The sequence below is a fragment of the Myotis nattereri genome (genome assembly GCF_964212035.1).
Source record: "Myotis nattereri genome assembly, chromosome: 1".
Classification (NCBI taxonomy): domain Eukaryota; kingdom Metazoa; phylum Chordata; class Mammalia; order Chiroptera; family Vespertilionidae; genus Myotis; species Myotis nattereri.
This window is the reverse complement of record NC_138075.1, coordinates 61,167,075-61,307,303: the sequence shown is the minus strand read 5'-3', so window position 1 is coordinate 61,307,303 and position 140,229 is coordinate 61,167,075. Positions and strand designations below refer to the sequence as shown.

Here is a 140,229-nt window from a genome sequence, read left to right as displayed (position 1 = left end):
GTTTAAATGAGAGAAGCACGCACCACTTTGCATCGTTAAAGGCGTCTGCAAATCTCCAGGCTTCCCTTGGAAATCCTCTGAATAATGCAAATAAGTCACTTGGCACTTGAATGCCGAGGCACCGGGTGGTTCAATACGTAGTAATTGATGACTGGTTGCAATTCACCAAAATGAATGGCTTTGAATTTCTTGTGAGTTCTGGTTGCTCTTGACAAAGGCTTTCCTTGGACCTCAGCTATCAGCTTATAAAAAGAAGACAAGTTTTTCACTTCTCTAGGAAACAATCAATGAGGAGAACCAATAACTTTTATAAGAAATCTACTAGATTGGCTAATAATATTTTGTTTTTTGGTTATGTCTTTATTATATGCTGATGAAAATTATATTTGAAGCAGTTATAGACTCTTAACCAAATTTAATTACCCTATGGAGTTTTAAAATACAGTCATGGATTTTCCCCCTAAGTATAAAAAAAAAAACCATTAAGATTAACTCCTATTAAGTACTTTAATTTCACATTAAAATAACCTTTTTCAGCTGAAAAGTTCAAAGAATTTCTCAAACGCTTCTTTTCATGAAGAAGCAAACATAGTTTACATACTTTGCAAAATATTGCACACAGTAGTAGTAAAGTTGTAGTTAGAAATATACTCAAGTATTACATAATTTCCCCCTGTTCTTTGACATTTCTATATGCAGGTATCTGTGCTTAATCACAACATTTGATGTGATGCTAGAAGAGTTCATCTATGTCATCAAACACACAAAAATCAGAACAATTTTAATCGTTAAGTACACTTGCTAAAATACTGCCTCTGAAGGTGTTACTGAGATTCTTAAACACAATACACTCTATTATAGTTACTCTATTAAATTGTTTCTCTTCAGTCAATCCTATGACAGTGTTTGAAGAAGGGAATGGGATTTGATATATATATTATTGATTTTAGAGAGAGAGGAAGGGGGGGGGGGGAATGTACCCTAACCAGGGATGAACCCAAAACCTGGGCATGTACCCTGACTGGGAATCGAACTGGCAACCTTTCAGTGCAAGGGACCAACTGAGCAACACCAGCCAGGATGGGAATTGGATTTTGACACAGAAAGCCTGGGTTAGAATGCGAGCTCTGCCACTTTCTTCCTGAAACTCCTTGGGCAAGTCACTTACCTTTTCAATTTTTCCACAATAAATAGGAATAGGAAATCTTAACCTTGCAAGAGTAAGTGAGTATTAAAAGAACGCACAAAGCGCCATGTGAATGCGAAGTAGTGTTACAGTTCCCTGTCGTCTCTCCAGGCTGAGCAGGGTTTTAGTCAGGTGATATCTGACTGATTTTCTCTTCTTTATCATAGAGAAGTCACGTGATATTCCCAAGAACTGAACTATAAGTATTTCAAAACGTTCATTACTCTAGTTATTATTTTGCTATAGTTGAATTTAATGATGAAAACTTAATCCTGCAGTCTCTAGTATATTTTTGCAAAGTCATTCAATATATCTAATTTAATATTTTTAAGAGGCCTTTATGCTGGAAACAGAGTAGGAGGTGCATGAGGAACATAAAAAGAAGTGTGGGCCTGTTGAGAGGGGATGTTTATAAAAAGCACTATTTGAGTTCTATAATAAAGATAAAAGCAAAGTATAATTAAAAATGTATTGCGGGCTGGAAGAGGTTAATGGGGGTAGGGGGAGAACCTATGTGATAATTCCAACAATAAAGGTTTAAAAAATATATTTGCAAAAACAGGAGACCAGCCTGCATGCTGTAGTGTTATAGTTAAATATTCCATTAAAATATGTATCATGATTATTGAGCTTTTGACCCCCTTTTAAATTTTGTGCCTAAAACAAATGCCTTACTCATTGTACCTTAGTCCTGTTTCTATAAATGCACATAGAGCAGAGGTTAATTCCTACATGGGCATCCCTGGGAGCTGCATGGAATAGCTGGATCTTAAAAGATGAAGATAATTGGGGGCAGCTTCTGAAGAGAAAATGATTAATCCTTACCCCTCCATCTGACTGCTCTATAGATTGATCTTTTCTCCCTCTTTTGCTATTAATATTGTACTTAGTTAAATCGACAAAAAATAAAAAATAGTTATTCACATTCTATTGCTCTACATTCTGTTTCTGTATTTTCTTCTTTCTCCCTCTACTTTTTAAAGTCCAATTATACATGCTGTAAAATAATTTAGTAATACTTTAGTTTTTGTCTTCTTACAGTTCCTGTTACAAATGTAACCCTTTGTAATTGCATAAAATGTGTTAATACAACTTCACATAACCACTTAGCTTTTTTCTTACAAATTGAAATGTGTGCATGTACATTGTGTGTGTGTGTGTGTGTGTGTGTAACAGGGAGGGAGAGGGAGGGAGGGAGGGAGAGAGAGAGAGAGGAAGAGAGAGGGAGAGAGAGGTCATTATGTATATCTGGGAATTTAACCCTAAAATCCCAAAATAGTTTAAATTAATGTTTAACATGCGCATCATTTAGGAATTGTATTCACCTACTAGTAACAGAGACTGGAAATTAAATAATAGTGTCTGAAACAAGATAGAACTTATTACTCTCTTGAGAAAAGTGCAGAGGGAAGCATCTCAGAGCAGATATGGTAGCTCCACCATCATCATGGACTAAGGTTCTTTCTGTCTTAACCTTACACCACCCTAGTATGAGGCTTCCCTTTGAAGGTCGCCCTCTGGTCCAAGGTGACTGCTATAGATCTAGGTATCTTGTGGGCATTGGAGTACAGGAAAGAAGGATCGCATCCAGAATTCTCAAATACTTCCACGAGTCAGAACGTAGTCACATGACACACCCAGCTATAGGGAAGGTTGGCAAATAACTTTTCATTTGGGCTCACTAATCAGACTTCTACTTCCAAAGAAGAGACTCTAGTGGCAACTAGAATGTAATCATCCTTTTATATTTGCCTTTGAGGTACATATATACAATGGAATATCTCTTAACTATAAAAAAGAATGAAATCTTGCCATTTCCAACAACATGGATGGACCTAGGGTATTATGCTAAATGATATGTCAGACAAAGACAGACAAATACCATATGATGCCACTAAAAAATAAAATAAGCAAACAGGAACAAATTGATGGTTGACATATAGAAGGGGGATTAGGAGATAGGTGAAAAAGGTGAAATCATTAAGAAGTACAAATTGCCAGTTATAAATATAGTCACAGGGATATAAAGTAGTGCATAGGGAATATAGTCAATAATACTATAATAACTACTAGAGGCCCAGTGCAGCAATTTGTGCACGGGTGGAGTCCGGCTGGCCAGGGCCAGAGCTGTCCAGAGGAGGAGATGGCAGAAGGTTGGCCAGCCGGCCCGCCCCAATCGGGGCCCAATCAGGGTGAGGCCAGCTGGGGGATAGGGATGAGGGCAATTGGCCAGCGGGCCCTGCCCCCAATTGGGGTGAGGGGTCGATTGGGGACAGGGCTGGCCATGAGGAGGGCCTGATTGGTGTGGGGGGGGGGGCCAATCAGGGGCAGAGCTGGATGGGGGAGGGGCTGCAGGTGGATGGGGTGGTGGGGGCTGATTGGGGGTGAGGCTGGCCATGGGGAGAGGCTGTGGGCAGTGGGCCAGCTGGCCCCACACCCCATTCAGGGGACCAGTGGCCTAGGAGAGGGGCCATGGGTGGTTTGTTGGCTAGCCCTGCCCCTGATTCGAGTGGGGGGCCGATTGGGGGCAGAGCTCATTGGAGTGAGGGGCTGTGGGCCGATATGGGTAGTGGGGGCCCATTAGAGGTGGGCCGGCTGGAGGGAGGGGCTTCAGGAGGTTGGCCAGCAGTCCCGCCCCCTATTGGGTTGGGGGCAATTAGAGGTGGGGCCAGCCAGAGGGAGGGGCTGTGGGGGTGTTGGCAGGCCAGCCCTAACTCCTGATAGGGCCATAGCAACTGGTCATTCTGGTCATTACAGAGCTCCTGTCGCTGGCTATATATATGCTGGGGTCCAGCCCCAGCGGGTCCAGGGGTCCCTAAAGGTGTGGATGGAGTCGGTGAAGAAGGAAGGACACAGAGACAGTGTTCAGTTGATCAGCAGCCTAGCCAGGATCTCTAGCCAGGATCTCCAGCCAAGTTCTGGTCTGGATCTCCAGAGAGGTTCTGCTTAGGATCTCTAGCCAGGTTCTGTGTCCATGTTCTCTTGCTAGGTTCTCCAGCCAGGTTCTGTAGCCATGTTCCCTCGCTAGGTTCTCCAGCCAGGTTCTGTGTCCATGTTCTCTTGCTAGGTTCTCCAGCCAGGTTCTGTCCAGGTTCTCCAGCCAGGCTCAGTCACCAGGTTCTAGTCAGGTTCTCTTGCCAATTTCTGTAGTCAGGTTCAGTCCAGGATCTTTTGCCATGTTCTCTCCAGCGAAGTTCTTCTGTCTCTAGGTTCTGTGTAGGTTCTGTCTTCTAAGTTCTGTCTTCTAAGTTCTGTCTTCTAAGTTCTGTCTTGTTACATCTGTATTTATACCAGTTGATTCCAATCCTATCAATCTCTATTCCAAAGGCTAGGGCGTTTCTTATCTCCATTCCAGGGAATAAAGGTTATGTAGCTTAAGCATGATTGTTCGTAGTTAAAGTGATTAATTACCCGCCTGGCACTTAGTTAAGAGGTTTTATTCCCTCCCTAACTTCAGGGGAAAATCCCTACCTGGGGAAACAACCTTTCTAAGAGACCTTGGTTAAAACACATAGTGCCAAGAAGGTGAGCAAACATATTAAGAACAGTATGCCATATATGCCAGGTCCCTTGAAACAGCAAGGATGGACCGGCTCCCGGCATATATATATATATATATATATATATATATATATATATATATAGTTTCAAATAGGTCTTAGACTTATCAGAGTGACCACTTCCTAAGCTATATAACTATCTAATCACTGTGTTGTACACTGGAAATTAATAATGTATGCAATGCTCACTTTAGCAGCACCTATACTAAAACTGAAATAATAAGGAGAAGATTAGCATGGCCCCTGAGCAAGGATGACACGCAAATTCGTGAAGCATTCCATATTTGACAAAAAATAACATATGCCAACTGTAATTAAAAAATAAAAATTTTTTTAAAGAATTCTAAGGCAAAGACCAAACATATGAAATCAAACAGAAAGTATAGTATGATTTTGAAATCAATTTGCTTGACTTTATAAAATTAAATGGCTGAATTTGGAGCTATTGAGTTTCCAAACTTTAGAGAATTAAAATGGAATATATAACATTAAAAAATACTACAGGTGCCCTAGTCAGTTTGGTTCAGTGGATAGAGCATCAGCCTGGGAATTGAAGGGTCCAGGGTTCGATTCCAGTCAAGGGCACATGCATGGGTTTTGGGCTGGATCCCCAATAGGGCATGCAGGAGACAGCCGATCTGTGCTTCTCTCTCATCATTGATGTTTCTATCTCTCTTTCCCTCTCCCTTCCTCTCTGAAATCAATAAAAATATATTTTAAAAATGCTACAGGTTATATTTTAAATCCATATGTAGTTTCCTTTTGCATCATAGAAGTTCATTCTATGATTTTAAAAAGTGGATGACAGTTATTGTCACTAGAAAGAAAAGTATTGTCTTATTCTGACAATCAACTATTTACTATTTCTCTCTCTCCACCTCCATTTCTCTGCTTAATTTAGGAATCTTATTTTTTAGCATTTAACATTATAAAAACACATTCTGAAAAAAGCTCTCTACCAGTGAAGTGAAGTTTAAAATTAGGGCAATTATCTGAATAATCCAGGCTGAAATTCTACTTTCACCTCAATTATTCAAATAATTCAGAAAATACCAAGGTTTTTGCTTGAATTTCCTAGATAATTATACAATTTTCAACTTTATAATGCTGTGTTATTGCCCAATCATATTTACTTTTGACTTTTGTAAGAAATATTGGAACTTTTTTTGAAAACTAAAGATTTCTTTAATTTCCATATATTTATTTGAGTCTCAATTTTTATCCACAAACACTACTTTTAAGATTTTTTTTCTGAAGATATCATTTTTTTTTAGTTGAAGATATCATTTATATTGGTTTTTATTTGCTCCTTTGCTTTATGCTATACAACACTACAAGTTTCCCATCTGATATACATTCTCCCTTTTTTCCTAATTGACAGAACCACAATTTTCTTGAGTAGCAATATGCCTAGCTAAAATAGGGGGCCATAGGACGCAAGTCTATCTAAGAAGTTGTAAAAACAAATATGCTACAAATTCTAAAAGGGTCTTTCCCAGTAAATTCTTTGCATTCTTTCTTTTCTGCAAAGCTCGAGGGTGGAATATCCCTCTTGAAACCATGAGGCAATAGTTCTGAGGACAAAAGCTACAAGCTACAGATCACAGATCATTAGTTTAGGAGATTGGAACATCAATGACCTTATACAGAACCATTGTATAAACCCTGGATTATTTATATCCAAACTTCTTGGTTTGAGAGAAAAATAACCCCCATTGCCTTTAGGCATTGCCACTGGATTTGTTACTTCACTTTTATGAAATGGAACCAAATCCAAAAATTCTACCATTTTGCAGCTCTGTTTAACAAGGTTCACACCATTCCTGCTGGCTACTTATGAGTCTAATTTGTTAGAAGCAATGATTTTTCAATAGTATGCAAATATTATATATTCTTCACAGTGTATTATAGACTAGTAGGCTGAAATTATTTCATGTCATTACATTACAATTCACAAACTGTTTGAATATGCAAATATATACACATAAATATGTATTTAAACAAACTTGATAAGGTGTATTTCCATGGTTTTCATGTCTTACTTTAGTCAGCAGGAAAAGAAATAAAGCTTTGGATTAAGTCAAACAATATACATATTTCATGTAGGATTCAATGTACAAACACTTAGATGTTTACCACAGTAACTTGTATTGCTGGGGGAGCAAAGGTCTAGGAGTAATGGCTAGATTTTAGGAGAGCAACAAGAAAAGCCCAGAGTGAGCAGAAGGAAGGTGATAATAAAGATCAGAGCAGAAATAAATGACGTAGAGACAAAAAAAACCCCAAAAAAACAAAAAACAATATGAAAGATCAATGAAACCAACAGCTGGTTATTTGAAAGGGAAAACAAGATTGATGAACCTCTAGCCAGGCTCAGCAAGAAGCAAAGAGAGAGGACCCAAATAAACAAAATCAGAAATGAAAGAGGCAAAATAACAACAGACCCCACAAAAATACAAAGGATTGTTAAAAAGTATTATGAACAACTCTATTCCAACAAACTATACAACCTAGAGGAAATGGACATATTCCTAGAAAAATAAAACCTTCCAAAACTCAATCAGGAAGAATCTAAAATAGGCCAATAACTATGGAGGAAATTGAAGCAGTCATCAAAAAGCTTCCAGGAAACAAAAGCCCAGAGCCAGATGCCTTCACAGGGGAGTTTTAGCAAACATTCAAGGAAGAACTAAAACCTATCTTCCTCAGACTAGTCAAAAAAACTCCAGAGAAAGAAACACTTCTAAGCTCATTCTATGAAGCCAGCATTACCCTAATACCAAAACCAGATAAAGACAACACAATGGAAGAGAATTACAGGCCAATATTCCTCATGAACATAGATGCCAAAATCCTCAACAAAATTCTAGCAAATTGGATCGAGCAGTACATAAGAAAGATCATACACCAAGACCAAGTAAGATTTATCCCAGGGATGCAAGGATGGTACAATATGCACAAATCAATAAACAGGATACATCACATAAACAAATTGAGAGATAAAAATCACATAGTCATAACAATTGATGCAGAAAAAGCATTTGGCAAAATCCAGCACCCTTTCTTGATAAAAACCCTCAGCAAAATGGGAATAGAGAGATCATACCTCAACATAATAAAAGCCTTATATGGCAAACCTACAGTCAACATCATACTCAATGGGCAAAAATGAAAACCATTTCACCTAAGAACAGAACTAGACAGGGATGCCCACTTTCACCACTCCTGTTCAGCATAGTTCTGGAAGTGCTAGCCATAGCAATTAGACAAGAAGAAATAAAAGTTATCCAAATTGGAAAAAAAGACATAAAACTGTCATTAGTCACAGATGAGATGATACTATACATAGAAAACCCTAAAGACGCCATCAAATAATTATTGGACTTAATAAGTGAATTTGTCAATGTAGCAGGATACAAAATTAAAGCCAAGAAATATATGGCATTTTTATACACCAATAGTGAACTTACAGAAAGAAAGACTAAAATAAAATCCCATTTACCATCGCACCAAAAAATTTAGGATACCTAGGAATAAACTTAACTAAGAAGGTAAAAGACCTGTACTCTGAAAACTACAGGACACTGAAAAAAGAGATAGAGGAAGACATGAACAGATGGAAGAACATACCGTGTTCATGGATTGGTAGAATCAACATCATTAAAATGTCCATACTACCCAAAGCAATCTATAGATTCAATGCTTTCCCCATTAAAATACCAAGGACATATTTCACAGACCTAGAACGAACTCTCCAAAAATTTATCTGGAATAAAAAAAGAACCCAAATAACTGCAGTCATCCTGGGAAAGAACAAGGTAGGAGGGATCTCAATACCAGATATCAAGCTGTATTACAAAGCCACTGTTCTCAAAACTGTCTGGTACTGGCACAAGAATAGACATATAGATCAATGGAATAGGATAGAGAACCCAGAAATCAACCCAAACCACTATGCTCAATTAATATTTGACAAAGGAGGCAAGAACATACAATGGAGTCAAGATAGTCTCTTCAATAAATGGTGCTGGGAAAATTGGACAGATACATGCAAAAAAAAATGAAACTAGATCGCCAACTTACACCATACACAAAAATAAACTCAAAATGGCTAAAGGACTTAAATGTAAGATAGGAAACCATAAAAATACTAGAGGAATCCACAGGCAGCAAAATCTCAGACATATGCCAAAGCAATACCTTCACTGATACAGTTCCTAGGGCATTGGAAACTAAAGAGAAAATAAACAAATGGGACTACATCAAAATAAAAAGCTTCTGTACAGCAACAGAAACCATCAACAAAACAACAAGAAAGCCCATTGCATGGGAGAACATATTTGCCAATGTTATCACCGATAAGGGTTTAATCTGCAACATTTACAGGGAACTCATACAACTTAACAAAAGGAAGATAAACAACCCAATCAAAAAATGGGCAAAGGACCTAAATAGATACTTTTCGAAAGAGGACATAAGGAAGGCCAAGAGACATATGAAAACATGCTCAAAGTCACTAATCATCTGAGAGATGCAAATCAAAACAACAATGAGGTACCATCTCACACCTGTCAGAATGGCTATCATAAACAAATCAACAAATGACAAATGCTGGTGAGGATGCGGAGAAAAAGGAACACTTGTGCACTGCTGGTGGGAATGCAGACTGGTGCAGCCACTGTGGAGAACAGTATGGAGTTTCCTCAAAAAACTAAAAATGGAACTCCCATTTGACCCAGTGATCCCACTTCTAGGAATATATCCCAAGAAACTAGAAACACCAATTAGAAAGGATATATGCACCCCCTAAGTTCATAGCAGCACAATTCACCATAGCTAACATTTGGAAACAGTGCCCATCAGCAGATGAGTGGATTAAAAAACTGTGGTACATCTACACAATGGAATACTGCTATAAAAAAGAAAGAATTCTTACCATTTTCAACAGCATGGATGGAACTGGAGAGCATTATGCTAAGCGAAATAAGCCAGTCAGAGAAAGATAAATACCACATGATCTCACTTCTTTGTGGAATATAATGAACAACATAAACTGACAAACAAAAACAGATCCAGAGTCAGAGAAGCATTGATCAGACCATCAAACCTCAGAAAAAAGGTAGGGGAGGGTGGGGGTAAAGGGAAGAGATCAACCAAAGGACTTGTATGCATGCATATAAGCATAACCAATGGACATAGACACTAGGGGGGTGAGGGCATGAGTGGACAGGTGGGAGGGAATGGGAGGATAAGGACACATATGTAATACCTTAATCAATAAAGAAACAAACAAACAAACAAAAAAGTTAGGATGGGGAGGGATCAAAGGGAACCAGCACCAATGATCCTTGTTGCCTATGGCAGTAAGTCCTAAACTTTTCTTATACCCAAAAGCTACTGACATGACATCTTATCTCATCAGCCATTTGCTGATACCTACAAGATTACTGCTGTTGAGATGAATGGTTTCTCTTCGTCTTCTTCCTCTAAAAATGTGCACCAGCACCTACCTCTCATTGATAGAGTTCAAGTTGGAATGCTGCTGGCAACAGAGTCTGAGGAATGTTTTATAAAAGGGAGAGCTTCTAAGGATAGGGATGACGCTGAGCATCAATAAGTATATTTGGCACAGACTCAAATACAAAGGAAAGAATTACTATATTCATTCATTCATTCATTCATTCATTCATTCATTCATTGTGTCTGTTAGATTTAGGAATGCCTGCACTTCTAAATAAGATTAAGTATGTAGCCCTGGCCGGCTTGGCTCAGTGGATAGAGCGTCAGCCTGCGGACTGAAGGGTCCCAGGTTCAATTCTGGCCAAGGGCACATGCCTGGGTTGCGGGCTCGTTCCCCAGTGGGGGGTGTGCAGGAGGCAGCCAATCAATGATTCTCTCTCATCATTGATGTGTCTATCTCTCTCTCCTTCTCCCTTCCTCTCTGAAGTCAATAAAGAAATATATTTTTTAAAAAATGATTAAGTATGTAAAAACACTTACAAATTATGTTATTTTCTTGACTCCACTAACAAAGCTCAACTTTGAATTCCCCTAGATAGCCTTCAGATTCCTAAGGAGACTGCATGGTAGATGTCAAGGTGGATGGTCTGACAACCCTAAAGTCGTTGAGGAAATGTGTCCACCTATATATATTCCACCTATATATTTCTTCACCTGGCTTCCTAATATTTCTGGAAACTAGTACCAAGAACATTTCTGGAACATCAGACCTTATTCTTCCCAACTGTTTATTACTTTGCACATCATCTAAAGTTCTGGAACAGTCCTATAAGAACAACTATATACTGTATACAAAATACTATGTAAAAATTATTAAAATTAATCAGACCTCAGAATATTCTTTGAACTTTCTCCTTAAAACCTTCATATTTTAAATATTGTTTTATGAAATAGCCACTAACTTCAACTTTTTTAATACTTCCTTTTAGATAGCTGAAAGATAAGACCCTTTTGTAGTCTTTCCAATTGTCTTCTACAGTTGCCCAAAGTGACATTGTATCTTACTAAATACTCATTCAGTTTAGTTTTGCTTAAAATATGAGGGGTGTGAGTTTTATTTGACTAGCTTAGTTTTAGAAATCTTATATCAAATATGCAAGTGTGTCATCTTTAAGAATACACACATTCCTGGGGGGAAACACACACCTCATGTTCTAAAAAATAATGCCTTAAGAAAAAAACTGGCAACCTAAGAAAAAAATAAGACAAGCTCCGACCAAGATAAAAATCTTTGCAAAACACATCTGATAAAGAACATATATCCAAAACATACAACGCACTTTTATTTATTTTTTTAAATTAAATCTGTATTGTTCAGATTATTGCAGTTGTTCCTCTTTTTTCCTCCCATAGCTCTCCTCCACCCAGTTCCCACCCCACCCCCTGCCCTTAACCCTCCCACTGTCCTCATCCATAGGTGTACGATTTTTGTCCAGTCTCTTCCCGCACCCCCCACACCCCTTTCCCCCCAAGAATTGTCAGTCCACTCCCTTTCTATGCCCCTGATTCTATTATATTCACCAGTTTATTCTGTTCATCAGATTATTTATTCACTTGATTTTTAGATTCACTTGTTGATAGATGTGTATTGTTGTTCATAATTTGTATCTTTACCTTTTTCTTCTTCTTCCTCTTCTTAAAGGATACCTTTTAGCATTTCCTATAATACTGGGTTGGTGGTGATGAACTCCTTTAGCTTTTTCTTATCAGTGAAGCTCTTTATCTGACCTTCTATTCTGAATGATAGCTTTGCTGGGTAAAATAATTTTGGTTGTAGATTCTTGCTATTCATCATTTTGAATATTTCTTGCCACTCCCTTCTGGCCTGCATAGTTTCTGTTGAGAAATCAGTTGACAGTCGTGTGGGTACTCCCTTGTAGGTAACTGATTTTCTTTCTCTTGCTGCTTTTAGGATTCTCTCTTTGTCTTTTGCTCTTGGTATTTTAATTATGATGTGTCTTGGTGTGGTCCTCTTTGGATTCCTTTTGTTTGGGGTTCTCTGCGCTTCCTGGACTTGTAAGTCTATTTCTTTCATCAGGTAGGGGGAAGTTTTCTGTCATTATTTCTTCAAATAGGTTTTCAATATCTTGCTCTCTCTCTTCTTCTGGCACCCCCATAATTCAGATGTTGGTATGCTTGAAGTTGTCCCAGAGGCTCCTTACACTATCTTCATTTTTTTGGATTCTTTTTTCTTTTTGTTTTTCCAGTTGGTTGTTTTTGCTTCTTTGTATTTCAAATCTTTGACTTGATTCTTGCGATCCTCTAGTCTGCTGATGGAACTCTGTATAATATTCTTTATTTCAGTCAGTGTATGCTTGGTCCTTTTTCCTAACCTTGAGGGTCTCACTAGATTTCTTGAGGGTCTCACTAAATTTAGCGGCGGTTTCTAGAAAATTCTTGAAAAACCTTATAACCGTGGTTTTGAACTCTATATCCAGTAGTTTGCTTTCCTCCATTTCTGTCATTTGTGACCTGTTTCTTTGTCTCAGCGTTTTTTATGCTTCCCTGTGTTGATAGAGTGGCTTTCTGTGCTAGGTGTCCTATAGGTCCCAGTGGCTCATCCTCCCCAATTACCTGAGGTGGACACTCTTGGTGCACCCCTTTGTGGGCTTTGTGCACAATCTTGTTGTAGTTAAGCCTTGATTATTGTAGGTATCACTGGGAGGAATTGACCTCCAGGCCAGTTGTCTGTGAGAATCAGCTGTGTCTGCAGTGGGAGAACTTCTGTGCTGGAGACACCCCTATGGGGCAAGACTTGCTTCAGTGGGGCTTTAGTGCTCACTGAGTGTGCCCCCTGAGTGTGTCCCTTATGGATCTGAGGAGTTGTAATCTGGATGGTCCCACTCTGACCACTGGGTACACTGGCTCTTGGATCTCTGAGGAGGTGCTAATTTAGCCTCTGCCTGAAGCTACCTAGCAGGAGCTATGGAGAGATCTGCAGATTCCTCTTCTTTGTTTGGGATTTGGAGGTGCCCAGATGAGGCCCAGCTGTGAAGTAATGCAAGCTGCTGTAGGGCCTTGGGCCTTCTTTTGGAAGTTCTGGGTCTCTCTGACCCAGCTGCAGTTTGTGAGGTAATTTTCAGATTGCAAAGGGCCAAGCCTTTCATATGCAAAAGTCTCTGTGCACAGCTTGGGTGGGGCGAGGTCTCAGGGAATCAACAGGGCGGAGCAAACAGCTATGGCTGATCCTCATTCCTACCCTGAGAGGGCTGGCGTCTCAGTGTCCCAGTAATCGCTGTAAGTACCTCTCAGAGAAAGCCACCCTCAAGTTTTGACCAATGCCAGACAGTCCAGTTTCTCCCCGTATGAGTCTGGGTCCCCAGAGACTCGCCTGGAACTGGAGTACAGAGCAGTCGGGAGCTTGAGACTCCCTCCCGATTGAAAAAGACAACCGTGTCCTCAGTTGCCAGCCCTTTCTGCCAGTGCCTCCATACCTCTGCACTTCACTTCCACACCTCCTCTGAGTCTCAGTGTGCTTTTCTCTTTCCTTCTAGTTGTAGAATTTCCACTCAGCCAGCCTTCCTGTGGTTCTGGATGATGTCCGTTTTGTCTTTTAGTTGTATTTTTGAAGTGGTTGTGTGAGGCAGCAATTTCCGGTGTTTACCTATGCCTCCATCTTGGTTTCTCCACAAAGCACTTTTAAAACTCAATGTTAAGAAAACAAACCAAAGAACTTGTAGCATATATGAATAACCCATGGACAGAGACAATAGGGTGATGAAGGTCTGGGGCAGGGGACTAGGGTGGTCTGGAAGGGGTCAATGGTGGGAAAGGGGACATATGTAATACTTTCAACAATAAAGATTTAATTAAAAAAAGAAAAAGTAAACAAACCACCCAAATTAATAGTGGGAAAAGATCTGAACAGATACCTCACCAAAGATATAGAGATGGATGATAAACATAAGTTGTTCAATATTTTACACCATTAGAGAATCAAAACAAAAACAGCAACGCGATACCACTACAAAGCTATTAGAATGGCTAAAATCCAAAGCACTGACAACACCAAAAGCTGATGAAGAATGTGAAAGCAACAGAAACTCTTTATTTATTGCTGGTAGGAATGCAAAATGGTACAGCCTCTTTGAAACACAGTATTGCTGGTTTTTTACAAAGCTTAACATACTTTTACCACTTAATCCAGCAATCATACTCTTAGTTATTTAACAACATGAATTGAAAATGTATGTTCGCACAAAACCTCCACATGAATGTTTAGAGCATCTTTAGTCATAATTTCCCAAAATTGGGAGCAACCAAGACATGCTTCAATAGGTTAATGTTTAAACTGCGGTATACCCAAGCAATGGAATATTACGAAGCAATTAAAAAAATGAGCTATCATGCCATGAAAAGTCATGGAAGCACCTTAAATGCATACTGCTAAGTGAAAAATGCCAGTCTGAAAAGGTAACAGAGTCTACGTGACTCTATACATACATTCTGGGAAAGACAAAATTATAATTACAGTAAAAAGATCAATGGAGCCCTAACCGGTTTGGCTCAGTGGATGGAGCGTTGGCCTGCGGACTGAAAGGTCCCAGGTTTGATTCCGGTCAGGGGCATGTACCTTGCTTGGGGGCATATCCCCAGTAGGGAGTGTGCAGGAGGCAGCTGATTGATGTTTCTCTCTCATCGATGTTTCTAACTCTCGATCCCTCTCCCCTCCTCTCTGTAAAAAATCAATAAAATATATAATTTTAAAAAAAGAACAATGGTTTCCAAAGGTTGACTGGGGGATGGGGGCAGGAGAGGAATGAATAAGTGGAGCACAGGAAATACCTAGGAAAGTAAAACTATTCTGTTATGATATATAATGATGGATACACAACACTGTGCAAAACCTGTAAACTAAACAACACAAAGAGTGAACTTTAATGTAAACTATGGACTATATTTAATAATCATAAGGTATCGATATTGCTTCATTAATTGTAACACATGCATGTACTAATGCCAGATGTTAGTAACAGAAGAAACTATGGGGTAAGTAAGAGAAAAGAGGTATACAGGAACTTTCTGTACTTCCTGCCGATTTTTCTCTAATCCTAAAGCTACTCTAAACCATTCAATTAAAAAGAAAATAGGAAATATTTAGGGGGAAAATCATGTTGAGGAAGAATCCACTGTAAAACCCCTACAACTTCACAACCAGAGCACTACCCTTTACAAACCTAATGAAAATACTACCACAGTTAAAAGTGAAGGTTAAAAACACACATACTAATATATAGAACTTTACAAAAATGAGTTGAAAGGATAATGTAGTTAAGAAATAATGATGCAAAAGTATAAGGAAAGTTTGGATTATGAAAATGAGGACAAATGCACAAAGATCAGGAAAACTGTTCAATATGCATTTCAAGACAGCATATGGCAAAATTGGGCCAAGAGGAATGAGTAGAGGATGGTCACTGTCTACAGAACTGCTTTCCTCCACAGCTTACTGCATTCAGCTGGGTTAGTGGGGTTAGTTAAGCTGCTTTTACTGGGAAGTCAAAACACGAATGTACTGGAGAACATCATGTATAAACCATTTGATTTCCACATTTTATTGACATCCCTACTTGCCAATAACTGATTGATATTACAGAAGCATAGACCATAGCAGAATAAACTGCTTTTGTTTCCCTGTTTCTTTAACTCAGCAACATAACTTAAGTCAATTAAATGTATTATACTGTAGTTACGGCTTACACATTCTTGGAGATTGTGCCCAAGGTGCCCTATAATACTCATTAGAGTCAACAGTAAATATAGCACAGGGTTTGAAGTGCACTTTAAACGAATCAATTTAAGGCTTATGAGCACTAAAATTAAAACCAATTAAATGAAACATCATAGATCACTCTGAATTGAAATATTTAGTACCTTTTTCTTTGCAGAAAAGTTTACCAGCAAAACATAACATCTCATTGTCAGTGGGACTCATCAAATAGACAGGGGTAGATCATTATCTACGCTAAAGTGTCATCATGCTCAATTCACTTATGATTCCACTTGGATAATTTCTTCACTGTTGACAAAAATCCCACATAGCCATTTTCTAATCAAATCCATCCATTTACTGTACTCAAATCCTATTTCAGCACATTCAGTATTGGCTACTTTTTAGAGATCAGGTGGTAAAATGATTCCATCTAATTTCCAAGGAAATCCAAGGGGGGAAACAACCAAAAAATAATGGGAAGGTTAAAAACAAACAAAAAAGCAAGTCTTTAAGTCTGTCGATACTTAGTTGCAAAATTGGGAATGAGATGATGGATCATTCATTTATAGCAAAAATTTTTAAATCACTCCTTGCTTTACTTTGAGATTATACAATGGACTTCGAGGGGGTCATGAATGCCTTGAGTTGTGAACAAAATTATCTGCATCTGTTTATTTTTAGGTAGAAGGCATACATTTTTTATTGGAATTTCCAAATCATTCTTGATCCCTCAAAATATTAAAGTCATATATGTAGAAAAAAGTATGGGTAGCTTCAAATGATACTCAAAATAGGCAGAAATACATTAAAAAACAACAACAGTTGACTTCGGGATATAGCTAATTCTCTAATCCCATCTAAAGCTAAATAAGCATTGGATTAATTTTTATTTTTATTTTTTAAATATATTTTATTGATTTTTTACAGAGAGGAAGGGAGAGAGATAGAGAGTCAGAAACATCGATGAGAGAGAAACATAGATTCAGCTGCCTCTTGCATGCCCCCTACTGGGGACGCGCCCGCAACCCAGGTACATGCCCTTGACCGGAATCGAACCTGGGACCCTTCAGTCCTCAAGCCGATGCTCTATCCACTGAGCCAAATCGGTTTCGGCATGGATTAATTTTTAAATGTTTATCACAAAAGTAATTTATATTTGTCTTTAATCATTTTTTAAGTTTTTTATTTGAAAGTTTTAATATCAAACATTTGAGTAAATAACATCCTATATAATAAAGAGCTAATATGCTAATTAGACCTAACAGCCAAATGACCTTCCAGACGTCTTTCCAAACGACCTTCTGGACAAAGCCAGGGCTGTGAGTGCCAGCCAAGGCAGCCAGGGCTGCGAGGGTCAAGCCACTTGCACAAATTTCATGCATTGGGCCTCTAGTTTCAAATAAAAAGGCACAGCAACATTAAAACATTTAAACTCAGAAAGAATAACCAACTTCAGCCAGACAGATTTCCATGAAAAGCTGAAGGTAACATGATGGTCTAATAAGTTCAAGGGATGATCCCACTATAGAAAATGAGAGCAAGGAGTCAACTGAGCCAGGATAGCAAGAATTCATAACAAACATGATTTTCCTTTCAAAAGAACTCTGAGCTGACTTGTCAGAGGAAATTCTTGCTTTCAGTTCCTTTGTGATACCCTCATTCAAGAATATATTCATTACAGTGGAGCTGTCATGTTGCTCAAATTTCTAAAGTTACCATGTCTTCTAACAAGGTAGATAATTAACATTTCTACTCTCTGACAAAACAAAAAAATTCTAGTCATATAAGGGACACTATTTATAGTGTATAGAAGGAGAAACAGGAAAACAAAATGTTTAGAAATAAAGCCGATTGATAGTTATATAAATTAAAATTTTCTTCTGTTGGCTTATCATTTAGTCATAATAAATTAGATTTTACCTTCATAGCTATCTATATGATCATTTCTTTCTATATTTTAGTATAGAATCATAATAAATTCTTGGAGTGGGGCCCACACATCAACAATAGAATCATATATTTTAGTATCTTGTTAAAAACAAATTTATAAAACAACCCACCCAGTAGTCAAAATTTTTGGCCAAAAAGTAGAGAAATAAATGTGTTTATTTACTTATTTTTTATTTACAGACTTCATTTTTTATTTTATGAGGACATTTACATGTCCTCATATATAGTTACTAATTTGTAGCTGTTAATTTGACTCTGACATCCCTGGTAACTAAAAGAAGGCAAGTGAAATCAATTACATGATACAATACATTGTATATAAAAACAGAACACACCACTTACCTCCTTTAAATGAGTAGGAGGGGTGTGAGAGTTTAATTCATGAAATTAATATTGAAAGAAATGTTTTTTGGAGGAATATCATTAAGAAATAGAAAGTCATGTGTTCAGCAAGTCTTTACTAACAATCTTGTAGTTTTTATAAGCTGAAGTTATTTTATATAGAATATTTGTGTATAAGCTGAAAGTGTAATGCACAGCATAATAAAGGCAATTCTGTCTGGGGGAGGTCGAGACAATGCTACCCACATATTTATCTTTCTAATAACTTTGATTGCTCCGAAAATAAATAATGGACTATCCAGGAGTATAGGTTAACTACATATTCTTTAGAAGAGCATTCAAATATTTCATATCTTTCAACAACTTTTTTTCTTTTTTAAAAAATATCTTTTTAATTGATTTTTTACAGAGAGAGGAAAGGAGAGGAATAGAGAGATGGAAACATCAATGAGAGAAAAACATCGATCGGCTGTCTCCTGCATGCCATTCTCTATTTCCATGCTATGATCTGCAATAACCCATTGACTTTTCAAGCCCAGCTTAAGGAAGCAGGACTAAGTTACATGATTCCACTGTTGATGTATGGGCCCCACTCCAAGAATTTATTATGATTGGAGACCCAGTAGGGGATCGAGCCTGCAACCTAGCCATGTACCCTGACTGGGACTTCTTGGTTCATGGATCCATGCTCAATCACTGAGCCACACTGGCTGGACCTTTTCAACAACTTTTACTGGCAGCAGACATTGGTAAGAATTTAAAATACAGGTGTTCTGGGTTGTATTCTATTCTTCATTACTGTTCTTCATAACTTCTTTGGCAATAGAGATTAAAATATAAATTACTAATCTCTGTGCTTCTATATAACTTTGTAGAAATTGTAAAGTGGTTGTGCAATGTATCTCATCAAGGGCAAATACCAAATTTCATCTATCTTTGTATCCCAGCATCTAGCAAAGAAAGTGGAACATAATGGATTTTTAAATCCATTACGCTTTCCTGAGTAAGCCACTTTGCAGACTTCTCTGAGTATCACCCTTGTTCATATAGTTTGAAAAGGTCAAGGTCATGCACCCACTAAGACCAAGAAACCTAATTTATAGTCAAAATTTTCCTTTGGCATCAATTCAAAACCATTAACTAAAAGCATTGCATCAACTGATGGAAGTGTGGATTTTTTTAAATACCAGAAAACCGTCCAGAGGAACCTTCAAAATATAACAGTCAGATCAGCATTCACTCAAATGATCTATGAAACAATGGCTATATCCCACTTTCTAAACTTGGTGAGAATTATATTTGTAACATCTCTCTATACATGTAAATTATATTTGACACAGATTTTTAAAATCAGTGTCATGAGCATTTACTATGGAGCCATATTTAAAGTCATAAATTACAAGTCAAGGTCTCCAATCATAATAAATTCTATATGCCCATACATCAACAGCAGAATCATGTAACTTAGTCTTGCTTCCTTGAGCTGGGTTTGAAAAGAGAATGGGTGATTGAAAATCATAGTATGGAAATAGAGAGTGGAGTAAACTATAGCTTGCATTCAGACATTGTCAAAGTCAAAATCAATCAAATTCATAAAGTTTGTTGTTAATATTGTACAAAATGGTTAACCCTTACATTTACATGAATAGACTATTCTTGCAACAGTCTGGAAACATATATAGAATAACAGAGGGAAGAAAATGACCTCCTTTTCTGTACTCTATAAGTGACTGCATTTCCAGAATATGGTATCTCTAGCACCTTGCTACTTGAAGCATGGCTCTGAGACTAGCAACGTCCAGCATCCCCTGGGATACTGTTCAAAATGCAGAACTTGAGACCCAACTTCACATTCGCTGAATGAAGACATGCATTTTAGCAACATCCCCAGGGGATTCATATGCACGTTAAATTTCAAGAGGCACTGCTTTAGCACTTAGTACCAACAAAAAGTATGGATTTAGTGAGCTTTAAAAAAAGTCAAAATCATGTCTATGGTCATGTTACTGGAAGAAGACACTCCTAGTTTTTTGCCTTTGGTGGGCAGTTAATTCACCTATATTACAGGGTGTTTACTAGTTTAAAATGAAAAAGAATAACCTTTTTGTTTTTAGTGAAGTATTTTATGAACTCCCAGCTGTACATTGCCTATATTTTGCAAGACCCTGGAATTTTTTAAATTAGTAAACACTCCAAATGACCACAAAGCTTGTCTTCACTTTAGTATTAAACTATAGCACACCTTTACATTATGTTTTATTTTTACATGAACGATGACCCAATTCTGTATTTATATTTTCCCCAAACGCTGACATTTTGATTTCTCATAAGGTCAGTAATTAATGTTGAGGAAATCTACAGGTGCTCACAACTTGTAGGTTCTGGATATATTATCCAAACATGAATAGAATTGGAATGTTCTGGCTGAGTCTGGAGAACGACAAGACCCCCTAAGTAAGAATGAGATGAGAGATTTTTGTTGTTTTTGTTTTGCTTTGCTTTCAATGTGGTTTGGGCTTGGATTCTTTAACACTGTTTAGAAACGTGCCTCAAAACCACATCGGAGTTTTATCAGAGCTTCCCTCGCTGGGAATCTTCTTATGTGGGAGCTAGGTTTTACTACGCAATGCTTCAGCACTACGGACAGCGCCCAGGCACTTCGAAGAAAGGGAGGGGATCCGGTTGGGTTTGCGTAGTGGAGAAAACCGGGAGCGGGGGAAATAACCCCAAATGCCGCATGCAGTCCCCAGTTAAAGCTTTCACTCGCGTCTTTCCCGTATTGGAGGAGAAGAAAGACGTAAGAATCTAGAGCCCTCACAAACACACACTCGCGGGCGCGCAGCGAATATTAACACACTGCTACACCCAAGAAATCCACGCACATTCTCCTGCAAAACACACCCGCGCGCGCACACACAAGTACTTCGCGGGCGCCCGCGGCTTCTGCCTCTCGCCTACAGATACATTTTCACAGGTAGGCCAGGAAAGCGCTAACCCCGGTCCTGTGACTCCACGCAGGTTCCCAGGACATGCCTCTTACAGTACTACCGAACAGATCCGCGAACACAGACAAACCTGCCAGCACTTAAGTCTACTCGCTGGATTTCATCTCCATGGCAACAAGCATGGAAGGTGAGACAACCCTGGCCAAGAAGTAACTTTCTCCCCCTACCCACCGCATTAGCTGAAGGATTCCAGTGCAGGTCCAGATGAGAAGCATGTCCTCATTCTCTTGTATTTCTGAAGCTAGGAAGAGGGAAAGGAGGTGGGGGAAAGGAGCCTTGCAGGTCTGGTGAGTTCGAATTCTAAAGGAGGAAGAGCACTCATGTTTCTGCTGCTGCTGCTGTTGCTGCCAAAAAGAAAAAGCAACACAAAACAAAAGAGCATGTATGTGTGCAGTTGGCTGATGCTTCTCCCAGGTTTTGTAGATTTCTGTGCTTCTCCAGTCTAATATGTCCAAAGAGAACTGGAGACAAACAAGGCATAATGGTAATGATAGTCTAGGTTTCTCTAGGGAGACATTTTGAGAATTTTCAGACAAGGTTTTCAGTGCTTTGAAAGGAACGAATATCAGAGTCCTTGAGGAATCATCCAAAGATTCTCTTAAGAAGGGAATTCTCTTAAGGTTGAAATCTGAAAGGGGGAGGGGAGGTTCTGGCAGATCCCAAGGTTTTGGATCCCTGGGAAGGCCTGAAATTTATGCACTTCATCATGATGAACACATCTGGGTTTGTAATTTAAGGTTTTCCTTTGATTACAACATATGCCATTCCTAATGATTAACTAGCTCTGTGCAGATGTGGCCTCAATAATGTTTCATTTTACCTCTTTAGCTTTAATGGGATTTAATAACCTTGATATATAAGGGGAGGGGGCGGGCTGTACGTGTGTGTATGAGAGGATTCATTATTTTTTAAGCTTGGGTTTTCTTATATTTCTCATTTCATGAAATTGTGAATGTTCATATTATTACCATTAGAGTTTATCATATCTAATGACCAATATCAAAATACTTTTCACCCAGAAACATCATATTCCACAATAATAGCTGTTATTTCAGATATATTGTTTGGAATATCAATAATAGATAAATAAATGGGTGGGGGGAACCTGTTGATTAAAATAAAATACAGGAGATTATTTTTAATGGGCACATACTTTTCAATATTGGTTCTGCAAGTGCACATGCTGCATGCAAATTAAATAACTATCTGTTTCTGAAAAATACATTTTATACCTTCAATCAGTCAACTAATTTCATAGAAGAAATAAACATCACACATAACAATCATGTTTATAAAATGCTATATACCAGGTATAAAAATACTGTTATCTTTGTTTGACTACTAAAGATGGTATGATTTGTAAGACTTAACATAGAAATATTTTATTTATTGATTAATAACTACAAGGCAACTCAGTGAGATTTGGGGCTTTTGATATCTACAGGTATACCCTTGGCCCAATCCTATGACTTGTCAGGACTTAGAGATTGCAGTTTCTGACAATTTCCATGAAGGAAATGATGTTTTCAACTCAGTTGTTCATTTCTAAAGGCGCCTAAATACTTATTCCAGTGAATATGGCTTGAGGCAATATTTTATCATTTGCAGTAGTACTATAAAATTGTACTTAAATACTTTAATCATAATAGAGATAGACCCTGATATTTAAACTGTACAATGTTGATAATTTTACCCATTTTTGTTGTTGTTGCGCAGTATGTTTAAAATAACTTTGCCACACAATTTTACATTCTACTCCCTTTTGGAAATTTTATTTCTTAACTATTTTTTTTCCTCATAACAATTTATTTATGGCTTTGTGATTTCATGGTCTAAATTTTTGTCATTTTGCATTCAGGTACTATTTCCCAGTAAGCCAGATTCCTTTTGAGGTAGGCCTTAAAATGATTGTTATGCAGCAGGAAGAACATGCTGATTTATTTTTATTTGCTTCCCAATCTCTTCCAGGGATTAGAGAAACTGAAACTATATTGTTTATCCAGAGTTGTTGAGTAACTTATTAATTATGAAGAAATCCATGTTGTAACTGAAGACTTCTATTTATTTTAACAATATCTAGTCATTAACATTGCTTTTATGTCATACTATTCTCTATACCAATAGAAATGTGCAAAGCTCAGCCCCAGCTGGTTTTGCTCGGTGGTATGAGCATTGGCCTGCAGACTGAAGGGTCCCAGGTTTGATTCCAGTCAAGGGCACATGCCCAGGTTGCAGGCTCAATCCCCATTAGAGGGGCGTACAGGAGGCAGCCAATCAATGATTCTTTCTCATCATTGGTGTTTCTGTCTCTCCTTCTCCCTTTCTCTCTGAAATAAATAAAAATATATTTCAAAAAAAAGAAACGTGCAAAGCTCAGCATACTTAGCAGTATATTCTCAAACACTTTAAGACTTGGTGTTGAAATGGCACATTGTTCATTTCACAGAGCAAGAAAAATGGAAAGTTTGGGTAAATATTTGAAAAATTAAGGCCTGAAAATAGTACTATTTCAACTACTATGTATGGCTTACATTACCAAGACCATCTATTTGCTGAAGATACTGTTAGGCAATTGCTTAACATTTTACTTATTTGCTTGTGTAGACACAGCGTAGAGCAATGGCCAGACTTTCTTCAACCTTGAATACTACGCTCTCAGTTATTCTCTTTGACCGGTGTTTTGTTTTCATTTTTAATAAAAGGTAGAATTTTAGGACTGATATAAAAGTCTAAGTTCTTCCTTTTAAGATATTTACCAAACATCTGTCTTTCTCATCCCAACATTTTTATTTAAAATGGGAATGTCATAGTTCTTTTGAACCCCAAGTGAATTTACTCAGTTCTATTTTTTTAAACTGAATATGTAATCATATCCTTATTCTTGAAGGTACTTAGTCTGATGATCTCAGCTTCTGCATTTACAACTTTTGTACAAATAAAACTTCTTTTCTGTCAAGTTTCCTTTAGGGCCTGACTCCATTTCCTCTTTACCCAGCACTTCAAAAACCTCTTCAGTTTAGTGTTCCCCCTGGATATTCAACTGAACATTTTAAATGGTGAAAAAATTCTGAATGGCAATGTCCTATTTTTCAGTTTCCTTTACCACTACAGATTTTGACACAGTTTGCCCACACCTTATAGACACTCTAGCCTCTTTTGTTCCAGGGGCACTTCCTACTACAGATGTACTTGTGTTTCTGATCACTCCATATATGACTCCACAAACAGATTTAATTTTCTCCTCATAAAAGAAATGTTTGTTGAGGCTCCTTCCTAGGCTTCTTTCATCTCCAATCTTTCTAGTACCTGCAAATAGAACCTTAAAGGAATTACAACAAAATTGCCTTCTGGATCAATCTAGAACAAGTAGATCCCAGAGGATCACACTTCAAATATTTGAATACAGCTATCATCTTTCTTTTCCTAGGCAAAACTCTGCAGTTCTTTCCATCTCTTAAATTTGGATCTGTGAAGTTTTGATGCTTCTATGTATTTGACTCCCTCCACCCAGATGCATTCTTTTACACAAACTTTACTTGACAATAAGGCCCTTATGATGTTCTCCCCGCTGGCAATTTTATGCTGGGCAAAATGGTCTGGATTAATTTATTCAAAACTGCCTATTAAAGTGTCTACTCTGTGCCACTAATTCACTGAGTCCAGAACAAAACTCTTCATTTACTTTCTAAATTTACACTTAGCTCATATTTTCTTTATTTTGGTTAATGAAAACACTGTCTCCTAATATATGCTGACAGGAGAAGATCTGAGTTTGGGTGGTGGGCAATATGCAGATCTTGTAACATAGAAACCCACACCTGAAACCTATATGTTCATGTTGACCAATGTCACCCCAATCAATTTATTTTTTAAAAAATGAAAACACTGTATTTCAAGCGTCCAGCCTTAATAAAATGGAATCACCTTTGATGCCTCTCTCTTTTCATGGCCCACTATACTAGTTGCCTAATCCTATCCCTCATGTATTTATAAATATCTTCCACACATTTACTTCCTAGTCCAGGCCCTCATTGCTTCTTACTTGGACCATTTCTTTTCCACGATGCTGCCACTCGGAAATCTATGTCTACTTCAGTGTCATCATCAAGCTCTTGGCCTTTAGGCACATAAATTACAAACTCAGCCTGACAGTTAAGATATTTCACATTTTGGCTTCAACCTACCTTTCCAGCGGTCTGTTCCGATACTCTCCTTTGCTTGGGTCAACTTGCTTACTATCCTCTGAAAAAAAACCTAGTACTTCTCTGCCTTCATATTTATTATCATGCTGTTTCCTTCTCCACATACCTAAATCTTCTGAGTTTTAAGACTTGGCTCAAATACAATCTCTTATAAGAAAGAAAACCTTCCTTGGTCCCTAAATGGGTGAAATTTCTATTCCTCCCTAAATGTGTTTATCCTCTTTGAATCCCTTTTTTTCATCAAGATGTTAAAGATGATATCAACCCTGGATTGCTGTTATGGAAATACAGCATATGTTAAATAAAGGTTTGTTTCCTTTGTAGAAGCCTACATTGTTTTAGTCTTGTTTGTGCATGGGTCTCTTTCCTTACAGGTTGGAGTCTCTTTGAATAGAGAGGTCTGTGTCTACTAGAACATAGTAACAAGTCAAAAAAATATTCTTGTGTGGTATCTTTATGATTTAAAAAAATCAAATAAAAGGTTTTTTCTGTTCATTTTATTTTGACTAAATACGTTTTCGGGTTCTGGATGTTTCAAACTTAGATATCATCAAGCCAGCACTTTTTCCATCAAAAATTATATTTTCACCCAGCCAGTGCAGTCAGTGGTGGAGCATCGATCTATGAACCAGAAGGTCACAATTCGATTCCCAGTCAGGGCACATGCTTGGGTTTCTGGCTTGATCCCCTGTGTGGGGTGTGCAGGAGGCAGCCAATCAATGATTCTCTCTTGTCATTGATGTTTCTATCTCTCTCTTGCACCCTTCTTCTCTGAAATCAGTAAAAATATGTGTTTTTTAAAAAATTATATTTTTAATACATTTAGTTTAATTCAATTTGAGTATTTATTGAGTACCAACAATATGCCAAGAACTATGGCCACTACTTAAGTAGTAGTTATTTTTTCCATTTAAAATAAGTAACTCAATTCACAGACTGTCTAAAATTCTAAGAACAAAATATATCTGATATATGCTAGAGAAATTGTAATATAAAATATAAGGGTTTTTGTATCTTTAATAAGAAGATACCTTGTTTTATTTCTTTTTTTAAAAATTACCATTCATCTTTAACATTATTTTGCATTAGTTTCAAATATACATCATAGTGGTTAGACTATCATATGCTTTACAAAGTGTTCCCCCTGATTTTTTCAGTACCCACCTGGCACCACTCATAGCTATTACAATATGACTGACTATATTCCCTATGCTGTACTTGACATCCCCTTGACTATTTTGTAACTATTTGTAGAAAGTTACCTTGTTTTAATTAGTAGTGACAAATGAGTTGAGTGTTTTATTGCTACCGCTAGAAAACACCTTTGTTTGTTTATTTCGTCAGTTGGTGGGTTTTAATAAGAATAACAGAGACCAGTGGATTAATCACTGGCTAAGAGCCAACTTAACAGGACTTAATTCTTCTAATGATCAGCTGTGAGCCTGCTTCTCTGTCTACATTATGATTTGATTAACTGATTCTAAAGGTAATTAATTTAATTAACATTAAGACATCAAATGGGAAATTTGTTTTGCTTCAATTCAGCACACACTTTTATATTTGTTTTGTTTTTTTACCAACACTTCTGTTGAGTTTCAGAATCTCAGTATAGTAGAAGCTTAGGTGTGGGATCTGGTTGGGAGGGGACTGAGGAGCTTGCCTTGAAGCTGCATTTTCATAGGAAACATGCTGTTTAATTTGAATTTTATGTTTATTTAGGGTGCTTGGAAAGCTAATGGAGATCGTGGAAAGATGGCTAATAGTCCACAGTTACTGCTGCTTGTTTCTGGCAAGCTGCTATGTTGGATACTGCACTTATAAACAAAATTTTAAAAATACAATTTCTCTTTTTAACAAATTGAGATTCAGTGTGTAAAGTAGTTGTAGAAAAGAAAATACATGAACATAAGTTTAAAGCTAAGGAGGGAAGAAGAGAGAAGACATTAAAAGGATCAGAATCACCTGGCCGGTGTGGCTCAGCGGTTGAGCATTGACCTATGAACCAGGAGATCATGGTTTGATTCCCAGTCAGGGCACGATCCCCAGTAGAGGGAATGCAGGAGGCAGCTGATCAATGATTCTCCCTCATCATTGATGTTTCTTTTTATCTCTCTCTTTCTCTCTCTGAAGTCAATTAAAAAAAAAAAAAGATCAGAATCTGTATCAGACAAAATGGCATTAGAGATAGGCCTTGTAACATGGACTTTAGAGAATTTGACCAGCTTACACTCTATGTAATTATATGTGGTTGTATATACACATGCAAAAAATAGATGACAATCCCGGTCAAAGAAGCAGTGACTTTACCTCACAATGCTTTTTATTCAAAGCTTTTAAGATTAATTATTTGAATATTTACCTTCATAGTTGATTTTTAAAAAATGTTTTTACTGATTTTAGAGAGAGAGTAATGGAAAGGGAAGGAGGGAGAGAGAGAGAGAGAGAGAGAGAGAGAGAGAGAGAGAGAGAAGAGAAACATGGATGGGTTGCTTCCTGCACGCCCCCTACTGGATGAAGCCCACACTCCAGGCATATGCCCTGACCGGGAATTGAACCAGCAACCCTTTGGAGCCAGCTAGGGCCACATTTGGTTTTATATTGAGCATATAGAGCTACAGTTTTATGTGTCCACAAAGGCAGCTCTGTAATTGCTACAATAGAAGTAGCATCTCCAATGCTAATTTGATCCTGATTCATATCTAATGTTTTCAAACGTCTTGTGAGTTAAGTCAAGAGGGCTTGAAAAATTCCAGATTTTATAAAACAATTACCTGCTCAATATCACACATTGACAAAACTAAACTGATTTCAATTTTGTATCTAGGCCAAGAGGTGACTCCAGCTGGAATTCTCAAGAGCCACAAGGATGTGACAGTGAATAATGAGTAGTTCCTACTGTGGCAACTCTTCAGCTAAGATGAGTGCCAACGAAGTATCAGCTTTCTCATTGACTTTGGAGCAAAAAACTGGCTTTGCTTTTGTTGGGATTTTGTGTATTTTCTTGGGACTTCTTATTATCAGATGCTTCAAAATCCTGTTAGACCCATATAGTAGCATGCCTTCCTCTACATGGGAAGATGAAGTTGAAGAGTTTGATAAAGGGACATTTGAATATGCACTTGCATGACAGTCCAGCTTCGTGGTTTTTAGTGTTGTGCTCTTGGGACACGTGGCGAATGCAATTGTGATTACCTTGAGTGTGCTGCTGGAGAGAGGCTCATTTCAGTCACTAAATTCAATAAACATGCGTGGTTAATTTATCCACTTTGCTGTGTGAATGATAAACCATCGTTGGGTTTCCTCACTTTCTTCTATCCCCTAATATTGAGGTGTCTAATGAATAGAGTAGAAGGATCCATCAACCATATATACCATCTTTATTCTTATCTCAAACATCAGCCTTAAATCCCTGCTTCCTTTTTGTGCTAATGGACTCTGCTAGAGGCTTCCTGCTTCTGCCCCTCTGCAATGCCACGGCACCCTCTCCACATTCCCAACTCCAGCCCACTTCACATTAGAGAATCAGGTGTCTTAAAAATAAGGGGCCCTCGGTCCAAAGGATAAATCGAATATGATTTTCCTAGTAATAGCCATTGGTCAAAAATATTCACAGATGAAAAAAACTTTCACAAAACTAATACACAAACCTACAAATAGCCACAGGCCCTGAAGATCCCTAATTATCACAGTGTCCTGACCCTTCTAATTATTCTCCTTCTGGAATCTCTTACACTAAAACCCCTTAGCTTGAGATCCAAACCAGACCTGCTTCAAACTGCTACTTCCTCCTCCTCCTCTCCCTTTTTACATTAAATTTATTGGAGTGACATTGGCTAATACAATTATATAGATTTCAAGTGTGCAATTTTAGCTTTCATGTGTTGTGCCGAGCCAGCTCAGCTAAGGTTCACAAGCCTGAGTGAGGGTGGCAAATGGATGAAGAAATAACAAAGAGAATAAGCTGGGTCTCTAGGTGGATCTTCCTGTACCTGGCTGAGGCCACAGAGAAAGATCCAGAGGCAAGCTGAGCCTTTATTTTACAGCCAGAGGTAAACAAAGTAGTGGTCACCATAGTTACAATGTTCTTGTGAGTTTCACTTGTTTTGGCAGCACTTGCTGCATCTCCCTCAGCCCATTAGCTTCCCAGATAAGATCTAGGGAGGGTCATAAGGTCAAGCCTAATTATGCTAAGGGGACTGTGCCCTCTAAGCTGGGACTTGTTTGTGCCTTTGCCAACAGGTCAGTCTGAGGCTTAACCCTATAGCCGCTCCCTACAATGTGTGCCCAACACCCAAAGTCAAATCTCCTTCCATCGCCATATACATTACCCCTCTACTCTTCACTTCCTCCACACCCTCTTTTCTCACTGGTAACCACTGTACTGTTGTCTGTGTCTGTGAGTTTTTGTTTGTTTGTCTTGTTTGTCCATTGTTACTTTCAGTTTATACCCCACATATGAGGGACATCATATGGTGCTTGACTTCTTCTGTCTGATTTATTTCTCTTAGCATGATATGGTACATATAGACCATGGAATGCTACAGTCCTAAGGAAAGATGAAATACTGCCTTTTGGGGCAACATGGATGGATCTTGAGAATATCCTTCTCTCCTTTTATCAGCAGCACAAAAAAGGGAGTTTCCAGCCCTGACCTGGTGGAAAGAGCGCTTGTCCAGGAACAAGCAGTCCAGTCTCCGCCTGCCACCGCTTCAGCTGTGCGAGCAGCTAAACCATCTAATCTCAGTGGACTTCAGTGAGGAGGCTAACTAGAGGATGCTTAATGCCCCTTTCAGTCCTAATGTGCTATGAACTCTACAACATGCCTGGCAACCCAGACATCTGAGATGAATGAGGACTCAAGATGTTATGAAAAAATTTTTAATTTAGGAGCTTAAACTCAGATATATCATTTCTAATATTGGCCCACCCAAAAACAAGCTTTATGACCTAGATATTTACCTAAAGCAGACTTCTTTTCAACATCTGCAAAACAAGGATAAAGAAACCCATTCTGTATGTCTTGCAGGAATGCTGAGAGGACTAAGTGACATGATGAATGTGAAAGGAATTTGAGAACCATAAAACTCAGTTTAAACATACCTTTCTATCATTATTTATTATCCTCACTGTTCATACATAGTAATATAGGTTCCCAAACCTTAAAAAGCAATGGTTTAGTGTAAATTATTCCATTTCTCAAGTCTCTATTCTCTTCATTTGATAAGTGAAAAGATAGAATTCTATAATTCCAAAATATTTTCCAAGTATAAAATTCTGACTCTCCATAATCAATGTATGGAGGAATAGCAGGAGATAAATAAATACAAAAATATTTGTATCACTTGAGAATACAACACTGCCAAACATACCAAAATAAGAATGACTTATAGCCCTAGCTGGTTTGGCTCAGTGGATAGAGTGTCAGCCTGTGGACTCAAGGGTCCTGGGTTCAACTCCAGCCAAGGGCATGTGCCCAGGTTGCGGGCTCAATCCCCAGTGGGGGGTGTGCAGGAGGCAGCCGATCAATGATTCTCTCTCATCATTGATATTTCTATCTCTCTCTCCCTCTCCCTCTCTGAAGTCAATAAAAATATATATTTTTTAAAAAAGAGTGACTTATATTTACTGAGTTAACAATAAATTAGGTGTTTTCCATTTATTATGTGATTTGATACTTTCATCAATCCTTTGAGTTCAGTATTACTATTTTCACTTTATTATCTCAATTTTACGGGTAAGAAACTGAAGTTGAGAGAGACTAACTTCCCAAGATCACCAAGCTAGAGAAGGGTTGTGTTAGAAATTGAACTTGGGCAATCTAATGTCAGAGTCCTTGTTTGGAAACACTCTGCTACATTCCAACATTGTCCCATATTTCTACAGATCTTATAAAGACGGTTACTGCTCAGGTCTATGGCCAAGAATTTTAAAACAGAGTCTCAAAAAGATATTTGTACACCCAGATTTCTAGCAGCATTATTCACAATAGCTAAGATATGGAAGTAACCCAGGTGCCCATCAATGGATGACTGGATAAGTAATTGTGGTAAATATACACAATAGAATATTATTTAGCCTTGAAAAGGAAGGGAATTCTGCAATATGCCTAAGAACATTAAGCAAAGTGAAATAAGCCATTTACAAAAAAAGGAAAATACTGTTTGATTCCACTTACATGAGGTACTTACTAGTAAAGTAGTCAAAAATCATTAAAAACCCCAGAATGGGAAATGGGGGGTGAAAGGGGGAAAGAATGTGGAGTTATTGTTTAATAGATCTATAGGGTCGGGGTTTTTTTTTTGCAAGATGAAAAGAGTTATGGGGATGGATGGTGGTGATGGTCTCACAACAATGTGAGTGTACTTAGTATCACTGAACTGTGTACTTGAAGATGAGTAGGCAGTACATTTTATGTGAAGTGTATTTTACCACAGTAAAAATGCAAAAGCAAAACAAACAACAAAAAACCTTCCTAGCACCATATCCGGGACATGGAATATAATAAATAAGTGTCCATTGTACTCCCTTCCCCCAAGAAAATAAGAAAGAGAGAAATAGGTAGGCTCCTGAAAGGGGACAGGCATTGGGGGAACATTTGAAGGAAGGGAGACTAGACGTGGCAGAAGTAACGGCAAGTGAGTCCACAGCGCCTGTCGAAGGCCAGTGAACAGGACTGGCTTTCGGTTTCAGCCTCATTTCAACTGATTTAAATAACCAGCCCCACCTAGCTGAATCTGAAATGTGACTAATTCCTATGCCTGACTACCTTCTATTTGGGGAGTCAGAACTCTTGGTAAAGCAGATAAATTCCTTGCTCCAGTGGCCTTTTGAGAGCAGAAGTTACAGGTACATACTTGCAATTCTGTCTCTAATAACGTACAGCCTCGTACATTGGCCTGACGGATTAGCATGACACTTACCTAAGAGCATCTAAGGGGTTTTACTTAGGTACCTCTAGGCCCCTTTGTACAGTCTGGCATCTGTTTCTCCCTATTTTAGTAGGCATAGGATCTATCCCAGTCTCTAATGATTCACCCCAGAATCTTGGATGTGGCTGAAAGTCACCAACTGAAAATATTGCTAAAATAGTAAAAGCGAACCCTAAGTATAAACACAAATTGACTCATTTATTCCTCACAATAACTCCACTGTGGGGAGCCAATATAGGATTAAGCCTCGGACTGACCTGTTGGCAAAGTCACAAACAAGTCCTAGCTTAGAGGGCACAGTCCTCTTAGCATATTTAGCCTTGACCTTATGACACTCCCTAGATCTTATCTGGGAAGCTAATGGGCTGAGGGAAGTGCAGCAAGAACAAAAACAAGTGAAACTCACAAGAACATTGTAACTATGGAAACCACTACCTTGTTTACCTCTGACTGTAAAATAAAGGCTCAGTTTGCCTGGGGAACTTTCTCTGTGGCCTCAGCCAGGCACAGGAAAATCCACGGAGACTAAAGAGAGCGATAGAGCTCTGAAAGCTGTCTGCGTGTGAAACATTCTTCGCCGACTCCGTCCACACCTTTGGGAACCCCTGGACCCCTGGGGCTGGACCCCAGCAACTCCACCACAAGGTCGGTAGCACTATTATCCACAACCGCGTTTTACAGATGAGAAAATAAAGGCAGAAAGAGACTGAGGAACTTGCCAGAGATCACACAGGTAGGAAGTGGCAGGGTCAAGATGGGAAGGGAGCATTCTGACTCCAGAGCTTGTTGTCACTCCCTGTATCACACCACAGCCCTGCTGCTCAGGCAACCGGAACTCACTTGCATAGTTTCGGATAAAACACAAGGAGGACTCATTCAATGTTCGCAGTTGAAAACCGTGACAGAACCTGCAGGGAGGAATTGTTTGTGCTGTCGTAATAATTACCACCTCCCAGATGTGAGCCAAACCTTTCCCTTTACAAAACTCAAAATCCGAGTTTGATAAAATGTTTCCGAAAGGGAGACAAAAAGGTCCTTTAGCCACTGGGAAACTTAGCTACAGTTTGATTTCTTCTTGAAACTGTTTTCCTACTACGTAGGAATATTTGCAATAAATTATTGACTGTACTCTCAATCCCATGCAGAGAAAGTCAAAGTAATATGTGTGATAAGCAAGATAAAATAATCTCAAATAGCATGTTCTAGTTACAATGTATAGAAATTATCTCTGGAGACCTACATTTTCTGCACATGCCAAACAATAGGAGGTCACTAAGAATCATGTGAAATAAGAAGATGGGATTGAATTTATTTAGTTCCAAACAACTAACGCGCTGCTCATATTTTGTTGGATAATTGCTGTTGAGTAACACAACTCCCCTTATGAATTAAAGAAACTTTATTTTACTTTCTGTCTAAAAGGATTAATGGTTTACCACTAGTTACTATTTGATGTAGTACTTAAGGTTCCTCAGGGCTAATGACTGGGTGGGACCTACTGTATTATTCCAGGCCAATTATTGCTCAGTCATCTCTTTCCAGGAAGATTCTAACCAATAAGAAGAAGCCTAAGATTCTGAGCTGAAAGCTAAGTGCCCCATATATGCCTGGGTGATGCTGAAGCAGGTTACGCTTCCAGAGAAAAGGCTCCGGAGGTGAGTTAAACATTTCTGGGCAGGGTAAAATGCCACTTAATATTATGCATAAAGTAGATTCTGAGGAGTGGAGTAAGGGCGAGGATATCAAGGATGATAGAGAGAAGTGGGATATTCCATAAAAACTGAAGAGACAACAGAGTCGCTTAGGATTTCCCCAGGACAGGTTACTTGAGAGTTGAAGTTGAAATTTTTTAAATTCTAATAAATAGTTTTATTAATTTCAGGAGAGAGGCAAGTTTTTGTACTTTTTAAAACTTTTTTGGAAAAGACAGATTTTAAGGTATAAATTAAAGGATATTATTCTAAAGAAAGAATGTGCTAAGATGGGGTTATACCATGGATTTTGAAAATGATTCAATACTCTGCTTATCTAAAAGTCACATATAAACTTCTCAGTGAAGAGTCAGAATATTTAATTAAGGGGAATCAGAGAAGCATGGTTATTTAAACTAAATATCGAATACAACTTTACTGAGGACTGTGATTTATGTCCTTACCCTGGTTAGTCATATGTTATTTTTAAGACTTTATAATGGCATTTGTAAAACAGACAAATTTTTGAGCAAATCAAACATTTTGAAGGCAAGTAAGAAAGCTCATCATTTAGAGCAGTGGTTCTCAACCTTCTGGCCCTTTAAATACAGTTCCTCATGTTGTGACCCAGCCATAAAATTATTTTCGTTGCTACTTCATCACTGTAATGTTGCTACTGCTATGAATCATAATGTAGATATCTGATAGGCAGGATGGTCTTAGGCGACCCCTGTGAAAGGGTCGTTCGACTGCCAAAGGGGTCGCGACCCACAGGTTGAGAATCGCTGATTTAGAGGGACATCGTCTTGACAGTACATATTTTTAAAGTCTACCAAGAATATACTTTTAGAAGATTAAATATTTTTAAATTTTACTTATCATTTAATTATATAGATATCAATCAAAAAATACCTTGCAGTTTCAACATTTAGTACTGTCGATGAACTGTGTTTCAGGCTAAGAATGTTCTCATCAGCTCTTACTGTACTAAATCAGTAGTTAAATCTTTCCTGAAGTCTTATTGAATCCACCTGCACAGAGTCTAAGCAAAGACTACAAACGCAGGTAACAGTTTAATGACTCTATTGGAAATTCGGTTTGCTGAATCCCTGGTTATTTATCCTGGGATTTAATTACTCAGGTGATTAAGGTTCCTGGACAGGTACTTTAATGAAATTAACTCAAAAATATATGTCTGGTGAAAGATCACTGTTTCCTCACACCTCCATTCCTACTTAAATATATTTCTATTACTTGGACCAAGTTTTAATTTTCTTTTTCAATGACAGCTTTGAAGAACAATGTGAAGACTGAATAGGAAATACATCAAGAATCTACTTATTGAGCTCTTCTAACAAAAGCCAGGGGCTCCCTAATGTAAACACATTAGTGTTTATTTGGAGGAGGAAATATATAATTTTTTAAAAAAGCAATAATAAAGTAAATAGCTGAGTCCCCCCCCAAAAAAAAATTTAGTTGGAAGATGTCACTGAACAATTCTTCCAACGTATTTCTGGACTCAGCGCCCAGTAATACCAATCGCTTTCAAGTTAATGTCATAAATGAGGGCCATGAGAGCAGTGCCGCAGCGGATAACAGCGACCCTCCCCATTATGAGGAAACCTCTTTTGGGGATGAAGCCCAGACCAGATTCAGAATCAGCTTCAGGCCTGGGAAACAGGAGTGCTATGACAATTTCCTCCAAAACGGAGAAACTACTAAGACAGATGCTAGTTTTCATGTTTATGATTCTCACACAAACACATACTACCTACAAACCTTTGGCCACAACACCATGGATGCTGTCCCCAAGATTGAGTACTATCGCAACACCGGCAGCCTCAGCGGGCCCAAGGCCAATCGACCCAGCATACTTGAAATTCACGAGCAGCTTGCAAAGGTAAGATTAAGAGAACAAGCAGGTGTCCTCCCTTCCTCCTTCAGGCGATTTCTTGTTCTTTCATAGCACTAGGAATGTAGAAGCATCCAATGACGAGGTCTGTTCCAAACTGTCCATCTTACTTACACAACTGTCCCTCGTTCCCAATGAGCAGAAAATACACAAAAGCGTCTCACAGGTATTTACTGACTGAGGAAAGAAAACTAGAGAATTGACTCTGAAAGTTAGGCAATATGTCCTCGGTTGTTTACAATTGTAGTCTACTCGATTCACACTTGGTTAAACATGTCAAACTGAATACTAAGCTGATTTCACCTTAGGATGAATGCTTCTACAACAGTTGTAAAAAAAAAAAAAAGAAAGAAAAAATCCCTGGTGCTTGCTGTAGTTAATTCTGTGGTACCAGCCTTTAGTGCACATGGGTATTTTCCATGTTCTTTAAAGAGATAGCAGAGATTTATAAGATTCAGCATGTTCTCCCTTCCTCTTCAAAGCTTCGCCTGAGGCTCCCGAGTGCACTTAAACATATAAAAGTAACTAAATTAAATTTAACTACAGAAGCACAGATGTGGCTAAACTTTTTATTATTTCAGGAATATAGCCACAGTTCCCAAATCTGCCAGAAACATAAGGCAGCACTTTTTCTAATCTTGTAGCAAATCATGTGTAAGCTTCATCCGTTTCTTCTTCCATAACCTGCTCTAAAATATGTTGATGCACTTTATCTTCCTGGTCTTCAGGAACACATTTGGGAATGAATATCATTCTTTGTCGGTATAATCACTTGTAAGAAGAATAATCAGCTGTCACATATCCAATATAGTTTACTCTTGCCCAAGTGTTGAGATGAGGGAAAAAATTGGTTGGAACAATTTCTTTCATATTCATTCATTTGTTCAACCATTTTTTTTTTTTTTTATTAAATGACCACCTACTCTGGGGATTCTAGGAATACCAATCTCATGAAAGATGATAATAAAGGTGAAAAGCTCCTTTTAGTTTCTGCTCATCCTTCTTTTCCCAAGGAAACCCATCTCCAAAACTTGTTTTCCGTGATTGTATAAGGTCTCTGACTCTGGGTTCTACACCAGAGACTGAGTGATTTGCGGGGGAAGAGGGTGGTGAAGGGAGACGGAGCCCATGCTCTGAACTTTGTCTGTGTACGCATCTCCTCTCCCCACCAAACCTGACGTTCCGTGTACTATATCTGCAACACTTTGTTACATGGCTGTTTTCTTTATAGGAATATGCTTTAGACTACCTGAGATATTAATGTCAAGAGGAGTTAGCAATGTGGCAATGTCATACAAAGTGACAACCCCCCGGAAGATTTTTGAGAAGAGGGCAATTTAAAATCAGACCAAGGTGTCACTTCCCTTTTCTATTTGAGAGAAGAGGAGAGGAGAAGAGAAAAAAGGGAGCGGAAAGAGGGAAAAGAAGGCTGACAAAAGAGTGTATAGGGGTTTCCAAGATGTGGGAGGGGTAGAAAGAGAAATTTAGGGCATTATAAAGAAATTTCAATTTATTTTGAAGTAGTAAAATGAGCCAAAGTCCTCTTTAAAGTCCTGAAATTCCATTCCACCATACTTCAACATATTTTTTAAAGCTGCTCCTTCATAAAATTGTGATCAAAATTTGAATATTCTCATTCACCCCCTTCCCCAACTTAACAATAAAAGAAAATAAATTTTAACTCTATTAAAAAGGAAATGGAGTAAACTCACATTGTTCCTAGGACTGAAATTCTGGAGAGAGAAGAGTAGCTTATTTACAATTTCTAAAGCTGTAACATGTAAATCTTTATACACAGGAAGACTAACTCAGAGGGAACGACGTTGTTAAAAAAAACAACCATCTGATTCAGTAGAAATGGAATAGCTGCATTTGACAGTTGTGATAGCTGGGTTATCATATTTTTTTGGAAAGATAAAATGAGACTGAGGACTTGACTTTGACTCAAAGCATTTTTTTTTCTCACCTACAAAGGAATGGCAAAGGAAATAAATTAAAAGTTAGGTTTCGGTCCCACGCCCTGACTAATCATGCTGGATGAGTACAGCAATAAGTTACTCTTTGTATGAACTTGACCCTTACTTATCTAGGGTACTTCATTTTGATTAAATCATACACAAGTGTCCACAGGGCCAAATTGGGAGCAGAATTCAAATACAACCACAGCAACTACGGTGGGTACATTCCTGTAGTGTCACTAAAGTTGTAGGGATAAGTCGGCCTCCCCATGTGTTCTACCCTGTGATATCCTTTGATTGCAGCGCCTTCTTCTATTCACCTCTCTCCTTCCCAGTGAATTTGCTACTACTATTTCATTTCCCCGGTTTTCCTCTGCCCCACACCCCCCAATAGAAGATGAAGCCCTGCAATGTAATGTAATGTAACTCTACTGCCACCTCCTTGTGGTCCTTGACATTTTTTATGGTAGTTTCTCAAATCCCAACTAGAGTAAACATTATATGATAATACTCAGCTATATCACAGATTTTTTTGTATGCAAAAAATTGTAAATGATAGTGTTTACTTAATTTAAAAGTGGAAAGTAATTGACATATTACTTGTTTGGTGATCTTTTTGCATTCATTATTATATTGCTTTAAAAAGCCTTTTAAGAATGGTACATTTATACTAAATGGCAAAACATATTTAATCAGAAACCAATTGGATTTTGTGCTAGTTGTGGTTATAATTCCCAAGTCAGAAAGAAAAAATACAAGTTTGTCCTAATTGATAAAATGAAAAATAAGTTTGAAATATCTTGTTTTAAGTATCAATCTTAAGTGAAATTCTAGTAGAAGCAGATATTGACAGAATTTGTTAGGCCAATGATGTGCTATCATGATTGAAGAAATCCTTTTTATTTTCTGTATAGTAAAGAGTTAAATGCCTATACTGGTGATTATGAATTAAGAATTTATGAAAACTCTAATTAAAAGCAGAAAAAAAGAGTAGCGCATCCCTTACTTGCTCTACAGTATTATACAAGCTACATAACTTCAGCTGATCTTGCAAGCTGCTTGTGAATACTAATGTTTATATGCATATAAAGTCTAGCATATTGCCTCCAATGGATAGAAACTCAAAAATGTTGATAACGATTATGGTAATTTTTATACTAGCTACTAGCTAATTTAAAATTTTTATTTAAAAAGTAAACTATACATCGATCCAATATTTAACAAGTACTAAATATATTTATTGAACTGTCTGTTATCTAATGTAACTCTTTAGTTATTCTCTTCAGGGGAATCATTACTGAGAATTTCTTATAAATCCTTCCTGAAATTTTTTATGCCTACACACACACACACACACACACATATATATATATATATATATATATATATATATACATATATATGTATATATATATAATTTTCTGTCCATATTCTTTTTTCAAACATGTATTAAGACATATTTTACACATTCTCTTGCACTCTGCTCTTTTCACTAAACAATATACTTTGGAGATCTTCCCATATCAAAACATTTATAATGATCATTATATTATACATCTAGCAAAGATTAATTTAGTATTTTTACTTTGTAAAAACAATCCCACTTTTAGTATCCACTGTAATTCTTATGGCCATCTTTTCATGGAACTCATTTTCAGCCTTACTAACTACCATTGTTAGCATTTCAGAAAAAACATAATTACAAAGGAATCAGGAAAATACATAGCCTTTCTATCAAAATCACTGTTCTCATGTCATTGAAATAAATTGTCTATGAAATGTATAAAATACTATAAAAATAAAAATATTATTGTTAAGGAAACCAACTGTTTAGAAACTGATTCTAAACAAAGTCCATAGAATGACTTCATATGTGAGTCATTAGATTGTTAGCAACTAAAATAAATGTATGAATAAAAGCATTAAGTGTGACTCTGATATATAATAACAAACTTTTTACTGAGAATTATATATATATATGTGTGTGTATATATATATCAAGCAGAATGCTCACATTTGACAAATTCTTGTTCAATCCTTATAACTCTTCTAGTTAGGTACTACTATTCTTTTTATTTTATAGATGATGAAAATGTTATAAAATCCTATGGACCTTAGAAAACAATGACTTAGAGAACTCAAAACTTCCAAGGTCAAAAAACCCTCTTATTTCCTTTTTTAAAAGTTATTTTTATCTTGAAGGTCACAGGCTGATAAGTTGAACCCATGCCTACAGGACTCCAGAGTCCATGCTCTTTATTACATATTTCACCCTCAGCCTACTCTCCCATAAGCCCTTTGCCTCGGCTCATTCCATGGCAATGGAATCTGGTGGAACTTGGGCACAAGGGAGAAACCACACCTCAGTCATGATGGGTTGAGCAGGAGATCCCAATTCCTTCTTATTTTGGGGACTGTGCCAAGACATTATGTTGCTTCCCCTACAGAATTAATTGCAGATCTCAATTTTCATTGTCACCATTAAAAACATTTATTAGCTATTTATTTATAAGAGCTTCTGTATAAAGCAAGTTAAAGAGATTTTAAAATTTTCTAAGTCAAATGGCATTGCTATGGGTAGAAATAAAGGATATGTAGTCAAAGTAAGCATTAAACCACAGAAGTCAATGTAGAAATGCTTATCTTCTGAAAAAGGACAATTAAAATGTACAAATTTGTTCCCTATAAAACAACTTTTTCTAAACTGTTTCAAAGTTCAAATTTAGAACTTTAGCATTCAAATTGGGGCTATTAGACATATCGCCAAGCAAATAAAATAGACATTAAAATTGAGGCAATAAATGCCTTTAAGGCCAGGGATGACCAGAAGCTACCCCTAAAATATTTGTTGGAGTTAAACTTCAAATAAGGGCTCATTCTAATACCTGTCGCGTTTGTAGTACCCAAGGCCACAGCGGGAGCTCTTACTATTAAAATACTCTATGGGAACAAACAAACAAAAGATTAATTTTCCATTATAAATTGTTCAGTGATAGATAGGAGTTCCTTTAAAGTATACTTGGAAAATACTAAGCATCATTTCGTTTCATTTTCATATTCTGGTTTATCATGATTTATCACATATAGCTACCTGTTGGCCCAAGTTATCAAAAATATGTCCATTTGTGTGTGAGCCATGCGTTTTTTCAGATGTAGTAAAAATACTGTGACTGTAAATTGTTCCATTGGTATGAGTTAGAGGCATAGTCTATAGTAACTTTTAGAACGAGGAAAAAAAACCCTCTTTTTATTTCCTTTTTAAAATTTTTTTTATTATAGTTAACTATATCCCATTAGCTTCAAGTCTATAATATAGTGATTAGATATTTATATACCTTATGGTTGATCACCAGGATATTACCCTGCAGTTATTATGATATTATTGACTATATATACTATGATATTACATCCCCATGGCTATCTTTATAACTGGCAGTTTGTACTTCTTAATACCCTTCGCCTTTTTCACCATCCTCCACACCCTCCCATCTGGCAATCATCAATTTGTTCTCTGTCTATGAGTCTGTTTCTGCTTTGTTTTGTTTATTTTCACAATTTAAAATATCCCCCTTTATCACAAAGGGCTAGGAATGTACAAACATAGTAATACTGGCTATTAAGATATACAAATGTGATTAGAATCATGTTGTGTGTTTTTTTTTAATTCTGAAATGATCCTTAGGAATTATCTGGTCCTTAGGAATTAGTTTTAAAACAATCCAGTGGCAGCAGTCTAAGAGGTCTATGGGAATGGTATTGGACATATGTTGATAATTGTGGAAGCTGAATGATAAGTACATGAGATATATTCTTCTTATTATTATTGCATATGTTTAAAATTTCAATGATAAAAAACATTTTAAAATAATAGGGAAGGTATCATGTAGGACTGAATATTTATGAAACTACTTCTCAATGATGATCTAAAGTTTCTACTATCCTGAGATTAAAGGCTAAAAGCTTGAAAATGTATCTAGTTAGAACTTAAAGAATAAATATGTTATTTTTTTCATTTACTCCTTCCTCTGTATACAATTGAAGCTTTATTAGTTTATTAGTATTTGGGGAGCAAAGTTTGTTATCAAATGGTTTTTCTTATTTTCTTTCTTCCTTTTTAATGCACTTTATTTTACCTTCTCTGAATACTTAATGCACAGGTAAAAACTCTTAGTAAATAAATAATCATTCCCTAAAGCTATGCAATTTAAAATGCATTTATAAAGGTTATGGGTCATCATTTATGGTAATGGAGTGTGAACAAACAAATTAACTCCAAGTATGAAGGGGAAAAACTGGTTCCAGGCAGCAAGCATAAAACTTTTATTAGTCTTTGAGATGTTGGTCCCAAGAACATGCAGGAGCCAGGAGTCTGCTTGCCACAGCCACCGACCACCCACAAACCCTCCCCCAAAGTCTTGTTCAGTACTTTATCATCATTGCTGTTTGGGCTTGCAAACGAGGCATTTATTAAGAAGGGAAACCAAGTTTTACTTTGCCATGTCAGAACAGGAAGATAGCAAACATAGAAAAATGAATTTGCCTTCAAGTAAACTACTTCAAAGTAAAATTCCCAGAAAACCCAGTGGACGTATCTTCATTTGCAATATCCAGGAAAGGTTAAGTAACTCGCTGGGGGACACACCCTGAATTAACTGCATAGCCCAAACTGGATTGCAAGTCTTCTAGTTTATATGGTGCAGCAGTTTCTGAACTCTGGGAATGAGCAATGGAAATGGATTCTGTACTTATAAATTTACTAGCAGACCATTAAAGTCAATAGAAGAAATATATACATTGCAGGGTTTTTCCCCCTCTAAGGTATAAATATATTTAAAATTTTGAAACTTTAGCGGGTTGAACATATTTACCTAAGGGAGGGTTATATATTTTACATTGATGGAATAGTTGAGAAAATTATTGCCTTACTAATTTCTATATATGATGATTTCCTTGACATGTCCTAGAGAAGATTCTTTTGCTTTATATAGAGAGATAAGTTAAAGAACTATTAAACTTAACTAGAAGGGCATCAGTCAGAAAGATATGTTCATTTAAGAGGAAATATTAATATTCTATTCATCCTTTAACCTACTTTGTAAGATTTTTTTTTTTTTTTACAGCCATTGGTATTCTCATTAATCCAGATCTAAGGGTCACAGTTACCCTCAGAGTTCATCAGAGAGCAAAGCAATTTCCTGAACCAGACCGTCAAGTTCAGGTTTAATCATAAAACATGGGCTTTATTCCCAAGACTACCTTTGTAAAGCAAGTGATTAAGGCTTTGTCTCATGGGATCCCCAATTAATCCAGGAAAAGGAAATTGCCTTTACCCTGAATGAGTAACTGCTGATGGTCTGGCCATGGGATCTTTTTTTCCAAAGCATATTAACATTTAAATAACAATTTTAAAATTTAATTTATTTTCCAATTATATTTGACATACAGTATTATATTAGTTTCAGTGTACAACATAGTGCTCAGACTTTTATACCCCTTATGAAGTGATCACCCAGCTGACACTATATATAGTTATTACAATGTTATTGACTATAGTCCTCTTGCTGTACTTTATATTGCCATGACTATTTTTATAATTGACAATTTGTACTTCTTAATCTGGCCATGGGATCTTGATTAACTAGATTATTGACAATGTTAAAAGTTTTTTCTCAAATTAAGTCAATAAATGAATCTCCTAACCAAATAATCTCTTCAACTGTCATGGACATTTTAACACATTTCTCAATTCTCTGTTCTCATTGATTTTCCAATTGTAGAAAATGAAAGTTACATTTGACCCACTCAGCTGCCTTATGTTTACAGAATCCTTTCAGGGAGAAGTTGAATTTTTAATTGACTGGAGAACAACCCCAACTGTTTCACCCATCTACCGTGTGGGGTTCCACAGCTGTTAATGAATATTTACATTGCAAGTATTAAAAATATGATATTCTGCAGAAATTAAGTATATTTTTAAAATTTAAGGATCCATATCTGAACCCATGTTATTTTACTAATTTCTTTTTACTTTTTTTAAATTAACTACTGAAAAATTGTGAATTACATGCATGACTTGCATTTGTGCTAGAACACAGCTCCGGGTTCTGCCCTGCTACTTCAGCCTCCACTTCCATGGACTTCTTTATCCATATCTTACATTGATTTAATATATGCTGTCGACTTTCAATTATCTGTGCAAACAGAGACTTAAAGATGCTTAAGATATATACTCCAGGTAATTCATAACTAAATTTAACTATTAATTTGTATCCTTTTTCATTCAACCTTTTCCTTCCAATGCTGTCTTTAAATAAAATAATCTGGCTTGGGATTTATTCCTTTCCCCTCCCTTTTGAAACGTGGCCTGTACGAAGGAAAGCGTGAGAAAGGGAATACCCGATGGGGAAGGAAGAGAAAAGAAACAGGAAGCCAGAACGGATGAGGAACTAAGTTGTCTGCTCTTACGTGATAGATATCAGGTGACCTTCAACTCCCCTTTATGGATTCAATAGTGCTTATCAATAGCCTGATATATAAGGCCCTTAGTTGACATTGAGGAGAAGTAACCAACACCACCATCTTCTTTTCAGTTTAGTTGGCGTACAATGACTCTTATTGTATTATATTACATTGGCTACCCAAGTGTCACATTAGTATCATGAAAAAAGTCTTATGCGAGAACAAAATTGGAAAATATCCTCACTTACATAGAGAAGTAAAAAAAATATGCTGGAGGAAGGAGACAAGAAGTCAAACTCATTTTGAATAAACAGCCTAAATTAGAGCCAGTTTACAGTGTGTAGGCTAATGGTACACCAAAGCTCAAGCAGCAAGAATCCCTGAGCATGGCAAGGGCAAGAACTACGATGGCCGCCAAATAAAGTCTTTATAATTAATATGGAATATTTATTTCATGCCAGTTTCATTTTAGGGGGCAGGGGGTACCCTTGTCCAAGACCTCTTAGCTGGTAATGTCAGAACAGATCATTCTAGGCTTAAATAAATTTAAAACATTTAAACAAATAAAGTTGTCCTTTAATAATAATTAAGTGCTGAATTAAAAGACTTCCCTAATGGTCTCAAAACCCTTACTGCGAAAGATTGATTTTGGGAAGCACAGTGGGGAATAGTCCAACCATTACAGAGTCAGGTAGGTGCCAGATAGGCTAAATTAAGTGGATGCTTCTGAAATTAATAAGAGTCATACCTAAAAGAGAAATTAGGGAGTTATTCTTGAGAGAAGCAGAGCTATTACCTCCCCCACTGAATTCAGAGACTTTCTACTAATAAGGAAGGTCTTTTTCAAAGTTAGGCCATAGGAAAAATTAATTAAAAATAAATAAATAAATGAATGAATATTTTAAGCTTTTTTATACTACTTCTCATTTCACACTCAGCCAATCTTTCTAATTATGAGACTTCTTTCCTTCTGTGCAATACTAATAGCACAGCCCACAGTTCTCAGGCAAAGGCATATCTCATCAAAAAGAAATTTTTCCTACAGGAATAGCATTGTATAGCTATACAATGCCTTTAAACCTTTTTCTTAAAAGGAAAAAATCTGTATCCATTCATTGAATCTTCTTAAAGATACTCTGACGTGAGTAGAGAAGTTTCATCATCATTATTTTAGATGAATAAAATGAATCCCAGAGAGAGTAATGGAAGGAAGGCCAGGTACTCTGTTTTAGTTAAAAGAAGCTTAACTTTCAGGTCCTCTTACCAAGTCTTCTCAAAGACCCTCATTCACTCTTGATAGACTTTCCTCCTTTTATTGCATCCCTTCTTCTCTCTCTTGTTCCTTTTGTGTTCTAAACAAATCAAAAGCTGGTCATTTTCCTTTAAGGTAATATTCTCACCAGTAGAAGAAGTGCCCAGATTGCGCACCACACCTGCCGTCTTGGTGCCTTCAGCTTCCCAGGGCAGACATTAATTATCTTAAAATGTCTAGAATTATTTTTTTTGTCTAAGTTTATGTCCATTGTTTTGATTTGCTCTGAAGTTTTTATGGAAACGTGTGTTTGTTGATGTATACTATGTCTTTGCTCTCTGTAACAATGCAGAATGTGGCAGTGGCCCCAGGTTCAACTGACAGGGTTGCTAACGGTGATGGGATGCCTGGAGATGAACAAGCTGAAAATAAAGAAGAAGAAGATAAATCCGGGGCTGTGAAGTTCGGATGGGTGAAAGGTGTGCTGGTGAGAAAGCTCCTCTGTTTACAAATGAAAATGATCCATTCAATGTTCTAGTAGACTGTTAACAAGGCCTGAACACCAGGGTTACGACGCACTATCACTTCTCATGTCCCTTTCAACATCCTTCCATCCACAGGTAAGATGCATGCTGAATATCTGGGGTGTCATGCTCTTCATTCGCCTCTCCTGGATTGTTGGAGAAGCTGGAATAGGTAAGCATTTTCCCCCTTTCTTATATAAAGTTTTATGTCAATTTTAAGCTCAATAAGCAGTTTGTGTTCACCATTAATGCTGAATGTGAGATGAAGGTCACAGAAGAGCATTTGTACTCTCGTTTTGCCTCTTAGACATGTTTGTCAGAGAGGAAAGGTGAAGCATTAACTCTTGGGCGACTGGAATTTTCCAGTTTGCCAACCAGATAAGTGCTCAAGGAAATATTTCTACATTTTCATAGAGTTTTAGGTGTACAGGTAGAGAGATACACATTCATATTAAATAATAGTATTCATATTTGTGACATACTGACATTTATCAGAGTATCCCCCTTATGATTATTGGCAGAACTTCACTAAGTAAAAAATAACTTGAGGAAAACAAGAGAAAATGTGACCTGACAAATAAAAATGCTGAATTGTTGAACATTTTCCAAAGAAAATAATTCTGTTCATTTCAGGTATCAGCAGTAAGAAAACAAAGGTTAATAAAGTATTGCCAGATGGAAGCTTACAGTGATAGATAAAATGACTCAGATCATATATATAGCTCTTGCTAATTTTTCTAAATGGAAAATGAATGTTGAAATTATTATGAGTGATTATTTAATGTTTAAATATTATATTCTATTTAAAGTATTATTTCCTGTGGCAAATCTTTTTATTGAAAGTATATTAATAAAAAATTTATATAAAAATGTATTTGAATTTTATCAAAGTTCCTGATTTAATGTGATAAAAATTAATAATGGTGTTCTACTCTATATATGGAAAAGACATTATGGATTCACTCTTAGGGAAGACTTACAAATCATTAGTATCAAGAACATAGACATTTGGATATGCTTTCAGATACTATTCCAGAATGTATCTCACTTCTCATTCAAACGGTACTTGGTCATTATTTAATACCTTTGCTCCTCAGAACACATTCAGAATCATCAGAAGACTAACTTGGAAAAAAGAAAGGGCTGGGTTGTAAATTGAAAAACTGGAACCTGTTCCCATAGTTTTTCCATGTTTCATGTTTGGCAACGGCTGGGCTCCTGACAAAGGGCTGCTTGCTGACTTTATGATGCATGTCAAATGAATGCTTACAGCCGCAGGGTCCCAGCTAAGTATATGCTGTTCCATGGAAAACCTGCATCTTAATATTGCCAAGTTTGTGCTCCAGGGTTTCATGCAAAATTAGGTTTCTAAGGGCAGATTAGTGACTTATTGAGATCATCAAGAAACATTACTTTGTTTGGAGGTGTGAGCATAGCCAAGGGCAAAAGTAATTCTTTTTAATGCAATTTATTTAACATCCATATGGTGGGCTATAATCTGAACTTTAATCAGATCTTACATTACTTTTCACAGTCAATCCAGTTTCATGTTTATTGCAACGCTGTAAAAGAGGAAGAATCCTATCTTCTGCTAAACTGCTTATTACACTTTCAGACATCAGTCTCGTTTTAATAAAGACCTTTTACTTAAATAGTTCAATCCTACTTTAGAAGAGATAGAGTTCTACCTACATGGCTGTTAAAATAAATTTTACACTACCTTTTCTTTTAATTCTCAGACAATACACTTTAGTGAGTAGTAGAAACTTACTACTACGCTTACTCAGTTTTACTGGCCTTTGCTCTAAACTTAAAGCTAAATGAGTTCATTAAGTCACCACCTGGGTCCCATTTGAGTCCCCTTAATTGGGTAAGAAAAGAAACAGTACAAATAGTTTCTTTTTGCTTGGGGATAGCTTGGAGAAGAAACCTGAATACTCTAAGCCCAGACCCTGGGAAGAAAGCCAGAAGAAAGCTGGAGCCAGGAGTAACTAACTGTAGCCCTTAGGTAACCATTCTGGAGTCATGAGTGTTGGCTATCTTGTCCCCAAAAGCAAATGGTAGAATGAGCCAATAATGCCATCTCCTTGTTCTTCTCTGCCTTGGAGACTGTGGCTGGGGCCAGATAGTTTCCCCTAAACTTAACTGTCTGGCAGGGAAGAAGGGTGTGAAAAGCGGGTATGACCAGAAGCAAGTAATTTATACTCTGTGAGGGTCGTTTTCTCATCTAAAAATTAGGGAGCTGGATTAAGGGTTTCCCAATCAATTCTTTGAAGATAATGCTAAAGAACCTTGCTGAATAGGCAGGCACAAATTGAGACAGGCTGAGGATAGTGCAATAGTTTTCAGACTGTGGGATGCATAAAAATTACCTGGGATGTTAAGTTATAAAACTGTAGAATCCAGGGATCACTCTGAAAGATCAAGCTCAGTTAAGTATAGGCATTTTTAATAGGTGTTCCAGGCATTTTCTGGAGTAGGTGATTAGATGACTGTACTTTGAGAAAACTATGAGCTAAATGTTCTCTACTTTACTTTTTAGCCTGGGATTTTATGTTTGTGAGAGAGAAACAAATCCCTCCACTGTTTAAAATGAATAAAATTTATTTCAGGATTTCATATGGTTTACATAGATGTTTGCAATGCCAAAGGATAAATTAAGAATTGTTGGGAAAATAGAGGCAAGGGGAAAACTGTGGTAGGGAAATAAAATCAGAGTAGGTTTAATACCCTGAAATGCAAACTATGTGGTTCTGTATAGTTGTTGGAGTGAGCTAAACATTTGGTCAAACTTACTCAAAACTAAGTTAAGAGCAAAATGATGTGCAAAAGGTCAAAAGAAATCACTTCAGAGGCACAAAGAACTGAGGCTACATAGTGATGAAGAGGTGATGCTCACCCCAGGAAGCCTGCAATAGATGTAAAAAATTTAGTGCAACGATTTCTTACAACACCACACTTAAGAATGTACAGGTGCCAAAGCAATATGGTCCGAGTTTGCATGTTTTACCCATAGTTAGCCTCTTCCTACTGCACCTGGAAAAACCCTAGAGACCTGTGGTAGAGCCAGGGCGTTCCTGTTTCTTCCCTTAATCTCCCTAGACTTCCATTTCTCCTGGGGACTGTCCAGAGAGATCACAACCTCTCTTGGCTGATTACCCTTCTAATCATTCCTGGAACTAGAGAGCCTGCCAACACTTATGGAGGGTGGCAAATTGTGGGAAGGCAAATTATATGGAGGAACTAATAGAAGATAAGTTTATGTTCCTCTGGTACTAATGGTCTAGACTTGTCTCTGGCACCTTTACAAATTTATGTCCTGTGTTTAGGCAAATAGAGGGAAGTATCTGCTTCTTTTCAACTACCTTTAGCTCAAAATAATCCTTAGCTGAGAGCACCCTTGCCTTCCTTTGAATTTTGGTTTACCACTCTCTCCCTCTCGTAATCATGGACTTCTGTACCATAGATCCTGGAGGTCAGCTTTCTTCATTTTGTTTGTTCTTTGTATTTCTCATGTTGTCTAACACATAGCTGGATAGAGAGTAGGCTTTTAATAAGCAATAGCTATTATGACTATTGTGGATCAGATCACAAAACACTGCCACTGATTGTGGACTGTGTTCTATGCACAATGCTGGCCACTTCACACATGCATTCTTTCTCATTTCACTGCCATTTTGGCTCAGAAAACTAACTTGTTAGAAGTCACATAGCCAGTGAGTGAAAGTAGTTCAATTTGGTTCTTTCCATGTTACTTATCTGCCAGATGAACAATTTGTTAGATTTTATCTAATTTCCCACTCCTACACAACCAAATGTAAATGAAGAGATAGTTACCTGAAAGATGAACATTTACTCTTTAGTTATATTAACAGTTTGGTATTGTATAGACCAGCGGTTCTCAACCTGTGGGTCGCGACCCCTTTGGCGGTCGAATGACCCTTTCACAGGGGTTGCCTAAGACCATCCTGCATATCAGATATTTACATTATGATTCATAACAGTAGCAACATTACAGTTATGAAGTAGCAACGAAAATAATTTTATAGTTGGGTCACAACATGAGGAACTGTATTGAAAGGGCCAGAAGGTTGAGAACCACTGGTATAGACCAATTACTATGTGTATAGGTGTCTTTAGAACTTCATCATCATCATCAGTGAGGTTCATGTTAAATTTTGACCAGCCATAGTTGCTTCATTGTGTTAAACTTCACACTCCGCATCTTAGCTCTTAAGTTTGTAGGATCTGTGCTGCTATTGGCAGAAAACTTCAGAACTGAGCACTTACTCTGTGGCAGTTGTTAGGCCCCCTTCTTAATGCAAATGTGGTCCTTTGGTGATTCCCCTAGACTTGCTGGTTTTTATGCAAACGACCTAATGGATTGTTCCACCAATTAATTGCCTTTATTTTTCCTCTCTCAACTGAGGTCTTGGTGTGATTATCATCGGCTTAGCCGTGACAGTGACTGCTATCACAGGTTTATCCACCTCTGCTATTGCCACAAATGGATATGTCAGAGGAGGTAATTAAACTTGTGACCCGCATGATCATTTGTAAGGTAAAGGCAACACAGGCTCAAATAGTTCACCACTGACCTTTCTGGAGTGTTTTTAAAGGTAATCCAAGTTTCCCCCGCAACCCCTCCTCAGGCAAGAGAGATGCAAGAAGAATGGGGAAGGATTTAACCTTTGTCAACCCCCCAACTTTCTCATTCATTCCTCTCAAGCAAGAGAGAAGGTCAAATGTCATGTTTTCTCTTTTCACAGCCAGGGTAGTTTCTCTCCCAGGACATCAGCACAAGTCAGCGTTTCCTTTCCAGGGCTGCAGTTTAGATTGTGTTTACGTTTGGAAACCATCCTTCATCGTAATGAGCAGTCCTCTGACTTGATCTGTATGCCAGGCAAGCCAGTTTCTCTTTAGCACAAAGGAACTCCGCTGTGGCCCAAGGCTTGGCCATGAAGACTTAAACAAAAGGCCGTGTAGTTTGTGGCCATACGGAATCCAAGGAAGAAAAGTAAAATGTGCTGTCTTTTATCTTTCATTGCTAACAGGTCTTGGAGTTGTCATAATTCTTCTTTCCACCATGGTAACCTCTATTACTGGGTTGTCAACTTCTGCAATAGCAACTAACGGGTTTGTGCGTGGAGGTAAACTTTCTAAGATATCTAATGCTCTCATCACTTACTACGGGTAGGCAAAACTTTTTATATACTTTCTTTTTTATGGGAACAAGGAAGTAGCCCAATGTTCTTGAAGTCTGGCTAACTCTTTGGATGATCTGGATGCTGAAGGAAACATGAGGTACTGTGAGTATAGACCCGGCCCACTCCTGGCCAGCTGTGGTCTCTTCTCTAACGGACTCTGGCACATTGCAGGTCCCGGTTTCCAGATGCTCAACTTCCTTGGGCAAATGGTTTATTTTTCAGGCTGGTCTGCACTCCGCTTCCTGGTGTTTCCTGGAAAATCATTCCTGGACACGGTTTTCATTTTAAAGTTTAGTACATTTCAGGTGTTTCCTGGACCTTCGTGGAATGGGATTCTTTAGAACATTTCAGGTTTCTCATGCGGAGACAACCTTCTGTGACAAGAGGCAGACTGCTGCCTCCTGACGTACTGGGGACTTCTTGAAGTACTGGAGCCAAACACTTTTCTTGGGGCATTTTGCAGGTCTTGGAGTCATCATCATTGGCCTGAGTGTGGTAGTGACAACACTCACAGGTATTTCTATGTCTGCCATTTGTACAAATGGAGTAGTAAGAGGAGGTAAGCCGATTCATTTACCTATGACTGCAAGCTTGGTTATGAATTAACATCTGGAGTTGATTTAATGTTGGGAGTAAAAATTTTATATTGATAATTAGTCTCCAAAGCCTTAACATAAGACAAAGTAACCCAAAATGTACGGAGTAAAGCAGCATTCTTCTCAACTAATATTAAGAGATCTCCAGAAAAGATTTCTTCAACCCATTTCCAGTGATTGAACATGTTTACAAAGTAGAGAGTGACCAGGTGTCTAGAAAGAAGGCATTTCTTTGTGCCTTGGACAAGCCCTGTTGGCTCTCTCCCAGGTCCCCTCAGCATGGGTCTTCTCCAGTGGCCCAGCTGTCACTGCTGAAACGTCCCACTCTGTCCTCAGAGCTCACCCAGCACTATGCTTCCAGTGTCCAACAGCCATGAGAAGATCTTTAAAAAGAAAAACAAACAGTTTCTTTCAAATTATCCAGGAGCAAGCAGGCCTAAACAGAAAACGAAGTGCCTAAATTTGATCAATGTCCTAACTTCCTTCTTCCCTCTTCCATTCTGCTTTGGTTCCTCAGGGTTTCTGTTGGGGTATCTTCCCCAAGTCTCCCCACCCAAGAGCTTCTAAAACACTGTGCTTCCCACAACACACCTCCTCTCATAATTTCTGTGTGGCTCTCATTTTGACCAAGCCTAAGTAACTGGCTAGCCAAATTATTTAGTGTAATATGGGCAAAGGAAATAATGGGGATTTGCCCCACTGAAATAGGTTACATTTTCAGAGAGGACTTTGACCCCTTAACCCACAGGAGTGACTATAGTGGAGGAAATTCCTTTTAAGTAAAGATCCTTTGTTTTGTTTTTAGACATGTTTGTTCAATGTCATTTCCCTACCAATTCTGTCTACCGCTAAGACAAGCTCAGTATAGGAAGTTATTAATTTACTATGGTCTGTGATAATATCAAGTTATCCAGGCCTCTCAACATCTAGTCTTTTTTACCTTCACTGGCAACTCTCAGTACCCTTTAAGCAGTTAACTAATCCAGCTCAGTATTTCATGTGCACAGAAGTACACAGCCATATATAGAGCTACCTTTTCAAGGTCCAAGGGAGAATTGTTCCAAGCCCTCCCTACCTTTCTTCCCATTTGTCACCTCCATACACATAGAGATATTTGGCAATAATCATGCCTTCTTGAACTAAAAACATTAAAAAAACCAAGTATGATTTATAGAGTGGATAATACACAGAACTATACAGATACCTTTTTCACATAGCAATTATGTACCAGAAAATTATAACAGAAAGAGAGTTAGAATAGCAATGATAAACTTCACCTATTTCATTTTCTGCTAGCCCTGCCTGTTTTTGGAAATTTCAGATATAAAATTTTACTTCAGTTACATTATTGATTTGAAATTTCCAATGAAATTCTATAAAGGACAAAGCATTTTGGGTAACATTTGCTGTATTCTTGTTTGTAACATTTGTGTTTAAATAGGTTTCAGTAAGTTGGATTTTAATGAGTCAGGATAGCTCTATTGTAGATAATATACAAAGTGCAAGGAAGGTTTAAGCTATTCATTAAGGTGGCATAGATTCCTAAAATTATTAAGAAAATATAATCTTTTTATTAGAACAATTAATATTTTAAATGTTCTCAGATGTTCAGAATTATTTTCCCATATAAACTAAATCCCTTATAAAATAAATAAACTAAATCCCTTAGTGGTTCCTCATGTAAAGCATGTTGTTTCTGTTTCAGGTGGGGCCTACTATCTCATCTCCAGGAGCTTAGGGCCAGAGTTCGGTGGGTCTATAGGCTTGATCTTTGCTTTTGCCAACGCAGTGGCTGTTGCTATGTATGTGGTGGGATTTGCTGAAACTGTGGTAGACCTTCTTAAGGTAAGTAAAAGCTCTTCTATTTTTATCCAAGCAAGATAATTTGGCTTAATTTGCTTTTTCAGGGCACTAGGGCATATTATTATGGCAAGATGAGAAGAAATAGATTTATTCTGCAGAATGTGGAACTTGGATATAGTTGAAGAAGCCCTAGGCTTGACATTAAAACTGACTTAAGCTAGAGCATTGGCCTGCGGATTGAAGTGTCCCCAGTCTGATTCCAGTCAAGGGCATGTGCCTCGGTTGCAGGCTCTTCCCAAGCCCAGGCCCTGGCCAGGGCTTGTACAGGAGGCAACCAATCAGTGTGTTTCTCTCACATTGATATTTCTCTCTTCCCCTCTCTCTTCCACTCTCTAAATATCAATGGAAAAATATCTGGTGAGCATAAAAAAAAAATCTGACTTAAAATCCTGGCTCTCACATTTACCAGCTGTTGGACCAATCCCTCTATTCATCTTAATCTTGTTTTCCAAATCTTTAACATGGACTAATACTCTTCTATGCATTTTATAGAAATGTGGTACAGATGAAATGAAATAATGTACATGAAATACTGCATAACATACAGTAAATAATGAGTATTATTATCAGCAGCAATATAGTAGTCCCACCCTCTTTACTGAGGGTATATGCCTGAAACTGTGGATAGTACCAAACCTTACATATACTATGTTTTTCCTATACATATGAAACCTATTATAAAGTTTAATTTATAAACTAAGCACAAGAGATTAACCACAATAACTCAATAAAATAGAAAAATTCTAAGAATATGCTATAATATGTTATATAAATGTGGTCTCGTTCAAAATACCTTATTGTACTGTAGTCACCTTTTCACTTAAAGGAAGCTCTATACAACTTTGACTTCTCTTTGGCATATCCGAATTGCCAGCATCACTACCCTTGCACTGTGAAACCATTAAGTAGAATAGGTTACTTGAACAAAAGCACCAAGATATCGTGATAGTTGATCTGATAACCTAGAAGACTACTGTGTGGCTGACAGGCAGGCAGGTAGTGTATACAGCATGAACACACTGGACAAAGGGATGATTCACATCCTAAGTAGGACAGAGAAGACAGCACAAGGTTTCATCATGCTACTCAGAACAGCACTTAATTTAAAGCTTATGAATTGTTCATTTCTGGAATTTTCCATTTAATATTTTTGGACCATGGTTGACCATGGGTAACTGAAACTATGGAGAGGGAAACCACAGATAAGGGCAGGGGGACTCCTGTATTACTATTATTATTATAGGTTTACAAAGAGAAAGAAATTTCAAACATTAGAATAACCCATGGCAGAAAACTAGGCATGTCCTAGTTTAGGTGCCCCATCTAGGTGGTATATATGTGTGCATACGAATTAGTTGGTATATGACCTATCTTCTAGTCCTCTTTCTGTGGTAGTGATAGCATTCACTGAGTTTAATTGGTAACAGTATATTTGTTTTAAAATTAGATGAATAAATGAGTGGGTCATACGGTTCATAAGGTATGCTCTCTTCAAGAGATGCATTGCCTGCTTTGTGTAGTTTGTTCTTTAATTGAATAACACTTATATTCCAATATTAACTTTGGAAAACACTAATTTTTATTCCTCTAGAATTTCTCTGACACACAAAAATAACAAGTCATTCTTCTGAAACAATACATAATATGTGTATCTACACATACTTTTACTTAGTGCTATAATAGCTTCTAAAGCTGTAATTAGAATGAATCTCTAAAATGTCCAACTCCTGCCGAAACCGGTTTGGCTCAGTGGATAGAGCATCGGCCTGCGGACTGAAAGGTCCCAGGTTCGATTCCGGTCAAGGGCATGTACCTGGGTTGCGGGCACATCCCCAGTAGGAGATGTGCAGGAGGCGGCTGATCGATGTTTCTCTCCCATCGATGTTTCTAACTCTCTATCTCTCTCTCCCTTCCTCTCTGTAAAAAATCAATAAAATATATTTAAAAAAATTAAAAAAAATAAAATGTCCAACTCCTAACTTTGGCTATCAAAGGCCTGTTATCCTAGAAAAGAATAATGTTAGGTTCTTTATCTTCTCAAATTCATGAGCACTTCATTTTTCTATCATCCTGTATGGCCTCAGACAGTAGTGTATAGTATCTCATCTTACTGTTAAATGATACAATAAATACACTAGGGGAAAAAAAATAAAAGATCCATCTCTAACCATTTTTGTGATTTTTTTCTCCCCAGGAGAGTGATTCAATGATGGTGGATCCAACCAATGATATCCGGATCATAGGCTCAATCACAGTGGTGATTCTTTTAGGAATTTCAGTAGCTGGAATGGAATGGGAAGCAAAGGTGAATTTCACAAAATGAGGTTATCAACAATTGATGGTCAGGCCTGGAACAAGTTGCAGGGACAGAAGGAGGCCCATATTTAAAAAGAATTGCTATTATTACTTGCTATGGAAAAGCTGCAGGCTAGCGCTAGGGTGGAACACCAAGCCCTCAAAGCATGACATCCAGGTGGTCTTGACTCACAGCTCACGTGTGACATGATCAGATCAGTGCTTTGTCCTTGTTTATGTATCATCACAGTGACACAACCACCACGGTTGGTGCCATCTTCATGCCCAGATCCCCTTATGATCATAGCATCTGTACATGCTGGCGGCCTGTGTTTCTCCATCACACCCCTGGTAGCCCCTTTCAAGGTGGCTATGAGTGCCGAAACTCAAAAGAAATGGCAAATGTGTTGGAAGAAGGTAATAGAAGCAGAAACTATCATTCTCTGAAATCTAGTACTTCAGTAGCAAATTAGAGGGCATCACAGGCCTTGGAACTAGAGAATACCTGGATTTAAAGAGTAGTAAAACAGTAAACTTCTAAACGATGGGGAGCGTGTTTTCTGATTGCTTTGTAACTATACAGTGGCTAGTCTAATTGAAACTGAACTTATATACCTGGAGATGGAGTAACGAGACTACTGATGTTCACCGGCTAGGAAAAGCCAAAGCCTTCCATCTATAGAAAGCAATAGGAAACATTTCTACATGGCACTTATTTATGGGTTAATCATTCACACATTAAACAAAAATTGATTAAGTACTTGTCCTGGGCATTCTGCTAGGCACTGGATATTCAGCTCTGAATAAAACAGGCACAATTCCTACCCTAGTTGAATACATGGTCTATGAGGATCTGAGTAATAATCAAGGAGATAACAAGCACATATAACATGGTAAATTGTCAAAGTACTATGAAGGCAATAAGCAGGGCACTGAGATAGAAAATAATGGGAAATCTACTTTCAAGGGCTTTATTCCCTGAGGGCGGCAATATAGTTTCATGACAATAGAGGGTAGAAGTTAAAGTTCTGCTGTTAGAATGCCTAGATTCAAATCTAGTTTATAACCATATGACCCTTAGTAAGTTGTTTAATTTATCTTTATGACTCAGTTTTTTTTATCTTTAAATGCTGATAATACTACCTACTTCTAAAAGAATACTGATAAAGTTAAATTTGCAGCTGTTATAGTATAAACCCTTGGTGAATGTTAGCTATTATTGATTTAGATCCAGTGGTCATGAAAGGCCTGTCTGAGGAGGTAACTAGAACTGAAAGGATAAAAAGAAGGAAATAGTTCTGCAAAAAGAAGTGCCTTCTTAGCAGAGGGAACAGCATGTGGAAATGCCAAGTCAATAAACACCCTGAAATGTATGGGAAACTAAAAATAGACAATTTGGCTGGTCAACTTTGCAGGCTGCTTGTGCTGGGAACACATTGGCAGACCAACATCAAATACACTAAGTGTCCAGGGAATTCTATGAGTCATTCTGTGTTCTTGTACTTCTGCAGTTAGCACTGGGGATGGGAGGAATCCATGGAGTTCTGCCTAAAAAGGAAATAAGCTCTATTAATGTTAAAAATTGGGGTTTCACTTATATTCCTGAGGACACTGCAGTGAGTTACCTACTTAGTACTTAGAATGTTCTTGTAATGTCACTTTCAAGTGTCCAAGCACATACTCCCATTGAAAATGTAATATGTATACTCAGGTCAAATAAGGCTTATTAAGAAGTCATTTCATTAGGATCTACTTGTTACCTACTCTGGGCAGTAGAGTCTCAACTGCAATAATGAGATAGAGTCTTTCGTCAGGGGAACATAACTTTCATGGTTTTGCACAAAATTGTTAAATAAATCTAACTTGGCCTCCTTTTATTTTGCCATGCTAGGCTCAAGTGATCCTTCTGATCATTCTTCTTATTGCTATTGCAAACTTCTTCATTGGAACCGTCATCCCATCCAACAATGAGAAGAAGTCCAGAGGTTTCTTTAACTACCAAGGTACAGTTGACAAATGAGTTGCTTTGCAATAAATAGCTCTCCGTTGCTCACCTCCATCAGCATCCCTGTAACCGCCACTCCAGCCTTGGAATTCCCGTGTGATCCAGGGAAGAGCCAGAGGTTGGATTCAGGAGAGCCAGCATAAGTCTCAACCCTGCTGCTTACCAGCTGACATGCTTGGGTCTCAGATTTTCCTGATAAACTGATAATAACAACTTCCTGAGGGGATCTTTAAAAAGCAAGTAAGATAGAGGATGTAAAAGTGTCTTGAAAACCTCCAAGTGCTAGACAGCTTGTTGCTGTCAAAAGAGTAGAAGCAGAGTGCGCATGCAAAGGAGGAGGAGAAAGCTCAAGACCATTGGTTCAACCACTGAGAGCACTAAATGAAAAAACAATCATTTTTTTTTTCACTGCTAGACTTTTTTGCACCTTGCTTTTTAATAGCATTGCCTAGTATCATTGTTGGGCTTTCAAGCATAAAAGACTGTAGGAGTTACTTCCTGTAGCATCCTGAGATAGTGCCACTGGGCATGGAATGTGACTTCTCTCTCCTCTTCTACCCCACAGGTCCATTCTTGCCTAGCTTCCCACTCTAGCTTACTCATGGATCCACTGCTGAGATTTTACAAAGATTTCCCTTCATTTGCTCAGTTGTCAGGGTTCATTTCCTTTTTATATGATCTCATCTCTTTCTTTCTGATTCTTTTTCTTTATAAGGATTGTCTTGTTTGCTTTGCATGTTAACATCCTTTTCCTTGTTATCCTTGTTATTCTTCTCCCTCCTTCCACCTCCTGCTGTATTTTTTCTGATGCTATAAATTTTCTTTCCTTATGTTTGCATTATTCCAGATTCTTTTGTTCACATTTTTTCATTCTTTTCTTGCTTCCCTTTCCTTTTCTTCTAGATTATTTTCTTTTCATTGGTGACAACCTGGGGCAATAGTGTTCTCCCATAGATAATGTGGTATAAGGATTCAAAATTTCAATCTCAGCAAGGGGTGAGTAGGTGAGAATATTAACAACAAAATTGTAAGGTAGCCCCACCCACAAGGTTCTGCAGTTTTAAAAAAAGGCATAGAAAAGCAGTGTGTTGATTAAGGTATTTATGCATGTGAGAATTAGTTGTATATGTGTAGAAGAGTATATGTGTGTGGCATATTTGTGAGTATGACCATGAGAGAATTCTCCATTTCCTCATTTTTTCAATCGTCTAAGCAAAATAAGCCAGTCAGAGAAAGATAAATATCACATGATTTCAGTCATTTGTGGAATATAATGAACAACATAAACTGATGAACAAAAACAGATCCAGAGACAGAGAAACATCGATCAGACTGTCAAACCTCAGAGGGAAGGCAGGGGAGAATGGGGGGAAGGGGGAGAGATCAACCAAAGGACTTGTATGCATGCATATAAGCATAACCAATGGACACAGACACTAGGGGGGTGAGGGAACGGGGGGGGGGCAATGGGGGGGATAAGGACACACATGTAATACCTTGATCAATAAAGAATTGAAAATATTTTAAAAAATTGCAGAGCTCTGCTCTAGAGATCAAAAAACTTGGGATATGTATGTGACCGTTGACAAATATTCCATGAGGTTCATCAGGAGCACACCAACATCTTTCAGTTCATTTCATTTAGATTATAGGAACTCATTTGCATTTAGGGCTATAGAAGCCAAAGGTAACTTTATCTCATACTCTGTGAAGAATGTCTAATAATAATTTTCTCATTACTTGTGTTGCAGCATCAATATTTGCAGAAAACTTTGGGCCAAGCTTCACAAAAGGAGAAGGTTTCTTCTCTGTCTTTGCCATTTTTTTCCCAGCAGCCACTGGGATTCTTGCAGGTGCCAATATCTCAGGAGACTTGGAGGTATGTTTTCTCTGTTATTGTAGTCTCGGGAGGTGGTGGTGCAGTGGGTGGGCAGCACAAAGAGCTACAGAGATCGATAGTGACCCTGTTTCTCTACAGCTTTCAAACCATAACATTTCTGTAAGGTTTCCTGATTATTCAATTATCTTTAAGTGCCAAACTATCCTATTTCTGGTAGTCCTTCCAAAGTCTTATTCAGTGATATCAAAAGGCAGAGTAGAGCATGTGTCACATTTCCAACCAAATAAATACAGTTCAGTGAAAAAAATATCAGAACCACTACTTCCTCTTTTAAACACATAATGTGTAAGAACATGGAACATTTAAGAAAAACAAACAAGAAACAAAGACAAATTACCTTATTGCTGAATGCTGATGTTAAATTCAGGGATACATACACTTGTGTAATTGGCATTTATCCAACACTCACTCATATTTTTCTATGTTAACTACTGTAAGTAGTGTTGTATTTGTTAGGATATGGTTTGAATGTTGTATAAAAGACCAGTAATTTTGACCCAAACAAGATAGAAGTTTTTTTAGTGAATAAAAATTTGAACTCATAGCCACCCAGTGGAGTAAGAAAGATCTCCCAAAAGTAGCACAGGAACCCAAATGACCTCCCTGTTTTACCATTCCCTTGGGGATTGCCCTCATCTGCAAGGTCAAAAATTACTGGTCATTTGCAAGATCACATTCCAGTCCATCGGAAGAGGAATAGGAAGCAGAGGACAAGCAATTCCTGGACTTCCAATGTATCGCTACTTCTGACATTCCATTGGCCAGCATTTAGTCTGAGGCCTTTCCTAGATGGAAAAAAGGCTGGCAAATACAGTCTCTAGCTGGGCAGTGATGTGTCCAGGTAACATTTTAGAGGGTTCTAAGGTAAAAGGAAGAAGGTGAGAAATAATATGAGGAGGCAATAAACAGTATCTACCACACACACACACACATAAAGTAGAAGATACAGATTTTACCTCAAGAAATTTATAACTTACTTTGGAAAACAAGAAATATTTGCAAAAGCCATCAAGAGATATGTATAAATGAAAACTGTAGGCACTGCCAAATGGATTGGAAGATAACATAATGAACAAATAATTATTAAGTTAAGGATTATTTCCTCCTGGCAGTAACACTTGAGTGTGAACTGAAAGCAAAGGCTGAGTATTGATTATTGGTGAGAAAATGTACTACAGGCAGAGAAACAAAAGAACAGCCAGGCAAAGGGAAAACTAAGACCAGTAAGGATCTCTCACATCTGAACTGGAAAAGCTCTCATGGTGCTGGGTAACCTTATAAGGGAAGGAGAGGCTGTTGGAGAGACCAAGTGAGAGGTGCTTGCTCTAGAATATAACTCCATGAAAGTGGGGTCTTTGCCTTTGGTTTTGTTCATTGCTGTAACCTCAGAGCTTCCATAAATATTTATTGAGTGAATGAATAAAGGCTTTGGGATTTGTTACATTAAGGACCACAGTGCCACGGTAAATTTTTGAGCAGAAATATGGCATAAAAAAAGATGAGGCTGAGGCTCAAAAGCTTAAAGTTGTTCAAAATTATTCAAGTGGTAAATACCACTGCTTCATGAAACTTAGCTGTGGATGTTGAGCTTCCAGTTTCGCAGATTTGGAAAAGTATCAGATGCCACTGATTTAAGCTTCTATAAACTGTAAGTACACATTTGAATGAAAGAATCCTGTACTTTTCTCAGGCTCCTTAAGGACAAGTTTTGTATTAGATGCTTAGTCGTCAGTTCAGCTCAGCCAATACATACTGAGCCTACTTACACCGGGCACCAGGCACCAGGGAAGCAGAGGAGACCTCAGCCCTTCCCTCCAGGAGGTCATTGTCTCAGGGGGAGACATACTTACTCAAATTGAGTCCTAAGAAGCAAAAACAGATCATGTGCAAGGTGAAGGAGAAACAGTAGTTGCTGTCCCTAAAGAAGTGAGGGAAGGCTTTCAGAGGAAGGACATTCAATCCAGAGTTCAAGGACTTCATTAATAGAGCAAAGAAGAGAGGACAATCAAACAGAAGGAATGGAATGCAAGAAGGCACAGAGATAGATGCTACTGATGGGAGTTAGTTTACCTGCAGAACAGGGCACCCAAGGAAAATATTTGCATCAATATATTAATAAATATTTATAAAGGGCCTTCTCTGTGTCCTGGGCACTCTGGGAGTAAGCAAAGAACTAAAAAATATCGCTATCTAAAAAGGCAAAACTTACAATTTCTTCTGAGGTAAATGCTAACTTAAGTTAGGGATGCTATATTAGTAAAGATTTTTACTTATCTATCAATCTGTACTGAGAAATCACTAATTTTGATTTTGCATGTGGAGGAAATGAAGAGGATATCTCATGACTTTTAGGGCACAAGTGGTAATAGTATTGCTATAAAAAGGTGTGTGCTTTTCCTTTCCTTTTAAAAATACTTTGGGGATTTTACAATTAAGCTTAACTTTCAGCACATACCCTCATTTATACTAGTAAATAGAACTCAGAAGTCCTTTAAACTACAGACAATGGAGTTTGGATATTATCCCAAAACTAGCTAGAGACACTAAGAAAGTTAGATCAAGATTAGATATATGTTTTAGAGAGCGCCTGCTATCAGATTGTGAAGGATGGATAGTGTGCTGGAGGCGGGAGGGGCAGGGAAGGGGACTGATAGTAGGGAGACTGGAGGAAAAAGATCAATTAGAAGATATCAGACGTCTGGGCAACAGATGACATGGCCTTGAATTAAGGCTATGGCAGGGAATATGGATCAAAGGGGTCAACTTAGAGTTAGAAGAGGAAATGAAAAAGATGTTTTACTTTACTATATTTTGCAGTAAAAAAAGCAAACATTATACATCACAGCCAAGTGTACACATATAAAATTTTCCTCAAACAATTCTTTACTGCAAATGCTGTCTTCTGATTATTTTCACATCAGTGCTGTAATAGAATAAAATACAATAGAGTATTCATTTCATGCTGGTGCAACCTACTGAATTGATTGCATGGTGTAATAGATGAGAAAAAAAGAAGCTCATATTTGGCCATTGAGGTTGAAAAGGCAGAAGGATATCAGATTGGAGATTTCCTGGTATGTATCTATTGTATTTTATTCTAGTACAGCACTGATGTGAAAATAATCAGAAAACAACATTTGCAGTAAAGAATTGCTTGAGGAAAATTTTGTATGTGTATACTTGGCTGTGATGTATAATACTTTTTTTTTTACTGCAAAATATAGTAAAATAAAACATCCTTTTCATTTTTTTAATCTGGAGCTCTAGAAAGGAGCTTGAGCAAGACTGGAAGCCATGGCATGCATGAGTTCATCCTGATCTGTGCAAAAGGGAGGGGAGGAGAAAACAAGGCAGCACCCAGGGAAACAATATTCAAAGTATTGATGGTGGAGAAGGAGTCCTTGAAGAAGAAAGAGAAAAAGCTGCCTAAGACAGAGGAGAACCCAAGACAGAGTGGGGTCCTGAAAGCTAAGGGAGAATAATGCTCTGAGAAGTAATATTTCCCTTATCCTTACATGACCAAAAGCCAGAGTGGTCAAGCATGTTAAGGCCTGAGAGGTGACAGCATATTGGGAAGTAGCAAGGAAACATCAGTACATATTTCTTTCTGAGTGAAATTTGAAACAATCAAACATCATGAACTCCATTCAACTTAACATTTATTTTTCACACACTGTAATAATATGTAAGATGCTACCTCTGCTCTCAACCCATCATTTTTCTGAAGATGGCAGTCAATGAGAGTTGGCACAAAGTTCCTTCCTGAATCTTCTATTTGTTAAAATACTCATTGATAATCTGTAAATATGTGCCCTGAAGACGATCTGGGAGATACCCAAGTCTAATCAAGACAGTTAAAATGCACCTTCAGAGATGCAAGATTAGGATATGGTTGACATACTCCAAAAGAAGAAATCCAAAATATATATATATACTAGAGGCCCGGTGCATAAATTCACTCATGGGTGGGATCCAGCCAACCCACCCTGGTGGGGGCCCATCGGGCCCAGCTGGCAGAGGGGAGGGGCCATGGGCAGTTGGCCAGCCAGCCCTGCCCCTGATCGGGGGCATTGGGGGCCAGGCCAGTTGGTGGGGGAGACAAGGGGGTGGGCAATCAGGGCCCGGATCAGGCCAATTGGCTGCTTCAGTACGCAACATAGTCACCAGTCGTCTGGTCATTCCGGTCATTCTGCCATTCTGGTCACTGGATATAGATATATATATTTAATGATTTATTATATTACATAATATTTATTAATATTTATTAATATTATATAATAAATGTATAATATTTAATGAAGAAAGGTGAAGGAAAGTTAGATTTAGGTTTATCTCTAGGGGGATGGAAACTAACAAAGAATGAAAACTAAGCATTTGTCAAAGTCCTGATCCCTGTGGGGAAAATGCAGCTATAGGCCAGACAACATGAACATATGATCATACATTAAGATATTGGTGTTCTGATTTATATCAGGTCAGTTTGGCCCGCACATGAATTCTAAATAAGTAATTTTAGAGCTTGTAGGAGGTAGTTCTAAATAAAATCTAAGTTTCTGTGTTTTAGGTACAAGACTGCCTTCCATCTTCACACCTCTTATCCTTCCATATATTTTATCTCTTCCCATTTAAATCAGTTCTTCACATTTCACTCAGATCCCAATAAATCCTTAATCAATAAAATAAATTTTGAAATATAACATGAATTAGGAGATTGGGTGGGTCTCACTTCAGCCACAATTGTCTTCTTCCTTCCACGTGCTGCTCAATTGCACACATTGCCCTATTCACTTTGGGAGACAATAGCTTGGAAGGAAGAGGCTGCACATATATGTATTGGACCAACAATTTTCAACCGGTGTGCCACAGAAAAATTTAAAACATGCAATACCTGACTGTTTTGTCAGGGGCACTAACCTATTTCCCCTTAGATCAGTGGTTCTCAACCATCCTAATGCCGCGATCCTTTAATACAGTTCCTCATGTTGTGGTGACCTCCAACCATAAAATTATTTTGTTGCTACTTCATAACTGTAATTTTGCTACTGTTATGAATCGTAATGTAAACATCTGATATGCAGGATGTATTTAGGCGACCCCTGTGAAAGGGTCGTTCGACCTCAAAAGGGGTCGCGACCCACAGGTTGAGAACCACTGCCTTAGATTTTCAAATAAAAAAATGCCACAGCCAACACAATAGCTGTCCAGTATGAATGAATCAAAATTATATATATATATACACACACATATATATATATTTTTTTCAGACTGGCAAAAAATGTATTTTGTGGTGTGCCATAGAATTTTAGTAATTAGTGTATGTGTGCTGTGAGGTAAAGAAGGCTGCAAATCATTGTATTGGGGAAACCATTTGTGGAGATATTCCTGAAAGAGTGGGAAGGAATGAATGACCAGAGAGTGACTCCATGCGGATGGCTTCCTCCTATATGGGGACAGGCTGGCTTGATTATTCAGCTGTCAGGTTGAGTCTATAGTCACCATGAGTTTACCTTTCTGATGGTTTTGATCAGCAGATTTAAGCTAAAAAACAAAGAAACAAACAAAAAAACCCACTTGTACTTTAACTGCATTGATTTCTTATTTGTATTGATGAGTCTCATGTCCTCTGGTGGGGGAATGAATGCCTACTGAGACTATGCTTCCCTCAATTCAATATTTATTGACTCCTACTGTATGCCAGGCACTGTCCTGTACAATCAATAACTACATTAGAATCTCTATTTAATAATCCCTGTTAAGTTGAATTCAATTATTTAGAAGTTATGCTGCTTGGAATTGATTATGATATGAGTTAGCTCCTGCAAATAGGATATAAAATGGTATATTATATATGATGTGAGTTCAGCTCAGTGAATTTTTATACACTTAGAAGCAAGAGAAAAGCCCATTTCTGGTATAAGCTTAAATTTGCCTCTTTATTCATGCCTGCTTCTGGAAATTAAATATGTCCCATTGCAGTCATTCCTGAGCTAGATTCCAAAGGGGAAATTTGAGGGATTGGTGAATTTAGCAGATCAACCTTTGTGCAAAGTCAAAAGTGATTTTTTTTTTCAGGCGAGCTTAAGCTTAGTACAAAATAAACACACAGAGCGATATTGTCAATGTGCCGGGTATGGTTGGATATTTCTCCTAATAATTTCAGGTTTAATGAATTTGCATGGAATTCACAGGAGATAAGGAGAGAGAGAGGCATTAGTGAGTGAACTAACTGGCATACTTTTCTATAAGAGCTCCCTCCTGGACAGTTAGAGATCTCTTCTGTTCAGCGCAGAATTCTGCAGATTTCTTCATTCACTCTCAGAACATTATCTTTATCCCAAAAGAACTTGAGCTCACCATTTTGCTATTAGCTTGATCTTTTCTTGAGAACTTGCCTCAGGAAGAATAGCCTAAAAAATTGAAAATACAGAAATAACTCCAACTGATCTCTGTTTCTTATCCCACCCTGTCTCCTTGTACCTCCACATTATTTTTTAAAGGATCCCCAAGATGCCATCCCCAGAGGAACCATGCTGGCCATTTTCATCACCACCGTCGCCTACATAGGAGTTGCTATTTGTGTAGGTAAGTTGTACGTCTCTGATGATGGTACCTGATGGATTTTCATGTTCAGTGGATTTTCAATAGAACATAAGTAGCATATTTTCAAAAAGGCAACTATTTTAATTCCTTTCTTAGATACTCACAGTGGTTCTCAACCTTCCTAATGCCGTGACCCTTAAATACAGTTCCTCATGTGGTGACCCCCAACCATAAAATTATTTTCGGTGCTACTTCATAACTGTAATTTTGCTACTGTTATGAATCATAATGTAAATATTCGATATGCAGGATGTATTTTCATTGTTTGCGACCCACAGGTTGAGAACCACTGTGAGGTTTGCCTACAATGAAACTGTAGCCCAGCTGTCTCTGGGTCAGGGATAGAGTAAGAAGTAAACAGATTGGTCAATTTAATGAACACAAAGGGTCCCATTTCATTACTCTAGAATGAGTCTATGATAAGATTCCTACTGCCAAGGAAGTCATTCCTGCCAGCACCCACCTCCCTTGCCTTAGGGCAGGTGGGGAACAGCGAAAGAAAAAAGCCAGATGCAAAACAAAACAAAGCAAACAACAAAAGCCTTAGGAAATTATGAAAGGTATAGAACTGATGGCTGTGTCCCCTCCTTGCACTGCTGTCCTTACTATGGAAATGTCACTGCCACTGATCAGCAAGAAATCACAGCAAGACCCAGCTGCCAGCAGTGTGGGCAGCCAGTCCCTACATTTCCCAATGAGCAGAAAATATGTGGATTCACCTGCTATTCCTAAGCTGACTCTCGTTCTACCTGCTGCCTGCAGCCATACCTCCTCCTGGTTGGGGTCACCTCACTTGTATGTCATTATTAGAGAGGAAGGAATGTAGAACATTCAGAGAAGAAAACTATTTTCTTTGCTCACTAGGGAGTACAGCTCCAGGCTGGATCATTATGGGAATCTGGATGACAATTTTACCAAAAGGCACATCTCGGTCACCCTCTGTTTACTATGGAGCAAATTGGGAAATACATATGTCTTGAGTTTGGTTTCTAAAGAAAAAAGCAAAATAATCCACTTAGTTGCTTGTTTCTCTCACTGCTTCTTATTTGAGGAAATTGGATAATGCTGTTAACAGTATTATTGTGGCATTTCCAAGCTTAGTTACATGCAAAGAGGTTTTATTCCAATGCTTTAGTAAATCAACATATTTTTAAATATCATTGAAGTCACTCAAAGTTAAATTTCCCAAATGGTTTTCTTTCTTACACAAAGTAAAAATAAAGGAATACATAAAGTTATAGACCTGATTTCAAAGATTCTTTTAGTTTTTGCTCCTGATGGATGGAAAAATCTGTGTTTCTATACTTTTCCCAGGATAGGAGAAGGATGGTCATGGGTCCATGGCTTGTCGTTAGTGTGAATAATGGTTCGTGGCTTGGCTGCATTGGAATTTGGGGAGCTCTATTATGCAGAAGTCAAAATACATGATTTAGAAAAGTCAGCTCAACATAAATAAACAATGCAAAGAAGTAAAATCTGGGATGGATCATTCTTGATAACCCGCACCCATAACTTCAAGTGTTTACACCGAGCTGCAGACCACTATATTAAAAAAAATTCTGCACTGACTATTTTAAGTGGTTCTTTCAACTTGCAGATTCTATGATTCTTAAGTCTTTCCTGGATTTAAAGACTATGAATGTGCCCGAGGGTTCCCATGAGATACTACCTACCACGGGACCTCTCTTACTGTTATTCGCAAGGAGTGAGAACTCTCCCTGGCTGGAGTTTGAATAGCAAAAAGAATAGTTTTTTTGGTCGGCATCAGTATTTATCCTTCAAGTAGTTCAGACAAGTTTGTATATGTTTCACACCTATGTTCACATATTTCAATAACCTTATTAAATACATAATGTCAGATTATAGTTAGAAAAATTCATAGGGAATATTGGTGATTAAGATATATATATTAAGGATCTTTAAAAAGTTTATAACTCCAATTCTGAGAATCTACCCTAGAGAAATATGTTAAGATACAAAAAATATATATGCATAAAGATGTTCGTAGAATATTTATAATAGAAAATAATAAGAACACCTAAATGTATGAAAAAATGGAGTAAACTGAGGTAAGTATTTGATAGAATATTATTTGACCACTACTATTGATTAAGAAATCTTAATATTTTATCCCCAAATATTTTATTATTTAAATCATTAAAATTGTATATCCTATATAATAAAAGGCTAATATGCAAATCGACCGAACGGTGGAACTACCAGTCTCTATGACTTGCACTGACCAATAGGGAGCAGATGCTCAACACAGGAGCTGCCCCTTGGTGGTCAGTGCACTCCCACAGGGGGAGCACCACTCCGCCAGAAGCCAGGTTCATGACTGGCAAGTGCAGCTGCCGTGGTGGGAGCCTCTCCTGCCTCTGAGCAGCACTAAGGACCACTCAGGGGATGTCTGCTGCACAGGTGAGGCTGAGGGACCCCTCTCTCCCCCAGTACATGAATGTCATGCACTGGGCCTCTAGTTAAGTATAATTGTAACTGTTTAAAATAGTATGCAAGGAATATCAATAGTTGAAAGTGAGGACTTGGTTCTCTTAATTACTGGAATTCAATAATGCCATCCCTTGGTTCTCTCACAAACGAGACAATAAATCCTATTTGAAAAACACCGAATCAGTAGCACTAAGCCAGAAATCTGAATTGAGTATGTATTATGTGCAAGGCACTGTTTTTGCATTTTAAGGGATCAGAAAGTAAGGTATTCCAACCCACAATGGCCTTACAGAGACAAGTGAGAGCTAGGACTGAAACCACCCAAGGCGGTGGAAGTGGCAGCCTGTTAGACACAGGGGGTGCCCCCAGGCTACAGAGGATGGGAATCCTCAGGTACCATGTCCCAGGAAGCCTTGGCAATGAAGACAGGATAGTCAATGCACCTGCTCAAATTCAAAACAAAGTATGTTTTCAGAAGAAACCCCTAAGGCAGCAGTTCTCAACCTGTGGGTCGTGACCCATTTGGGGGTCGAACCACCCTTTCACAGGGGTCACCTAAGACCATCAGAAAACACATATAATTACATATTGTTTTTGTGAGTAATCACTATGCTTTAATTATGTTCAACTTGTAACAATGAAAATATATCCTGCATATCAGATATTTACATTACGATTCATAACAGTAGCAACATTACAGTTATGAAGTAACAACGAAAATAATTTTATGGTTGGGGGTCACCACAACATGAGGAACTGTATTAAAGGGTCGCAGCATTAGGAAGGTTGAGAACCACAGCCCTAAGGGAAGAGAACTCTTAAAAATCTAAAGAAATGACAAGCCACTGTTGTTTCCCCAGGGGCCTGTGTGGTCCGAGATGCCACTGGGAACATGAACGACACCATCATTTCTGGGATGAACTGCAATGGCTCAGCGGCCTGCGGGCTGGGCTATGACTTCTCAAGATGTCAGCACGAACCATGTCAGTATGGGCTGATGAACAATTTCCAGGTTCGAACTGCAGTCATTATAACAATGTTGATTGCCATTGTTTTCATTTTGATAACGTCATGTATAATGACACGTCTGACCCTGCAACGGATTGATGATTGATCGATTTGAATTCAGCAAAGAACAGTTGGTGTGAGAGGGAGGAGAATCGTGCAGACATCCATGTAGCAGATCTGGGGGTTATGTTTACTGTGCTCGGAGAGAACGGGCACTGTGTGAATTGCAGCACCAGGGCAGGATCACACCCGACATCGTGTACCTTCCAATCAATTGTGCCAGAGTTCATGGTGGGGAGGAGAGACAGATTAGTTAGCACGGAATGCACTTCCTGCATGGGCTTCGGCTTAGGAACAGCCTCTCTGGTGGTCCTGGAAGACAAGGCCAAAGGGAAATTGTGAGTGGCAGAGAGGCGGGGGATAACTGAGGGGGAAGGACAAGAGAAGTTGGGAAAACTGTAGGACTTGAAACATATTAATTTGTCTAAACGATGAGTGAGCAGAAGGAGGAGCAAGTTTGTCATGAAGGCTTCATTCATCTATTTTAACAACCAACTAAGAAATTAACTCAGCTGAAGTCATTATTTCAAAATATGACTTAAATGGACAGACTCTCATCATGTCTAAGACCTAAAATTGTGTTTAATGAGCACAGAAAAAGCAAAGGTTTACAAAGCCTCTAGGGCAGCGGTTCTCAACCTGTGGGTCGTGACCCCTTTGGCGGTCGAACCACCCTTTCACAGGGGTCGCCTAAGACCATCCTGCATATCAGATATTTACATTACAATTCATAACAGCAGCAGCATTACAGTTAGGAAGTAGCAACGAAAATAATTTTATGGTTGGGTCACAACATGAGGAACTGTAGTTAAAGGGCCAGAAGGTTGAGAACCACTGTTCTAGGGGCAGGTAGACCAAGAAACACTAATGCCTTAAAGGCCTGGTAAACAGCTGAGTCCCTCTCCAAACCTTATTAAAACGCCACTTTCTGTGAGATAGAATTTCCCATAATGAAGGAAATACACAAAGGACAGAGGGGGGAAATACTGTCAAAACCCTTGAAACCTCTTTCTTTATTCTTCCCAGTATCTTCTGGATGTATTGTAGTGAGCATTTATTATTTTTATAATCAACAAAAAGGCCATTTTTCATCTTGAAAACAACAACTGGAGAATGAAATGAGCAGGAGAGGGAGAATTCTGATTAGAAGCAATTAGCTTATTAAAGAAATTGCAAATCACAGAAAGTGGAAAGGAAAGCATTTGAATAAAAAGTTGGCTATTTTTATTTATTTGCTTGTCTGTTTGTTTTTATTGTCCGTTGGATGAGTTTCCTGACTTGAACCTCTCTTCTCAAGGTCATGAGCATGGTGTCGGGGTTCGGCCCCCTCATCACGGCTGGCATCTTCTCTGCAACGCTCTCCTCCGCCCTGGCCTCGCTCGTCAGCGCCCCCAAAGTGTTCCAGGTGACGCCGCGCATGTGTTTCCCCCTGTTGCTGTTGCCGCTGAACGTGGATCAAACTGAAATGCTCATCCCCCCGGCAATCATGTTCCATCATTTGCTGAAACACTTTCATGTTTGCATCTGGCTCAAATGCTATGTCTGCCACATAGTCAAGGTCGATTCAAATAATATAAAGAATAATGAACCCCCGTGTTAACTTGTGCCTCATATTGTGTATCGCTCCATCTTTCGCCCAATCTTCTTGTCTGAATCACCCAGGGAAAATGAGGGGACATAGCTGTAAATGAGGTTCTCCTCTTCCTTCCCGTTAGGCTCTATGCAAGGACAACATCTACAAAGCCCTGCAGTTCTTCGCAAAAGGATACGGGAAAAACAACGAGCCGCTGAGAGGATACGTCCTCACTTTTGTGATAGCCATGGCGTTCATTCTTATTGGTTAGTAGCGTTCTTGTTCTTACCCAAAGCCAAATAACTCTTCTGCTACTCAGAAGGTTTTCCTTTTAGCTTGAAAAGTTACCTGTTTTATGTTCAATATTCCATTAAGGAATAGAGGAGTCTAAGAGGGAAATGAGAAAACTCTGAGGGGAGTGGGCCTTGAAAGATTTGAGGTGGGCTTCGGACTTTCATCTCTTAGAATCTGAGTGTTGGAAATTCATCCACCCACATGTAACTGAATCTATCCCCCAACCTGCCCATTATTGTCTAATCCAGTGGTTCTCAACCTTGGCTGCACGTTAGAATCACCTGGGAATCTTTTTAAAATCCTGATTTCTGGGCCTCATCCTCCGGAAATTCTGTTTCTTTGTTACTAATGTTGTGGCCCCATTCCATAACAAAGAAACAATTTCCGGAGGATGAGGCCCAGAAATCAGGATTTTAAAGATTCCCAGGTGATTCTAACGTGCAGCCAAGGTTGAGAACCACTGCCCTAAGGCATCATTTTGCTGGTGAGCTTATTAGAGAAAAAGAAGCAAGAGGGGGTTAGCTATGCATAGGTGGGCAGAGCCTTTCTCAGCACAGAGATGAGGGCTCCTCCTTATCACATAAACTCAGGAAGTGGCTGTAATTCATGAATCCCTGCAAGATTCCCATGAGGTTGAAGGTATTTGTTATAAGGTAACAAAGTTTACTGCATTTAAGTGATCAAATAAAGTTTTAAAAATTGTATAAGTTAAATTATATCTTTAAAAATCACTCTTTTAGAACAGTGCAGATTAGCTTCCAGGTGTGTGCCAGCTATTTTTGCCTACCTTTTTGCTGGCCCCCATGTTCTAGAGCCACCCCAGCTGCCCCCTGCATTTCCATCACTGAGGGTGATAGACACCTGACATTCAGAGAAATAGGAATATCTCTAAATTATTTCTTCTATCACAACATAAGCAGTTCAGCTAGGATTAACTCATACTGGATATTTAGCTATAGTAGTAAAACATTTTTTTTTACAAATTTGGTAGAACTTCTCTAGAAATAGCTAACAAGGGTTCTGAAAGTCAGAGAGAGCAAGTTGAGTACATGCAGGGAGATTTCCCAGTAGGCATTTCTGGAATTTAACTAATCTGGCACCCTGCAGAGCCTGGGCATGCATAGCAGATAAAGAACATAGGAATTGGCACCCCTGGAATAGCCACAGGGGCTTATAGTCTGCCCAATCCCCAAACCCTCTATCCATTCCCACTCAAATTTTTTTTTGCAAATAGAGGCCTTGATTGCCTATTTTCAGATTGGTAGGTTTTCTTGCTTCTTACTTTATGGAAAAGAAACTCTGGCTAAGAATAGGTCTTAAAATGAATGTAGCCCCAAAGAAAAATCACTAACTTCTTCAACTTTGACAGATGCTAGCTATGTTTTCAGCCTCTAAATAAAGTCAAGCTTGCAGGCTGCAACAGCTGTTCAGCCCCTGGTCTCATCATTCAGACGTACATGCTCATGTCTGCTTTGTTCACAGCGGAACTGAACACCATTGCTCCCATCATCTCCAACTTTTTCCTGGCCTCATACGCACTTATTAATTTCTCCTGCTTCCATGCCTCTTATGCCAAATCCCCAGGTAAGTTGACTCTTTAAAATTAAAATAAGCCTAAGCCAACAATGGTTAGTGTCAATAAAATGAAATGAGTCAGTGAGAGTGCTTAATTTGTGTTTATCTGTTTCCTTATATCCTAGTGGACAGTGCAATCCACTTTGTTTGGTGAGTTGGGGGGTGACTTATGCAATAGAAAAAGAATCATTTGAGCAGTGGCCTTTCTGACCAACCGTAAAGTCAATTTTCTCCTGCGGCAATAAATTATTCATTGCAAGAGAAACCACATTTATTTCAGCAGTAGAAAAACATCACTATTTATTTCCTTGGTGAAAGTGACCACAGAAGTGGAATAAATGTATATATTTGAAACTTCCTTACTACCAATTTGTTTCCTGCCCATGGTGCAGAAGAGAAGGATGAGTAGTTCCCATAATTACCTGCTGAGAGTAGTCAATGCAGATTCACAGTGAAGCTGGTGACATCCCTGTGCTCTCAGACTGATTTAAAGTGGTGCAAAATTCACACCAAGGAATCTTCCCCCATCTAGTCACTTCTCACCTCTAATTTGCTTCCATTGGCCAATAGAATTTCTTCTGCCTTTCCACCAGAGCAGAGACTAGTCATTATCGAACTTCAGAAAATTCTTCGCCATGAAGACATTTTTTCTTTTCAAAACATTTTATTAAGAAACTAGAGGCCCGGTGCATGAAAATTCATGCGCTGGAGGGGGGTTCCCTCAGCCCAGCTTCCCCCTCTCACAGTCCAGGAGCCCTCAGAGGCAGGAGGCAATGCCCCATCACACCTCTGCTGCTGCCACTGCCGGCAGCGCAAGCCTCGGCCTGCCCTGGTTACCTGAGCCTCGGGCAGCCTGGGCGACTGGGCAGCTGCCGTACAAGGCTTCCCTGTGCCTCGGGCTGGCCCTGGGCGCCTGGGGGGCTGAGGGGACTGGGGGTCTCCGGAGGCAGGCACGTGGAGCAATAGGGCTGAGGGGACTGAGTACAGCCATCTTGTGACTGTGGACGCTGCCATCTTTGAGGGGATGGCAGTCAATTAGCATATTCCCTCCTTATTGGCTGTGGGCACCGCCATCCTTGGGACCATGTGAGGGTCAATTAGCATATTCTCTCTTTATTAGGTAGGATCATTCACATACTATATAATTCACACCCACTTAAAGTTTAAACTCAATGATTGTCAGTGTATTTACAGTTATATAATCACCAACAAAGTCAACTTTAGAACATTTTCATGAGGCCATGAGGACTTTTATCAGGGACATAAACACATTTCCACTGTTTTGGGGCCTGCCATAATTGAACTTATTTTGGAAAAGCTGCTGCCAATAAGACAAAAGGTAGATGGAAGGGGAGCCTTCATCCACCCAAGGCCACTAGGCTCCGGAAATCACTGAGGACTTTTTGTGCCTGTTGTGTTGTCTTCTTTTAAGCAGAGAACAGAAAGTTCTAGTCAGAGAATACAGCAAATCATAGAAATGTGTGCCTCCATGTCATGTTATGTTCGTTTTTAAAGTAATAGAGGTTGACAGGGGAAAGATTGAAAAGGAAAAAAAGGAAAGAGGAAGAGAGGAAAAGAGAGAAAAAATAGGAAATCCCATAGAGGGGGACACATAGATACAAAGACCCAGAAATTGAGACTCTCCCCACCTCTCTCTTTCTCTCTCCAAGCCTCTCTCTCTATTTCATATACATGCACACACAGGCATGCGCGCGCACACACACACACACACACACACGCATGCGCGCGTGCGCACACACACAGCCAGATTGTAAAATAAGGCCATTCCCAGTGATGTTCTCAAAGTGCTGCATCCATCTTGTGGCCGTTTAGGAAACTGCTCCAGAAGATGGAAAGCTCTGTTGTGTTTTGGCCTCTCCGAATTTAAAATGCACTTCATCCAGAGACCAAATGTACCCTTCAAATCAGAGCTTCCCCATCCTGACCATACTGTCTCCCAGCTTCTTTAATTTCAGGGAACTAATAGTAAAATGTGGGAATCCCCTTGCATATATGAAGCTTGAGAAGTATTTTCATTGCAAATGCAAAACATATTAATGCATCAGGTTTAAGAAGACATTGAAGACAAATGTCACCCTCTCTTCCCATTAATTATTATTTCTGAAAGAGCAAGCATGCTCCTCTCAGGGTAAAGGAAGAGCTGGCAGGAAATGAATGGATTTACTTGATGACTGCTCTGCTTTCTGCATGGGAAAGTAAGCCCATTGTCTTATCCTTCTCTTTCTTGGCCCACCAAGGAATTCCTCCACCCTCCCCACAAGACCCACTTCTCCATCCCTCCTGCCTCCGTTGAACTCCTGCCGGCATAGATAGGAGATGCTCAAGGTGTTGTAGTTTGGGAAGACAATCAGGAGACATGCAGGGAGTCAGGAGGGGACACGAAGGACACATTTTTCTGTATTTCACAGCATCCTTATTTGGTGTAATTACACCTCCATAGGCCAGGGATCCAAGATCATAGAAAACTAATAGCAGAGTTGGAAACTCGTTTCCAACTAATTCTTGTTTTTATGCTGGGAAGAAACATGTTACTTGCATTCTGATCATATGCATTGGCATGATGGTTATCGTGTAGAAGATTTTCTTGTGCACATAGATTTGTTTTTTTACTTTCAGGATGGAGACCTGCATATGGGATTTACAACATGTGGGTATCTCTTTTTGGAGCTGTTTTGTGCTGTGCGGTCATGTTTGTCATCAACTGGTGGGCAGCTGTTATCACCTACATCATTGAGTTCTTCCTCTATATCTATGTGACCTATAAGAAGCCAGGTAAGATAAGAAGGTCTGTATAGGATGGGGTTTACAATGCAGCCTCTAACTACCCATTTACTCAACAACCAGATAGTGAGCAGCTCCTGCGTACTTAGGTGTGCCATGTGTATGGTGGCTATTAATAATATAATGTAGAGAGGAAACTAAGATGGCGGCATAGATAAACACCGGGAAATTGTCGCCTCCCACAACAATTGAAAAATACCGCAAAGGACAGAGCAGACATCATCCAGAACAACGGGAAGCCTGGCTGAGTGTAAATTCTACATCTAGAAGGAAAGAAAAGCACGCTGAGAGCCAGAGGAGCTGCTGAGGTGAAGTGCAGAGGTACTGCGGCTCGCGCGCACGCGGAAAGGGGGTGGCACCTGAGGACGCGGCTGTTTTTTTTTGAATCACAAGCTCCCGACTGCTCTGAACTCCGGTTCCGGGAAGTCTCTGGGGACCCAGGACTCATACGGGGAGAAGCTGGTCTGTCGGGCAGCGGGCGAACTTGAGTGCGGCTTTTCCTCAGAGGTGCTTGAAGCAATTACCGGGTCACTGAGACGCGCGACTCCTTAGGGCTGGGCGGAGAATCAGCCATAGCTCCTTTCTCCGCCCTTTGACTCCCTGAGACCCCGCCCCACCCAGGCTGCAGCAGAGGCTTTTGCATGTGAATGTACCTAACTGCAGCCAAGCCAGGCAGACCAGGAACTTCCAAGAGAAGGCCCAAGGCCCCTCAGCTGCTTGCATTGCTTCACAGCTGAGCCTCTTCGTGGCTCCTGCTGTGTGGCCTCAGGCAGAGGCTGAATTAGCACCTCCTTAGATCCAGGAGCCACTGTACCCAGTGGTCAGAGGGGGACCATCCAGATTACAACTCCTCAGATCCATAAGGGACACACTCAGGGAGCAGACTCAGTGAGCACCAAAGCCCCACTGAAGCAAGTCTTGCCCCAGAAGGGTGTCTTCAGCACAGAAGTTCTCCCACTTCAGACACAGCTGATTCTCACAGCCAATTGGCCTGGAGGTCAATTCCTCCCAGTGATCCTACAACAACCAAGGCACCAAGAGTGCACCAAGAGTGTCCACCCCAGGTAACTGGGGAGGCTGAGCCACTGGGCCCTACAGGACACCTGGTGCGCAGGGCCACTCTATCAACACAGGGAAGCAGCCAAAATGCAGAGACAAAGAAACAGGTCACAAATGGCAGAAATGGAGGAAAGCAAATGACTGGATATAGAGTTCAAGGCCACGTTTATAAGGTTTTTCAAGAATTTTATGGAAACCGCCGATAAATTTAATGAATCCCTCAATAAGTATAGTGAGACCATGGAGGACATGAAAAAGGACCAACTAGAAATTTAGCATACACTGACTGAAATAAAGCATAATTTACAGAGATCCAACAGCAGACAAGAGGATCCCAAGAATCAAGTCAAAGATTTAAAATACAAAGAAACAAAAAATACCCAACCGAAAAAGAAAAAAGAAAAGAGATTCCAAAAATATGAAGATAGTGTAAGGAGCCTCTGGGACAACTTCAAGCATACCAACATCAGAATTATAGGGGTACCAGAAGGAGAGAGAGGGCAAGATATTGAAAACCTTTTTGAAGAAATAATGACAGAAAACTTCCCCTACCTGGTGAAAGAAATGGACTTACAAGTCCAGGAAGCACAGAGAACCCCAAACAAAAGGAATCCAAAGAGGACCACACCAAGACACATCATAATTAAAATGCCAAGAGCAAAAGATAAAGAGAGAATCTTAAAAGCAGCAAGAGAAAGACAGTCAGTTACCTACAAGGGAGTACCCATATGACTGTCAGCTGATTTCTCAACAGAAACCATGCAGGCCAGAAGAGAGTGGCAAGAAATATTCAAAGTGATGAATAGCAAGAACCTGCAACCAAGATTACTTTATCCAGCAAAGCTATCATTCAGAATAGAAGGTCAGATAAAGAGCTTCACGGATAAGAAAAAGCTAAAGGAGTTCATCACCACCAAACCAGCATTATATGAAATGCTGAAAGGTATTCTTTAAGAAGAGGAAGAAGAAAAAGGAACTCTTACCATTTGCCACAGCATGGATGGAACTGGAGAGCGGATAAATACCACAGGATCTCACTCATTTGTGGAATATAATGAACAACATAAACTGATGAACAAGGACTGATCCAGAGACGGAGAGGCATTGATTGGACTGTCGGGCCTTGGAGGGAAGGTAGGGGAGGGTAGGGGTAAGGGGGAAAGATCAACCAAAGGACTTATATGCAAGCATATAGGCCTAACCAATGGACACGGACAACGGGGGGGTGAGGGCATGAGCGGGGGGGGGGTGGTAGAGGGTAACGTGGGAACAAGGACACATATGTAATGTAATATGTTAATCAATAAAAAATATTTAAAAAAATCAATACAAAAAAAATAATATAATGTAATATAACAATCGCTAACTTTGTTGAGCACCTATTACATATCATGAGCTCACAATCATGCTGTATGTTAAGTATTATTATGCCCTTTTTACAGATGAAGAAACGAGGGTTCAAAGAGTAGACCACTTCCCAAGGTAATGGTCAGTATCTGATGGAGCTGACATGTTAACCACAGTGTGTATGACACCAAACCCCACAAGCTTCTCATTACATCACCTTCTAATGTCCTAATGAATGAGATATAGTCCCTGTCCTCAAGGAGTTCACAATCCACACATAAGCAATGAACTATGTAATATAATAAATTACTCTAAGTAGGTAAACTGAAAGTGACATGAACAAATTGCTGAGAAAAGGAGAGAATTGGATAGACTGCAAATGGGAGAGGCTGGAGACCACAGAGTCAGGTAGTGAGATCCAGTCTCAGAAACCCGCGCCACCCCCCACAATACCCTTACCCTTACTCAGCAAGTAAAGCAGAGAAGGTAGCAACTACCTTGGAGGGGCTTGTTTGTTGCTTATTCTTATTACTTCATGTGTTTTTATCAGGTATAATTTACATATGATAAAACTCACCCCTTTTATTTCTTTTTCGGGGGTTCGAGTAAGTCCACCTTTATTGAAGTTATATAGAAATGTGGGTTTAGTGGTTTCTTTCCTTTTCAATCAAACTGAGATATAAAAATCTTGATAATCTAGCAAGATAATCACAGTGCCCTTGATGAGTTAGGTTAATGCTGATGTGCCTTTTACCATTTGATATCTAATTGAAGAGAATGTTTTAAATGATAGCATTCATTATAAACTGGATGGTGGAGTCTTTCTCTCACAAACAGTTTCCTACTTTGGGTTAAGTATTTTGTAATTGGGATCCCAATGAACTTGAGTGATGCTTGCTTCAACTCACCCCCTTTACATGTACAGTCTATAATTTTTGACAAACTTACAGTCTTGTAACCACCACCACAATCAAGACAGAGGGCATTGCCATCATCACTATAAGTTTCTTGACACTCCTATGTAGTCAATCTTCCCTACAACCTAACCCCTGGCAACCACTGCTGTCCTAAGAAGGACATTGCCTTTTCCAGAATATGATATGAAATCTATTTTATGTAGCCTTTGTGCATGTTTTCTTTCACTTGACATAATGCTCTTAGATTCATCCATGTTATTGTGTGTATAAGTAATTGTTCCTTTTGTTTCTGAGTAATATTGCATTGTGTGAATATGTCTCAAAATTTTTTTTAAATGTGTTCACCAGTTGATGGACATTGGGTTGTTTTCAGCTTGGGGTGACTCTATATAAAGCTTCTATAAACACGCACAGGATTTTATGTGAACCTATGTTTTCATTCCTCTAAGGTGAGATTTCTGATTATATAATAACTGTAGATGTAACTTTATAAGAAACTGCCAAAGTGTTTTCCACAGCAGTAGTATCATTTTCCATTCCTACCAGCAATGAATGAATATACTACTTGCGCCACATCCTTGTCAGCACTTAGTATTGTCAGTTGATTTAAAAAGATAATAACATTCTAATAGATGTGAAGTACTATCTCACTGTGGCTTGGCTTGCATTTTCCCAATGACTAATAATGTTGAACACCTTATTTGCCACTCATGTATCTTCTTTAGTTGAGTGCCTCTTTAATTCCTTTGCCCATTTTTGGAATTGTTTTCTTATTATTCAGTTGTAAAAATTCTTTATAAATTCTGGGTGCACATCTTTTACAGTATATGTTTTGCAAATATTACCTATAGGTTTATGACTTGTATTTTTTTTATTTTTCTTATAGTTTGTTTTGAAGAGCAGTTTTAATTTTTATAAAGTTTAATTTGTCATTTTTTTCTTTTATAGTTTAGCTTTTTGCTTTTAACCAAGATATTCTTCCCTAATCCATTGTCAAAAACTTATTCAAGAAATTTTAATGCTTTAAATTTTGAACTTATGTTTTTTATCCATTTTTAGTTAATGTTTGTATATAATGTGAGATATACTTCAAAGTTCATTTTTTACACATATTCAATTGACTAGTAGGGTTTTTATAAATAGAAATTAACTTAAGGTGTGTTAAAGCCTGGTGCATAGTCAACACTTAATCAGTTTTAATCTTCTTTATCAGGAGATAACAATCCCCCACCATTTCCGTGACTCTTCAAAGCAAGACTGGGGAGATGGCTCTGCCTGCCATCTGGAGTGAACCTGTACATCCCATCAGGGACTTTCTCTTATAAAAATTAGAGAATCCATCTAATAGTTAATTTGTTCAAGAAAAAAGCAAAGTATGGTAGTGTTTACCTCCATTATTATGAAGATTAGGTCCTAAAAGATCAAACTAAAATCTTAATAATGATTGACCCTCTTCATGGACACCCAGAAGTAAGAATTACTGAGCTATTTAGTTTTACGATTTCAAATATAAAGATTGCTACACGCTATCTGTGTATACAAATGCCTCCTTGTATTCAGCTTAAGAACTTGTGAAGGACCCTTGAGTTTATTCAGAGGCCAGTCACTTTCCCAAGTCTATTGTCTGCAGTGTGGTTATCACCCAGCCTCACCACACAGCACAATTTCGAGGATGTAAGCTTTCAGATCTGATCTTTAGCTGGAAAGAGAGGTCTTACTTTGAAGAATTCACAAAATACTCAGAGAAGAACAATGCTCTTTCTAATATTCTCTAACAGTGTTCTCTAATTTGTGCTCTCGGCACTGCTGACACAGCCAGGGAAAATCGTAAGAGGGAATTGCTTATAAAAATTATTCACCGTAGACAGAGGGAAGGTCAATACTTTTTGTGCCATATTCCTCTTTTGTCCGCAGATGTGAACTGGGGCTCCTCCACACAGGCTCTTTCCTATGTCAGTGCTTTGGACAACGCTCTGGAATTAACCACAGTGGAAGACCATGTGAAAAATTTCAGGTAAAATTGGCTTCCCAAGTATCATGGTGGTGTTCCACATTAGAAGTGGCCTTTCTTTATGGGGGACAAATGCACTAGAGTAGTCACATGCTATGGGTACAATCTAAGTCTAGGCAGTCATACAAACTACCACATTTTCATGACAGCACCTTCTGGAAACAAGTGCTGCTTCTCTTCCACTCTGAGCTACGCCCACTCCCAACTAGAAACCCTCATAGTGCCGAGGGCCACCTACCATGCGTGGGGATACAGAGGTGACCTAAGTGAGGTGATTTTATAGCGATGTCCCCGATGTCTCCATTCAACTTAATGCTGTGTGGCTTACTGAATTCTCTTAGAAGTAACACTTTAAGCTCTTTATTAGGTATATCTTATTTTGAATGGAACCTGGAAACCTAAGTTCTGCAAGGAGGATGAAGGAAAGTACTGGGTGGGAAAGGACAGGCTGTGTTGGGATTTGGAATAGGATAGTGTCCAGAGGAAAGAAGATAAGGGGAATCCAAGACCACCTTTCCTTACTTTACATTTTAGCGCTCACTAACTAAGAATATAGAGAGGGCAAGATGGGCAGGCAGGATGACTCAAGACTTCTGGTGAGAAATCCAAGAAATACATAGGGGAGAGTTGGTTCCTCCATTTTGCCAAGCCTTCTGCACCTGCCATTTCCACCGGGGTGGTTCTGAGCTCATAGGCTTCTTGCACCGGTCAGTTCTCACATCTTCTTTTTCTCCACTTCTAGGCCCCAGTGCATTGTCCTAACAGGGGGACCCATGACAAGACCCGCTCTCTTAGACATAACTCACGCCTTCACCAAGAACAGTGGCCTTTGCATCTGCTGTGAAGTCTTTGTGGTAAGAGCCACTTCATCCCAGAAAAGTGCTGCTCCTTTCCTGCTCACCTTGTGTTATTTTAGGTCAGCTGAACGGGTACATGCAGTGACAGGAGAATGGCAAGGCAGCTTGGACAAGAGCCCTTTTCCTTGGTTCATAGAGCAAAGACCGTGATCCTGAATTTAAATGAGTGGATAAAATGTCTTTCTGATTTCATAGGAGACCAACTAAAAGTGATAAATATTCCAAATGATGTCCTTTGAGTCAAGAAAAAGAAAGCTGGCCCAGAAATAAAGAAAGAAAGTGAAGGCATTTGGGGTCATAACTGTCCACAGAAACATAAAAGGATGAAATGAGCCAGAGGATGCTATTAACAGATCAACTGAGGAGGAGAGAACCAGACATCATGGCCTTAACTGAGAACACAGAGAATTTAAAGTAGATATTTAGATAAACTTGATAACACTATACATATCTAGGAAGCTAAGTCAAGTTTTCCATGTCTTAGATAGACATCACTCATAGCTGAACTAATGCCTTTTTTGTTCAGGAAGTGTATGGTAGACTAAAGATAAGTTATTGGTGAGTTTCCCAAAAAGTATCAAAGTAAACACTAAAAATTTAACCATAATTATTGACTGATAACCAATCTCTAAAGTGAAGAGAAAGCATTAAAATTATAACAAAATAATAAATCTAAGCCCTTCAAACCAGTCTATCTCTACTTGTATTCCCATAACTCTCTCTCTCTCTCTCTCTCTCTCTCTCTCTCTCTCTCTCTCTCACTCACACACACACACACACACACACACACACACACATGCACACACACATACCATTCAAAATTCGTAGCTACTTCAGTGTATTTTTAGAATAGTTACCAATTCTTCAAAGCATTTTCCTACAGTTTTTATTTGATCTACATAACAGCCCAGTGGGGCAGAAAGGAAAAGAAGCCTTGTTCTCACTTTGCTGATGAGAAAAGTGAGATTCGGGAAAATTAAGTTAATACACAGGGTCAAATGACAAGGAAGGGCCAGGGCCAGGATGTCAGTAGGCCAACCAGCTGTGCTCTGTGTTACATCATGAGGAGAAAGCTTTAGCAGACTTGTATCGTGAGAGTGTTATTAGAAGCAGGTACCACTACCTAAACACCCAATGCCTGCCAGTGAATAATAAGGCCACCAGGAAGCTGTGTAACCCTGGGGCCAGTCATCTGTGCCATCATACGGGGGTTAATTTGTCACCTGCCATCATGACCAGCACTTAGCATCTTTTTACACTTGGTAATACTCTAACTGCTATATGAAGCTGGTTGGTCATATTATCTTTCCTCTCGGTGCTTATATGATAGAAACTCAAACAATATAACTCAATGCAATTATCCAGTGGGGGTTGAAAGGGATCCTACTGAATACGTAAGATTGACAGGTTAAGTAATGACCAACTGTGACTCCAGAGAATTTAAAAAAATCTTATCAAGCACCCTTTTCTCATATTATCAACTTTGGTGCCCTGGATGAGTGGATTTCATTTTGGCCAATATAATACAGGAGTGGGTTTTGATGGAATAAGCAGTTTGGGGTGTTTTTCTTCTCCAGCAATTTAGAGCAAACTTAGTTTAGCAGGCAATAAGATATCTGCAGGGCAGGAGAAATGAACTGGGAGTATAAACAGTCATATATTGGCAAGGGAGAAAAGGTCTTTTTATAGAGACAAAAGCTATTGCTTTTAATTAACCCTCTGCTGCTTTGACTATAATAAAAGAATGTGATACTGGGTGTCATTTCTAGTGAAGTAGATACCTAAGTCTGTGCTTTCAACAGTCCTGGTTGTTTGACATGCATATGGGACCACATTACACATCACTGTGCTGGTCTCTCCGAGTCTTGCTCCCAGGTACTGAGGTTCTCTTGGGGACAGAAAATAGTTACTGCTGCAGTTAATGACTTTCCAGTTAGTTACTTTCTGTGAGCTTCTGGGGATGTGGGATGCTGTCAGCATTTTTTAAACGTTTTTCAATGTTTTCTATATTCAGTCGTCAATCATCTTTGGGGGGAAAAAAAGTAGAAGGGGATGTGGAGAAAGTCGCCATCAGAAAAATTTTCCTAAAGCACAGTGGTCGGTGGTTAGACCAACCTTGTGGGGAAGGTTAAATAGTTACAGTGATGTTCAGGGATGATAATTTAATTTTTAGTGCTAGGAAGCTAGTGCTCATGGGCTTTTGAGACACACGGTCAAGGTCTGAATCACTGTTTTGCCATCTATTAGCTGAGAGTCCCATGGGCACATAATTTAGTCTCCCTGTGCCTCAGCTTTCTGAGGGTTGTTGAGAGAATTCTGTAAGATTAGCTTTCTAGTGCTCAGCTCAGTGTCTGTCAGATAATAAACGCCCGGTTAATCTGGGTTTTTATTGCTGATAGTGTTGTTATCACGATTTTTGCTAATTACCATGGCTGCCATTTTCATTTCAAAAACATACTCCCTTCAACAGAAGCCTAAAGCACTCTCTCTTAAGCAAACCAAGTCCAGGCACTGGATCTTGAACTTTTGGAGTATCCAACAGCTTGATCAGGATGGCACAGTGAGAACTGTACGCCCACTGGACTAATGGCAGGACAGCAGGCTCTGTGTCTGTCCCTCTGCTGGCTTTTAGCTACTTGAAGTGCAATTATACTACAAGGAAGGAGCAAGGCTCAGAGCTCACTGATGTTTTGATGCTGGTAGGTAGATGGAAAGCATGTGGCTACAGCTGCTGTCTCCTACAACCAAGGCATTTCTAAAGGGCTACACGTCATAGCCCTCAAAGTTGCTGAAGTTGATATGAAGATGGTTATTATTATACCACAGCCCACAGTATAGCCTTCCAACTATCCGACTAACTCTTACACTCTCCCCTCAGAGCCTCTTCCTTCTCCCGTGATCTTTTCCTACTCAGCCTAAAGATTTCATATGAGGGACCTGTCATCAAGACAAATTTGGGGATCCTTTTTAAGGACTCCAGCTTGATAATTTAAAGTCATGTCTATTTTCCTCCTCTCAATTATCACATAATAAATCAGTGACACACTTATATCCCAAAAGGCTTTATATTCTACCTCTCTTAATAAACAGCTGCTAACTTTTTTTGTCATAGTTGCTTCCATTTACATTTTAAATGAAATAAACCATCACAGATCAAGCTAAAGTCCCCTTTATAGCCAATTAGCCCCATGACTCTCCTCCCTCTCCAGAGGAAACGCTATCCAGATTTTATTGATATTCTTCTAGTCATTTCACACCTGTGTACCAAGATGTAAATTTAATTTGATTAATTTTTTCCTCTCTAATATTCTTTAAACCTTGAACATCCTGTCCTTCGCTCTCATTGTAAAAGAAGGCAGTTCAAGCATAGATAACCCAGAGAAAATTCTCATTCTTTCTCTCTCTGCAACATTTTCTTAATCTCAGCTTTCCTATCTACTAAGAAGAAAATGCATTCACTTCTTAGGTGCATCTATTCTCCTTAAGTCAATGAGTTTCTCTCATGGTGTTAATAAAATAATGACATGACCAAATACAGGAAGAAGGAAAGGACCTATGGATGGGCTCTGGGAAGTATGTTGAGATAAAATGTGGATAAATCAGAAAAGGAAAAATTCTTTTTCCCACTGGTCCAACCAGAGTGGCAATAAAAGCATAAGCAGAGCAATAGGACCCTCAATGTTTTGAAAAATAAAAGTTGGAAAGGACACTGCACTTGAACCAGATTCCTCTGTTTAATCCTAAGGATATTGGAATTCCTTTGTAAATTCTTTTTCATAATATTCATTTATTTGAAGTAGTATCACATCAACTTCTCCAGACTAAATAATTATAATTTCTTTATCCTTCTCTCAATAAATGTCAGTTATAATATATTCAAGATGTTTAGGGCTTCTTTGTTCAAATTCCAAATTAATTTATATACTCATATTTTGGATCCTAACTGAGCTAATCTCTATAATATTTTAATAGGGTGGTAAAATTCATTTTTGTGAGTATGACATATTTGAATCTTGAATAATTATTTCCCTCTTTGTTAGTTTACTCTTTCCTGACTACATTTGTATTGCAGCCCTGTCTCACATTAATAAATATGCTAAAAGGATATTATAATTTTTTTTAGCCAAGAGAGATTCTGCATGAAATATTTTTATGACTTCTTAGTATGGCAAATTTAGGCATTAAAGTAAATCTCTCTGTCACAGTTAATGTTTAATCTGGATTTCTGTATTACAAATAGACATGTTACACTGTATTTATTTAAAATAAATGTCATTTTCCTCAGGGTTTCAAAGTCACTTGGTGCAACTCAATATATTGATAGTCTGATACCTTTCTTAGCTGTTGGTTTTTCTTCTATTTCATAGCTGTTATCATTGCATTTACTTGAATAAAATATTCCTTCTGCAGTTGATAAGGTCTAGAATGCCCCTGAAGGACTAGTGGTTCAGAATGCATTAAGCTAGAACCCTGAGGAAAATTTGACCCATAATGACATTTTTCCTTAGGCTAAGTCTTCTGGGTTACTAACTACCCTTCCTATATCTTTACCTTCTCCGTCTTCATGGAGGGTTCTTGTTCTTTTAAATATAATGTAAGTCATCCAAACTGTTTTGAAACGTTGTCACATGTACTAGAAAATATTCTGGTAGAAATAAGTACCTGAAGAATCTGATCCAATGTAAACAGAACCTTGAAGTGGAAGGGACCCCAGAGATCATCTAGTGTTGTGTAAGACAAAGTTAATACAGGCCACAAATGTAATTTAAAAATTGTAGTAGCCAATTAAAAAAGTCAAAAAACCAGGTTAATATTACGTTTTATTTAATGTAATGTATTCAGAATATTAAATGCCATTGATATAAAATTATAAATGAGATATTGTGCTTTATTTTTCATACTAAGGCTTCCAAAGTCAGTTATGTATTTTACATTTCTAGCACAGCTCCATGTTGACCAGCCACATTTCAAATGCTCAATAGTAACCTGTGATAAGAGCTGTCACGGTGGGCAGTGATAAGCGAGACAATTCCCTTATTCCTTGAAATGTATAACCCACATCAAAGGAGGACAAGTGGCGTACCCGCGGTATCAGCTAGTCAGTGCCCGGGCCAGACCTAAACCCGACACTGGTTCCAGTTCAGCCCTCTCCCATCTCTGTTGGAGAATTAGGTTGGGAGCTTCAAGGAGATTGTGAGCACTCAGTTAAGATAATAAAAATCAACCTTGGACAGGCACCTACTATACTCCAGACATTATAATAGGGACTTTATCATGACTACTTAGAACAACCTTGCAAAAGGACAGAGATTGTTATTCCTGTTTTCAGAATACTATCTAAAAGCTCAGAGATTATCAATTACCTCCAAAGTGACCACACTTAGATTTGAAAACCATTCTGTCTGGCCAAAAAGCCTGAGGTCTTTTCAATGCATTGAAGCCCTTTCTCTCCAATCTGAGACCCTCTAAGAGTGTGATTCCAAGTGTGGTCTGAGGGCCAGCAGCATTCATGTCCCCGGGAGTTGTTAGAAATGTAGAATTCTGAGTCCTATTCCAGACCGATACACTGCATTTTATCAAGATTCCAGGTGTATTGTAAGAAATCTAAGACAAGTCAACAAAATCCAAATCTCTCCGTGAATTGAAATAGTTTCCCAAGAAAATAATAGATTTGTACCCTGTCAGCACATGGCAGATACTCAGAAATAACCTTTTGGATTGATTTGAAATAATGCAAGGAAAAGCTAGGTTGGACCTTTAAGGTAGGAGGAACAAGAATAAAATTTTTAGTTAAAAATGAGTTTCTGCAACTCAAATCTGGAAATTACAAAATACTTCATCTACTATGACAACACCTGCCCTCTTCTCGCTTAATCTCTTGTATTCTTCCTAGGCCGTAGGTATGTGAGCTTTTGTTTCCACCAGATTCCTTGAGGGAGTGAGAAATGTTGATTTAACTGAGTGGGAGTATGTTAACATTACCAGGGGAAATGTGCAGCAGTATTCTTATCACAAAAAGCAACCGATGGGCCTAGAAGAATTGTCAAGTCGTGGTAGTCCACAGCAGGATTTGCAAATCATCATGCTCTGGTTCCCAAGAGCGCCATTCATTTCTCGCCATTGGGCTCCGGCTCTGATTGGTGTCTTAAAAGAGGCTCTTGCTATTGAGTCAAAGGTAGATTGTGTATTTATTCTGAACTTCTGCCATCACATTTTTCGTATTTTCCTCATGTGCCATGATGCCCTGAGCTGTTTCTGTCATTCAGCAGGATGCAGTTAACTAAGCAGGTATTAACACATCTGACATTCCGGGTAGAAAGTGAAGAATGGGAGCAGCACAGTTCCTCTCCAAAAGGCTGAGTCTGCGTGAACCCCCTGTACTGAGGTGTTTTCCCTCTTTCCCCATTTCTTAACTCAATGGGGCATCGCCAGCTATGTTTGCCTTTCAGAAAACAACAGCAGTGCGATGTGTAATAGCTGAGCTTCTAACCAATATTTCATTGTGTCATACAGGGACCGCGCAAGCTGTGTGTTAAAGAGATGAACAGTGGCATGGCGAAAAAGCAGGCCTGGCTAATAAAGAACAAAATCAAGGCGTTTTATGCTGCAGTGGCTGCAGATTGTTTCAGGGATGGTGTCCGAAGTCTCCTTCAGGTAAGGCTAGCATTGAAGGAGTGTGTACAGAGGCAAAGGACAAAGCACTCCACGCTGATGAAGCTCCCAGAGCAAATGGACGGACGTGGGCAGTGTAACGTCAGAGATCAGTGCAGATGGATAAGGATTACATTTTGAATTCCTGGAGATAGGAAAAGCAGAAACAAAAGCGGAGCGGTTCTCTTACAATCAACTATGACTCATACACTGGAAATGGGAAATGAGGTTGCCTTTGGCCAACAGCATACATTCTGTCGCCATATTTATTGAAATTCAAATTTGTTCTGATGGTTGACGACACTCAGGATCCTATTAAAACTTCAAACTATTTTTTGCATCTAGCAATGCTCAAGTGAAACATTCTTTTCCTTTTTTCTTTTGCAAATGGTATGAGGGCAGCTGCTAGGCTAAATAAATGCCTTGTGTCAGGATGTAAAATCTCTCTATCCTTTTAAATTATTTCCAGAATGTTGACTGAAATATAGTAATTTCTGTGGTTCAACACTAAAGCCTACAGGTCTCCCATCTTTTCTCACTCATTATATCTTTTTTCCTCCCCTTCAATAATAAGTACATAAATTCTTCCCCTTGTTCTGAACTTCATAATTAGGAGTGCCTGTTTCCTTAAAATAATCCAAGAGACTTGGGCTTTTTAATCATTCTGGCATTAACATAGTTGAATAGCCCTGATATTCTACATTTACCGAATGAATCATTTAGCTTTCAGAGTGGCCACACACAGAAGGGTCAGCATTCCAAGTAGCATCCAGATAACTCTGATGCTGGTGCAGGCAGAAAAGAAAAAATATGGCTCACGTTGTAATATTTGGAGATTAAGAGTCTTCGATGTATTCTTGTCTCTAACATCCTTGACGAGCACTTGTGCAGTGGCTGCACAGGCAGAGAGCCCATTTCTGAAAGACCTATTACCCCAATGAGCCTCTTTTCATCTGCTAACCCATGAAAATAGAGGTCATTGCAAGATGCTGATTTTTCCTTCAGCCTCAAGCTACTTTTCAGTAGCTCTTTGATTAAATATGTTGGGAAGGTTACACATTTAATGTAAAATTATCATAAAAATTGGAAAAGTAATAAAAATTTTCACTGGAAATAAGACAACAAACATAATAAGAACAGGGAGAGGACAGACATAGGCATGAAAAACAACTCATATATGAATCCAGAAGGGAAAAAGGCAGTGCATAAAGCTTGTGCTCATGAGTTTCTTCAAAGAAAAGTGGAGTCCAGAGAGGTCATGACAAGGGCAGGACAACGTGGTAACAAAGGGAGGCACTGACAATGATACCATATTAGATAAAGCCTTCTATGCATCTAAGAAATTATGGTATGAATGACCACATCCCCAAACTGTAGTCATGGGAAAGACTACACCCATACTGCCATATATCTGCCCTGGGCCAAATGAGCTATTCTGTTACCTGCACATTTCTAAGAACAATATACAAATGTGGTGGAAGCAAAGCTTATTTTAGGAACCCTCCATCAATGCTTATCTTCTTCTACTTGCTAGTGTCCTCTCTAAAACTTCCTGTTCTGGTCATTTGTTTCACTATTTTCATGATTCAGAATGCCCTTCCTTCACTCTTACTTGTCAACATCTCACCAACTTGCAAGATCTAGGACAAATACCACCTCTTCCATGAAGCCACCCATGAATCCTCAACTGGAATTCAGGGTTTCTTTCTTTATGCTTCCATATGAGATCCTAGTGCATTTGCACTTGAACTAAAATTATTTGTGAATATCTTGTTTCTTCCACTTTATTCTAAGCTCCTTAAGGCCAAAGAATGTGTTTCACTACCATGCCACAGCACCTAACATAGTACTTTGCGATTAATAGGTGCTCAATAATATTGCTGGATTAAATTTAATTAACTGAAAGTCATATCCTTTCATCTAATGGGGGGAATGAAACTTCTGATATGGAAGATGGCTATTAATGATACTGTCATATAAAAGAATTGGGTTCTGGAAACACAGCTCATTTACTCTTCAATAAATAATGTAGGTAGAAGTTTCAGTGATTTTGTATATAAGAATTTTCCAAACATGGATTTTATTGCTAATGACATTATGGATATAACAGGTGGAAATTAGCTTTGAACCACTAAGTTACAGCATGCATGCCAACAGTTAAGCCAACCCTCACTTGATTTTAAATTATTGAACCATTTTAATGAGTGTGTCAGAAGAAATGCAAATGACTGCTAATTTAGAAAAGCTACATTTCTGTCATCTAAAATCCATTTATGGCTGAGATGATTTAGAACTAATCTTTCTATTTTATGCTTGGGTATGGGCATGAAGGACATGCACTGAAATGTAATCTAATCTTCCAAATCATCAGAACATTACTTCAGTGCTCTTCCGGACCTTACTTTTCATTTGCAGTGGTGGTTTCCTGGTACAGTAAGGATTGCCCATGTGTTTCTCTCCTCTGTTTAGGCCTCGGGCTTAGGAAGAATGAAACCAAACACTCTGGTGATTGGATATAAAAGAAACTGGAGGAAAGCTCAGTTAACAGAGATTGAAAACTACGTGGGAATCATACAGTAAGTGATGCTTTCAAGATGTGTTGCTTATAAAGCACTAACCAGGGCAGTACATGACACTGTTATAGAGATTCAATTGCCTGAGAAGAGGACATTCCCCTGGTACTCTGAATTCTTTACCAAACCGAAAACACTGCCAATAATAGAACTCGAGGGAATCATAGTATCAGAGGAAGCAGGATGGGGGGAATTCGGTGTCAAAGAAAAAAGTCAACAGTAAGAGTTACAACCTTAAAACCTATTCATGAGATTAAAAACAAAGGACAGGTGGTTACTAAAGGAATTTTTCTTTCAAAAAAACTGGAATCTTGGACTAGCTGGTGTGCCCAATCAGTCATTATCTTCTTCTGAGCCTTGGGGAACGTAGTCACTAGCCCAAAGCCTCATTGTTGATATGACAGTGCTGTATGCCAGTTGCCTCTGCCATGTAGCAGTGTTGGTTAGTGCACAGAGAGTGAATTTTCAATGGTATGTGACATCTGATCCTTAAATATTGGGAGAGTCTTGGGATAAAGGTAATAATGATAGTCACTAAAGGATGAGTGGGCACCAGGCTAATGCCCTTAACATGAGCTACCCCATTTAATTCTCACAAGAAGACTTTGAAGTAAGCACTACTATCATTCCCATTTTATAAGTAGAGACATAGACACTAAAACTTACGACATGCAGGGTTGTGTAAGTGACAGAACTGGAATTTCAACCCAAGGTCGTCAGAATTCAAAGTTTAAGCTCTGACCACAGGTTATGCTGCCTCAAGAAGTACTTACACAGCCGAAGTGTTGCCTGGCTTGCTTCTTGCATAAGAGAGGACAGAAGCTACACTTATGAAGAGACACAAGGCATCCTCAGTGACCTTTCTAGAAAATTGATCCTTTCTTCCAGGCTTGAAAATACGTAGCCAGATTCATCTCAAGGGAGGCAGTGGTAGCTCTGGTCAGCAGCCATCTTTGTGTTTACGGCCCTGAAAATGGAAGATTTCCCCTGTCCAGGCCTGGCTTTGCTCTGACTTCATAGCACAGGGTGGAGATGCCCTGAGATGTCTGAAAAGTCCATAATAAACCCTCACCCATTAAAACAAGCTTACACTCAGTACTTCTCGTACCAGGCTATGTCCTCTGGCTCCTGCTAGAACGAGCACCACGTTTGTCATCATTTGGGGGAGATTTAGGCAACATAACAAAAGCATTCTAATATTAGTTCCACTAAAAAGAAGCATAAGGAAATAATTTTTACCTTCTGAAATTATATGCATTACTGACCAAACAGAAATTCACTTAGCTTTCCTCCTATAGGAAACCCATGCATTAAATGCATTCTCCTGAACTGTGTTCCGCAAACATACAAAGTCCGATACCATGTGCTGCCATCTGCCTCCTGCTGGGGCACTAGAATTTTGCCAGGCTCAGCAAACAGCATCCTGATAGGTTCAGAATCACAGTCAGTTGCTGGCCTGACATTCTTGGAAATGGGTTTAGATATACTCTCTGTTATCCAGACATTTCAGTACAATTTCACCTTTACCTTTCGGGGTTAAAAGGAATGTCAGGGCAAGAAATTTTATCTTCACTTTGGGAATGAAAAGAAATATGTAAATCTTAGTCATAGAGTCCATTATTTGATACAAGATTACCTGGAATCATATTCTAACCTCTCCACCATCCCAAACAGTTTAGAAATTCAAAGAGACCAAAATAATCAAACCTAGTAATATTAAGCTGAAGAAACTTCTGACTTTTATACCAAATTAATGAACGATTGATCTTTTGGGTAATAAAGTTCAGTGTTAAGGTGGCTCAAATTTGTATAGTATAAAATTTAGCTGGCTTGGTAAAGTTAAATGACTTTACTACCATAGCAATGGGGTCAATACAGAAGGAAGATAACCATATTGTGTTATATTTCTCTTTCTGATTTTTGGGGCTGTTTTGTTGTATGGCTTAAAGCGCAGTTTTATTGATATCATAAAGATATTTTTACAATAGTTTAGTACTTTACCATTTTTCTTTGAATAAAAGATTTTAAATATCTGTAATATTCTGAAGTATGGTATAAGTTTAATTTGTACTAGGTATTGTTGGCTGCGTTAATAAATTATCTCAAACTTAGTGGCTTAACACCACACAAATTTATTAGTTTAAAGTTATGTGGGTTAATATTCTGAACACTAACTCACTGGGCTAAAATCAAGGTGTGGGCTGGGCTATATGACCTTCTGAAGGTTCTAGGAGAGAGTTTATGGCCTTGCCTTTTCTAGGGTCCAGAGGCTGCCCATTGCTCATGGCTCTCTTCCTCCATCTTCAAAGCATTTGATGGGTCAAATCCTTCTCACATCACATTACACCAACCTCTTCAGCCTCCCAATTTCACTCCCAAGGACCTTGGTGATGGCACTGGGCCCGCCCAGATAATCCAGGACAATCTCCCCACCTCAAGGTTCTTAGCCTGATCACATCTGCAAGGTCCTATTGCTATGAAGGGACATACTCCACAGGCTCCAGTGATGGAAATGTGGGTCTGAAATTATTCTGCCTAACACAGAATCCAAATATTTCTGTGGAACGTATTGCCTGCTTTTTATAATCTAGGACAATTAGAAACAAGATTTATCAGGAATTCACTTTGTGGCAGTTTTACTAGAATGGGTCTATTTTGTTAAGTAGAGATCACGTATGGTTTTGAAACCAAAAGCAAATGAGTGTTACTTAAGTGAAAATTTGAAGCAGACAGTAGTGAAATGTGAGGCTGCTGATATAAGATCCTGATTTTAAAAGCCCTCATTTGCCATATTAAAAAATGTGGATCATATTCTTAAGCAATGAGGAGGAACTATTCAGGAGATGTAAGTGAGAGTAATGTGGTCAAATTTAGGTTTTAAATCTCATACTCATTTTAAATAAATAGTCAAACTATACTGAACATTTTTATATCATTATTTGAAAATGTAGGTTTACTTTAGCTCTTGAAATCTTGTTTGTGTACAGTGAGTTAATCATAACCTGCCTTGTTTCTGAGGGAGGGTGACCCAATGAAAGGGTCCTGGGCTCCCGATCCAAAGAAGATTGAATATAGGAACTCCCAAGGGGAGAATTTTAAATGAACTCAAAAGACTCATTGGTTTTCCCTATATTTACGGGCAGAGAACAAAAAAATTGTACAAAAATGGAGATAAAAGAAAGCAAGGCTTTCTTTCCCTTCCAGATAATCTAATTCCATGTAGTGAAGGCACAACAGCCAACTTCAACAGCATGGGGGTGCCATGAAGAAGCACTGCTTCAAATGGTTTGTCCGAAGTCACTGGTGAAGGGTCCCCAGAGGAACTGAGACATTTCTAACAAGGAACTTGACGTCAGAAATGTTGTAGGATTCTAACTGAATAGATAAAGAGATTTGGCTGATAATTTCCAAGGGTCTTTGCAGTCTGAAAATTCTCTGTTCTAGATATTTCAGTGATTCTTTTGTTTACATTAGAAAATAATCAATTTTTTCAAAAAGTACGTTACAAGCTCTTAATCAAAATTCTAGTTGATAGTATATTTGAATAAATTGGTTCCAGAGTAAATGAGTTAGTTACCTTTACCCAGAATATGTTTTTTAAGGATATAAAGGGAAAACAACCTAACAGAAAGCCATCAACTCTTGGTTGTATTTTAAAATGAGTTTCCTTAGTTTAATTACATTAAAATCCTAGAAACAAGTTTACTATTTGTCCACAGCTGGAGGATTTAAATCACTAACCACTTTGCTTCCACTTTCAGCGATGCGTTTGATTTTGAGATTGGTGTGGTCATAGTCAGAATCAGCCAAGGCTTTGACATCTCTCAGGTTCTTCAGGTACAAGGTATGTACTTTCTTTATTCAACCAACAAATATTTATTGAGCCTCTACTCCACAGCTGACATGGAGTTCTAGGTGCTGGGGTTAGACCAGTGCACCATATGGACAAAACCCCATAACAGCAGAGCTTACATTCTTATGCTGACCTGAGGTTTGTACACTTCCCTGCTTTCCCCATTGCTAACACAGGTGGCCTTTGTCCTGCTAACCAGAAATATAGAGTACTCCAGGGCTGTCATCAATTATTCTTCTTATCACAAAACCACAAAGCCAGCATCGCTGAAAATAAACACCTTCGGTAAATTAACCTGCCGAATTAATTTCTGCAAGATGTTTCAGAAAAATGAAGATTAATTCTTTCCTCGGAAAACCATGTATTTTGTCTTTAAGAGTCTATGACCTAGTTTACAACTCACAGGGAAATGAGCCTGAATGTATCTTGCTATGTGAATCACTAATGTAAGCCAGAGGCAAAATCACTAACTCAGATTAGTGACTCTGCTTCTTCTCTAGGACAGTGGGCCCACTTACACAGGATTTTTTAAATTGACCTGCACAGTTCAATTGACTACAGTTCAACTGAAGCTCACAGTTCACTTGGCCCGCGCAGTTCAAACCCACGTTGCTCAGGGATCAACTACTTGTTAAGTCTTAAAGTTTAAACATACCCTTTTGTGTATAAAATAAAGAACACATCTAAAAAGTCACTGAAGTATTAGGACAGGGTAGTAATCCATGACTTATCTCTTTAATTAAACTTTAAAATGGAGCCCACTGAAGACATGGCACCAAAACAGGATTTTGGGGGTACCTCTTATGTAGCAGCCATGATGTAGGTATCAGTGCTGGGTACAATAAGATAAGTAAGAGTCTGTGTCCTCAATAGACTCACAGCCTAGTAATGGAAATGAGTATATGATGAGTGTGACGATGGGTATATTTATAGGGTATTGTGGGAAAGAGAGAAGAGGCATCTAAGAAGAAGGCTTTCTGGAAGAAATTTCCTTTGTTTTGAGACCTCATGGATGAGTAGGAGTTAACTAGGCAATGTTGGGGGAGAAAAAAAATGAGAGAGTCTGGGGACTAGCATTCCTGGCAAAGAGGAGAGCAGTAGCAAAGGTGGGAAGGCAGGGGAATGTGGAAGAACGCATGGGCAACCAAAAGCAAATGAGTGTTACTTAAGTGAAAAGTTGAAGCAGACAATAGTGAAATATGAGGCTGCTGATATAAAATTCTGATTTTAAAAGACCTCATTTGCCATATTAAAAAATGTAGATCATATTCTTAAGCAATGAGGAGGAACTATTGAGGAAATTTAAGTGAGAGAGTGGTCAAATTTAGGTTTTAAATCTCATAATCTTTCACTTACATTGGCATGGACTCAGTCAGGACTGTAAATGAAAACAGAGACAAATCAAAAAATATTTTCATAATAATAAAAACTAGAGAGGGTGACAGCCTGAGCTAGAGCGAGGGATGGAGAGAAAAGGACAGAAGTACTTTGGAGGTACAAAAGTAGCATTTGGGGTTGGTTGGATGTGCAGAATATGGGGGAGAGAGGAGTGGAAAAAGATTCATTCCTTGGCAGACTAAATGAATGATGGTTCTACCAATGGAAATGGGAAACACAAGAAGAAGAGCAGGTTTAATGAAGGGATGCCTGGTTCACTTTTAAAGAATCTCCTGTGGGAAATTCTACTGGAAATGTCTGATAGGCTGTTAGTCCTGGTCTTAAAGGAGAATTGTGAGCAGGAGATATAGATTTAGGATATATTATGGGCCAAATTGTATCCCCTCAGATTTCATACGTTGAAGTCCTGACCTCAGATGTAATTATATTTGAAAATGTGATTGTTAAGGAGGTAAATAAGGTAAAATAAGATCATTAGGGTGGGCCTTGATCCAATAGGACTGATGTCCTTACAGAAGGAGATTAGGATACAGAGAAGCAAACAGGAAAGTGGGATGACAGCCATCTATAAGTCAAGGAGACGTTAGAATGAAATCAATTCTACCAGCACCTTAATCTTAGACTTCTAGTCTCCAGAACTGAAAAAGTTATATTGTTTAAGCAAGTCTGTGGTATGTGTTATTGTAGCCCTACCAAACTAATAAAGTTTTTAAAAGGAGACATAATAGTGAAGGTGAAACTACAACACTGGAAAATATAGCCCAAAGAGAGGATGTAATTGAGAGCCCCCAGGCACAGGAAAGGGGCCCCAAGGAGGAGCAGGAAAGGAGCTATCAGAGAGGCAAAGGAACCAGAAGTCTGTGGTATTGTGGAAGCAGAGTGCTCAAAGTGAAAAGAATCATCAGAATGGTCCAGGACACCAGAAAACACCAGAAAGATTTGTGAATAAAATGTAATTGACACAGCACAGATAAGCTTAGTGAGAGTAATTCCTGTAGACCAGTGTTGACAGAATCCAGTTAACAGTGGGTTGAGGAGATAATATGAAATGATAAAGCAGAGAATATGGATGTGGCCAATCATTTTGAGAAGTTTAGATGCTAAGGAGAGGAATGAGATTGAGGAGGTTTACTATAGGGAGAGATACAGACCTTAGAGTAGAGAGAAAGGCATGTTTTCTGACTGAAAAAATGGGCCCAAGAGAGGGGGAGAGATTGAAGATAATGGTAAAACATGGGGGCGGGGCGGGGAGTGGCGTGCAGGAATGACCCATGGAGTAAGATCCTGGAGGAACAGGAAGAATCAGGGGAAGAAAGGGATGGAAGAGTTGGCCTGAGACAGAAGAAAAATGCTTCATCTTCTAAAATTATAGCAAAAGAGGTGAGAATTGATGACGAAATGTGTGGTTTTGTAAGAGTGCAGTGGTAAGTTGAGGAGGATTGTACACAGTAGTCTCAATTTTTTTTTTTGAAGTTGAAGCAATTTCTCTAGTTTTGCAGTTTCTATCCAGTGACATTTGGTCTCCAGAATATAGGAGGATCAAGGTTTTGTTGGGCAGGTCCAGCAGAAGGGAAAAGCCTGTGAGGGATTTGAGAGTGCAGGTGCCCAATCAGTCCAGATTCTATTTGTTATTTCACTAATGTCACCATCATAGCAGAAGGAAACAGGAGTGGATTAGGTGAATTTTCTGATGCAACCATTCTGGTGTGTTGTAAGGGAGGAGAAGATAGCAGAGAAACTAGAAATCAAGAGTTTGTATAGGATAAAGAACCACTATCTGATATGTATACTCTGCTTATATACAAGAGCTTTAAAAATATTGAGAATAGAGTTCATCCTATGCAAAATATGTTTTTGTTATCTTCAGCCTTCCTTTTTTATGCCCCTTCCTCTTTTTATGGACCTTTTACATTTACAGACTAGAAACACTAATTTCCCCCTCAGCATTCATGATTAATTTATACATTCCTTCCTAGTTGAACTTAATATCCTAGCGGCAACAATGGCTAACATTTTGAGTAGTTGCCATGTGCCATGTATTATGTTTCATGTTCACATATATTACAACATTTATTACCCCAACTATCCTCTGAAGAAAAGTATGATCCTTGACGTCATCTTACAACTAATGAAACTGAGGCTTACCCAAGATTCACAAGGCCGGTAGTCAGTAGAGCTGAGATTCAAACACATGTCTGTTTGAAGCACTATTTTCTACCTTTTAAAAAGGAAAGTCAGAGAGGACAATGACTTACATAATGAAAGGCAATGGTAAAATCTGAGATACGGAAATGGAACAAGGGTATTTCCAGTTATTCCTTCAAAACCCAACATAGGGACGGCTTGGCTGTGGTAAGATAGACATGATGTTGAGGACAATTATAAGAACCTAATCTTAAGAGACCTGCTGTGTTGCTAAATTTCTCTATTTACTTTAATTTTGTCTGGTTTTTGTGCTATAATGTTTTACCATCTAAACAATGAGAATACAAAATATGATTGTATTTATACTACATATTTGCTTTATATGTGATGTTGATCTCTTCAAGCTGAAAGATGTGACGCAGCTAAAAAAATATGGCTCCCACCCTTCACTGCTCCATCCCCCAAAATGCACCATCAATTTAGTTCTGTAAAGCAACAGGGAAGCCCATTCTGTATGTAGTATTTCTGAAAGAATCCTGGCAGTGAACTGAGTCCCCTTTTAATTTCCCAGGGGAAGTATCTGATTTATATCAACTTTGATGTTTGAAATATTTCTGCTTCTTAGTCAAGAAAGGGAAAATACAGTTGGATGCTAATAAAATAATTACAAGTGCCAATTATCTAGGGTAAACAAAAAACGACATTACACAAATACTACATGAAGAACATGCAGAAAACAGCAGCATAATGATAGAAATTAACTTTACGCCACATTTCCATGCATTGTTTTGAAGTTTATGTAATTTACGACACAACCCTCACATTAGATTTTGAATTGGAAGAAATAAGCTTGTGTTTCATTATATTATACTGTAATATAAGGCTTAATAAGAGCCTGATAAATCTTAAGTATTGCATTATGCTATGTTAATGATTATCATCATAGATTTTCCAACACAGGCACCAAGGTGTCATCACACATTATAATTTAAAGGAAATATTAGCAATTCTGAGTGCCCATATACTGTAGTTAATAAAGCAGTGAATAGAAATCAGCTTTATAGGTAATTTGCCAGCTAATGACAATTATTTCTATACCGTGTCACAGGCTTATGTGAAGAAAATAACTTTTTGTATAAATAAGATCGATGCTCATAACACTCTCACTTACGTACTGCAGCAACTCATCGAATACTGGTGGCTGATAGTGTCTCTTAATAAATTAATTTATTGCCCAACAACACAAAAAAACACAGTATTTCATGTTATTCACTTCCCAGGGGGTATTCAGCAAGTTTGCCAACTTCAACAAAGAGTCTATATTATTCTGGTAGGAACTAAAGTGATGACATGTGATTTGCAATATATTGCGGTCAAGTGTTCCATGTAAGAGCTGCACGATTTATGACCATCTCAGAGCACGGGGATTCTGCTGTGTCTGAGGAAGTGGCTTAGCAAAATAAAGACAGATGGCGGTGTAGTAAATAATTGCTTGATTGGAAGGTGACCACTGCAGGAATGCTTCCTGCCTTCAGTTCAACTAGACTTCACTGGGCTATGGCTCATTGATTCATGCAAGCATTTACAGCTTTGAGTTGATTGACCAAGGAAAGAAGCATAATTGAATAATTAATAAAGAAAAAAGGATGCTGTGAAGTGGGAGGGATGCCATTCCTCAGGAGGTTCCCCTGTTCTCCCTTCTGTTGTGAGATAATTGACTACTCTCTCTCCTGAAGATTCAAAGGGAACTGTAATGAGTAGACTCTTGCCTGTTTCTAAAAGACTTATTAAAAAATAAAAGACTGAGTATAGAACAGTGGAAGCAATCTTGGCAACTAAATTGAATTTCAAAATATGGTTACTCCAGTTGGTTACCACACAATCCTATATAATAAAAGCCTAACATGCTAAGTGCCTGACCATTGGTTCCATTCGACCAGTTGCTATGACACACACTGATCACCAGGGGGCAGATGCTCTGACTGGTAGGTTAACTTGCTGCTGGAGTCTGGCCAATGGGGACTGGGCAAGATGGGCCAGACATACACTAGACCAGTGGTTCTCAACCTTCCTAATGCCGCAACCCTTTAATACAGTTCCTCATGTTGTGGTGACGCCCAATTTCATTGTTACAAATTGAACATAATTAAAGCATAGTGATTAATCACAAAAACAATATGTAATTATATATGCTTTTTCCGATGGTCTTAGGCGACCCCTGTAAAAGGGTCGTTTGATCCCCAAAGGGGTCGCGACCCACAGGTTGAGAGCCACTGCCCTAAACAAATCCGTGCACCCGGTGGTTTTGGCCTGATCCCTGCAGGCCAGTCCGAGGGACCCCACCAGTGCACGAATCTAGTCAATTTATAAAGCACTTGAAAATAGAGTAACTACTATTCAAGTGATTTGGTGTGTGCATGAGGATGCAGCTCAGGATTCACTCTCTGTTTTTACTATGAGAAATGTTTGGGGCTATGTTTGAACAATTGGTTAGAAACCCACTCAACTGAGAGACCCTAAAGCCTAAGCTTTTTCATACAACCTCAGGGATTCTCTTCATCTTGGAATGAGAGTAGGGCAGGATTTTACTCTCTCTCTCTCTCTCTCTCTCTCTCTCTCTCTCTCTCTCGCGCGCGCGCGCGCTCCAGTATTGTCGCTTTCTGAGATGATGGAGTATGGAATTATCTAACAAGGAAGATTAAAGTTCCCACCTAATCCCACCTATACTGCCTTCTGTCATATTCCACCAGCCCCTGTTTCCATACCTCTGTATACAGCATTCATCTCACTTCTTGCAAACACTGTCTTTTGTACCTGTCCCTTACACACAGGTTATATGCCCCCATCCCTGGCAACTATCCACTTATTTTTCTCCCGTTATAGAGAAAATACTTTCAAATGGTTTGAACTGTATTAACAGCACTGACCTGTTCTCTCTTTTTTTTTTTTTTTCAGCAAACTATTCTTGAGTACTCGTGTCGGTGGGAGGCACTAGCAGAGAGGCGTGGGCTCAATTAAGAATGTGAGAGAGGAAGTATGTGAAGTAGAAACATAGGGTCTGGAATCGGACAGACCTGGATTTAAATCCCAGCTTGACCTTTTTGGCTGTGTGACCTTATTCAGATTACTCGTCCTCTCTGTGTTTCACTTCACATTTTCCAATTGGAATAATTATAGTACCTACCTGACAGGTCTATTATTTTGCATTAAAATATATGATGGCTTCTAAGGGTTTGGAATTGTACCTAGCACAAAATAAACTCTCAGTAAGTGGTGGTAATAAAATATAACCTAAGCTACCCTCCAGGAGTTTGCAGTTTAATGGGGTAAAATACACGTGTATCTTAAAACTACATTCTGTGCCCCGCAGTGATAGTTACTGGGGGAAAAAAAAAAGATTGAAACAAGAGTATTATAGAAATGTAGAGCATTATGTAAATTTCTCTGATTTGGAAATTTGTGGATGGTTTCTTTAAAAAAAACCTGCAGATTGGGTATTCCTTCAACAGGCAGTCAAGCACATCATTGAAGAAGGATGGTAAAGAATTGAAAGCAGAAGGCTTGGGTCACCAGCTGTGCAACCTTGGACAGATCACTTGAACTGTCTGAACCCAAGTTTCCTTTACCTTAAAGTGGGGAGACTATTACCAGCTCTGCCTGCATCCCAGTACTGGTGTTGGGATCAAATAAGATCCTGTGTGGAAAGGGCTTTGTGAACCCGAAAGGTCACAAAGGGAGTCGTGATGGTGGTGGTGGCAGCAGTGATGAAATGAGTCATTTTCATTGTCAGCCTCGTGGACATCAGTTTATATCTATCTGTTCACTCTACCTTGGCTCACCCACCTTGTGCCTAATGGTCAGCTCGCCAGCACTCCTGTTGAAAGAAATGTGTTGACAAAGTCTGCTCTTGATTTCTTATGCAGAGGCAAGCAGTAAACCCGATAGATAGGTCCGAACAGAGCATCAAACATCACTGCTCCTTGGTGCTGAAATGAGAAAGGGAGGGAGGGCACAGAAGGGGGCCTTAGATGACCTACAAAGTGAATAATTAAGAATGAACTCTAATGAGAACTTGCACAATCTCAGTGCCTATTCCCTATGGCCACGCGAGCAGACCGTAGCCTTTAGAATAGACTTTGTCTCCATCGTCTTTGAGGGAACTGCCGAATCGGCCTCATTCAAACCAAGTCTGGTTTTGTCTCTCAGGCTGGGGTTTGCAGTGTGCTCTGTCCAGGATGGGCTGTGTACATACCTTCAAGCAAATTGTTGGAGCAGCTCCCGGTGCACTCAGCCAGCTGACTCTGTTACAGAGGGGGATTTATCTTCTCTTCTCCTTTGTCCAAACTAGAGGACAAAGAACATGGCAACTAGTGGCTCATCACGGGGTGCGCTGGGGCCAGCCAAAAGAGGAGGGCAAAGGAACCCCTCCCCACTGTCCTGCAGTCGCCCCCAAAGAAACTCATAATGTGCACCCTCCCCCTGACTGCAAAGAGCAGTGACTCCACAGCTGCCCCTGCAGCGCCCCAAAAATGTGCATGACAGCTGCGGGGGGGGGGGGGAGGGGGGAGGGGGCCTGTCACCCCAGCCAGGATGCTGCGATGTTGCTATTCTGGGCAGCCTGCCATATGTACCTGTACCGATAGGGTCCTCCCTTTACAATTGAGGGGCTATAGTTTGAGGAATTAACTTGCATTATACCATGTGCCTGAGTGTTCCGGTTCCCCTGAGGGTAGGGATTGGGGGTTAATAAGACAATTCTGAAATAATAGTAATAAGCCAAAAGCAAATGGTCTTCAAAGTTGGAAGCAGGCAGGTTTGGAATCAAGCAGACCTCTTTGTGGTTGAACCCTGTCACTTGCTGGGTGACACCATACAAGTGACTCAACCTTTCTGAGCCTCGCTTTCTTCATCCACAAAATGAGAATAATCATAGTAACTAGCTCAGAGTTGTTGCTGAGGAATAGCATGCAGCACAGTCCCCAGCACCTAGAGAGTGTGTGATAAAAAGTAACTGCTAGAATAAACCCCGGGCTTTCCAAAATGCTCACTTTACTTTGCATGACTGAGCCCATTTCCAGGAGTTGCATAAACACTTGGCCTAGAGAATGCGCTGGCTGCTTTGTTCTTTAAGGAGCTCCGAAGCCCCGTGCAAGAACTGTTGCTTATTCTTTTTGCAGTGCTAGGGAAAGGGGAAGGTTACAATTTTCCATTTCACAGATAGAGAATCAGAGGCGTAGAGAAAATCAATGACTTGCTTCATGTCACATAAAGCCAGCAGCAGAGCCATAATCGGTCATGACCTCCCTGTGCAATGCAGCCTGCGTTCACCTTTCAAAAGTCAGGGGTAAGCAACTCCTGTCTGAGCTTTAATACCATCAGTCTAATTTCCCAGATTTTCTATAGTTGCTGGTCTTGAGAACCTTTGAAGCTTTGGGGAAATCACATGGGTGATTTGACCTTAAATCTCATGCCACTGGCAAAAGATTAATTGCTAAGACCTGGAAAGGGGCCAGACAATTCCGTGCAGCTGAATAACAGCACCGTCTAGGGATGTGCCTGTCCTGACAGATTTAGTTAGTGCATAATTGATAAATCCAGAGTTTGTATAGCTTCACTTCCCAGATAGATAAGGCAACAGGCTCCGAGGGCTGACATTTACAGAAGCCCTACCAGTGTTGCCTATCATTGGATCTCGGTTTTCTGCTCGCTGTCTCGGAACATTGCTCATTTTCTACGGCTGTGTTCTCAGCAGACAAGAAGATGAGGGGGTCTGACAAGAGGGCCACCTTGCTTGCTGTGAGCGAAAAGCCCATTTCTCCTTAGCACCGCCATCTGACTGCTTTTGAAGTCTTTACTTACCTGATCCAACGCAGGCTGAGGTCAGAGAATGATGCAATGCATTACACGGCAGCTAGGAATTTTTCGTCACAATCAGAATCCAAAAAAGATAAAAGGCAGCCAGTCACAACATCCAAGTTTGGATAGTGGACCTAAACCACGGGCAGGAAATTCTGCACAGCCCGACTCTTATTCCAGACTCGAGTGTCCTGAGACCCTTTTTAGTAATGTGAGTTCAGGCAGGCACAAGACATCACAGCTTTTATTTCTTTTGCTTCGGTCACTCCAGAAAGTTATTTTGTTTGTCGGGAAGAACTGTTGGTGGGTCTCGTTCACCGTCATTTGTATTCAGAGCCTGTAAAGTTAATTATAAGATTTGGTTATCTTTCTTAATTCTTGCTCTCTAGTTTTATGTTTCCGTTCAGGAGGCATTGTTGTGTGCCTGCTATACAGGATACCCAGTATACTTCTGCAATTTTGTCGCTTCCACTGTAAAATACCTGACGCAGTAACTCAGGTCAGGAAATAAGTGGCTTTCGGTGTATAAGATCTTATGTCCAGTGGGTCTGGCTTTTTTGGTTTTTGCCAGAAGTGCATAAAGATGGCATGAAATAGCCCTTAGAAAAAAAACGTAGTGACTTCACATATTATAATTAACACAGAGCTATTTTCTGGGTAGTTATTATTTTCTGAGTATAATTTACTGACATACATTTCTTTTTAATAATCATTCAGAAAAAAATCATATAATAATCATGTTATTGCACATGTTCCATGTTTAATATGAAAGTAGCATAGAAGAGTGTTCCTACAAACGTTCTCTCTCTGCGTTTAGTAAGCGGCTGTGTCTTCTCTCATCAGATGAACTGGAGAAATTAGAGCAGGAGAGGCTGGCCTTGGAAGCCACGATCAAAGACAATGAAAGTGAAGAAGGAGGTGGAGGCATCCGGGGCTTGTTTAAAAAAGCGGGCAAGTTGAACATCACTAAGCCAACCTCTAAGAAAGGTAAGTACTGCTGCATTTATAAGAAATATTACAGGGTGAACCCCCCTACAGACTTCAGTACCTGCAGGGGTGAGAAGTCAGCATCTAAGATGTTGGAGGCCTTGACTAAGAACTGAAGACATTTTTTCAAGAAGGTCGTATGGGTGAAAAGTAGAAGCTATTGTCATTTATCAATAATGCCAAGTCCTTTGTACTATCTTACTGTAAAAACTTTCAAAATTATATGTGGTGAGGGAGCAGATTGAGTGCCATGAAACAGGAATTTCTTAGTTAAGATGAGAAAGGGTTAAAATTTATAAACCAGTACCCAACCTCACCACACACACACACACACACACACACACACGCACACACCCCTTGCAGACATTTCAGGTGTTTTAGTGAGAGATCCAGCTAGAATTCCAATTTCAGAAAAGCATCTTTGTCACAGACCAGAATTCTGGACTTGAACTTTATTGATACTAATTACCTGTAGATTTTGGCTGAGTAGCGCACTTATATCTGAATATCAGGTATACGCCCCAGGAACAAAGGGCCAGAAAATGATTTGACTCTCAGAAACATCTGATTTTTTATTTTTTGAAAATTGCTCTTTCCTTAAACATGGCAGTTCGAGGTTAATGAGGTCCACAGCGACCTCTGCTGGTAGAAAATTAGAATGTTAACATTTATTTCTGTCATGCACAAAGAATCCCATCGTTACTGAAATCATTCCCTGGTGTTTTAACTGAGATTTAGCCGGCTTCTGGATTAGGCTGGCAGAATCCAGCCTTCTGAAGAGGCTATCTCCTACCCTGGAAAGGGTTTGGTTTTGTTTTCTTGTTTTCCTACTATATCCCAAGGATAAAATTTTATATATGCCTTCAAATACTAGAGGTACCCTTGGGTACCTGAACTATTGCATGGGCTATCAAGAGAGCCAAGTATGTATTGTCGCTCTTATATATACCCATTTTCTAGGAAAATGATGTGTTTCAATATTAAGTGAGTGGTATATCAGGACTTCAAGGGCGTAAATGTTAGAATAAGACAATCTGGATGCTAACTACTATCTGCTTTTCCTTTCCAAATACTTGGTTTATTCACGAGAAGAGTTACCTATCCACCGAATCTGCTCCATTCAATAGCAGAGTCTTGCAATGCAATGGAAAATTTAAAGTCATAGCCCAGTACTATTCAGGAGCTGAGAGGGAGCAGAGAAGCATGAATGTACTTGCTAAGAAAAGGGGACTTGTTATTATTCTGGAACCTGTTTCTGCATCACAATACTTTCGGCAAAAATGTGCTCCTCTGAAAGTCAACATGTCTCGTTGTTTGGAAAAGCAAAATAATATTTTATGATTTATACTCAACACCTAAAATTTCAGACACAGCTCTCATGCAGGCCCCTTCACTGCTCTGGGCTTTTGTTGGTTAACAACTCTTTGAGTTCTAGATCAAGACCAACTCTGCCTCCAGGTGCTCATACTTGAGTCCTCAGGATGCTTTGATATACATGTAAGTGGGGGCAGAATTTGGCCCATTCCGTAAATGCATTTACTTTCTCCCTCAGCAGTCCCAGGGAGATAAAAACAATATAAGATAATTGCTTCAGAATGGACAGGCCCAAAACGTGAAAACAGCAAAAGACAGAACAAAGGATCTTTAGAACCCCTTAGATCAGAGAGGAAGCTCTGAGCGGCTGTCGGCTCTTCTCTAAGCACCACAGTGACACCATCTCTTTGAAATAAGCAATACAGTCGCAGCTATGAAAGACATGGAAATAAGAAATAATATATACAGTGTAACAAAGAAACCCCTGCTGGCAAAACGAAACAAGGGTCCGCTTCAACCACTGGCCTAGTTCCCTAGAACACTTTCATTGTGTCCATGTTAGATTGGAAATTGCATTAACATTTTTTTAAGTATTTTATATGCACCCTTAAGTATAGCTTAAGTAAAGGAATTTTCTCTTTTCCATATTTCCTGGCTTTTTCATCTCATTCACAGAAATTCAAATAGCTCAGATGGCTTCAGCTTAGCTTCACAGATCCTTGAAAAGAAGGCAGAGGAGAAAGCAGCCTGGCATTCGAACCAAAGGGTCATACTAGGTCAAGGTGCACATTATCCCTGGCCGCCTTTACAATCCAGGCATTCATGGAATTTACACCCAAACTGCACTCAAGTGAATGCATAGCCTAATGAAGGAATACTTCTAATTCACTTGCTTATTTCCAGAAAACTTGATCATCCCATGTTTTACTTTCAAGTAAATCTGAAAGTATGATTAAATTGAGCCATATCTGACTTTTGGAAAAATCAAGATTTTTCTTTTCAGATAATTTAGCATTATTATATGTCTAAGTAATAATTTCACTCTGAGACCAATTACTAAGGACCTGAAAATAATCCACAATGAAAAGTATAACCATAAAACTGATATCAAACATTTTTGAACTACTGAAGGTGATATATATTACTGTGGGATTCGACCTTTATCTCCCCTTTTCAGAGAAAAGAGCTCACTATTTACCTATAAGTATAAAAAACAGTTAGGAATGCATGACCCTTCCTCTATTTTCCTGAATAGATTTATTGGAACATAGTTTTGTTTCTTCCCTCAAAAGACTAACGGATGTACTACTTTCTCTGTCATTACAGACGGCAGCATTAACACCATCCAGTCCATGCACGTCGGGGAGTTCAACCAGAAGCTGGTGGAAGCCAGCGCCCAATTTAAGAAGAAGCAAGGAAAGGGCACAATTGATGTCTGGTGGCTGTTTGATGATGGAGGTAAAATTTTCTGGAATGTACACTAGGGAGCAGAATTTCTGTGTTGATAAATTTAACAAACAGCATGGGGAGGTATCTGAAAAAGATACGAGTTAAAGAATAACATTTCTGTGTTCTCCTAAGACTTTAAATGATTTAGGAGCTGTGGATGTGGGAATGAAAAAGGAGGGAAAGCCATTAATTTCCTTTCAGCTGGATATACTCATCTTTTCTGTCATAATTTACTCTTTTTCTTTTTTTTTTCAGGGCTAACACTCCTTATCCCCTATATCTTGACTCTCAGAAAAAAATGGAAAGACTGTAAATTAAGAATTTATGTCGGAGGGAAGGTTAACCGCATTGAAGAAGAAAAAATTGCGTAAGTAACTTATCACTCGTGTGTTAGAACATTTTGGATGCTTGTTGCTCCAATACTTTAATTTATAAGAAGTGTGAGTGTCTTTTGAGGTACAACCAATATAAAGACAAAGCCTCCATGATAGGCCTCACAGTAACTTGGTTTTCTGGTCAATAAATTATCTGTGCAAGTTTTCTAATCACTGTCTTCAAGTCCATTTATCCCCTGCCGCAAGTGCTTTCAAAAAGTAGGCTTGTCTCCGTCTTGAATGACAGTGTCATTATCTATACTAACAAAAGGGTAGTATGCTAATTAGACCGGATAGACTGGACGCCCTCTGGACAAAGCCACCACAGCGGCTGCGAGGGCCAAGGGCAAGGCAGTAACAGCAGGGTGATGAGGACAGCGCCGTCCCCTGATCAGCCTGGTGGCCTCCCGCAGAGGGAGGCCAGACTGTGGGGAGCGGGCCTAAGCCATTAGTAGGACATCCCCTGAGGGCTCCAGGACTGTGAGAGGGGGCAGGCCAGGCTGAAGGACCCCTTCCCCCCAGTGCATGAATTTTCATGCACTGGGCCTCTAGTCTTGTATAATGTTCAATGTTCTGACTAGTAAGTGTATCCCAGAAAGGAAGCGCCTGAGGAATTTGTGTCCAATAGCTTCTTCTGAGAGACTTGAACTTGTCCATTCCCAGTAGTCACTCTAGCACAGCTCACTTCAAAGATAACAGAGACGGCACTTGGTCCTCCTCCCAGCCCTTCAACCTCTGAGCTGCAGCACTTGGTCACAGTCACTATGTTCATGTCTGGGTCTCATTTGTAGGTTAAGAAACCTTCCAATTAAAAGCACAGTATTAGTCTGTATCTTTATTCATTTACTCGTGAAGCACTGATGGGTAGTTGTGAGGACAGCAAGTGTGCGGAGAATGTGGTGCATCCGAAGGTCTCCGGAGGAAACCTGAGGCGGGACCTTCAGCAGCCCTCAGTCCCTCGGGGCATGTCCAAATCCTGAGCCCTCCCTGGAACCTACTCCCAGAAATCACAAAATCATGATGGGCTCTTACTCAGTGATGTTTTTATATTTTCTCCCCCTTCTTAGGAGGTTTGTGTATTTAATTTCTCTTAAAGAGGGCCGTAATAAACTGGAAACAAATATGATGTCTATAATGATTATATTTTCTTAAAGCCTCCCGTGTCTTATGGGACAACTGATAAAAGTTGAAACTGGTTAGTGGGTTAGATGATAGTATGGTATCAATGTTAAATTTCCTGATTTCAAAAATTGTACTATCTATAAGAGAATGTCTTTGGTAGGTAGGTGGGCAGGTAGGTAGAAAGCAAGAAAAGAAAGCAAGCAAGCAAGAAAGGGAGGCGGGAGGGAGGAAGAAAGAAAGAGAGGGAGGAAGAAAGAAAGAGAAAAAGAAAAAAAGGTGTAGATATAGGCACATACAAAGAGAGAAAAGGAGAATAATAAATCAAATGGGGCAGATCATAAACAATTGATGAATCTGGGATTTCTTTGCACTATCCCTGCAATTTTTCTATAACTTTCAAATTATATAAAAATGTACACTTGCCAGGGGGTAAAACCTCCAATATATAAAAATATATTGTCAAATGATGGTTGTTGGCATCAGTTCAATGCCAGTAGGAATCCCAAATTTGGGGTGCGGTGAAGAAGGAAACTTGATTCAGTGCAAACAGCTCTTTTGTGATACAGCACAACTGCCAGGAACAGCTCAGCTGTGCAACAGCTCAGTAGTGTTACAGCCCAACTCTGAAGCAGCACAGCTGTGGACAGCATGGTTGTGAGAAGGCCTTGGGGTGAGGTGGCCCTGGGGCGAGGAGGCTCTGCTGCACCTCCACCTGCCCCTGTGCTGACCTGTTCTATGCCAGTCTGCTCTTCCTGCTGGGCTTTGCCCTGCTCCAGTGAGACTTCAGTGTTTCAGCTCTAGCTGGGAAAAGGCACTCTCTGTCTTTGGTGGATAGGGACAGTGCAGTCTCCAAGCCAGAGCGGAGAGGACTGTTATACTAGTAGAGAGCAGTTCCCACCCCTGGTCCCTGACTGGTCTGTCCTCATGCAAATGAGTACTCCAAATCCTCATAGTTTGATTGGTCCAAAAAGCACAGCTTTGATTGGTCTGAATGGAGCTGCTCCAATAGGTCAGTGAAGATGCTATAGCTATGCAGCTCTGATTAGACTGAGAAAGCTTCAGTCCTACTGGTTGAAATACAATTCCAATAATTTCTTCGTAAGGGCCGGCTCGGATGGCAGGAACACAGTGCAGGCAGGCAGTCCCGTGCAGGAAGCAGGGAGTTCAGAAGGGCAGGCTTTTCCCTGAAGTGCACTTTGTGGGAGAGGGCCCTGCTTAGAAGCCACCGCTCAGCTCTGCTTTTACATCTGAGCCCAGTTAGCCACCAGGAGCCCTTCTTGGTAGGTATCTCTTTTCTTAGGGTCCACAAAATAATTACCAATTTGTCAGTAAACTCCAAACATTATCAGCAAAATAAAAGGCACTAAATATTAAAACTTGTCCTGTTTTCAAAGAATAGTGACACTTGGAGAGCCCTACATTATTTTCCCTGAAACATAAATGCAGAACTGGGTTTGCTATTTCCAGAGACTGCACATACAGGAATTTCTCTTTGCCTTCCGTGGAATAGCGTGGTCCACACTTCCTATATTCATCAAGTACAATCATGAAAATCAAACACTAACCAAAGCCTTTTCTGAAAACTAAGTGGAAATAAAACATGATTGCTTAAACACAAAACTCTTTGATTGAAAAGTAGCTAAATATGGCATGACAAAGTGTATATTTTCTTTATTTTCAGAATGGCTTCCCTTCTGAGCAAATTTAGGATAAAATTTGCGGAGATCCATGTTATTGGTGACATCAACATGAAGCCAAACAAAGAAAGGTATGAAACATTTAACAAGGTCCATTTTTAAAATCTGTGCTACTCTCTCATTTTTATTTATTGCAGTGACTTCCTAATAGTTTTTAATTTTAAAAGGGACCTCAAATAATCACGAGATAGCACTATCAAGTACATTCTAATGGAAGGAAAAGTTGTGTGGTGAAGATGAGCTTGAGAGGGAGGATTGTAGAACACAGTTTAGTTGACATTGTAGAATTGCCCTTTCTGTTCTTGGTGTCTGTGGTGGCAAGATTAGCAGGAAGTACGTGCTGAGAGGTTTCTAACCTGAGCAGCCAGGGCGAGGTTTCATTATTTAACGTTATTGGTGAGGCATCCGGCTGGAGAGCTTCGGTGGAGATGTGGAAACAGCTTGTGTCTTCTTGTCACAATGGTAGTATTATCGGCTGTCCATGGCTATTTGAGCTTTTAGGCACTAAGGATTCAATACTTCGAGCCTCTGAGGGCCCAAAGGCATTCTTTAAAGCTATCTGAAGCCTGACAAGGAAATGTATTGGCTCCAAAATTTTAAAACGGCAAAATACAAATAATTGTTTAAATGTCTTCAAAACATGACATCATTTTATCCCTCTTTGGTTGTTGAATCTGTCACATCCATGATACTTAAAAACAATTTGTAGGTTAGATCTTCACAGGAGTTCCCAGAGATGCAAGAAGATTATCTGTAAATTATAGCTGATTGTAGGTTCAGTGAACTACTTAGAGTGATAAGTTAGCAATTATATTCTTGATTGTATACAGTTCAAAGTCATGTTTATTATTGCATCTGGATGTGATTTTATATGTTTGGTTTGGTGTGGAATGAGGCCTCCAAGGGTTAGAGGAGAGAGCGTCACAAAGGTCTCAGTGTGTCTCAGGTCCTCACCGGCCGGTTAGACCTCTCTCCTTTCTGTTGACCATCATTTCTCCTTCCTGTTCTTGTTGGGTTGCCGTTCACATTCCTCAAGTCTTCGTCCTCTTCCTTATTTTGATTGTTATCCTATATGAGCTTAATATCTGAAAATCATCCAATTTTAGGATGCATTATTTACTGAACAACCCGCTTGAACTTCATGCTGCTTGAGGGTATTCATGATTCCTCCAAGGCTATGAGGTCACTTAAGATGGCTTTACAAAACACCTTAACTATGTTAGCTATAATCGACAGGGTCAACCTGGGTTGTTACTATGCAATATTTCCTCACATCATATATATCACTAATGCATTCCTATATTTCTATAGTTATAAATACTTAGGAAAAATTAAGAGCACATATATAATTTTCCTTTGTAAGTGGAATTAATATTTTGATATGAACTGAGTTTTCATGCAATAAACTCTGGTAGCCTTCCACATTGCATTTGAAGAATTTTAATTCCTAAGTCATTGCTCTAGGCATTTGCAGTGATGTGATCAAATGAGCTCATGTATGGCTCTAACTGGTGGAAATGCATTCTCCTTCATAACACAGAAGGTCCAATAGTCCCTAGTATGTGCCCCTTAGGAGCAGGCCAGAACCTGACAATGCTCTGCAAGTACAGGGCCATTTACTGTTGTCTGGAGGGTAGTCACAGTGTATCCTACTGACTTTGGATATTCTATAAACCCTGGGTACAAATTAGTCACCTACTTATAGCTGAATTCTTCTTCTTGTTTGTATCATCAACAGCTAAGGACTGTCTGTTCTTACTGATTAACTTATTCCTATATCTTTGCCTCTTCACCCATCAACATGGTTTTCTCTACCCACATCCTTGTTTCCTTCCCTTCCTTTCATGCTAGTCTCTGCCATGGCCACCCCTTCATACCCATCATTTCTGTCCTGTCACCGAGAATGTTGATGAGCCTCTTCCACTAACCATACCTCTTCATTCTTTGATTGTCCAGAATAGTCAAGCCACTCTTCATCTTACTACCTCTGTGCCATGGTTTCCACTTTTCAGGGATTAAACTCTATGAACTGTAGTAAGAAGCAGAGACTCAGGCATTGTTGCTTTGTTCCTGGTATTTAAATTTGATTTTAGACACCATTTTCATTGGGTGTTTCTTATATAGCCTCTTCATCCTGCAATGAAGAGATTATTTCCCTTTCTCAGGAAAAAATGAATTCGTTTTCACAACCTTGGCTATTTTTTTCCTGATATTTCAAAGTGTTGAGGAAAATGGGGGCGTGGGGGTCATTCTTACTGGAATTGAAGAACTTTTGCAGTAATGTGCCCTCATACTAAGAAAAGATGTGCTGGAAGCGCCCTCTTCCTCTCTTCAGACTTGGCTCTAAGAGATGCCATATTACTCTAGAGAGCAGTCACATCCCTGGTGTTGGCAACGACTGTTCCAATATTTGAATGTAAATTTTAGAACAAAGAATAGTAATTCAGTAAATCTTACATGTGGCCACTGGTAGCACATCTGGCACTTTTGTGATCATTTAAAAAGGCAACTCCTCAGTTCAATTAGAGAAAGAGAACTCTTTCTCTGGTCTGGTACAGCCCTGGGCCCAGGGCCCAAAGCCTAGAGCACTCAATTCCAGCTCCCATCTGGGCCTTCTTGGCCAGGCAGTCCTTATCCACTAATAACAACTATCTCCTGATCACTGTTCTTTTGTTTTTGTGTTTGGTCACAGGATACCAAAAATAGTTTGTTAGCAATTTCCATGTTGGAGGCTGATGTTAAATGCCCTTAAATTGTGTTTAATAAATCTTTCAACTACCCATAAAACATCAGTAAGTCTTGATGGAGACATTTTATCATAGAAACATTATCTATAATATGATAGAACAAGGGTGAGAGGGAGTACAAAAGCAAATTTAATGAGAAAGTAATTGAGCCAGGAAAAATGGAAAAGCTCTCATGATTAGATTTCATTTTTTATTGTATAGACTGAATTAAAAGTCATAGGCCAAAAAGACAACAATTTTTATCTAGAAATCAAAGAGAAACTAGAAGCAATTAATTAGATAATTTAAAGATGCTAGAGTGGTCATAAAAAACAGCTATGTACAGTAATTGGAAAGAAGAAATCTTATATGAATTAAGGCAAAATTGTACACAATTAAAACAATTTTAAACTTTGTTATTATGAAGAACAAGATGGGGAAGGCAGGGGCAGCTAGAAGTTAATTTTAATTGAATTAATTCCCATTTATTTTTAATAGCATGTAATGCTTGGCCTACTCTACAGTTGATTAAAAAATAGAAGAAAATTACATTTAATAAGAATCAAAATAGGAATCTTGAGCTAGTTTTGGATCACCTAGCTAGGAGATAGAAAATTATTAGCTGGTTTGGCTCAGTGGATTAGAGTGACAGCCTGCAGACTGAAGGGTCCCTGGTTCAGTTCCAGTCAAGGGCATGTACCTCAGTTGCTGGCTCCTCCCTGGACCAGGTCCTGGTTGGGGCCCTTGCAGGAGGCAACCAATTGATGTGTTTCTCTCTCATCAATGTTTCTGTCTTTTCTTCTCTCTTCCATTCTTCCTAAAAATCAATGGAAAAATATCTTCGGGTGAGGATTAAAAAAAAAAGAAGAAAGAAAATTACCAGCTCAAGGGCGAACCTTAGGGTAAAGAAATCAAAGACAAACATAGGCCAAGAGCAGTTAAGGGCTCAGAGAAAACAACTGGGCAAATACAACCCCATGATAACCTTCTGTGTCACTTTAGTATGTTTCAATTGCATGTAAAAAAATAGTGACAAGTAGTAGAAATTATGTTCAGTCAAACATCACTGAAAAATCCAAGTGTATTTTGGCTTTCAGACAAGTCTTGATCTGTATGGTAAATTTTGCAGCCAAGGACTAATTCTCTTTCATTCTCTCTACTGTACCTTCCATTATGAAATCATCAGTCAAATTTGATTTTGCTAATAAAAATAAGATGACTGCCCATGGCAACCAGGACTACATATTTGATAATTTGTGTTCAGTGAGAAAGTTTGTGTCTTCTCCAGTCATTGAATTCAGGTCATAGGCACCACTTAGGTTGTACCAATCTAAGTCACTGCACCAGTCGCCATGGTCAAGTGGAATGCTAGGTCCTCGTTCATCAGGCAGGGCTGGGTTATGTGCCCATGCTGACCAACCACTCTGGCAGAAGGAATCAGAGAATTGTGCTGATTGGCTGATGCTGGGGATAGAGTCATTCCCACCAGACTATAATGGGGAAGCATAGTATAAATGCTGAGGAGACAGCCAGCAACCTTCATCCCACCTTCCATTTCTTAGGAAACTGTTTTTGAACTGGTCTTTCTGCACCTGGGCTAAGATGCAAAGAAAACTCTTATCCTGATAAAAATAGGTATAGGTGTATGGGGAGCTTACACAGAGAGCCTCTCAGTTGCTAACCTCAGTCCTGTGGCTGTGCAGTAAATGAATGCCTTGATTGTACAGGAACTGCACACTTTTCATAGCACTTTCACCCAAATCGTCACACTGACCCTCATACCAATCCTCATGCCAGCTCTGAGCAGCCATCGTCACCCCCTTTTATAGCCAGGTTATCCATGTTGAGGAGGACAGTGGAAAAGCTGGAGAGAGAACCCAGGCTCTTCTCTCCTAGGCCAGCACCTTTGCACTGATTACCACCAAAGATCTCTGAAAGCCCAGCACTGTTGGAATGAACTGCAAGTAGAAGTATTGTGTGGTCGAAAGAATAACAGGGCATATCAATTTTCTTCCTTCCTTGTCATTGTCTCCCATTCTAAATAAGCCAACTTGTCAGAAACCTACTGCTTTAAGTATCTTTCCAATCCTCAACAAAGGCACACTGCTAGGCATACATACTCCTTTGTAATTGGTGCACTTTGATCTGAGAATCCCAAATCACCCCAACTGAGATCATTGAACTCATGGCTTCATATTTTATTTCTTAGCCTAACAAATGGCACATTGAATCTAATTATCACTCATTCCAAAGTTACTAAATTATAAGTAAGCTACTTTATATAAAACAGAAGAAAAGTATATTTGAGATCATCTTAGAGTTGCATATCAAAGACAACTACTCTCATAAATTAATAAGCTTTGTTTTGCTCTATCATTTTAAAAACTAGATCTTATGAAATTGTTATGAAAGAGAGATTTTTCAGCAATTTTTTAAATGTTCCACAGTGCTGACTTACTACTAGTTTTCTACTAGATGATTTCTTCTTAATTACCCTAAAATGGCCTCAGGTTTTTAGACATTAAAATATTACTGATTTTTGTTCTTTCTTTTGACATGCACCTGAACAGTAGTCATTTGAAAAGCTCAGGCAACAACAGCAGAAAGACAAAGGCTGCAGGATTTGCAGCCAACATTCAAATAGTTCTATAGCCATTAAACCTGTGGGAGCCCTTGCTTTTCTACCACCTGCCCAGAACCTCCTGCCGGCCACAAGTGGGAGTTGCCATGTGGACCGAAGGTGAGGAGGGCAGCCCTACCCAAATCCCAAGGAACCTAGTTTATCTCCTACATTAATTCATGCAGGTCTTCCATGGAATCTGTAAAGTAAGCTGATGGAAACTCATTTATGGGCTAAAGTGTCTACATAACAACTGTGTCTTTGGCTATACTGCATAGAAAATGTACTTGCAGAATAGTTACTATCTATGTGTTTGTGTGCTTAAACTGAGGATCTAAGACCTAAAAGGTTAACAAGGCCTCAAACCTGTTAAGGCCTTTCCTTGGATAGGGAGGCAGTACTATAGTCAGTTTTACTCACAGCATGACCCTGGCAAAGATAACTCTTAAAAGATTTGCATGACATGCAGCTCAGATCTGCAGCCAGCAGAGCCAGTCAGACCTAGAGTATCTGTGAAATAATGCGTTAGCTTCCCACCATGAGGCCTCCTTTATACTTCCCATTTCAGCTGGAAAGTCTTTGAAGAGATGATAGAACCATACCGTCTCCATGAAAGCTGCAAAGATTTAACAACTGCTGAGAAATTAAAGAGAGAAACTCCATGGAAAATCACAGATGCAGAACTGGAAGCAATCAAGGAAAAGGTAGACGTGTCTTTCCTAATTTCGACTTTGCTAACTGTCCAAAAAAGAAAACAGTGGTTGATTTAAAGATCAAGAAGTAATATATCTGTTATAGGATTTCATTATTTAAGATCCAGGGTTCCTCTGTTTTTCAAGTGCTTTTCAATTATATTACCAGATGTGAGGATTTAGAAAACTTTTTATTCATTTAATATAAAATCAATTCCTTTTAAAGAAACACAGGTTATTGATAGATATTTTGAAATCTCTCAAATTTAATTTTATAGGAGACAGACCCATCAGTCTAAGATAATTTAAGTCAATATGTATGCAAAGTAGATAAAGATAGACACACAATTTGACCAATAACAGTGTTTGTTTTAACCTGATAAAGATAGCGATGAAAACTAGCATAGGGATCTGAGAAAACATAAAATTTGTATAAGGAAGCTGAAAGTTGGATCAGACACACATTATAGGATGGATGTAAAATGCTGAGCTTTTCTAGAAAACCCCACAAGATGGGAGTTAACCCCATCTGGCCTGCAATAAATGGAGTCATGATGATGAGAAGATGAAAAGGGCAGGGATATAGAATAAAGTAGAATAATTGGCATTTGAATTGGATTGGACATTCAAGGGAAAGGACTACAAGGACCTCTAAACTACAAGAGATAGTAAAAACCTTTCAAATTTAGTAGAAAACTTATTGAGCTAAGAATCATAAACTTTGTGTGTAATAAACTGCCCAATTCTAACAAGGACTTTTCATATAATTGAGCAGATCGCATATCTGGAATCACATTTCTGAAACCAGTGAAATATAATAACAATATATATTATTACTCTTATCACTGCAAAATAGTTCATTGTAATTATTTTCCCAAGTTAGTCTTTTGGTGATTTTTTCAGTTGAAACCAGTTCCCTATACTGGCAAAATGTCCAAAGAGCTTAAAGAAAGGTAGATTAATATTTAATCTATAGTCTTAAAATATCAAATTGGTATCAAGATTAGGTTAGTTTTCTTCTTCTTTTATTCTAGTCCCAGAACTGGTCACTCACTTTTTACTGTTATTCATGTGCTGTGCTTGGTTCCCCGCCTTAGAGTTTAATAAGCCACTATAGCACAAGGACAGTCTGGTTTTATACTTTATATTTCTAAAGTTTCTCATGAGTTTTTAAAACACAGTACATTTCCAAACCTGACTGAAATAACTGTAATATTTTTTTAAAGTGAGGTTTTTCTACTTGTCCATAATTTGAGGTAAGAAGAGAAATTCTAATTCATAATTCTGGGAAAACAGCCCTCAACAAAATCTGAATGTTGTCCACAGAGTTACCGCCAAGTTCGACTGAATGAACTCTTACAGGAGCACTCGAGAGCTGCTAACCTCATCGTCCTGTAAGTATCATTGCAGACATTTAAGAACGTTACAGAGAAATCTTCAGTGAATGGGTTAATCAATTTAAAAGCTCATGCCAATTTAGGTGCCAAGTTAAAAAAAAAAAAAAGGAACATGTGGGATTTTAGACAGTGAAGGCAAATAAATGCAACCCTAAAACCTAGAAAACTGGGCCCCAGGGGCTTTAGAAGGCCCCACTTGCTCTAAGGTCCAGGGCAGTGCCCACCCAGAACCAGGGCTGCCCCTCCAGGCCTGCTTCGGGACCCTGGCCCTGGGTTCCCTGCTAACGAGCTTCATGCCAACCAACAAGGCTCACAGGCCCCTTCACTGGGTAGGTGCTCCTGAGGTGTGGCGTCCACTGCATGCTCATAAGCCTCCTTGCCGTGTAGGGAGAGGCCAAGGTGAGACCCTCACCCCACAAATTTTAGGGGTGCACCTGCTGAAAATATTAATGTTTGTTTACCTAAAGATTGATAGCTAAATATGAAGATCTCCAACTATTTCACATTGATAGCTCATGAACGGGCTCATATGTACAAAGATAGATAGTATATCTTCAAGCAAGATCTAGCCTGGAGGCCTACCCATCAAAGATATAAAATGGTCTCCTGTACTGAGTGGTTTAATAGCTGGTTTCTAAGGTTTCTCCCAAATATAAGAGCTTTAAACTACTGAGAAAAATTATTTCTGCCAAAAAAAGGGGGAGATGTATTGGTTGATCATGTTTTCTACTTAAAGAGGAGTGAAATTTTATAGTTGTGTTTTGTCTCTACAATGCCTAAGTCTACTGTTCTGCTTTATAGCTATTTGTATTATCTGAGAAATACATTGGTGTAATATCTATATTCAAAATAATTTCAGTGCCTTCATGTTGGGGAGGAGAGGTATAAAAGTTTCAGGACACTGCTTATTAAATAGCTCCGACAACTAGGATGCTACTGTCTGTAGTAATTGTCAGCTTTGTTTTCTGTTTTTCTTCCATGCTGTCAGGAGCCTTCCGGTGGCCAGAAAAGGATCTATATCAGATTGGCTGTACATGGCTTGGTTGGAAATCCTCACAAAGAACCTCCCTCCTGTCTTACTAGTCAGAGGAAACCACAAAAATGTCCTGACATTTTACTCCTAAAACATGAAAAATTAGAACACATTTTTACTTAATGCATGGATAATTAAAAACCAGTCCAGTACTTGATAGTGTAAATCTGATCTGTAGTTATGCAAACCTCCGAAGACTATACCACAGGATTCTACATAAACTTTGTCACTATTTTTTTTTTTTGTTAGTTAATGGGAACTATTTTCTATCAGCTTAAGGGCAGTGTCAGAGCTAATGGTACACCTTTAAAAAAAACACATCTTTTTCATTGCTGATGATAAACAAGAAAATTAAGCAAATCCATGCTGGCTTATGCTCATGAAAACCAGCAACCTGATTGTCAGCTTCTCCAGGCAGACCTAATCTTTTGTTTGCTTCCAGGCCCCCATAGAGCCTTCCGCCAGCCCCACAGCAGGTTCTCATTAAATGCTTATTGACAGGCTAGTAGAGTAACAGGGGTGGTTATCAAAGGAAAAGACCGACGGGGCAGGAAACGTGATTATGCTTGCCCTTCTGAGAGGCTTATACCTACAAAGAAGATTTGAAAATCAATACCTGAAAACTTTAAGAAGTACTTGAGTCTACAAAATGTTTAAAGCAGTTACCTAAATAAGGTTATTTAATGTAACACAGATTATATACTTAGAATGATCTGAGCGATCCTTGATAACATATGGCTTCAATTTGCTGCTGACTGAAATGTATATTAGCTGGATTAGAAGGCAGCACATATTCTAATTAAATGAAATATACTCCATTCTTAATATAGAAACTTTAATTTTTCTTCCTATTAAATATTTTCAAATTTCCACCATAGTATTACTTTGCATATTTTTCTAATTAAGTGGTTAGCACAGATGAAATCTTCATAGATGTCTAGCAATTGAAAACCAGTCACCACAAATTTTCAGACATTATAAAGAAATATATCCTGAATCATTTACTTAGTTACTTTATATAGTGATTGTATGGGTTTAAAAGAGCAATTAAAATGTGAAGTGGAGAAGCTTGCAAAATTTGAAATACATAAGTACTGATTTTTTTTCCATTTCCTATTTTTTCCATTCCTATAATACATAATCACATTGAAAAAAAAATGAAATTTTATTTTCTGATGCATGCCTTGATTTTTTCCTGACATGTTTTGACTTCTTATTCTGATAAAATGTAAGGGAAATAATGAACCTGAAATAAAAGCACTGAAATTCGTTTGCTTTGGCCTCGGTCATGTGTTTATTTCTCAGTCACTAAGATCACAGTGCAATGGTGTAGCAGATGTGGGCCTGAAAATTTCTATCATGTGCCTCATCTGAAGGCTGTCTAAACCTGGGATTTGAGATTAGGACTTCCAGCCTCCGCCTAGAAATATGACCAGGGGGACAAGAGTCAGAGAAGCTTCGGCAGCAGGCTATCCCCATTCCTAGTGTGGGAGCATTGACTTAGCTCAGCCCTGGATTAGACCCTCTCTTTTGAGCCCTTGCACCCGAAACCCAAATGACTAGCTGTGACCGTGGGCAGGTGCGCCCAGCTTCCCCTGGGCCTGACATTCTCTGAAATGCTTTGGAGGGTCTCTGGGAAAGGTGAGAAGTATTGACTTCTGTAACCGCAGAGTCTGGCTCTTGTTTCTTTGAGAGGCTGTTTCAGTTTGAGTTCCCTGGGAAACAGATTCTGAGAGAGAGTTTACTGTGGAGCAAGTTTACTAAGGAGTGCCCTTGGGATCCACACCCACAGAAGGGAGGGGGAGGAAGCAGGAAGGGTAGAGGAAAAGGGGAGCTGTGATGCAGACCCAAGGGCAGACTCAGCTGACCCACCGGATGCTCTAGAGACAGAAGATCCCTTCAAAGCAGTCCCAAGCAGGGCTGAGAGGGCCAGGCCTTTATCCCCCTCACTGCGCAGTCATTGGATGTGGCCTGCCAGGCCCGGTGTGAATTGGGTGAGGCAGCTCTCTGCAGCTGCGGGATCCCTGGGGGCCTGACAGCAGAAGTCTCCCAGCTGCTGGGGCACTGAGTCCCTCATGTTTTAAACAAGGTCTGGGTGGGACATCAGCATGCCAACCAAAGGGGCCATATAAAGTAGTGGTTAAACAACAACCACACACACACACACACACACACACACACACACACACACACACACACACACACAACTTCAGAATGACTTCACCACTTACTAGCGGTTTTACCTTAAACTAGTTATTTATTTCTGGGGGCTACTGGCAGGAGAGTGACTAAAGTCCCTTGTTAACAAAGGAGAAATCATGGACTGAGAGAAAGGGGTAGGTGGCAGTAAGGGACTGATGGTTTTAAGATGAAGAGCAGCTGTGTTGGGAATAGGTTAGAGGGGCAACGTTTTGAAAGAATGGGGCTGTGGCCAGGTGCCAGCATCTTTCGTAGCCCTCAGGGTCCTGCCCTTGTCCTTTGCTTCACCCCAACTCTGTTAACCCAACCAGCCCTCATCTTTCTGTCCACACTCATCTTTCTAAGCAGGAGAAAGTTGCCCAAGGATGTGCATTGATGTCCAACTTTCTCTGTCCTCTCATCATGCTTACATTTCTCATCAGCTTCCCCCACAATAACTTTTCAAAATCTTCACCATCCTTACGACCTATCCACGTACACAGAGACATAAAATTTTCCTACACTAATAGGACCGTACTGGAAGCATTGTCTTAACAAGTTCTCCTAATACTCAATACTAGGAATCTTTTAATGGAAGCTTTAAAAAAAATTGTAGACTCTTGGAGACCTCCATAGGCCTGGTAAGTTAGAATCTCTGGGAGAGGGACTGAGATCTCCAAGATTTTGAAACTCTTGCTCCAAGCAGTCTCTCCCATTCCAGGGACTTGACTGCCACCGCATGCTGATATCTCCCAAATTTCTATGTCTAACCCAGATCTGCCCTAAGTCTCATGTAAAAATATTTAATGACTGATTTTCATTGTGTTTCTCATTGTAAGTCCTGCAGATATCCTAAATGCAGGATGACCAGACTTCTGTTAAAAATATATATATATATTAAAAACTCAAACTACACCACTGGAACAAAGGCATCTAATTCTCTTTCTCTGTTGTCTATCAGATCCCCCCTGAAATGACCAAAGAAACATAAAAGTAGGAAAAATCAATGTCACAGTAGGATACTAAACAAGGATGCCATCCATATGGTAATATTTTAAAAAACTGTTTACTTGGGAAAGAATGAAGGAAGCTATAAAGGTCAGCTTGCAATCAATGCTCCTGAGAAAAAACAACATGTCATGGAAAAATCATTGCAGGAGATCCTGGGAGAATTCCACTAACTCCTCCCCACAGCTGGCAGCTGGAGGTGAGCCAAGGGAGGACAGTGCACCACTGAGTGGGATCTGAGTGGGATCCCTTTTGCTGGATGCCCAGACCATTCAGAAATGGCTACAGAGATGCCCTAGCCGGCTTGGCTCACTGGATAGAGCGTTGGCCTGGGGACTGAAGAGTCCCAGGTTAGATTCCGGTCAAGGGCATGTACCTTGGTTGCAGGCACATCCCCAGTAGGGGGTGTGCAGGAGGCAGCTGATCGATGCTTCTTTCTCATCGATGTTTCTAACGCTCTACCCCTCCCCCTTCTCTGTAAAAAAATCAATAAAATATATTTCTTAAAAAAGAAATGGCTACAGGGAGAGACCAAACCACGTGCTTGGTGGGCGCTTAATGCAGACATGGCTGTGGAGTGAGACTTCTCATGGACGTCCTTGATAGGCACCAGACAGGTATCTGCCTGCCATGGAGGCTGAGCCAGTCAGCCCTCAGTGCACAACTTCTCCTCACACAAAGAGAACTTGCAGGAATGGACAATCCAGTCCCTGGGTCTCACTGCTCTCAGGCTGCTGCCTTACCAACTGGCACTGCAAGTTGATATTAACAAAGCCTCTCCCTAAAACCAATACCAGGTAGTGTAGTGGAGGTCTCTGTGCCAATCACAGAAGACCAGCCACATCTGCTTATTGTTGGTAGGTGCACAAGTCTTAGCACCTGCATGGTCCCTGCTGGCGGATGTCACCACATGGGTCACCTGCAGCCAGTTCACTAGGTATTTCTAATGTTTTCCTGGGCAGAGATTTAGGGCCCACGCTGACATAGGGATCTGTCTGGATTCCACATGGGGAGCAGAGGAGAAATTCCTCTTTGGACGAGACTCACTTTGGTGCTAAGATGACCCAGTTGCTGATAGGTCATGGCGTCCCTGTCAGTTGCAGGAAGACCCAGGAGGTCAAACCGCCTTCTCCAGGTCCCACATCTGACCCAGAGACCTGTAGGTCAATCTGACCTCTTTCAGAAATTCTGACATTGGGCACAATTTCAGTCTCCCCTTCCTTGTGCAGAAAAAGTGCTTTCAAATAGAAACTAAAAGATTTCATCTCATCTGTGACACCTTTCTAAACATCATTATTTTAAGTTCCACTAAGGAAGAAAAATATTTGCCATTTAAACTAGGACAAAATATTCTATCACTTAGCATTTTTGCTGTACTGAGATACCATTTAAGGATTATGTAGGTATAGAATTTTAAATCATATACCATACTTGTACACATAAAAAAGGGAAAGAGAAGAAAAATAAATTTTATTCTACTTCTGAGTCCTGCTCTTTTATTGACCATTCAGAGTGAGTGTCTTCATTCCCCCACATGACAGGCCTTCAGTGCCACCAGGAATTCCAGGATGCAGTATCTCTTATAAAGGGAAACCAATAGACACTATTTGATTATTGGCATTAATAATTTGGATAATTATTGACTTTGAAAAGTAGCTTAAATGTGTCTTCTAATGGAATTTAAAAATTATGTGTAAATTCCAATACATAACGAGCATACAAATAAGAAAAAAATTTAAAAGAGAAAAGTCAGCAGAATGGCTATTATCAATAAATCAACAAACAACAAATGCTGGTGAGGATATAGAGAAAAGGGTACCCTTGTACACTGCTGGTAGGAATGCAGACTGGTACAACCACCATGGAAAACAGTGTGGAATTTCCTCAAAAAATTAAATATGGATCTCCCACTTGACCCAGTGGTACTTCTAGGAATATATCTTAAGAATCCTGAAACACCAATCAGAAAGAATATTCTGATATTCCCATGTTCATAGCAGTGTTATTTACAACTAGAGGCCCACTGCATGGAGTTGTGCACAGGTGGGGTCCCTCGGCCTGGCCTGCAAGGATTGGGCCAAAATTGGCTCTCTGACATCCCCGAGGGGTCCCAGATTGTGAGAGGGTGGTTCTTGGGTGACAAACCCCGGAATTGGGCTCCCTCCTCTCTGGTTCCAGGTGCATCACCCAAGAACCGCAGCTGCCAAGTTACCACAGCTCAGCAGCTCCTGCATTGAATGTCTGCCCCCTGGTGGTCATTGCGCATCATAGCTACCGGCCGGTTGGCAGGTCAGCCGGTCACTTAGGCTTTTATATATATAGATAGTTAAGACCTGGAAACAGCCCAAGGGCATATCAGTAGATGAATGGATAAAAAAGCTATGGGACATTAACACAATGAAATACTATGCAGCTATAAAAAAGAAGGATCTCTTACCATTTGAGACAGTATAAAGGGACCTAGAGAGTATTATGCTAAGTGAAATAAGCCAGACAAAGACAAGTATCTCATGATCTCACTTGTATGTGGAAGCTAATGAACAAAACCAACTGATGAACAAAATAGAGCCAGAGACATTGAATCATGCAATAGACTGATGTATTTCAGAGGGAAGGAGGGAGGGGGGTGGTTCAGGAAGAGATTAACCAAAGAACTTATATGCATACTAGAGGCCCTCAGCCTGGCCTGCAGGATCGGGCCAAAACCAGCTCTCTGACATCCCCCAAGGGGTCCCAGATTGTGAGAGGGCAGAGACCAGGCCAAGGGACCCCACTGGTGCACAATTGGGGCTGGGGAGGGACGTGGGAGGTTGGCCAGCCAGAGAGGGACTGCGGGAGGGCTCCAGGGCATGTCCGGCCCTTCTCACTCAGTCCCAATCGGCCGGACCCCAGCTGCAAGCTAACCTACCAGTACACATCATAGCGACTGATCGACTGGTCAACTGTCTGCCCCCTGGTGGTCAGTGCATGTCATAGCAAGCAGTTGAGCAGCCTTAGCATATCATTAGCATATTATGCTTTGATTGGTTGAACCGGACACTTAGCATATTAGGCTTTTATCATATAGGATATGCATAACCCATCTAAACAGACAATAGGGAGGTGAAAGCCTTGTAAGGGGGCACAAGCAGGGTGGAGGGAGTCAATATGGGAAAAAGGGAGGACATCTGTAATACTTTCAATAATAAAGATAAATTAAAAAATAAACGTCAGAAAAAATTATCATTTAAAAGAGAGTAATTATACAATACTAGAGGCCCAATGCATGAATATTTGTGCAAGAATAGGCCTTCCTTCCCCTGGCTGCCAACACCGCTTTCGCTCTGGCCCAGAGCCAAGGCTTCCACCTTTGTGCGCTGCCCAGAGGCCTGGAGCAGCCAGGTCGGGGCAGAACACCTGTGTCATCACCATGGCAGTGATGCAAGTGTCCCAGCCCAGCTGCCGCCATCTTTGTCCCGTTAATTTGCATATTCCCTCCTTATTGGCTGTGGGCACCACCATCTTTGTTGAGAAGTGATGGTCAACTTGCATATTCCATCTTTATTAGATAGGATAATAGGATGATACAATAGAATAGAAAAGATCACACATACAAGAAATAAGCAAAAAATATAAACGTGTTTATCTTTCTTAAAGACTCTCAAATTTAATATAAATAAATAACATCAAACTATCAGCTTCATATCCTAAATGATATATCAAAAAGGCTAAAAACAAAACAATAAACAAAAATATATAGAAATATTCAAACAAAAGAATAGAGTTGGCAATATTATTCAAAGTTTCAGACTAAAAGAATTAGGAAGGATGGGAGAGTATCATTTCACATTTATAAAATATATATAGGCACAATATAGCTATAATAATAATAGAGCTTTATGTAACCAAATAGCATGGTATTGACATAAATAATACAAGCATTGTTTGAAATATAAGGAGTGAGTCACAGAAAGTCAATTTTCTTAGGAAACAGCTCACCTATATCACCATCTTTGACAGATTAAATATAGAAGAATCAGACTACATAACAAAGTGGATTTAATAGGCACAATAGTGCTCGCCCATAGAGAATACAGCCTGTTTTAAAAATCCAGAGTTTATAAAAACAAGTTACATATTAGATAACTCAGTAAATTATTAAATGTAGAAATATAAATATCACATTTATATTATAATATAATAAAACTAACATTATTTACAAAGATGGGGTGTCCCACAAAAAATGTATACACCCTTTGAATAATTATTCATTCCAATAGGTTAAATCTGAAAAGAAAGAAACATCAAGTGAGCTATCAGAAAAAAAAGTGCATATACATTTTTTTTTGGTACACCTTGTAAATAAACAATAACATCAAAAACCTTACTCATGGAAAAGACAATTCTTCTAAATAAAGCAGGTCAAAATAAAAAATGAAATTGTAAACTCTAACAAAAGAGACATTGAGAATTCAACATAAAATGTATTTTATGCTGATCAAGCAGTATTCAGAGGTAGATTTATACCTATAAATAGATTTATTAATAAATAAGAAAAATGAAAGTTTACATTCTACTCAAGAAGTTAGAAACTGCCAAAATAACTAAAGGAAAGCATGAAGAAGAAATTAAGAAAGAAAAGCAGGGAAGTAAGTAAAAGCTGAGGCACTAGAGTCAGAGAGGAAGGAGCTGAATCTCAGTTTCTCCACTTACTAGTGGAGGGATCATTACCAAGCCTCCTGAAGAATCCACTTTCTCAATATGTAACATGAAGATTATTAAAAGAATCTATTCCTGAGGGTTGTAGCAAGGAAATAGGATCCTGTGTATTAATAGCTAAGCAGAGGAGAACCAAGATGGTGGCATAGGTTAACGCCGGAGTTTGCTGCTTTGAACAACTACTTCAAAAGTGAAACTAAAAGACGGAACGGACATCACCCAGAACCACAGGAACGCTGGCTGAGTGGAAGTCCTACAACTAGGAGGAGAGAGAAACGCATACGGACACTCAGAGGAGGCACAGTGCTGAAGTCAAATTCTGAGGTGCGGAGTGTGCGGAGCGGGCTGGCGGCGGAGGGCGCGGTTGGCGTTTTCAATCGGGAGGGAGTCGCAGACTCTGAGCTCCAGATCCGGGCGAGTCTTTAGGGACCCAGACTCAAACGGGAGAAGCGGGACTGCCTGGCTTCGGTCAGAGCGAGTGCAGCTTTCTCTCCGAGCTTTGCAGCGGGTGCTGGGACTCAGAGAGGCAGAGCCCCTGGGGACAGGACTGAGAGCCGCCATAACTGCTCTCTCCAGCCCACCCTGTTGATCCTGTGCGACCCGCCCCGCCCAAGCCCTGCACAGAGGCATTTGCCGGATAGCCTCAGGCAAACGCCAGATTAGCACCTCCCTAGAGGACAGAAGTTCTCTCACTGCTGACACAGCTGATTCTCATAGCCACTTGGCCTGGAGGTCAAACCCTCCCTGGAATTAGCTACAGCAATCAAGATTTAACTATAAGACCACGAACAAAGACCACTAGGGGGTGCACCAAGGAAGCATAACAAAATGCGGAGACAAAGAAACAGGACAAAATTGTCAATGGAAGATCTAGAGTTCAGAACCACACTTTTAAGGTCTCTCAAGAACTGTTTAGAAGCCGCCGATAAACTTAATGAGATCTACAAGAAAACTAATGAGACCCTCGATGTTATATTGGGGAACCAACTAGAAATTAAGCATACACTGACTGAAATAAAGAATATTATACAGACTCCCGACAGCAGACCAGAGGAACGCAAGAATCAAGTCAATGATTTGAAATGCGAGGAAGCAAAAAACACCCAACCGGAAAAGCAAAATGAAAAAAGAATCCAAAAATGCGAGGATAGTGTAAGGAGCCTCTGGGACAGCTTCAGGTGTACCAACATCAGAATTATAGGGGTGCCAGAAGATGAGAGAGAGCAAGATATTGAAAACCTATTTGAAGAAATAATGACAGAAAACTTCCCTCACCTGGTGAAAGAAATGGACTTACAGGTCCAAGAAGCACGGAGAACCCCAAACAAAAGGGATCCAAAGAGGACCACACCAAGACACATCATAATTAAAATGCCAAGAGCAAAAGATAAAGAGAGAATCTTAAAAACAGCAAGAGAAAGAAACTCAGTTACCTACAAGGGAATACCCATACGACTGTCAGCTGATTTCTCAACAGAAACTTTGCAGGCCAGAAGGGAGTGGCAAGAAATATTCAAAGTGATGAATACCAAGAACCTACAACCAAGATTACTTTATCCAGCAAAACTATCATTCAGAATTGAAGGTCAGATAAAGAGCTTCACAGATAAGGAAAAGCTAAAGGAGTTCATCACCACCAAACCAGGATTATATGAAATGCTGAAAGGTATCCTTTAAGAAGAGGAAGAGGAAGAAAAAGGTAAAGATACAAATTATGAACAACAAATATGCATCTATCAACAAGTGAATCTAAGAATCAAGTGAATAAATAATCCGATGAACAGAATGAACTGGTGATTAAAATAGAATCAGGGACATAGAAAGGGAATGGACTGACTATTCTTGGGGGGGAAAGGGGTGTGGGAGATGCGGGAAGAGACTGGACAAAAATCGTGCACCTATGGATGAGGACAGTGGGTGGGGAGTGAGGGCGGATGGTGGGGCGGGAACTGGGAGGAGGGGAGTTATGGGGGGGGAAAAAAGAGGAACAAATGTAATAATCTGAACAATAAAGATTTAATTAAAAAAAAAATAAAGTAGCTTTTGGACTTAAAAAAAAAATAGCTAAGCACAGTAACTGGCTGAGCACTTTTTGGTAAACACTTAATCAAGTGTTAGACATAATTTTGGGAGAAGAGAAAAATAGGTCAGCTGATAAACTCAAGTGCTGTTTGTTGCTATTGTTAAAAAGAAAAAATGTCAAAGGATAAAATATACACAAATTTATAATGAGCAAGAGACCTATGGGCACAACTTTGGAGAAGAATGCTCTTTAAAACTAGACTAGTAAGTTATTAAATGCCAACGAAATGTATCAATTTCTAGTAAAACATAAATTACTAAAATTAAGACAAGAAATGGAACACCTGTAAACTTCAGAATAAAACACAAAGATTGTCAAAGAATTAGCTCCAAAAGGGCATCAACTGAAAGAATTTTTTTCTAGGTGGCTTCTTTTAAACTTTCAAAGAAAAGATAATTACCATTGTATTTAAGCTATTGCTGAACAGAGCAAAATAAAACACTTTCTTTCCCCTCCTCAGTTATTCTGTGAAACTAGCATAAACTCAACAGGAAAATATGACAGACTATAAAAACTGGAAAGTACAAATCACTTTCTTGTATAAAAAAAAATATGTAAAAATTCCAAAATACTTTATTTATTTTATCAATATAGTCAACTTTATCAATATCTATAATAATAAAAGAGTAATATGCTCATTAGACCGGACGTCATTCCAGACGTCCTTCCTGACAAAGCCAGGGCTGGAGGGAAGCCAGCCCGGGTCCTGGGTGCGGGAGGGAAGCCGGTGCCAACAGCCGGGGGAAGGAAGGCCTACTCTTGCACGAATTTTCATGTGTTGGGCCTCTAGTAGTCAAATAATAATCTACCAGGAAATATAATTAATAACATTGAGTGGTAATTAATAATTAATAATTACTCATAATTGTTTGAATATTTGTAATTGCACAGAATACTTGTTGACGAATACATAAGAAACTGATAAGACTTGGCACTGGAGAGAAAAATGAGATTAATAAAGGACAAGTATGTGAGAGATTTACTTTTTACCATAAACCAGTAATAATGACTCAAAAATAATATTTTAAAAATTAAATAAATAAAAAAACTGCTTGCCTGCTAGACTATTTAATTACTAACTCATGTTTGAAGTGGCATTTATTGTGAAGGTCATCCTATATAATAAAAGTGTAATATGCAAATTGACCGAACGGCTGAACAGCGGAACAACTGACCATCCAGACGACCATCTGTACAACTATCCAGGACCATGGTATGACACCCACTGGCACCAGGCCAGCCAAGGCGGGTATGATGCAATTGGTCAGGGGCGCGGCCATTGCCCCATGATCACCCCACAGAGGGAGGCCCAGGCCACCGACCAGCGGGCTGGGGCGGGTGGGCAGGGCCTCCCTCTGCAAGGGAAGCCCAGGTCCCAGGTGCCAGAGGGAAACCAGTGCCGACAGCTGGGGGAAGGAAGGCCTACTCTTGCATGAATTTTGTGCATTGGGCCTCTAGTATATAATAAACTTTAAAAAGTTTTATAAAACACTCAAAACTAAGTAAGCAACTGAAATATCACTATTAAAAAAAAAGTTGAACCCACCACACACTAACTGATAAGTTTAGTTTTATTTCATTTTGGTTATTTAAAAAAAATGAGCTTTTTAAAAAAAACCTTATGATTCCTGGGTGAAAGAAAGTGATAGAGAAGAGAAATGTTGGGTTGGATTTACCACTAGAGCCCTGCATATTTTATATTCTGAAACTCCGGAATGACAATTCTAACCTTAATAGGTTCTGGGTGTGGTTTTTTCCTGGGCTGAATAAAACTCAGAATTGATATTATGCATAGTAGGATGGGTTAATTATAATAAATGAATTAAGTTTGTGTGAACCCATGCATTCATTACAAGTGCAGTATGTTCTTTTGCCCCTTTAAACACAAAATCCAAATAGGATGCTGTAGTAATTTTCCATTAGTGCATAATAAATTGTCACAAACTTATCAGCTTAAAACAATACAACTTATCTCAGTTTCCATGAGTTGAGAATATAGACATAGCTTAACTGGGTACTTTGCTCAGCTACTTACGAGTCAAGCTGGGACTCAGCTGCAGTCACGATAAGACTGGGACTGCGGTCTCACCTGAGGCTCAGGGTCCTCTTCTAAACTCACGTGATTTCGGTAAAATTCATTTCCTTGCAACTCATGGTAGCTTGCTTCTTCAAGGCCAGCAGGAGAGAAAACCTCTTACCTCTAGACCAGTGGTTCTCAACCTTGGCTGCACATTAGAATCACCTGGGAATCTTTTTAAAAATCCTGATTTCTGGGCCTCATCCTCTGGAAATTCTGTTTCTTTGTTACTAACGTTGTGGCCCCACCCCATAACAAATTGTTCCCTGCCCTCTCCTGTAGCTCTCTGCTTCCTGGAGGAGGTGTTGTCACTCTGTTAGGGGTAGGGCAGCTAAGGTTGAGAACCACTGCTCTAGACTCTCTTTTAAAGGGCTTGCCTGATTAAATCCGGCCCACCTGGGTAAGTCTCCCTTTTCATTGGCTTAAAGTCAACTAATTAGAGACTTTAATTACATATTCAAAATCCTTTCACTTCTGGCAAACATATAAGGCAGTGGTTCTCAACCTTCTGGCCCTTTAAAACTTCCTCATCTTGTGACCCCCAACCATAAAATTATTTTCATTGCTACTTCATAACTGTAATTTTGCTACTGCTATGAATCGTAATGTAAATATCTGATATGCAGGATGGTCTTAGGAGACCACTGTGAAAGGGTCATTCGACCGCCAAAGGGGTCATGACCCACAGGTTGAGAACTGCTGATAAAAGGTAACCAGCCTAATCACTATAGCGGCATCCCATCATACTCAATAGGCCCTTCCCAGACTCAGGGGAGGAGGTTATGCAAAGTATGAACATGATGGGTGCAGGAAGCATAGGGACCATCTTAGAACTCGGCCTCCCACAAATGCTATCTACCATTTCTGAAGATCATATCTCAGCTACTTACAAGTCAAGCTGGGACTCAGACAGTAAGTTACAAATGGCTTGTGAAGTACCCAAGTAAATACTCCACTACTATGCACAGTGTATCATGCCCATTTTTTCAGGAAATCTACAACCATAAAAATAAGCTGAAAAGGACCTCAAAGGTCCTCTACTACTAAAGCAGGGTCTTCCAACGGAATATTTATACACAATTCTGTTCACATGGTTTCCCAGTTAGTGTTTTCCAGCATGTTAAATGAGCAGTAACCAGCAATAAATGACAACAGGGATGATGCAGCAAAACATCACAAAAAAACATTTTTAAAAAAGCAAATACAAGCTTCAAAAACATGTTAGTCTGCAGTCATAAGCGTCGGTGGCACAGACCCTACATGTCTCACTAGAGCCTGAGGGCATCATCACTTTGTAAGAGGACAGCCTACTGGCATAAAAGTTCAATTTTGTTCCATCACTCTGGTTAAGAAAGAATATGTGCAGTTCATCGTCAGAAAGTCTCTCTCATTTGGTTGACATCGCAGGATGGCCAAGCTTCAGTTATCTGGAAAATTAATTTACATGGAAGGACTGCGGGGAAGCAGCCTGTATGGCACTCTTGCATAACACTTAACTAATGTATTTTCAGCTTGTGTCGTTCAAGATGAGGAATGCGGAAGAACTCAAAGTTTGAGGTCAAGATCCAGGTAATGAATGTCCTTGCTTCAGACAGGGTGATAAGCAAGGACATCTGGAGCAAGGAAACTGCTTTCTTTATCAGCCTGGACTATCTCTCAGCAGAAGGTGGTTGGGGCCAAAGCTAAGCAGTCAACTTTTTAGAGAACAACATGAGTAACTACCAAGCTGTGGCCTCAGCTGCAGAGCCGTGGGGCCAGAGCACAGGCCTCTGTTCTGATGCAGCTCTTTCTCCAAAGTTGGAGGCTCACCTGAGCTTCTGAATGCAGTTCATCTGCTTTTAGATGACCGAGAGATCAGGAAACAGGTATGTCACATACAGACTTCTCAGATTTTCTTCCAAATCAATTATGTACTTGCATTTTCTAATGTCCCTTTTGTACTTCTTCAACAAAGAAGTGGTAGAAATATTCTCAGGAAGGTGAGAAGGTCAGAGAAGCGAGCAATATCAAAGATGTTAAACTACTCCAGTTGCTAATGCAACCAGCACATTGCCGATATGATCAGCAGTTCTATTATTTCCTAATGCTCACAGGTACATTTATAATATGAATTCTATTCTATTTATTTTTTATTGATTTTTAGAGAGAAGGAAAGAGAGAGAAACATCGATCTGAGAGGAAAACATCCATCGGCCGCTTTTGGAATGCCCTTCACCGGGGATGGAACTTGAAACCAGACAAGTAGGTGCCCTGATCAGGAATAGAACCCGCAACTTTGGTGCATGGGATGATGTCCAACCAACTAAGCCATATCAGCCAGGGTGAATTCTATTTTAAAAAACATTTCTGTGGACTTTGGACTTTGTGTGTCCAAAACTGAGCTCTCAATTTTCTTTCCCAAAGCGGCTCTTCTAAAGCTCAGTAAATGGCAACCCCATCCTTGCCATAAATTTTGGAATCATTGACTCCTTTCCCTCACCTCACATCTGACCCATCAGCAAATCCTATTGGCTGGAGACTATATCCAGAATCTAATCACATTTCACCATCTCCACTGCTACCTCTCTGGTCTGTGCTACGACCATCATTTCTCACCTGGATCACTGCCTCCAAGTTTGATCCTTTCTGTCTCATTTCAGCATTCTTTTAAATGAGGTAAAATCTATTTAAATGAAATAGACTATGTTCTTCCTCTTATCAAAATCTTCCAATGGCTTCCCATCTCACTCAGGAGAAAAGCTGCTGCCCTTACAAAAAGTTTACAAGGCCCTACAACTGCAACCTTCATCCTCTGCGTCTGTGACCTCATCTCTGCATCTGTGACCTCATCTCCTACAATGGTGTGACCCCCCGCACCCCCCCCCCACCCTCCTCGCCCCACCGTCACTCTGATTAGACCACATCAGACTTCTTACAGGTTTGTGCCTCAGGACCCGAGTGCTTGCTGTGCCCTCTGCCTGGGATGCCTTTCCCCCAGATATCACTCCCTTCAAGTTTGGTTAAACACCTCCTGCTCTCCCATTACACTTGGCAGATAGCATATTCTCACTGAGGCCTTCCCTCGGCCACTCTCTGTAAATCACAAGCTTACCTTCCACCTCTCACTCTTCTGCTTTGCTTCTTCCTTAACATTCAGCACTATTTTCATAACTTCTACTTACTGACAGACTGATTTTTGTCTGGTCTTTTCCCTGCTATGTCCCCAAAGTCTAGGCCAGTGTCCAGCACAAGGGATGCATTCAATAAATATGTGTTAAAAGGATGGATAACTCAGGACACTGGGGGAATAAGAGGTATAAAGATAACCTCCTTGGAGGCAGGTCTCTGACTCTCTGTGGCGCTTCACCCCTCCAGCTCAGCCCCACATTCCACACACACCTCTATGTGTCTCTGAACATGTGAGTCCTCCTGTCTGGGATTTTTGACTCTTTCCTGTTTATCTCACTGTTATTTTTACTCTCATTTATTTCATTACCAATGAGGTAATTACTAGACAGTTTCTCAAGAGTTTATTTAGCATCTGGTATTGCCTCTTTTGTCAATTCAATAAAATTGTGCCAGGTTCTAAAGATACAAAGATACATCATTCTAAGCTCACAAGATATTAAACAACCATGTTCCCTGCCCTCAAAAAGTTTATTCTCTAGCCCTAGCTAGTTTGGCTCAGTAGATAGAATGTCGGCTTGCGGTCTGAGGGGTCCTGGGTTCAATTCCAATCAAGGGCACATGCCTGGGCAGCAGGCTGGATCCCCAGCTGGGCCTGCAGGAGGCAGCGGTCAATGATTCTCTCTCATCATTGATGTTTCTATCTCTCTCTCCCTCTCCCTTCTTCTCTGAAATCAATAAAAAATATATATTTTTTAAAAGTTTATGGACTGATGAGCAAACAAGTACACAAAATGATTATGAAAAATACTGTAAAGGAAATAAAGAGGAAACAATGACAGAGAATAATGGAAAGGGAAGTATTTAGGGTATTCAGGGAAGGTATCTATGAAAAAATATTTGTTAAGAAGATCCTGACAATCATGCACCTTAATTGAGCTCTATGTTTTTAGAAAAGAGTGATAGTCAGGAAATCTCACCAGCCTTTCTTTGTCCCCCCAATTCCCCACCCTTTTGTGTTCTAGAAAACAGCTAACTGCAATGACCACCATTCCCCACATGGCTTACATAAGACCTGCTGTCCACTCTTTCTCATGATTCCTACAAGACTCGTAGAAGACTTCCATGTCTACCTGTGACAAAAACCAAACCCAGACGGGTTCCTTCTGGCCTGAATCTGTTGCCTCATGAATTATTAACAGAGAATTAAATTATTTGTTCCCCTGAAACTAGCTAGACACAGAAACAAACATTTAATGTTTCACTGAAACTTCTTTCCATTGAAAAACAATCCCGACTATAAATAACCCCACCTATAACTTGCCTTCTCTTCCCTATAATAATCGAAGGCAAATCCACCCTGCTGAGGTACCCAGTAGTAGACTGAATAATGGTCCCTAAAAGATTTCCAGGCCCTAATCCCTGGAATTTATTAATGTTACGTATATGGAAAAGGGGCTTTTGGAAATGAGATTGAAAAGCTTGAGATGTAATTATCCTGGATTATCTGGGTGGACTCCAAATATAATTATAAGTATCCTTGTAAGGGGGAAGCAGAAGGAGACTTGACTACAGAGAGAAGGCAGCCATGGAATGGAAGCAGAGCCAGAGAGAAGACGCTATACCATGGGTTCTGAAGGTGGAGGAAGGGATCATAAGACAAGAAATTCAGCTCTAGATGTGGGGAAAAAGCAAAAAACACAGATTGTCCCACAGACCCTCCAGAGGCAGTGCAACCCATTACAACTTGTTTTGGACTCCAGAACTATAAGATAATAATTTTCCATTGTTTAAACCACTCATTTTGTGGTTATTTATTACAGCAACCATAGAAAACTGAAATATACTCTAATCTTGAGGTCTGGGGTGCTTTTCCTACTGCAATAGCCTGAATAAAATCGATCACCTTACCTATTTGGTCTTGTCTTTGACGGTGTCCACCAAGTGAAGAGCAGGGAGAAATGTCAGACAGAGTGAATGCCATGGATAAAGGCCCTCAGGCAAAAGAGACCTTGTTGTGTTCTAGAACCTAGGAGGTGAGTATGTCTCAAGATGATGAAGTGGAATGGTAAGAGCCTGATCATATAGGGCAGTGATGGCGAACCTATGGCATGCGTGTCAGAGGTGACACGCGAACTCATTTTTTTGGTTGATTTTTCTTTGTTAAATGGCATTTAAATATATAAAATAAATACCAAAAATATAAGTCTCTGTTTTACTATGGTTGAAAATGTCAAAAAATTCCTATATGGGACACGGCACCAGAGTTAAGTTAGGGTTTTTCAAAATGCTGACAACCCGAGTTCAAAAGGTTCGCCATCACTGATCTAGGGCCTTGGGCCATGGTAAGGAATTTGGATCTTATTATAATTATTATGAGTAATCTTTAGGAGATTTTAAGCCATAAAGAATAGAAGCAAGGAGATCACTTATTAGTCCTGGTAAGGGATGATGTGGCCCCAGAATGTGGGAAGAATTTAGATAGAGGACTAAATGAATGAGATTGTGTTTCTGGAAGGGTTGTAATATGAAACAGCACAGTCCAATTAGGATAACTGGAGGAAGGTTTACTAAAGAGGTCTTTATAAAGGGGTGGGCCAAGTTTGGGAAGCCAAAGAGAGTGCACTACTCCGAAGCTTAGAGCAGTGCTAGGCCTGAAGGGAAAGGGGAGGAAGTAGTTTCCAGGGCCTGGAAGAAAGACCACATTGACAAGAGCAGCGGTCTTCAGCAGAGGGGCGTGGCTATGCAGAGGGGGCCCTGACCTCTTCCTCTGACCTCCTGCTGGGGCTCTCTACTGTCAAACCCAAATGCAAACCAGAGGACAAAAGTGATCATTGGTGAGGTCCACACAGGTCAGCCTCCTTGGCAGAGAGCAGGGTAGACAGGGACAGAGTGGGCCTGGAAGGAGAAAAGAAAGATATGTTGTAAAGATGTTCCAGTTAACCCAATTTATTAAAAGAAAATGTAGTGACTCGAATTTTCTACATTAGTTCCTCAACTCAATTTCATTTAGCCAGAACCTACAGGCACAGAAACACTGGCCTTTCACCTTCCTGACTTTTCTTTGAACATTTATAACTGCTCTTTTGTCCTAAAGGCAGTCAAAAAAGACAGTGATTAAAACATTATAAGGACTAATAATGCTATCTTTAAAGTTCAGTGAAAACCTCTTTTCTTAAAAAGGTAAAATTTGAAGAAATGTTGCTACATGAAAAATGGATAACATCTACTTTAGACCGAAGAGAACTGAGTTTGTGCAGCCTAGTAAGTAAGGGGTATTTGACAGAGGCAGAATACTGAATCACAATCAACCACAGCAAGCCTAATTAATACATCTCTCTGCATGGATACCCATATTTTACCAGTTTGTTTCCATTTTTTCTTTTGTTTTGTGTTTTGTTATTACTCTGGAAGATAATTCAGTCAGCATCGTGCATCTCCTCACAGAAATTTTGAATCTTATGAATATGAAAATCATGAACGTGACCCAATTTTATTTTAATTAGTTTTTCTGTTTCCTAATGCAGGATTAACTTCCCAGTATATATGCAGAGATTTAGTAGCAACAGCAACAATGTGCACATTAAAATATGGAGAGTTTCGGCAGCAATTTGAGTTATGTTCATTACTGGGTTTGTTTACACAGACATAGAGGAAAAGCATCACCTTTTAGTTCCTGGTTTGTTTGTTTTTCCCCTTAATTTGGAAAAATTGTGTGCTACCAACAGTAAAACCATACAACAGTTGTTCAATGTCATGGAGAAAATCGGGTGCAACTAAGGAGACTGAGAAATAAAGAGATCAAAACTGTCTGAGGTAGTATCTTCAAGCATCCTTCTTCCTGGCGCCTTCCTTGATGATACTGAAAGACCCTCGTGCTCATATTTTGCTCAGAATGACTGCCACCACAACCATCTCACTCTTAACTATCCAGCGGGTCTCCACTCACATATCGATTCCAGTGTGGCCCCAACATCTCCTTCTGTTTTCACAGTCATTCTCCATACCCTGCTCCCTGGTCCCATTTGCTCCATCCAGGAAGTGGGCCTGAGTGAGTGGGGGCCCATATGAGAAAAGAGGAGGAGGAAAAAGCAGATGGTCCCAACAACTGGGAGCCAGCAGGAGAGGCACCAGTGCTCACAGGGAAGGTGAGAAAAGAGGCCCATCCCTCAAAACACGAACAGACCAGGCCTGCTTATTAAGGCTGTTGTTCCTAGATCTAGATGCTTCACAAAGATATCCATTGTTTTGTGACTTCCAGGATTTTCCTCTTAAAGACAGTAGACAGACAGATTTTCACATGCCTTAGAATGGAAGAAATGGGTGGAATTACACAAATTTCTAATCCTTGATTTCAATATCTTCTTCCACCTCTTTCACCCATATGAAAATACCAAATTGACTTAATGGCCATCAACCCAGCTATTGATTGCTTAAAACAGGGGTCCTCAAACTACGGCCCGCGGGCCACATGCAAATACAGATATTGTATTTGTTCCCGTTTTGTTTTTTTACTTCAAAATAAGATATGTGCAGTGTGCATAGGAATTTGTTCATAGTTTTTTTTTTA

The 140,229-nt window shown here is 39.3% G+C and overlaps 2 protein-coding genes across 5 annotated transcripts; both read left to right on the top strand.

The window, feature by feature from the left end:
- Positions 1-20,950: 20,950 nt before the first annotated feature.
- On the top strand, positions 20,951-28,738 carry CTXN2 (cortexin 2). Of its 3 annotated transcripts, XM_081100238.1 has the most exons (3): positions 20,951-21,068; positions 21,290-21,403; positions 28,303-28,738. In XM_081100238.1, the coding sequence occupies exon 3, from the start codon at positions 28,360-28,362 to the stop codon at positions 28,603-28,605; it is 246 nt and encodes an 81-aa protein (XP_080956364.1). In that variant the 5' UTR covers positions 20,951-21,068; positions 21,290-21,403; positions 28,303-28,359; the 3' UTR covers positions 28,606-28,738. The 3 variants fall into 3 exon arrangements, with proteins under 3 accessions (XP_080956364.1, XP_080956366.1, XP_080956365.1); XM_081100240.1 differs by lacking the exons at positions 20,951-21,068; positions 21,290-21,403 and adding an exon at positions 21,460-21,563; XM_081100239.1 differs by lacking the exons at positions 20,951-21,068; positions 21,290-21,403 and adding an exon at positions 21,636-21,658.
- Positions 28,739-33,897: 5,159 nt separating this feature from the next.
- SLC12A1 (solute carrier family 12 member 1) lies at positions 33,898-121,785 on the top strand. Of its 2 annotated transcripts, XM_081089657.1 has the most exons (28): positions 33,898-34,062; positions 35,388-35,998; positions 46,032-46,166; positions 46,300-46,375; positions 51,258-51,353; positions 51,874-51,969; positions 53,712-53,851; positions 56,064-56,174; positions 58,056-58,167; positions 59,921-60,048; positions 66,567-66,651; positions 69,981-70,132; positions 71,486-71,593; positions 71,904-72,027; positions 73,538-73,639; positions 76,268-76,423; positions 81,670-81,769; positions 82,509-82,620; positions 89,137-89,277; positions 91,744-91,850; positions 95,609-95,691; positions 105,943-106,086; positions 108,727-108,858; positions 109,105-109,216; positions 112,027-112,113; positions 117,957-118,092; positions 119,407-119,474; positions 120,466-121,785. In XM_081089657.1, the coding sequence occupies exons 2-28, from the start codon at positions 35,582-35,584 to the stop codon at positions 120,599-120,601; spliced, it is 3,396 nt and encodes a 1,131-aa protein (XP_080945783.1). In that variant the 5' UTR covers positions 33,898-34,062; positions 35,388-35,581; the 3' UTR covers positions 120,602-121,785. The 2 variants fall into 2 exon arrangements, with proteins under 2 accessions (XP_080945783.1, XP_080945782.1); XM_081089656.1 differs by lacking the exon at positions 51,874-51,969.
- The last annotated feature ends 18,444 nt before the right edge of the window (positions 121,786-140,229 follow it).

Bases quoted from the DNA above. Each gene is read 5' to 3' on its own strand.
- CTXN2 (XM_081100238.1), top strand. From the start codon at position 28,360: ATGAGTAGTTCCTACTGTGGCAACTCTTCAGCTAAGATGAGTGCCAAC.
- SLC12A1 (XM_081089657.1), top strand. From the start codon at position 35,582: ATGTCACTGAACAATTCTTCCAACGTATTTCTGGACTCAGCGCCCAGT. The intron at 51,970-53,711 runs GTAAGCCGATTC...TTTCTGTTTCAG, and splicing joins AAATGGAGTAGTAAGAGGAG to GTGGGGCCTACTATCTCATC. The intron at 95,692-105,942 runs GTATGTACTTTC...TTCTCTCATCAG, and splicing joins TCAGGTTCTTCAGGTACAAG to ATGAACTGGAGAAATTAGAG.